This window comes from Urocitellus parryii, chromosome 10 (assembly GCF_045843805.1).
Source record: "Urocitellus parryii isolate mUroPar1 chromosome 10, mUroPar1.hap1, whole genome shotgun sequence".
Taxonomy (NCBI): domain Eukaryota; kingdom Metazoa; phylum Chordata; class Mammalia; order Rodentia; family Sciuridae; genus Urocitellus; species Urocitellus parryii.
The window spans coordinates 49,930,217-50,074,395 of record NC_135540.1 but is presented as its reverse complement, the minus strand read 5'-3'; the positions used below and the strand labels follow the sequence as shown (position 1 = coordinate 50,074,395).

The following is a 144,179-nucleotide window of genomic DNA, read 5'->3' as shown; positions in this document are numbered from 1 at the left end:
ATTTCAAGTGAATTCTGTGACAAACAATTGAGCAATGGATTTCAATCAACCTTGGGGAATTGCTCTTCCCAGTGGGCCCACAGTTCTCCTCCAGTTGCTGAACCTAGGTACAAGGCTCTCTTGCTAGCACTCTTTGCATATGGGCTGAAACTGTGCTCTGAGTGTGCTTCCTGAAAATATTTTGGAAGTGCAAAACAGAAGAATTTTGGCAAGCAGCTTTCATATTAGGAAATGACTTTTTTCTCATCGTGCCCATTGAGCTTTGTGCCTGGCTGAAGTAGCCTTAAATCCAATGGCTTCTGAGAGCTGGCAGGCCCAGTTTCCATTGGAAGCAACTGTGCTCTTGGTCAATGGCAAGTTGGTTACTGTCAGGTACCTGCAGTTTCAATGAGTTTTTAGAAGAAGGAGACCAAGGGGATAAGATGAAACTTGTGCAATTCATTTCCTAATCAATGTTGGTGATGCTAGGCCAGAGTGGACTTTTGCAATGATACTTTCTCATGTTTTTTGCAGGAAATGTGTTCTGAATGTGCATCCTGAGATGCATTTGTAGGGGGCAAACAGAAAAAGTTTGTGCACCAAGTAGATTTGTTCTCAGTGAACATGTGGCGGGTTTTCCTTGGTTGAACATGCAGCAAGCAGAACCTCTTGTCAGAGCTGATGGCACCATTTCACTTGGAACCATCTATGCACTCAATAAAGCAGAGGTCATTGGAGACAGGGTCATGCAACTTCAAGAGAGTTTTCAGAATCCGTTTGAGGAATGGATTCCAAAGAATCTTTGAGGTATTGACCCACCCATCAGTCCTATCACTTCCTATCTGAGCAAGTGCTCCGAGGTACAAGGGCTCTCCTGCTAGCACACTTTGGATATTGACCCTGAACTGTTCTCTGAATGTGCTCAATGAGAAGAGTGTGAAGTGCAGAAGAGAAGCAGGGTGTACAAACAGCTTCAATTGCAGGATGTAAAAGTGTTTCTAGAGAGCATATTGGGATTTGGGCTGGGTTGAACTAGTAGGAATTGGAATCCTTCTTAGAGCCAGCAGTTACGGGCTTTACTTAGAAGTTTCTGTGTCTTGTATAAAGCAGAGTTTGTTGCTCATGGGTACCTTCGTTTCCAGTGAGTTTTCAAAAAATTTGAGAAAAATATTTCAATGAAACTCTGGGCCATTAATCTTGTCAACCGTCCAATGTTCCACGTGAATATTGGTGATGTCCCAAGGGATCTCTGGGTAGCACAATTTGCACTTTGGGTGTAAATGTCGTCTGAACGTGCTGGCTGAGAAAAGCTTGGAAGTGCAGAACAGAAGTATTTTGTGCAGGCAGCTTCCAATTGAAGGAACGGTCTTGTTCCCTGTAAGCACATTGAGGTTTGTTTCTGGTTGAAGCTGCATGAAGTGGAACCGCTTCTGGGAGCCGGCACTCTCAGTTTCTCTCTGAAGCATCTGTTCCATTGGAAATGTAGATTCCCTTCAATAGGGCCTCATCTAGGGAGCCTGCCCATGTGCCTCCCACTTGATTCAAACTTCTCCAGTGCACTTGTTGTCAAAGCAGGGACTCTGAGGAAAGAGGGGCTCTCCATTCTGCACACTGAAATCTCTCAGCAGGGAGGACTCCTCCATGCTTGGATGGCAGGGCTGTGATCACCTGGGAAGGTGGAAATAGGAGGCTGGTGGTGTTCCTAGCCAGGGTGCTGGTGACTGCAGTGCATTTAATCTATGGATCTCAAGGAGCCTTATGCTGCAGATTTGTGTACTTCTGCATCTGTATGCACACAGTTCTTCATGTGGGGAAAAAGCAGTGTTCTCAAAGTTTGCTTTATATTATACTCAACTGGTAATTTACAAACCCCAGTGTCCCATCTTAGCCCAGAGCCATTCCATCAGCCCAGGGCCAGTGGGTGGTCCAGCGGTCAGTACTATGCACAGCTCCCAGGTGGCTCCAGTGTGTAGCTGAATTTGACAGCCAGTGTACTGTAGGATTTGCCCTTGAGATTAGAATTCATTGACTTCCTCTTATGTCATTTGACTAGTCAGGATGTCTCATTAACTATCTGTGAAATCTTCAAGTTAGCAATCTCTGGTCATTTCTACCCTCTGAGGCACCTGGTTCAACAGTTGGTCATGGTCATGGGTAGTCCTGGGTCACAATGAGGGAGAAGAAGACAATAATGTGGAATGGTGGTGTAGAGAGTAAGGGTGGGGCCAGAGCCCACACTGTGGTTAGGGTAGGGAAGGGATCTGAAGAGACTACCTTGAAAGCGAGCTCTGGCTGCAGTTAACCAGGAATCAGGGCCTGGAATTGGAAGCCATGACAGGGCTTCTGACTAGAAAGGACACATCCTTCTGGGCTGAGTTGGAGGTCCATCCAGGCAGAGGCAAACAGAGAGGATGCAGGAGAGGGGGATGGTCTAGATCACAGAGCAGCTCCGTCATCATATCTTAGAGAATGGATTTTTTTCTTCCAGTTGTTGGTAAATGCTAATTCATTCACGTGTTACATTCACATCCACTTCGTCCATTGGAAAGGCCGTTCAACCACCACAGGCAGTGATATCTTGGTGGATGTGTGCATTCTAAAAAGAGGTAAGGTTGGCGCCAATACAATGTGTGGGCACTCAGGCATTGGCAAGCTTGCTTTGGAGAGTGAATCCTCTAAATGTTATTGGGATGGCTTTTGAGAGCTCCTGTGGTTTGGCTAGATGTAGAATTCTTCCACACAATTTAGCATGGTGTATATTTTAGAGAGCATGATCACTGAGGGGCAGCTTGCCAGTTTGAAGCCGTGAGCATTAACATCTTTCAAGTTTCTCACCTGGAGTTGGCTACCTACAACTGGTGACAGTGTTTGGCTACTGCTGAGCAATACTGAACAAGTCTCTGGGCCAGTAATCCATTGCTGAACTACATCACCAACAAAAAGACACTGAGTGAAGGTGAGGACCAGAAGAGCCCGGGAACCACCTGACAGCAGCCCTGAAGTCCTGAGCTCTGGCACATCATATGCCAACTCAACTGGGTATCAACCTTGTCTTCCTGGGCTCATTAGAACTGTGTGCTTCAACTTTCAGAAGCAAATGCAGAATGACAGAATCTTCTCTGAGGACACTTTTCTAAGTCTTATTTGCAGCATGTCTTCACTGGAATGAGTAGTCATTTGGCATTCTGTTGTACTTAAAGTTTCATGAGATTCTACCCCTACTTGGTAGGTTGTGTGAAAGTGACTCGGCCTGAATGCATTTTACATCCCAAAATATGGCTTGTCTTTCCTCCTAAACATATCAGGGCAGTCAGAGTAGCCAAGGAGTACTATAAATTCAGGCATAAAATGCCCAGATAGACTGGGATCACTATACATCTTTCTAGAACCTTCTTTCATGCTCTGGCTTCCCTGAGGTAAAGTGTGGGGACTCTGGGATCCAGATTTGTTAGAAAGTAGTTTTCTTGGAAGGCAATGCTAGAAAACTCCAGGTGGGAACAGGAAGTGATTAGGAACTGGAAGACACGGTGTACCAGCCAGTTGTTGTCACTGAGTGACAAAGCACAGTTCTGATAAGGAGTGCTGGGGGTCCATGTAGATCATGTTATTAATAGAAGCCTTCCTACAGGGTGAGAGAGCTGGGGGTTCTCTACCCACTCCTGCCAGCCATGGCAGGATTCTGCTGCTGGCCTTCACTGTAGGCAAATGGGCCATGGTGCTAGGGGCTGTAGGTCAGCTGGGGTGTGAAGAAATGGCATAGTGCTGGACAATGTCATCCAGCTTTAAATCCCCAGACTGGGATCTTTAGCAGGGCAAGGTCAGAGACTATACTCAATGCAGCATCTACTTCTCAGCATAGTGCCAGGCACACAGCAGACCTTCATCAATACCCGTTGAATGCGCTGGCTCACCCCAGCCCTGCTCCAGGCCTCTCTCAGCTGGGCTCTCTCTGCTGGTCCTGTATGTTCTAGTATATTCAGCTCTTGCTTTTTTGTATTTTGCTTTCCTGAATTATGTCCTCTTTCTCCACACTCCTGTGGTCACTCTATCTCCACACTCCTGTGGTCCCAAATTGCTGTCTGGCGGGGCTGTGGCAGAGAGATCTCATTACTACCAGAGATGGATTTTTTAAACCAAATAAGACACGTGCTCTGCTGCTTAGGATTGTCTTCAACATAACGTGAGGTAGAAGGTTTGAAATTAGGATTGTCCTCCCAATCTTTAGGCATATAATCCCTGTGTGCAGACCAGGAAGTGCCCTGGGAAGAAAGGCAGGTGTGGGTTTGGAATCAGAGACCAGCATGAGAAGAACACTTTCACTGCTTACTAGACAATGAGCTTGGGCATGTTCTGTAACCTCTTGGGACCTCAGTGTTTGCATATCTGAAATGGGGATAGTTGTATGACTGACTTCAGGAGGTGGGTATAGATAATCCTAGAAGTGGAGGAAGAAAACACACAAGCATCTGTGAAGCACCCCGCCCCCATCTTTAGTCTTTCCATGATTTTCTAAGCATGTGTTGATTGACTGTTGGTTAGAGCATGCCTGCAGATCTACCTGACGTCCCATCTAATCCACATGGATGGAGAAGCTCACTTTTGCCCATTTGCCACATTTGCAAGGACACCTTCTAATAGAATTGGATCTAGGAAGCTGGGGTCCCTTTGCAGAACATACAGGATCCACAGCAAAGTTCAAGCCCCTGAGACAGAGGGCTTCTGCTGGTGTCCTCTTGTCCTCATGGGCACTGCAATGCCTTTCTCCACCGATGTTCATTGAGAGCCTGGTCCAGGCCAGGCCAGGGCTCCCTGCTGAGGATGTGGCAGAGAATGAAGCACATGCCTGGCTGGCTTGTAGGGGACTCAACAATCAGGGGCAATACAGGCCAGTGATGAAGACAAGACCAGTTAGTTGACTTGTCTGAAGGTCGTGGAGCCAAGCACTCTTCTAAGCACCTTATCATAAAAGCTTCCTCATCCCTCAATAGTTGAAGGAGGAACAGTGCTTTGGTTGTCCCCATTTTCCATAGGTGACAACTGAGGCACTGAAAGATCAGGTCACTTGGCCAAGGTCATGGAGATAGCACAGGGGGAAGTGTTGGCTGCAAAACCTCCCAGGGGGCTACTGCTTTGGGCTCTTTATCCCCCACGGCCTGCAACCTCTTGGTCATGCTGTGGCCCCTGTGACTTGTCTGTCACCAAATAGTGATTCACTGCAGGGCCTTTCCCGAGTCCTCTTCCACCTCAGAGTGCCTGTGTCTCACAGAGAGTTAACCAGTTTCCTGGGCCCCACTGGAGTTCCTGGTTTTGCCAATCTGGGGTGGGGTCTGAGAATGTGTGTTTGTAACAAGGTCTCAGGTGACCCTGAAGGTGATGGGTCTCAAACAGGTGACTTTCCCCCTCCCCTTGGGTCATTTGACAATGCCTGGAGACCTTTTGTGTTATCACAAGTCATGGGTGCTGGTGCAAAACTCAGGTAGAGGCCATGGGTGCTGCTGAATGTCTACACTGCACGGGGAAGACCTCTACAGACTAAGAAGGATATGGCCTGATGGGCCAAGGGTGCCAAGGTGAGGAACCCAGTGTGGAGTACAAGCACATGAACTTGGGTGTGTGAAGGTATGGCCTCGGGGCTTGTTTCAAACGTGTCTTCTGTCAGTGCAAAACTCCAGCACCTCTGAGTGGCAGCGTTTCTGACAAGCTCTGAGCAGGGATGCTGGTGCTCCTGACCAAGCGACCCCACTTTGAGTAGCCAAAGTGAAGTGGAGTTCTTAGGACACCATGAACTTCTCAGAAACACAAAGTGGACATCTACTGCGTTAATTTAGAAGAAAAGAAACTCTGAGTTGGAATAATCCTCTTTGGACTCACCTAGTTGCAAGTTTGCCCTTAAAGCAGCGCTGAGACAGCGGGGCCAGGTGGGGAACAGAGCTCCACTCCTCTCCTAGCCGCAGGCAGAGGCCTGCTGAAAATGAGGAGGGAGAAGAGGTGGGTGAGAACCACCTTGCTTCAGTCCCCAAGCATCCAGTCAAGTCTATTGTCACATGGAGTGGTGGCTTCTTTTCCAGGGCCCAGGCTAGCATTGGGGTTTACATCTGCCTGACATTCAGTTCTGCAAATGGAAGGTGGGAACTGGCTGCTTGAGACATGGTTGCTCTCTTGGGAGAGGGTATGGGAGAAATGACAGGACGCCAAGCCCTCCAGAGCCCGCACCCCTGCCCCTGTGATAAATGGCAGCATTAACAAGGTTTGGTTGAGAGGGTCCCCCAGATTTGTGACTTCCCATGTCTGCCAGCAGGTGTCACTATGGCTGGCAGAACAGAAGGCCTTTCAAGAGTGAGCTGGGGGGAGCAGAGAGGGGAAAATATCACCAAATAGAAGGCAGAAGCCAAAAGTACCCTTGGCCTAGCGGGATATGGTCCATACTATCATTTTAGGAATGGGGGACATTCTCCAATAAACCCACTATCAGATTGTGTCATTGAGGTCCAGCTTCTGAGATTTAGGCAGAAATTCTCCAATGAAACACAAAGTTCCTGGCTTCTCTCAACTGAGAAAGTCTCCAGGTTTTGGCTCCTGGCCTATATGTATCAGGAAACATTTTCTTGAAGGAAACAAACACGTTGCACTGAATAAACATATATTTGTTGTAGCTTACCCTGAGACATCATATTGACGGGTTTTAAAAATTGATTCATTTTACAAATTCAGCAGCTTATTCTGAAGTTCCATTGCCCTCAAAAATCCCTTATGATTGGCACATTAGGCAACAAGCAGAATTCTCTGAAGCCCCAGCAAGAAACAAATAAAGTCAAATTCCTATTTGTTGACATTTGAAGAAAACAAGGGAGAAGCAAGGGGCCCCACTCATTGGTCTGGTTAAACATCTTTTATCTAATGCTTACCAAGAACGGTAGCAGAAACAGCACCGGTTCCTCAAACAGGGCAAGAGAGAGGTTGACACAGATGAAGAAGTACGTGGCCATCCGCATGGCCCAGTGATTATAAAAATAGTAAAGTCTGGAGAGGAAAAACAGTAAAGGTGGTTATAACCACTGAGCAGGAGTTATATAACACTCCAACTTCTGTGCTAAGATGAACAGGGGCCGGGGGTGGGACGGCAGCTCAGTGGTAGAGCAGTACCCAGCACGCACCAGGTCCTGGGTTCCATCCCCAGCACTGCCAAATAAATGGGTAAATAAACAAATAAATAAATAAGACTCGTGATGGGTCACATGCCCTTTAGGTTCTCAGGAGCAGGGGTGATATTACTTGAGCTCAAACTATAAAACACTAACAGAAAACATCAAGACGATGATCATATCTCAAAGCACACTTGGTGGACAGTCTCGAGCCAGCTTTAGCACCTTCTTCACGGGGTTGTTGTGACAGTAATAAGAGAACACTCTGAACCAGAGACTGACAAGGTGAACCCTCAGTTAAAGTGACCTAATGCCATGTGGGCATAGCTGAGTCCAATGTGAAAATGTGCACAGCCCGTCTCAACGCGGTATACTCAGGACAGATGTGGCTGCCACACGCCAGATCCCTGCAGGGTGGGACAGTCCCCCACTCCTGCTTGGCAGCCTGGGCACATGAGGTGTTTGTTGCTTTTGGAGACACTGACACCGAGCGCTGATGTAAGAGAGGGTTTTTCCTTACTCTAGCCAAGGGCTTGGTCTTAGTTGAAGCTTTAGGGGGAGATAGAAAAGGCTGGATTCCCATGTGTGGGTAGCATTAGGAGGTGACAGAAGAGAAAAGAGAAGCCCTCTTTTGCACTCCAGGTAACGCTGGCTAGAAAGAAAGGTGGCCATGTGTGTTCAGCTTGGGCACTCCATCTCCTGGCCTTGGTGGTGTCCATTACCCCCGATCTGCTCTTAACTGACCTGATGCTCCCTGCACGTGGGACACTGTGCTCTTAGAACTTAACCCAAACCACCAGGCTCAGGGGCTGGGCTGCAGCTCCATGGTGGAGCGCTTGCCTAGCACAGGCCCGTCTCTGGGTCTGTTCCCAGCACCGCAGAACAAAACACTCTTGGGTTTTACCCAAATTATGTGCCATACCTCTGAAAAGTTTCTGTAGAAAGAAGACCTCCAGGTTTGTCTCAACCTCTAGAACTTAAGGTGGACAAGTGGGACAGCTAGATGATTAAATTACCTGATAGCCTGAGGGGAAGTTTGGAATGGAACGTTCCTGTTATACTGGGCATCAGAAACATAGGCAGCTCCAAGAGAAGGTTCTGGAAGGGAGAAAACATCAGCACAGGAACTAAACTGCTTTTTCCTTGTGGGAATGCATCAGGCACGGAGGGGAGCCCTGCCCCTCCACCTCCAGCCCAGCTCCCTAGAGGTTGCCATCATCAGCAGAGCCATAGGTGCCTTTCCTGGTGGGTCCCCTGGGACCAAGGATCCTGCAGCAGAGCTGGCCACGTGCACACTGCATTTTCTAGAACTCAAATACAGGTTCTCATTTGAGGAAGGAAAATAAGAAAGCACTGAACAGAATATGTACATGGCTTACGTGGCATATTTACACATAAATAAAGGTTCCATCTGTCCAAATATCCATATGAGTATATGCACACAAACCCAAGTATAGAAACCCAAAATTATATTCAAGCCACTTGGTGGGTGATTGAAGGGATTTTTGAGGTGAAATCTGACAAGTGAATTATCCATGTCTTCCAAATCTACTTAAGGTAGATCTCTATACATACATGGAACTGAAAACCAGTCACAAGGCTTTCATGTAACTCATGGTGGACACTTTTCAGCCAATATATTCTGGACTTTATCCCCCTGTCAGGACACAGAGTTGTATTCTTCTTAACAAGCAACTTATCATTCTGATAGTACTCATTTTTTTTCTATTCAAACATAGTTGCATTACATATTCTTATGGGGGTGGGTACGACGGAACTTAGGGAGCTTAACCACTCAGTAACATCCCCAGTCCCCCTCACCCGCCCCCTAGCCTTGAGACAGGGGCTTGCTAAGTTGCTGAGGCTGGCTCTGAACTTGCAATCCTCCTACCCCAGCCTCCAAGTGCTGGGATTACAGGCGTGTGCCAATGTACTCAGCTCAACATTCTTTTGTATATTGTTCAGACACACACACACACACACACACACACACAAGAATATCACTCGTGCACACATAAATATCTTGGGGCTCTGTGAGTGTTTTTGTAGGATTAAAAATGTGCATTACTTCTTGATGAAAGAAGACATAGATATCCCACAGGCTTCCAAATGGTAAGGGAAAGAAGACATATGCAGGTAAGCATGCGCATGCGTGCACGCCCTAACACATACACACGTGAGTGCACGTTCTCCTGCTTGTCACTAAGGGTGATTTGATTTTAAACAGTGTCTAATACCGACCAGCCAAAGGGGCTTCTAGAGACTTTGTTTGCCTTTCCTTAGGACCAGGACTGCTGCCTCCCTGTGTGATGATTCACATTCTGATTCTGCATCGATGAGATAAGAACATACACACACTGACCAGCTATTTAGCCCTTTCCATAGACTTCAGAAAGAAAAATAGTCTGATAAGCTAATTGACTGCCTGAGCTATCCGGTGTAAACAGAAGCCATCTTCCTGCCTGTTTTGAATGGGTGTCTCTTACTGGTCAGGCAAGTTAATCTTAAAAATGCATCACGTATTCATAGGGTCAAAAGATTCCCAACTGTATGCAGATGGTCAATCATAGTTCTATAAAGCTGTTAAAAATGATCCAAACAGAAAAGAAATGCTTGAATTAAAAGTTGATGCAGAACAATATCCTTAGAGATGGATTCACTGCTGTAAGAATGGACGCTTTTGGAGTCTCACGCATTCCAGGGCAGGTGGGCACATTACCAAAACCTAAGATGCAATATATATGTTTTTGACACATTATACATTTTTCTTTAACATATCCAATAAAAAATTAATAGAAAAACTATTAATATCAATTATTTTTCCATCAAGCATCTTTAATATTGAGCAATAAAGAGTTTCCCAGTATACTCTTAGAATTCTGTTTTAGGTAAAAACATCTTGTATCAATAAGAGTTGATTTGTTTCTAGCCTTTTTCAGTGCATGCACATCAACTTTAAGAAAATTCCTTACCTTATATAAATGTTAAAATAGATTCTACTGTCTTTTATGCCTAAAAAAGAAAAAGAAAAAAATAAATATATGTTTAAAAAAAATAAAGACCTATTAAACCTCAGAAAGATCATACTGGGGCAGCAAAGAATTCTGACTGTTTAAAAAAGTATTTACAGTAATATCTTTTTAAAGTTGCTGCTGTTCCTGGTTTGAGAAGATGATGCAGGGTTTGGTGTAGAGTGTGTGCTCAGCGTGTACAAAGCCTGGATTTGATTGACACCCAGGAAAAGAAATTTAAAAAAATGAAGCTGTTAACATCCTTATGACTGGACCCTGAGACAGGAGCCCTTTGACACTCACAAGCTTGAGGTAGACCATTCACAGGCCCTCCAGAGGGAGGATGGGGAAAACCACTCCCACCATCCCTGGGAGCCAGGCCAGGGAGTTATCTCCCTGAGACATCATCCAGACCATAAACCTTACTGAGACCAGCACAGGTTTCCCTCCAGTGCCCCTGGCCATCCGGACACCCCTGGTTGTCAAGATTTGCTCAGGCTCTGTAACACCAAGCCTGCTCCAGGACAGCCCACAGAAGTGCTCTCGAGGCTTTCCCTGCCTTAAGAGGAGGCACATTTCTGACATCTGTCTCCACTTGCAATCTCCTCTTCTCTGCCTTCTGGGCCTACTTCCCTCCTTCCCATTACTGTGCAACTTCTTTCTCCTGCCCATTTCACTTGGGAAATGTTGTGCTCAGCAGATGAACTGTAGTAAGCATGCTTACTTGCACTAAAGCCATTTGTGTCTTCCCAGAAAACAAATTCTTTTCATCCAACCCAAGAATGTGACCTTTCTTAGACACCCCATTCTAACACTTTATACTTTTCAAGTTCATATGGTGTATTAGTTGGCTTTCTGCCACTGTAAGACCTGAGGTTGCTCATTTATAAAGAGGAAAAAGTTTCTTTGGCTCACAGTTTCCATATCCAGTTCACATTTGATTGACCCTGTTGCTTTAGACCTGAAAGTGAGGCAGCACAATATGGCAGGCAAAGCATGGCAGAGCTACCCACTCACCTCACAGCAGCTGGGAAGCAGAAAGAGAAAGCCAGGAAGGGACCAGGGTCCCAACATGCCCTTCAAAGGCATGCCCTTAATGACCTCAGATCCCTCACTGGACCCCACCTCTTAAACATTCCACTACCTCCCAAGAGAGTCACAGGCTGAGGATGGAGCCTTTAATATATGGGACTTTGGGGAACATTCTTGATCCAAATGATAGCCTTTGGGAACCACTGTCAGTATCTACCATGAAAATGGCAACCACCAAATACAGATGCTCCCCTGGAGGCACCTCATACAGGCTGCACCAGCCCACAGAGGGCCCTGGTGGACACAGGGGTTCTCAGTCCCCACGGTAGGGGTCAACTCCCTGGGGAGCTTTCAAAGACCCTGGTGCCAAAAACACCCCACACCAGCCATGTCAGAACCCACAGGAGGCGGGACCTGGGATCTGCTTTTTAAACTTCAAATGTGACTTGAGGGTCCAGTGACAGTGGGAAGCAGGGTCTACACTGGCCTTTCCCTGCAGCTTCCCTCCTGAGGTTGGTTCTCACTGCACAGTGAGGGATGCACCTCCCCGACTCCCTTGTCTCCTCTTCCCATAGCTGTGACTTTTCCTCTTCTCCTCGAGATTGAAAACTGGATTTTAAACAGTTGTGTTTCCTCCCTCCCCTCCTGTCCCAACTTTGTAAGCCTTAGAAGGGAGGGGAGAGCACAGAAAGGAGGCACAGATGACTCCAGAGGTTCTCAGGGGAGAGCAAGGACGTTCCTTCCAAACGCCCAGCAGACACCCTCTTCAGTCTCCCCTGCCTTAGGAGTGACCACCGCGAGCCCCAGATTCCGTCAGGCAGGCAGGCGACAGGAGCCGGGAATCTGAAGCTGCTGATGGAAGTGCTTTGAAAACACACTAACATGTCTTGATGATATAGATAAGAAAATCAGCAAAACTAGCCCTATCTCAAGGTCAAGAGAAGTCCCCACACGTCTTAACTTACATTCTTCCACTCGGGTTTTTCCTCCCAATGCCAGCACTCTGTCTGTCACTACAAACAGTCTTGCCCCCGTCTTGCCTGACTCCACTCCTGCCATAAACTCATCCTGCACGTGGATAAACACAGCAGGCCCCTGTTTCCCAGGGCCCCCTGTGTGAAAGCTGCCAGTGATTTCTCTTCCCTTAGAGCTACTCTCCTTTGCCCAGATAACCAAGTGGGAAATCCTTGGCTTGGCCTTTAGGGGCCCCACAATCCCCTCTCTCCAACTTTCTCTCCCTGGCTTTCCCTCCAGGAACAACATTCTCTGGAAAATACAGATGGGATTCCTTGTCCACTGCCCTCCACGGGCCCCCCCTCCACGCCTGATCTCATGCTCAGGCACTACCCTCGCACTGTCCTTCCTTGGACTCCATCTCACACTGCAGTCTCTCCAGGAGGACGAGTGATCCCACATTTCCACATGGAAAGACCACCCGGAGAAGCTGGGGCAGTGCCCATACAGCAGGCATCCTGTACAGACAGCAGCCACAGGTGGAGGGCATCGGCCACTCTGTCAAGAAGGGTGAGTGAGTGAGTGACTGCAAACAGGCATTAGGACAAACACCTCGTGTCCCTCAGCATAGCCACTTGCAAACCAACAACCCACAGGCCAAGTGCAGTCTAAAGGTATGTTTTGTTTGGCCTGTAGAATGTGTTTAGGATATTGGCTACTAATTCAATTTTTTTCAAAACTGGAACTTACATAAAAATTTGAAATTATGATTTCTACTTAAAAGATGGATAACATCTGGCAAGGTGGGGCTGTGTTATGGGTAGTTATTGCTGTTCACCCCAATACTTCATCACCTGAACTTCATATTTTCCCGTTCTGCGGGTCAGCTGGGCAGTCCTTTTGGAGTCAACTTAGCTGATCCTGAAGGTCATGAGCACTGGGTGTTCTAGGAGGATCTTGCTCACATCTCTTGGCCATGTGCGTCCAGAGCATTGAGAGAGCAAGCACCAACACTCATAGGCTATGCACACCTCTGCTTATGAACATCTGCTAATGTCCCATTGGCCAAAGCAAGTCCCATGGCCCACTTCAGGTTCAAGGGCTGGAGAAATGGACCCTAACTGTATGGAAAGGAATTGCAAAGTCACCTTGCAAAGAGGCCTGCATTCAAGAATCAGAAGACTTGGTGAGCATTTTTGCAATCTATGATCAACCCCATGACACAGCTGGAGGTGGGTGACTGTGCTTTTCTTAGGGCAAGGGACATGCCCTCCAGATCATCACAAGCCCTGTCCCCTCTGTCATGAATCATTCCCACCTAGCTGGCTGGTTTAATGTTGCTCTTGAGGGCACTGCAGATTAAACCCACACTGCTCTCTGGTGAGCCCAGGGAGCCCTGGCCAGCCCTCTGCAGGCTTCTGGTAACTGCCATCTTCCCCTGACACGAACTTCTCTGCAAATGGCTATAAGGTAACACCAGGGACCCAAGAGCTTGAAGACAGAGTAATCACAGACCTGCATGAAAAAGTTGAAGAGTGAGAACATTCAATTAGAAGCACACAAAATATCAAGAGGTGACCACAGAGGACAGTTGACAAGAAACAGCATGGGGCACAGGCTCTCAGCCCTGGCTGCACCTCAGAATCCCCTAGCAGCCTTAAAGTTACTGTTGGCATGAGCCACATCCTGACCAGTAAAATCAGAATCTCAGGGGCAAAGCTGAACAAAGTACCTTTCTAAAAACTTCCCAATGAGTCTGACCAACAGTGAGGTTGGGAATCCCTAGCATTGGGATATTTCTATTTCAACTCTGAAAGTGAGGGATGCTGATGCATTTTTCAGGGACTATGCAGTTTCCTGTTCTGTGACCCAAAGCTAACTTACAAAAGATTAACCCAGTCAACTGGCCACCCACCTCCCCAGATTTAGATGTTCTGCACCTCAGAAAATATGGGGCTCTGCTGAGGACTGTCTGTTGGTACCAGGTGCATTACCCTTAGTGCCTGCTGCCTGGAGGAGGTCTCGGAAAGACCTGGAGTCGCAAAATCTCTGCCTTCTGTAGACACGCATTAAACAAAACGGCTCACACTGGAGTCAGCCAGGACTCTGACTTATTTTCTGTTCTTCTTCTATTTGCTAAGTTGCTGAGGCTGGCTTTGAACTTGAGATCCTCCTGCCTCAGCCTCCCCAGCCACAGCGATTTCAGGCCAGTGCCACCATGCCCAGCTGTATTTCTTGATCTCTCAAAGTATTAGTCATTTGCATGCGTCTCTTATTTAGACAAAGAAATATGAAACACACAGAGGGAGGGCATCGAGCATCTCTGGCTAAAATGATTTTCTCTCCACTGAAGGCTCTCATGATCACAACGAAGCCTATCATTTTGTAGATGCTGGGACCAAGGGCAAGACTGGGAACCAAGAAACCATCTCCTCCTCCTGTCCTTTGCCTGATCACTCATTCATTCACCCACTCACTCACAGAGAGGACTTAGTAGAATCCACCTGTTGGAAGGGGCCTGACTTCTATGGGAGAACAGCAGGCCAGATGGGAAGCCCAATGTTCCACCCCACACATAAGGGCCCTGTGGACTCCCTCCAGCAGGCTACTAGCCCACTGGGAAGCAAGGAAGCAGGGGATGCCATTCAGCCCAGAGTTGAATGACAGGGCCAGCCCAGGAAAGATGGGAAGCAGGACTAAAACACTCTGACCTCCTACACACTTGCATAGCCTGAAGGAAATGACCAGCATCACTGTGTGCCAGACACTGGGCTGGACCCAACCTGCGTGGTCATCCCACAAGGTGACTGCAATTTACCAATCCCACCTTACAGAGGCTCAAGGAGTAGACCAGCCCATGATCTGGAAACTGCTCCATCAGAACAGGGGTTCTTGCCTCTCTCTCCTCCCTCTGTTTCTTATCCCTCCAAAGGACGCAGCCTAAGAGCAGCTGCTTGGAAGCTCCAAGTCATCCAGAGGAGCCTGTCTGTCACAGCAAACACACAGAGCCCACTGTGGAGCTGGGTCCCACAGGCCCAGGAAAAGCCAGGGCTGCAAACCCCATCCTGCGCTGGGACCCTTGGTTGTTTTCCTTCTGGTACACAGCGCAGTGTGTGGCTCTGGAGTCAGGCCAGCAAGACCTGGAATCAGGTCTCCACGCCATCCAGCTCAGTCCCCGCGGATGGGAGGCCTCTCCTGTGGCACAGGCTTGACAGCTCCAAGTGACCCCAACTCGCAGGGCTGCCCTCCAGCCCACTGTGCGCTTTCTGGCTTCGCAGCTCTCCAGAGCAGCCTGGGCTCTCAGGGCACAGAGGACAGAGAAAGCGCCCTGAGCAGAGGGGCTCCCTGTCCCAAGTCCCCACAGGGGCCCTCGTTCGCAGCAGCTGGTGCTGGCTTTTAGCGGGTTCGTTTTCTCCCGGGGGCTTTTCTCTGGGGAGGCATCTGGCACGGGGAGGGCGACCAGACGCGCTGCGATCCAGGCGCCCTCGGGCACCAGGGACAGCGTCCCTTATCTTTTGGGCGAGAGGCTCATTGCAGGGCTCCAGATGAAGGCGACTCACCTTGGCGACTGGGCCGGTCTGGGGCATCATGGCTTCGGCGCACCAGAAAGGGATGCTCCAGCATCTGGGCCGCGCCAGCGGACTCTGCCCAGAGCAGGCTGGCGGAAGGCCCCGGTTGCGCTGGGCTGTCCAGGTGACTCAGTTGATCGGCACCGGGGGCGAAGGACCTGCTCTGGCCAGCGGAGAGAGCTCCGGAGGCCCCTTCCAGGACGCGCTAGCCAGGGTGGGGAGGGGTGGACCGCGTGCGGGGCTGCGGGGACCGCGCGGGTGGCCTGGTCAGCAGCCCTTGGCCCAGCACACAGACTGTGCGCCCCAGCGCTACACTGTGTGCGCCCTGCTTTCCAATCAGCGGAATAGGAAGGGAACCTTCCTCCAGAGCTTCTTTGGAGAATTAAATGAGCTAATATATGCGCAGGGGCGGCTGCTGCTGGGCGCTGATTCAGTCCTGCCCTGATGGGAGTCCCTGAGAGATGGGGTGCGGCCTCCTATGGGGGATACCCCCAGGGAAAGATATGTGGGTCCTCCTTTCTTCTCCTGGGGCTTCCCAGTACCAGCCTGGCCTGGAACTCTGGGTTGCCAGAAATGCTAAATTTTCAAGAGAAAATGGAAATGTGAATTTATTTATTTATTTATTTTGTGTACTAGGGATTGACCTCAGGGGCACTCAGCCACTGAGCCACATCCCCAGCCCTGTTTTGTATTTTATTTCGAGACAGGGTCTCACTGAGTTGCTTTGAACTTGCGATTCTCCTACCTCAACCTTCGGAGCTGCTGGGATTATAGGCATGTGCCACCAAGACCAGCGGAAATCTGAATTTTCATGATCCTGTTCCTGAGTTTTTTTCTTTTAATGTTGGCTATGAATTTAAAATAATGATAAATCCTTCCATGCCACCAAGGGCCAGCAGGGGCAAGTGTTGCTGGACACCCGTACCAACCAAATCCCTGGTCACCTCCAACAGAAGGGGGAGGTTTGGAGAGGCTATGACTGACTCTGTCACCTGTAGGCACCTACTGTCCTTCTGGATGGTTCAGCAGGAATCTGCTAGGTCCTGATGGCTGGCAAGGTCAAGGCCAGAGAGAGAAAGATGGGCAGAATTACAGCCCCAAGGATTCTATCCCTTATCCCTGGAAGTGTATAATCTATTTCTTTTCAGACAAATGAGGAGTTTACAGATGTAATTCAGGTTCCTAATCAAGTGACTTTAAAAATAGGGAGGTCACCCTAGATGACCTGTGTTGGCCCCATGGAATCCCAAGGGCTCTTAATGTCAGCAGAGGGCAGAAGAGGAGGTGAACTGCTCCAAGACCACCAAGGACCCTGGGCAGGTTGGAAAGCTGTTACCTCCTCCTGCAGAGGCAGCCCCAGACCTCCAGGAAGGAGCAAGGCTCAGCCTGTGCATTTATGGGCGCCTGTGAGACCCCACTCAGAGGATGCGGCCTCGTCTCATTGACCTCTGGCAATACAGGCTGTGTGAGAAAGTACTTCAGTCTCCTCAGTGTGTTAAGGTGGAAACCTGGCAGAACGCTGGCCTGCGCCTCAGAGCTCACATCATCTCCAGTCACAAGGCTGGCCTGCAGAGCCAACTGTGTGGCCTCAGCTAGTCGGGGGGCGGCCAAATGCCACATCTGCAGCACCACCTTTGATTGTTCCCACCCAGGCCCCACCTCACATCCCCTCTGAGCCCTTTCTCAACTTCTCAAGGCCAGCGGATGAAGTCCTCTCTGGTCCTGACTCTTCATGAAGACAGCCACGTGGCACTTTGCAGATGTAGTCCCCCCCACCCCTCAGGCCACAGCATCTGTCAGAGGAAGAAGACAGGCAGGCTCTTGACTGAGAATCTATCTGGACTTATTCCTTTCTTGGTTGGTAGGCTTCTATTTTATTGCTTGAAATTGATCTGTTTAAATTTTCTTTGTCTTCCTGATTCAATTTGTGTAGTTCATATGTCTGTAGAAAAATGTTGATGTCTTCAAGATATTCTATTTTATTGGAGTATAAATTTTCAAAATAGGTTCTTTTTTTAAAAAATTATTTTTTAGTTGTAGTTGGACACAATACCTTTATTTACTTATTTTTATGTGGTGCTGAGGATCGAACCCAGGGCCTCATATGCTAGGTGAGTGCTCTACAGCTGAGCCACAACCCCAGTCCCAAAATAGGTTCTTATTATATGTATTTCAGTAGTGTTTTCATGATATTTTCTTTTTCTTCACGAATTTTAGTGATTTGAGCTCTCTCTCCCCTTTTCTTCATTATTGTGGCTGAGGGTTTATCAATTTTATTTATTTTTTCAAAGAACCAACATTTTGTTTTGTCAATTTTTTCATTTGTTTCTTTTGTTTTAATTTCATTAATTTCAGCTCTGATTTTAATTATTATTTCCTGTCTTTGACTACTTTTGGTGTTGATTTTGTTCTTTTTCTGGGGCTTTGAGATGTAATGTTAGGTCATTTATTTGTTGACTTTTTATTCTTTTAATGAGTGAGCTTAATGCAATGAACTCTCCCTTTAGCACTGCCTTCATAGTGTCCCAGAGATTTTGAAAAGATTGTTCATTCCTTTGGTTTGTATCTCTGTGCCTTCGTCTATTCCAATAAATCTTAAATGTGGTCTTTTATGTTATCCCACTTTTCTTGGAAGTTCTGTTCGTGGTTTCTTACCATCTTCTTTGTGCGGTTGACTTAATTTCCAGAGTCTATATTTTGTCTTCATTCTTGAAGTTCTGTCTTCTAAGTGGTCTAGTCTGTGGTTGATGATACTTTCCATTGAAATTTTAATTTTGTTCATTGTTTCCTTAATTTCAGGGATTTTGGTTGTTGTTTTTTTCCACAATCTAACTCTATTGAAATGATCTTTCACTTCCTGTATTTTCTCTTTGATTTTACTCCTTGTACTACCTTTAATTCAGATCAGCTTAACTATGTACATTTTAAATTCCTTCTACTGTGTTATCTATGGATTCTATTGTTGGAACATCTTGGTTTGTTTGAGGTGCTTTGTTCCCTTGTTTTTTCATGTTGTTGTTGTGTCTTCCCATCTAGTGGTATGGATCTGAGGCAGTAGTTTCTACCCTGTAATCTTATAGTGTCCCTGAAGGCTTCTAGTACCTTACCTTTAAGGGAGAGACTAATAGTAACAGCACCCAGTGCAAACAATATACACTTTTAAACAAATAGTTCCTATTAAGGCTTCTACAGTTTTGTCACAATAAACAGAAATAATATGTTAAATTATTGTCTACAATATAAACAGTAAGTCTACTGAAAGGGTTTACAGTTTCTAATGATGGACAGTGAAGGAACAGAAGTAGTGTGAGATGTGATATTTATGAGGGAGAAAGAGAGAAGATAAAGGTAAAAATTTATAGTAAGAACAAGGGGGGAATTAATAGAGGTTGGCTGTTCGTATGAGAGAAGTAAGAGAATCCAGGGAGACAGGTAGGTGAGAGAAAACAATATATACAGATTTTAAAGAATAATATAAATAATCAAAAAGTAAAAATATAAGAATACACAGAAAATCTGTATTATACTATTCAGCCATTCCATTTCTCAATAATTTGATGCATGAAAAATATTTAAATTCTAAGATGATAGAGATGTGAGAGAGGGGGCAAAAGAAAAAATAAAAGGAAAAGTCTCATTGGAAAATTGAATGATAGCTTCCATTGGCTTTTAAAAAATTTCTCAGCTTCCCTTCTTTGATGATAGGTGGAGTTGTCTGAAGTTTGATGGTAGGTCCGGTCCAGTTTCCTGGGACCTGTTGGGTGGTGAGCCAATAGCAAGATGCCCTCACACCCTTTTCCAGTCTTCCCCACCATTGTAGCTGGCCTCCTTTGTCCCTGTGCACTTCAGGACTCACTAAGCTGTAGACAGCCCAGTTTTCTCCAGCTGAGTTCCCCGCAGCAAACTGCCCCAAGTCTCTGGTGTTCCATGGGTTTGCTAGACCCAGACTGACCCACATAAGCCCAGCTACAATCTGATGGACTTGGGCTTCAGATTTCCCCAGGCTCTGCCTTGCTACAGACCCTCAATCTCAATTCCTCTGTTTCAACTTGCAAGGAGAACACTAGGAATGTGCTCACACAAAGGAACAACACTACAAATAGGCAGCCAGAAGGCGGCCACTAGCACACCCAGCAGAAAGACCTCAGATGCAACCAGATTTGCAGTTCCCCGACAATATATCTCCAGGCCCTGGCTGGTGTCTCCAAACTGAAGCCCCGCCGCAGTGGCAAACTTGGAGGCCCTAGATGGTGTCCCAAAATGGTGGTGGCCACTTGTAATCAAACCTGTGGGTACTTTGTCAGTGGACTTCTGGGTAGTGGGCAGTGGGTGATCCACTGGCAGTCTGTGGGCAGTCTGCAGGCAGGAGATCTGCAGGTGGACATCGGGCTGTGGGCAATGTGCAGGCAAGAGGTGGGCAGATAGGCAAATGGCTGATGATAGGTAAAAGTCATCTAATGATCTGTGCTCAAAAGGTGGGGGATTTGCTGGTAGATGGCAGGTGATCACAGAGGGCAAATGAGGGGTAGGCAGGGATCAGTGGGCAGTAAGGCTGCCTTTCAGAGGAACAGTATTTCCTCTGGTTGAACCCAGAGTCATGGAGTGACAAGGAATGTAGCCTCTCACTAAGTCCACCATCTTGGATCTCCCTGATGGTGACACTTTTGAAGTATTTTTGAACGCAGGAAAGTGTAACAGTCAGCTAGTAGTGTCTGCCTACCATCAGCATATCAACAAATAACTCCTCACTAAACTCAGGCAATAATCATATTTTTTTTAACTTTGGAGTGGCAGACCTAGTACTAAGCTAGTAGCATTAATAATCAAGTAAATTCAAATAAGCAATCTACTGGAGTTTGATATAGAAACTGTGGTTTGATTTGGCAGTGACTTGTAAATGTTAAGAGAAGAAGAACTTAAATTATTCCTAAGGACAATTATCCATTTACAATAAGTGGGTTATGTTTATTTTTTAAGTTTCTTATTCTGTAAATATATGTCTAGAATTATGCTTCTTAAGCACTCAGTACCTCTTATAATTATAGTATGTGAGCAATTTATATGGCTATCTGTTCATAAGGAGAGCTAGTCCCTGGCAGGACAATCTAGCTCCTCAAAACAACTTCATACCCAAGAAGGGAGAGGATGGATTTTTGGTGGACAGTTAGCTGTGTCTGCCACAGGTTGGGACAGGAAATAACCTAGCAATTACAGATAGCCATATGTATGAAAATACACTAATTTTATAAACAGAGTATTTTTTTGAAAAAGTTGGCCATAAGTGAACTTCCTTATTTCAGGCTTCAGTATTTCTAAAGAAGCAAACTATGTATGATAAAAGACTTCATAACTCAGACCTTCTTGAAGTTTGTTTTCTAAAGCAGAGTGTCTGATAAATTTAATTTTGTATTTTTAAGTGGGAAAAGGATCTAGAAAGATAGTTGTTCTAATTTTAACTTAATTAGAACCAATAGAAAAAATAAGCTAGTGATATCTAAATTCTAGAAAGAATCTTTAGAGATAAGGGGCAATGTCATCATGATTTTTATTAAAAGTATCAGGGAAGAGAATTCTCTATATTACTATGTGTGCCTTAGATTTCAGGAATCATGAGAAAAGCAGTAAGAATATGATGTAAGATTCTAATAATGTACCACCCAAAGGAATGAAAAGTCTAAAAATGCTCCAAACATTTTATAGGTAAAGTACAAGCACTCTGGTGGGAGAGGGAGTTCAGAGTTAGACTAGGATTATTTCTGTATTTACTCAGCACTTCTGGTAATTGAGGAAAGACATTAAGTAGTCATATCAAAGAATTTGATGGGGGTGGTAGCAGGTAGAAATTAATAGTGAAGCTGACATTCCCTCTCCCCCACCATGTTACTTCACCACCTTTCCTTTCACTACTCCATTAGCTACTCCTATTGGGGCTTGCTCTGTTGTGTTCTTGATGAATGTAAATAGGAGGAGGAACTCATAATAAAGTCAAGTAGAAGAGAGGGTCATGAACCTGTTAGTATATATTTTTAGATATATTTGTAGTTGTAGTTGGACACACTACCTTTATTTTATTTATTTATTTTTATGTGGTGCTGAGGATTTAACCCAGCGCCTCGCTCATGCTAGGCGAGCACTCTACCATTGAGCCACAACCCAGCCCCCAGTTAGTATATTCTTACAGTACAAATAGGATTTTTAGAATGACTGCTGTTTAGGAGAAGGAAAAACTAATAATAAGAGAAACATCATAGATCCACAGCGTAGGATAATAGAAATAATAGACGACAGAGAATACCTTGTACTGTAATGATTAAAATCTTTTAACATTTGTATCAAGAGGTTGCTCTTTAAATAAGAAAAGTTAGAACAAAGATAAGAAAATAATTAATAAGAGAGCATTTAGCTTTAAGTTATTTCAAGTCTCTAGGTTCGAAAGAATTATCTTAAGTTTCTGAAAGACTTTTTTTATATTCCCAGAGCCACACCAGTAGTAGAGAAATCATGGAGATAGGTAGACATTTCAGAAAAAAGTAAAATGATTAAAGGGTAAATTTTAATAAGTGCAGACACTGAAGTTGCCTTTAATTCTTGATAAAATTCTAGAACTGTTTATTAAACAGATGTTTGTGATAGTTTTTAAGCAATTAGGAGATTATAGACGTATTTTTAAGAATCTTTTTATTAGTTGTTGTTGAACCTTTATTTATTTATTCATATGTGGTGCTGAGAATTGAACCCAGGGCCTCCCACACACTTGGCAAGTGCTCTTCCATTGAGCCACAATCCCAGCCCCTATAGAATTACGTTTTTTAAATAGTTACTTGTCCAGCAATGCTTTATTGACTCACTGAACCTCTATCTCTATAGAGTTGAGTAAATGTTGCCTACAAGATCATCTGTCAGTAGTACTTTCCTGTGCCATTCAGTGGTCAAACCTGAGAGGTTCCCTTCTGACAATAAGATCTAGTGATTCCTTTTTTTATCTTTTGGGGAGGGGGTGCTGGCTCTCTTTTTATTTTTCCCACATCCATAATTATTCTAATGACATGATAAATTGCTTTATCTTTTTTGGTGATATTAGAGCCAGGAATATTAAGAGTTGTAAGGCTCATTTTATATCTTTCCAGGTGTTTTGTTTTGCTCTTTTAGGAAGATTGAATTGGAATAATATATAAGCCTGCTTATTTATTAATAATATCTGTAAAATTGTTTTACTTTTGCTAGTATGTGAATAAAGATACCTTACTTTTGTTTCGAGGTAGGGTCAGACAGGTCTCAAACTTATGGGTTTAAGCCATCCTCTCTCTGCCTTAGCCTCTCAAGGAACTAGAACTCCAGTGTGCACCACTGTACCCAGCCCCTTAAAGTTACTTTAATTTGACTTTCCAGTTGAAGCCTACTCTACATTTTTCCAAATGGTGAATTGCTTTGTCAGTAACCTTTGCCAATTTTGTTTTTTTATTGATTTTTAGAAGCTCTTAATTTATTGTGGATATTGATTCTTTCTATGTCTTTAGGTTGCACTTTCTCCATATCTGTGCTTGTCATTACTTCATCTAATTCTTATATCTTTTTTTATTTTTTGCACCAGGGATTGAACTCAGGGGCACTCAACCACTAAGCCACATCCCCAGCCCTATTTTGTATTTATTTAGAGACAGGGTCTCACTGAATTGCTTAGCGCCTCACCATTGCTGAGGCTGGCTTTGAACTCAAGATCCTCCGGTCTTAACCTTTAGAACTACTGGGATTACAGGCATAGTGACCATGCCGGGCTTTCCTTATATCTTTTTTTTAAAGTATGTTAAAATAATTTTCCTCTATGACTTATGGATTTTCTGTTTCAAGAATACTTTCTCTCAAAATTTTTATCTGTCTTTTTATCTATCAGATAAGATAAAAATATCTTCTACATAAGATTCATTTTAAAAATTCTATTATAGGTTTGTGTTTTGTTTCACAATGTTAATTATTTAGCTCTTTACTCTGGAATTTATGTATGTTATGAAGTAAGGATCCGGTTTTTTTCCCTTCAGATGATAAAGCTTTCCATTGCTAGTTATTAAAATCTTTTTCACACCCGTGGCATTTACATTTTTGTTTTTTAAATACCCTTGGGTCTGTTTCTAGACTTACCCCCACACACACACACCCTGCCCTTTTCTTTTCCAGGAACTTCAATGTTTATTCCTATGCCAGTACCACATGGCTTGATGCTGATAACTCTGACCATGATAACAGTAGCAGCAGGGAATAATATGTATTGAGTGTTGACATGTGTCAGTCCCAGTGATAAATGCTTTGATGTAGTTTAGCTGATTATTTCTTACAAAGCTCTTATGAGTTATGTGCTTTTAATATCTTTATTTCTTCAGGTAAAGAAAGCTTCAAGAGATTTAATTTACTCAAGTTACCAGATTATTCTATAACCCAGGTCTTTTGGTCTGTATGTGTGTGTGTCTCTCTCTCTCTCTCTCTCTCTCTCTCTCTCTCTCTCTCTCTCTCGTCAGTTTTTAACAAAAGCAACTTTAAGAATACACTTTTCACTAGTGTTTGCATTCATAGTTTCCTAAGTACATATTATTATTTTCTTTCTTTTTAGATATACATGACAGTATAATATTTTTTGACATACATACACGAAGTATAATTTATTCTAATTAGAGTTCCATTCTTGTGGTTGAACATGATGTGGAGTTATACTGATCATGTACTCATATATGAACATAGGAAAGTTATGACCGATTCTTTCTACCGTCTTTCCTCTTCCCATTCCTCTCCCTTCCCTTCATTTCCCTTTGTCTAATCCAATGAACTTCTGCCCCTCACCCCCTTGTGTGTTAGTGTGTTAGTATTCATATATCAGAGAGAACATTTGGCCTTTGGATTTTTGGGAGATTGGTTCATTTCACTTAACATTGATTGTTTCCAGTTCTGTCCGTTTACTGGCAAGTACCATAATTTTATTCTTCTTTATGTCTGAGTAATATTCCATTGTGTATATATACCACATTTTTGAGCTTTTTTTGTTACACTTATTTATAGATATTTGTATGTGTACTTAAAAAATGTTAGTTTAGAAATAATTTCAAAGTTGCAAAAGAGTTTCAAAGAACTGGATACCTTCACCCATATCTACCAGATGTTAACTTTTTGTCTTATGTATTCTGTGATCCCCTACTTAGATACAGGTGTATGTATATGTGTATCCCCCTACACCATTTGAGAGTTAGTTGCAATCATACTGTCTTAATACCCTTGAATATTCAAGGTGTATTTCCTAAAAATAAGGACATTTTTCTTATATAACCACAATATACAATTATCAAATTCAGTTAAGTTTTTAGTATCACTATAATATCATTACCTAATTTCTAGTTGTGGTTATTAAATTCTATTCCTCAAAATGTCCTTATTTATTCACCCACCTGTGAATGTGAATGTGACCTTGTCATATTTGGAAATTGGGTCTTTGTGGATATCATGAAGTTAAGTTGAAATCATCCTGAATTAGGGTGGGCCCTTGATTCACTATGACTGGCATTCTTACAAAAGGAATACACCATGTGAAGACAAAGACATCAAGGGAGAATGCCATATGACACCAGGCAGAGATTAATGTGATGCAGCTATAAACCAGGGAACACCAAGGATTTCCAGCCACAGTCAGAAGGTAGAAGGAAGCACAAAACGATTTTACCCAGAGTTTTAGAGGGAGCATGGCCCTGCTCACACCTTGAGTTTGGAGTTCTTACCTCCAGAACTACGAGAGAACACATTTCTGTGTTAAGCTTTTTTTTTTTTTTTAATAGCAGCCTTAGGAAATATTATAACAGACCATAGTCACAAATTTCCAATAGTCATAATTCCTTTTATAACAAAAATCTAGAATCCAATCTAGGAGCACATGTATTTAGTTATATTTCTTTAGTCTTCTTTAACCTGAACAGTTCTTCAAATCTTTCTTTATTTCTCCAAACATTGATATTTTTTAAATCAGACTACTTGTTTTGTACAGTGTGTATCAAGATTTGTCTGATGTTTTCTCATGATAGATTAAGTTTACAAATTTGGGGCAGGGATACAGCATAAGGGGTATTGTATCCTTCCTCATATAACACATTAAGAGGCACACTATGTTAACCTGTCCAATTATTGGCAATATTAACTTGATTGCTTATTTACAGTGATATTTGTCAGGTTTCTTCAGTGTAAATTTAGCATTTTTCTCTTTAATTAGTCAATTATATGTGGGTAAAGTTTTAGCCTCCTCTGATGATTCTTGCCTTAATTCACCTGAGTTAATTATTGCAATGATGGTTACAGAATAATACTTTTCTAACTCTGTATTCTTTTTCTTTGGGACGGCAGGTACCTGGGGTTGAACTCAGAGCACTCAATCACTGAGCCACATCTGTAGCCCTGTTTTGTACTTTATACAGAGACAGGGTCTTACTGAGTTCTTAGTGCCTTGAGGCTGGCTTTGAACTCTGGATCCTGAGCCACTGGGATTACAGGCATGTGCTACTGCTGCTGGCCTGTGTTCTTTTACATTTATTAGTTGGGATTCTGTAAGAGAATATTTATTTATTATCAGAAGAATTTATGGAGTTATTTTTAGTTAGCATGTTATAATTTATGTATAGTATGACTATGCATTTTGGTTCCCAAATTTATTCTAGTTTTGGATAGCAAGAGCCTCTTTAAGCTGTCTCCTGTGTACTTTTGATAGACCCCCCAATATTTTTTGAGTAGTACTTTATTTATTTTTGGTATATGATGTCCCAGGTGCATCTTGTGTTTGCCTTGCTGTAACTTTGAAATCTGCCACTTATTCAAGGAGTATTGGTTCCTTTTAGCAGGTGTGAATGGTTTTCAAATGGCTCATTTTTAAATTAATATATTATATTATGGTACACACCTATAATCCCAGTGATTTGGGAGGCTGATGGAGGAAGATCACAAGTTCAAGGCCAGCTGCAGCAATTTAGAGAGAGCCTTAGTGACTTAGTGAGACTCTATATCTCAAGTTTTTTTAAAAAAGGACTAGGGATATAGCTTAGTGGTAAAGTACCCCTGGGTTCAATCGCCAGTTCTACCAATCAGTCAGTAAAACTTTATAACTTGCTGTTTTGGTATATAAGGAGCTACTTATTTCTTCATACATTATTGTAACTTCTTTAGAAAAACATCTTGTGTCTAATGGTTTTTAAGTGAATTCTCCTAGTTGTTGAGGGGTTTAAATAATCATATTATGCAGAAATAATGATTATAATCCTAGTTTATTGCCAGTATTTACCCATCTTATTTAAAAATGTTTTCAAAATAAAAAAAATTGTTACGCATTTTAATTAGACTATTTCTAGTATTTACTGTTCCAACTATGATGCCAGAGTTTGAGCTTTAAATATAGATATATAATATACAGAAGGATTTTTCTATTTCATGAGAGTTTTTATTTTATTAAATGTAGCAGTAGATGTTGACTTAAATAATTTTTCTTGGCTTTTATTGAAAGAAATGCCTTTTCTTATTTTTTAACGTGTTGATGAGCAGACTAATGATTAGTAAACTATTCTTACATTCCGAGAATAATTTTTTTTTCTCCCAGTGGAGAAGGATAGAACAGGGATTATGAGCATTTTCCAGTGTAGTATCTACCAGCTACGAGAAACAGTTGAGCACTTGAAGTGTAGCCAGACCAAACTAAGATGTGCTATAAGTGTAAAATACACAGAGATTTTAAAGACTTAATATAGTAAAAAATAATGTAAAATAACTCGGTTTTATAATGTTGATTACATTTTGTGTATATTAGGTTAAATTAGATATTTTGTTAATCTTAACCTGTTTTAACTTTTACCCTAAATGTTTCTACTAGCTTTTTGTTTCGTTTTTTTGAGGGGGTGGGGGGAGCAGTAGTAAAGATCGAACCCTTGGCCCTTGCACATGATATTTGAGTTCTGTACCCCTGAGTTACATCCCAGCCCAGATACCAGAAAATTTAAAATTACATGTGTAACTTATGTGGCTCTCATTGTATTTCTGTTGGACAATCCTGCTCTAGAGCCATACTGCCTGTGATCATTTTTTTTTTAAGAAAGAGAGAGAGAATGATTTTTTTATTTATTTTTAGTTTTCGGCGGACACAACATCTTTGTTTGTATGTGGTGCTGAGGATTGAACAGGGCTGCAAGCATGCCAGGCGAGCGTGCTACCGCTTGAGCCACATCCCCAGCCCCCTGTGATCATTTTTTAATGGGAGAGTAAAAATAAAGTGATTGTAAGGATTAAATGGTTAATATATAGAATACTTAGAGCAGTGCTTAGCAATGAGAAAGTACCCTGTACGGTTACTATTCCTGTTAAGGTTCTGAACTGCATAAGGTCTGGGAAATTGTTTTGTTTATTATTGTAGCTTAGCCTTTTAGGCTTTTCAAATTATTCCTCCCATGCTGGGGCTAGAACCCCAGGGTCCTTCCACATGCTGGGGAATCACTTTTATCACTCTAGTACCTGCTCAGTTAGTATTTTTTGAACAAATGAACATAGAGAATTTCTGAGTAACTGAGGTAACTTTGAAAAGGAACTCTCTTGATAACCCAGTTTGAGACCAGCTTGGGCAATTTAAGGAAACCCAGTCTTATAAAGGGCTGGGAACATAGCTCAGTGCTTTCCTAGTGAGGCTGAGGCTCTGAGGTCATTCCCCAGTTCTGAGGAAACAAGTTAAAAATTTTAAAAGAGGGCTGGGTTGTGCTCAGTGGGAGAGCACTTGCCTAGCATGTGTGAGGAACTGGGTTTGATTCTCAGCACCACATGTACCAATAAATCTTTAAAAAAAAAAAAACTTCATTGACAACTAAGAAAATATTTTTTTAAAAAATTAGAAAGAGAAAGCATCACATAATTTACCTTATGAAATGTATATTTTGGGGTTTTTTGATAGCTTTTTTTCAAGGTTGAAACTATTTTCATAGTTGTTTAGATCACCTATGTTTTAATTCTATTAATTTCTATTTGCCTAGACATCCATTTCATCCAATTCTTAAAACTGTCACTTTCTATTCAAATTATCTGTGGCTCTAGTACCCTTCTCATACTTAATATTGTGTATTTTCTCCCCTTTTGTGTGTGTGTGTGTGTGTGTGTGTGTGTGTGAGAGAGAGAGAGAGAGAGAGAGAGAGAGAGAGAGAGAGAGAGTGTATGTGTGTATGTATGTGTGTGTGTATTGGGAATTGGCCCCATGGCCTCACACATATCAAGCATGCATTGTACCCTGGAGCTTTACCTCCAGCCCCCTTTTGTTTCTTGACAAAGATGAGGTATAGTGATTTATCTATTGAACTGATTTTTTTTAATATTTATTTTTTAGTTTTCGGCGGACACAACATCTTTGTTTGTATGTGGTGCTGAGGATCGAACCTGGGCCACACGCTTGCCAGGTGAGCACGCTACCGCTTGAGCCACATCCCTAGCCCTATTGAACTGATTTTTATTTGCAAATTATATTGGAATTTTTATTATAATAATAAAATCAAAAGAAAAGGTAATAAATTAGAAATATTAGTGGGAAATTCCAGTATGTTTACAAATAAAACCCCCTTTTTTTGTTGTTGTTATTTTTCTCTAAATTCTAAATATTTAATTTGTTTGCTTATATTATTTTGTGTTTAGTAAAGTTACGAATGGCTTTGAATTTTTTCTGACTACAGCTTTTGCTATAGCTCATTGATGTAAAAAGTTGTTATTTTATAATTGCAGTTTTTGTTTCTTGTTTGACATAAGAGCATTGGATCATGAAAATTTTTCATCTCACTTAGGAAAGTTTGAAAAAACAACTGTACAATTTTTTTTAGGACTTCTGGTATATATTCTGTTTTTATTACTCAAAAAAATGCTAATCAACACTATGAGGAAATTGTTTCCAGTCAGAATTAATTTCAGCATGTAGACATGAAATTTTAAACACCCATTCCTAAAACAAACAATATAAAATATGGACAATTGTATGACAAATGTTCCTACAATTCAGTTCAACAAACTTTTATATACTTGCTATGAGCAATCAAAAACTGCTAGTAGTATTATAACAGTCTGGTAAGGGTATAAAATAGTATCAGGATTTCAAATGTTGTTAACATGTTGAATTCTAATATAGTTTTTCATAGAACTTTGTGTATTTCTAAATTGGAAACTTTCACACCTTTATGTGATAATTTGGAAAATCAAAATGTTTTTCATTTTTAATAAGACTTTTAAAATGTTGACATTCATACACATACTTATTATGTACATGTTTTTAAAAATTATTTCAGGCTTGAAATAGTACAGCACAGAAGTAAAGAATATTTCAGAAATATTAAACCAAGATTGTTTCTGGCTTTCTTTGGTCATCTTTAAGAAACTAGATACTGAGTATAAATGATCAATTATATAGCGTATGGTAAAACGCTCCCTATAAAGCATCAGCTTTTATGTGATGAAAAACTTGTTTATCTCCTTTTAATGTGACAATTTCATCAGACTAGAATAAAACCATCCATGCTGTTTCCACATTCATTTCTTGACTCCTGTATTTTGCTTCAAAAAGCAAAACAGACAAATTGATATTCTTTGGAGATTCAAAATGTAAATGCATTTGAAATTCGAAATATAAATTGATTGAAGTCCTTCAGAGCATATATTATACATCTGTTTTTACCTTTGTAATATAGCCCTTGGAGCTCAGCTATATATAATTTGATAAATACCAGATCCTATTTTCTCATAATTTTTTACTTTCATTTATTCAGGTGCCTTTAAGATTTCTACCTATTTCTACATTGAAATAGCAGCAATTTCTAAATAATCCGTAATGCAAAAAATAGATTTTTATTGATTGTCATTGTCAGAATGAACTGATAAACTTGTTGTAAATTGATGCTACCATGAATTGGCATCTGTAATTTTTTTACATCCTGTTGAGGTGAGGGATATTGGATATTAGAACCAATCCCCCATAGATACCAAAGGATGGGTCCTATGAGAGACAAAATCATGGCTCCCTACGATGTCCGTGGCCTGTGAATATATCAAGTTATATGAGATGGCTTAGTCTGTTTTCTGTTGCTATAACTGAATAACAGACTGCATAATTTTTAAAGAATAAAGGTTTATTCAGCTCAATCTTGAGACTGGGATATTCAAGGCTAAGGAGATGTCTTTTATGTGGGCCTTGCTGGTGGGACCTGAGGTCCACAGGGTGAGAGGGGTCCATACAAGAGACAGTCAGACTGGCTTTGATTACAAACGCATTCTCAAGACAACCCATTAAGCCATGAATAGATTAATTCTTTCATGAGAGCAAACCCTTCATGACCTGCTCCCCTTTTAAAGGTCCCACCTGCTCCATCCCACCTCTTTATGCCTCACAATGGCAATTAAACAGCAACATGAATTTGGGGAGCAGACATTCAAACCATAGTACTTGATAAAGGGGAAATTACAGTTGCAAATGGAGTTAAGGTTACTATTAAACTGATTTTTAAAAAGGGAGCACATACTGGAGTATCCGGGTGGGCCCAATCCAGTAACAAAGATTTTTGTTTGTTTGTTTTATGGTGCTGGGGCTTGAACCCAGGGTGTCATTCATGCAAGGAAAGTTGCTCCATCACTAAGCTACATCCCCAGCTGCAGTAACAAAGGTTTTTAAGAATGGAAGAAGGTAGAAGAGTAAAAAAATAAATAAATAAAAGTGTTGCTGCCTTAGAAGATTGAGGAAGAAATCTGTGAGTTAAGGAATGCAAGCATCACCTAGAAGCTGGAAAAGTCAAGAAAACCCATTTTGTCTTGAGTATGCTTTGAGTCTCTTTGAAATACAGCCCTGCTGACACCTTTGAGTTTTAGCCCAATGAGACTGCTATCTGACTTCCAAAGTATTAAGTTTGCATTGTTTTAAGCCACCAAATTTGTGGTAATTTGTTATAGCAGAAATAGAAATGGCACTGAGTCTTCAATCAACTTTTAATTCTGTCACTACTTTAGTGACATACAGCTTCACTGTTCAGGCCTCAGTTTTTCCATCTGTAAAAGAGATAACAATAGTACATATATTGCAGGATGTGGTGGTGCTTGCCTGTAATCTTGGTAACCTGGGAAGATTGCAAGTTTGAGGCCTGCCTCAGCACCTTAGTGAGGCCTGAAGAAATTTTAGTAAGACCCTGTCTCAAAATTTAAAATAAAAAGAGTTGGGGATGTAGCTCAGTGGTAAGGTGCCCCTGGTTTCAGTCCCCTGGTGCTTCCATTGCATACACTTACATATATCTGTTGTTTAAATGGTAATATTGTGAGTGTATTCAGAAATATGAAATTAAAAGAAAAATGCTCAATACAAAAGAAATTAGACACTTAGCAAATATCTTCTGGACATTAATAATTACAAAGAATGTTTCTTAAAATGGGCATTTTTTGCCAATATGAAATTTGGAAAGATTCCATCAATATCATTCCTGTTGTTTAATGTATGAAAATGGATTTTCTTATACTTAAAAAAGAAAACTAAGTAACTCTTATTAAGTTACTAAGTTTTATTTATACAGTGTTAATTGTATGTTATAAATATTAATGCCAGGTGAAAAATTACTCAGACTGTGATACAATAGAAGCTTAGAAAAATCTGTTGTGTTGGCATGTGGGAGGCAGATATGTTATGAGTTCACTCACAGCGCACCATTTTATCCTGGTTTTTCCAATTCAACTAAGTCAAGCTTTCAGGTTCAATTTTGGTACAATATTGCACCCATTTTTTGCTAGCATGCCATAAAAGGTTATGTGATGGTTTTTCCCACATGGTTTTTCTACTTTAAGAAGTGTTTTCATGCCAGGCATGGTGTAAACATGCCTGTAATCCCAGTGGCTCAGGAGGCTAAGACAGGAGGATCGAGAGATCAAAGAGAGCCTCAGCAAAATTGAGGTGCTAACCCGTCCAAAAAAAAAAAGAAGTGTTTTTATTTCAGTTTAGAACAAGACTATGCTAGTTTAAATTTTTTTTAATATCTTTTTTTTTGGGGGGGAGGTAGATGGACACAACAAAATGCCTTTATTTTTATGTGGTGCTGAGAATTGAACCTGGGTCCCGCCCGTGCTAGGGGAGTGCTCTACTGCTGAGCCACAATCCCAGCCCTGCTAGTTTAAATTTTAAAATGTACTTTTGAGGTCTTTTCTTAACCTCCTCTTTGCATCTTTAAAATATGCTGTACATTTTTTTGTTCGTTTGCTATCTAATTTAATAAAAGTTTTAAAAGAATATCCTTAATCCTTATCCTTTTAAAAAGAAATGTTTACCTTTGCAGTCTATTTTGCAACATTTAGCTATTGAGATCAGAAATTTAGTAAAAGAATTTAAAACAGGAAAAAAACTAATCCTTTAACATGTTTTATATTGATATACATTTTCCACTCATAGGTCATAGAAATGTAACTTTAAACTTCTGACTGATAACTACTACATTTTTATTGTAGTTGGTTAACTTAAGTTTTTAGTTCTCCTGAAATGCTGCTGCCTTTTACTTAATACGTGCAATAATATTTTGATTGCCCAGACTTCTTAAGACCCTTTTCACCATCTCAAAGTTAAAATGGGACCTGCTGTGTTCCAGCAGCAATCCCACCTTTGTCTAGAGAAGACTCACCCAGAGGGAAGTTCAGAGTGCTTTAGGAATACAAAGTTGATTCTTAAAATCTCTGTCTTAACTGTAAATTAAGACTATAATATGTTTTACCCTGTGAAGCAAAGGGCTGAAAAGGCCATTCTGCCACAGGAGAGCAGAATGAAGCAGATATATAGAGGGGCAGAGTGCAAGATGGATAGAGACTGAGACAAACTTGTAAGAGGGGAGCTGAGATGAGGAAGGAATGGGTATGATAGAGGGACCAGGAGAAAGAGAAGGTAACAAACTAAATTTCCAGGACTTAGATTCCTTTTTCTAGTTTTCTTTTATAATTTCAAGTTCCTTGTAACCTTTCAGTAACCTTTATAAAAATCTCCTTTTTGCTTAAGCCAGAAGTCTTAATCAAAGCAAACACCTGCTTTTCTTAGGGTATGTACTGGTTGCTTTACATATGATATCAGTTAATTCTTAGAACCTTGAAAGATAGGTATTTTTCTTCTGAATAAAAATTAGGAAACTCAGGCTTGGGAGAGATTAAGTAATTTAACCAGGGATCACAATAATATGTAATGAAACCATAATTGAAATGTAGGTCTAACTCCAAAGTCACTCTAAAAATATTTATTGGGTATTAGCTATAGAACAAACACTGGAAAGATTTTTTTAAAAAATTATTTAAAAATTGTTGCCCCAAAGCTTACAGTTCAGAGGAACATAGTGACAAACAGGCAGTAGCAATTCAGTAAAGTGACTTGCCTTATTTAGGAATAAAATATTAGCATATTTAGGAATAAAATGTGCTTTGAGAAATCAGGGAAGATTCCTTGAACATTTAAGGTAAGACTTGAGAAGGCTGAGTAGTCATAAGCCAAGCGTAAAGAAAGAGGTAGGTGGTTGTATCAAACATTTATGAAAGCAGTATTTCTAAAATAAATTCAGTATGCCAAGAAGCACTGGATGTAGGAAGAGGGATGGGAAGAGCCAGGAGAGGTAAATAAAGCAAATTATACAGGGCCTTCTGTTGCATGTTAAGGAGTGCAGACTTTATACTGGGAGAAAGGAAGTGGGAGTCAGACTAAGCAAGGCTCATAATCAGATTTATTTATTTATTCATTAATTCATTTATTTATAGATAGATACATACATACATACATACATACATACATACCAGGGATTGAACCCAGAGATGTTTAACCACTGAGCCACATTTCCAACCAGCGTACTATTTTTATTGATTGATTGATTGATTGATTGGAGATAGGGTCTCACTAAGTTACTCAGAGCCTCACTGAATTGCTAAGCTTGCTTTCAACTTGTGATCCTCCTGCCTTGGTCTCCTGAGCCACTGGGATTACAGGTGTGCACCATCACTGCATATGGCTTTTTGTTTGTTTTGTTTTGTTTTGTTTTTTGAGAACATGCAAACATACTGTATAATCAGAGAGATAAGAGAACTAACACAGAGACAGGCTAGTCAAGGAAGCTTTTGCAATAATCTAGGCAATAAATAATAGGTAATTAAGGGAAGTAGTAATTAGCTGAAGAAGTGAAAAAATTTTTATAGATTATGGGCTATTATGATCAGGTATTGGTTACTAACCATATGGAACATGGGAGAAGTAGAAGTTAAACATGACTCTCAGGCTTCTAGTGAAGTGTGGATGGGAGCACTGTGCTTACCGTTCACAGAGACATGAGTGACAAGAGGAAGGAGTAATAGACTGTGATGGGAAAGATGACAGGTCCCATTTTGGATAAGGTAAATTTGAGATTCCTGGAAGATATTCTAACAGGTGCCTATAATACACAGCTATATCCACTAAATGAGCTTTCTGTGGAGAGTATTTTGACAAAATGAGACCTAATCTTTTATTTTATTCTATAAGTTTCAGGAAAAGAATGACTTTAGGTATCTAATACATTTTGCTATTTTAGATGATCTGAGAGATGTTTTCTATTCATTTAAAAAGTAAGGTCATGTTCTTTCCCCACACCACCCCCCAAAATTGCTAGGAAAATCATTGCTTGTCTTTACTATTCTTCTGTGTAATTGTCATTATTTCTTAGACATATTTTTGGAAAAATTCCTGTTTAAAAAGCAAAACAGAGGCCACTGCAGTGGCGCACTCCTGTAATACCAGTGGCCTGAGAGATTGAGGCAGGAAGATTGAAAGTTCAAAGTTAGCCTCAGCAATTTAGCAAGCCCTAAGCAACTTAGTCTCAAAATAAAATATCTAAAGGGCCAGGGATGTGGCTTAGTGCTTAAGTACCCCTAGGTTCTACCCATGATACCAAAAAAAAAAGGCAAAATTGATATTTTATAGATCTTTTTACCTAGTGGGTATCCATGGAATTATATTAGCTTGATTTTGAATGAGACAAAAGCTAAGAAAACTGAGTAATAAGCACTTATTAAACACCTATTATATGCACAAACCGTAGTTTTTTGTTTAATATATTAATTGCAAGACAGAACTTTCTTAATGGAATTTAAAAATTAAAAATCTTTTAATGTGTTTGGAGATTTAAAAATTTGAAGCAAATGTCAAAATTTTACTGATTTCTAACAAAACCAAAATAAATTGTTTACTTCATGAAGTAATATATCATGGTTGAGAAGGAAAGGTTTATTAATCACCTCTCAAGGTGATTTTATTTATTTATTTTTTTGTGGTACTGAGGATTAAAGCCAGGGGTATGCTACCCCTGAGCTACATCTTCAGCCCTTTTTATTTTATTTTGATATAGAGTCTCACAAAATTGCTCATGCTATGATCCTCCAACCTTGGCCTCCCAAGTAGAAAGTCACAGGCATGCATCATCATGCCTAATTTAAGATAAACCAATTACAAATATGTAAAATTATTTCAGAGTTTTTTGTTTTTAACATGGAAAAAATGCAATGGTTTTAAATGTAGTTTATATGTACAAGTTAAAATGAAATTCTGGTATACCAGTCTCAACTTATTTTTAACAACTTATTTTTTAATTACTTCCATTACCAGATATATTACCTTGAGTTTGATAGGCACTGTTATGGCTTCTGCTAATTTCTAAGAGAAGATTAGTGGTTTAACAAAAATACAATATCTGTACCAAAAGCTCCATGGTCTTAGAACTTATTGATTGTGATTTCTTGCTTTGCCTCTTCAACTCATCTCCACCCATGCTTGTCATCATGTGATTTATTTTGTTTTCTTAAATCACTTGGCTATTCCTTGCTTTTGTTGCTTCATTGCTGAAAACTCCCTTTCCTTGGGTCTGCTGTATTATTGTCATACTTATAGTTGTGTACATTTGACTTATATATCAAACTTTTGGTTTTAAATCTGTTGATTAAAACATACATTGAAATTCAAGATAGTAATCAGTAAATATCTCAAGAATTTGGGGAAAAGTAAAGTGTTCCAGTCAATAACTAAATCCAATTTCTTTAGTTTAGTCTTACTTAAAGAAAAAAAAAAAAAACAGAAGGGAGATACAATGTTGTTACACAAAATAATTGTTTAAAGAAGAGCCCATGTAGCGTCTGAGGAGCATTTAACTGACCAACAAAGGTTAAAGTAGTATCTGATACAGCAATTTGCTCCTCAAATTTCTTAACAAAAGTCAGACATGGTGGCACACACCTGTAATCCCAGCTACTTGGGACATTAAAACAGGAGGATCACAAATTGAAGGCCAGCTGCAGCAGATTAGGGAGACCCTGCCTGAAAAAAAACAAAAGGGCTTGGACTATCCTGGGGCGGGGTGGTGGTGGTGGTGTTGGTGGAGGATATTGACAAAAGATGTGAAAATCTGAGAGGATAAAAATTCTTAAGGGATAAAATCAGCTTATTTTTTCAAGAGTTGGCAGAATTTGAGAAGGGAATGATGCCTAATAGTTCTTTACAGGTGCTTTTCTACCAACAAATTGTTTTTAACAATTGTTGAAAGTAGCTAAAAGTAATTCATTCTTACACTTGGATCTGTTCTATGTTGAATTTAATTCACTTTTTAAATCTGTGGTTTAACATTGATTTGTAAGTTATTTTTATTACTATAATCCATAGCAAAAAAAAGAAAAAAGAAAAGAAAGAATGAAGGATTCTTTTTTTGACTTCAGACCCTTGTCAGACTTAAACCATGAGGCTCCAGGGATTTGGAATGAGTTGCTTATTTTTTAAGGTCAATTGTTAAAAGTGTAAAAAAAAAGAAAGAAAGAAAAAAGATTGCAGTGGTAGAAAATTGCCACCATTAGTGAGCTCTACAAGCCTCAGTTTTTCATTGCTTACATTTTCTATTTCTTTCACTCTTGGAAAATTAAGTTATTTGTTTGCTTTTACAAGACAGGAGTTCATGCCCTTTAAGTAATCTGCTGCTTCCTTCTCTTTGCTTATGTTTTCTGGTTTTTTGTTTTGTTTTGTTTTTTGTTTTTTTTTTTATGGTCCTGCTGTCCTTTGTGCTTTATATTAAAGGGGAAGATTTAAAAATGAAAGATAAAAGTCACTGGGGCTGGGGATGTGGCTCAAGTGGTAGCGCGCTCGCCTGGCATGCGTGAGACCCGGGTTCGATCCTCAGCACCACATACAAACAAAGATGTTGTGTCCGCCGAGAACTAAAAAATAAATATTAAAAATTCTCTCTTTCTCTCTCATTCTCTCTCTCCTCTCTCACTCTCTTTTTTTAAAAAAAAAAAAAAAGATAAAAGTCACTGACTTATGTTTATGACCTGTAAGGCTTCTTGATTTCACGGTCAAATGAGATTGTTCCATTTCATACCTTATGAAATTAAATTTATAAGTTAATTTATCTAGGATTTCTTAAAACTCTGTTGTAAATTGGAACCATCTGGGCAAAATGCCAAACTAGGACTCTGACCCTTCCCCCAAACTGGATATAGCATATAATGAATGCCACAGTTGGTTAGATTGCTAAAGTTAGTACATTTAAGTCTTTCTTAAAGTTCAAAAATGTGTTAAATTAGCCAGGTAGGTGATGTGTGCCTGTAATCCTAGCTACTTTAGGAGGTGGACATAAGAGTATTCTAAATTCAAGGCCAGCCCAGGCCACATAGTGAGATCCTGTCTCGAAAAAAATGTAAAGGTAAAATGTATTATATTACTTGAGAATTTTTAGTCACTGTTACTACCAGTAATGCAACATGGTTAGAGTGAAGGATGGAAGACTGTTTTCAAAGTTAATAGATTGGTGTTAGTTGTGCAGTGAAGCTGGCTGCCAATAATGTTGTTATGTTTGTAATGTTTTCTAAAGAGTTAGTATTTAGTGACTTATCAATGAACAGAAAATGTCATACACAATTTTCTTAGAGGTTATGTTGAGTAGTGGAAAGAATGCAACTTGGAAGTTAGAAAATATAGTTCCCTGGTTGTGTTTCCTTTTAGCCTCAACTCCTGAACAAGACAGCTTCCCTGGGCTTAAGGTTCTATAATATGTAGAAATTATGCCTACTTCTCCTGGTAGTACATTAGGATTATTATGGGGTCAAATTAAATAATAAATATTTCAGAGACAGAAAACATTGTCAAAGTGGAAAATATTATTTAAAAGATACTTAACACTATACAGTGTAATAATGTTATCTGCTAATGATTAAGTCAATTGCATTAAAAACATTTCAAATTTGTCCCCAATTCACTGAATACAGTGTTATAGATTCTTATATAGTGTAGGTAATTCTGACATATAACCACCTAAGATAAAGCTGAAAAACTTTAATCTGCCTTAGGGAATTGATGTGTTAGGAACTTGCTGGAAAACTTAAGTATTTCTAGACCTTTTGGTATGCTTGGCTCTTTGCAGGGGATATAAATATTAGGTAGTTGTATAGAATTCATCAGCATCAAATTTTAATTCAGTAATTTATTTCAGTGAAAATTAAATGAATGCCAGTGTATAAAATGCAGCTTGTGTTAAGTAGAAAGAACAAAATCTCTCTGAGATAGACTGTTTCCTATTACTCTCTCTTCCATTCTCATCTTTCCCCTTTATATTTGTATGTTGTACTTCAGCATTGAACTACTTAACATTCTTAAAACTCACTTCATTCTTGGGTTTGTAGTAGGCTTTTTTTTTTTTTAGTTTAATAGGGATCTTTATTTTTGTTTATTTTATTTATTCTAAATTTATTACATATGATAGCAGAATGTAATTTAATTCATATTATACAAATAGAGCACAATTTTTCATGTCTCTGATTTGCACAGCATGCTGGCTCTGCTTAAAAGGCTGTCTTTGCCTCCTGGTAGACTGTCTCTGCCTCCTGGTTTTCTTAATTAATATTGATTGTCCTTTTTTTGTCTTCCCTAACCCTGAGGCTGAGTTTTAGATTAGTAGGTGATAGGGAAAGCAGAATGGGAAAAGGAATTAGGGAAATTAGCCTGAAGTACTGGGGCTAAGGGAGTTCAGATTTTATTTTGTTGGTAGTAGAAAACCTGTGTCAAATGTGGCTGATGGCTAATGGTCAAGTAAGATGAGAGGACTGAAAGTTGGTCATTGGATTTAGCAGTGTGGAGTTATTTGGGGACTTGTTGGGAAGTTTTAATATAGTGAAAGCAGCAAACACAGTCAGAAAGAAAATTCAGATTATATTTTAAGCAAGTGTGAGAAACAGGAATGTTGGAATGAAGTTTGCTGAAAGAATGGGATATGTGGAAAGAAAAGTGGAAAACTATAGTGGGCAGGATTAAAAGATCAGAGATTTGAAAAAAAGAATACCTGACCATCTTAAATACCTAGTAACAGTTTTTGGTGCTGTCACTATCTTATCTTTTATTTCCTACCGGATTTTGAAACAAAAGACAAAGGTGATAGGGCAGATATTTTAGTTCAGTGATTTATTTTCTTTTGAAGGGTGACAAGATGGCTATATAAGAAATGGGAAAGGAACTGTTTTACTTCTCTGCTCCTGAGAATTTGCCCTATCAGCAAAGCCCTTTTAGTTTTACTCTTCCTTTTCTTACTCATTATCAAAGATGAAAAAGTAGTTCAGGTGTGATGAGGGAACAAGGTAAATCCTGATCTTCTGTCCAGTAAAAAAAAAAAAAGTGACTTTGTGGTGGAACTGGATCAGCATTCAACATTAATCTTCCAGATCTCTGAAGTCATCTCCATTAAAGAAAAATAATGTAATGTGGTGATTTGCTTCAGTCTGAAAAGGTTTTACTTTTTAGTGCATTTTGCTAAAACATGTGTCAACACTTGCTATTAAAGCAAGAACAATCCAGGAGACTTTGTTAAAGAGTTTACACTGAATACTGATCAGTCATCCAGGTTCCTTCCAGGCTCACGAAGAAACCATGGGATGAACCAACAGCCAATTCATAACTGGTTACAAGGTTAAGGCAATTGGATAGTACTTCATATTCTTTTAATTTTGCTCATTCAAATGCAAAGTCCCAAAATAGGCAAATCACATGATTGTGGAATATTGAGAGACCCTTAAGTCAGTCACAAATGAATAAAGTATGTAGAAATTGTGAGATAGATAGGGAATGGCTGTGTCAGTAGAAAGTGAAGTAGTTGGTTTTAAAACATCAGAAGAACAAGGACCAGAGGTGTAGTCTGGTGGCAGAGTACTTGTGTAGATTGTAAGAGGTGCTAGCTTCGATCTCCAGCACTGCAAAAAAGAAAAGTACAAAAATAGAGATGCTATGTCCACATAATGGAAGGGAAGCAATAAACTCCTGACAATAAAACAGTGATTATAGTAGTAAGACTGCAATCATTATAATCAGATTATTCTATAGCTTCTGATTTTTATATATTCTTTCTTTTATTATGCTTATCTTTATAAGAACTCCTCTTCCCATCTAAAAGAGCCTATCTGAAGCTGAGTATAAAGTTTAAACTAATCAGATACATAAATGAGTACTTTAAAATGTTTCCTTTCTTCAACTTGTACAAAAGAAAAATGCCACAGAGTACTTTTAACAGATTACAATGAAACACCTAAAATTTATTTGAAGGTGATTTATTATTAAGGAATAAATTCTGTTATACGAACTGAAGTACAGATTTATTAATATTTTTAGTTACACATGGACACAATCTATTTATTTTTATGTGGTGCTGAGGATCAAACCCAGTGCCTCACATGTACAAGGCAAACGCTCTGCCACTGAGCCAAAACCCCAGCCCTGAAGTACAAATTTATTTAGAAAGTAATACCCTCTGCACTTTGATGATATTAAAATCAAGGAATGAAATATTTTTCTGGATTTAAACTTTTAAGAACAAATTAAATGGTCATGATGAATTTAATCCATCCCCAGCCTCCTTCCCTAAAAGCGTGAAACCTGGACAAAATAAATTGAAACAGTGATTTTTTTTTTTTTAGACAGTGGATAACAGCACTACACACAGTGGTCCCTGAAAGACTAGAAATCAGGTGCAGTTTTCAGTTACCTAACCCCCTCAGCAAAGGTAGAGAATGATGGCCTTAACAAGTTGAAGAGACAGACTTCAGAATTTATGGAAACGGAGGTAGCTAGAGTTTGCAGAGGAAAAGAAAAGTTCCAGCAGACACAATGTAGATAAATAATGTTAAAAGTGTGCATGTGCATAGAAGTCTTTTTACTTTTTCTTAATGTAGGCATAGAGTGAGACTATAAAACCGCACAAAGAGTGGCCAAATTAATGTGACCTGACGTACATCGGGGGTCATAGATGAGTGGTAGGTATTTGAGCTTTTACTAACCAGAGGGGAAAAGTCCTTGTTGATCACTCAGGGCATCTAGTGAAAACTCCCAAAGAGCCTTGGGCCTTGCTGGGGGAGGGTGGGGCTAAACTAGAGTAATAATGGAATGTTGTAAATGACTTTATGCTGATATTAATTTAACAACTGGGATGAGTTTAAGAAATCCTTGGAAGTTAATGCAAGAAACAAAATCAAGAATATAAATAGTGCTGTATATTAAAGATACTTAATTTATAATTGAAAACTCCAGGCCCTAATAGCTTCTCTGGTGAATTCTTTTCACCATTTAAGGAACAAGTAATACCTGTCTTAAATTCTTTAAAAATACACACACATACAAATACACATACGTATGGGGAATTCTTCCCAACTCATTCCATGAGGCCAACATGATTAGTCTAATATCAGAAGCAACACAAAATTCACAAGAAAATTAAAAAATAATGTCTCTTGACCACAGACCCAAAAATAGTTTACAAAATATTAACTTTCAGGAATATACTAAAAGGGTGATATACTGTGACCAAATGTTCTTCATCCCAAGAATTCAAAGGTTCCAAGTTTGATTTAACATTGAAAAATCAATGTAATTCACCTCATAAGTTGAATAAAAAAGACCTATATGATTGTATAAGTACAAATAGAGAAACTGGAAGAAATTCAACATCCCCATTAATGATTTAAAACTCTCAGGCAAACAAAGAATTTCAAGGGAAATTTCCTCAGCCTGAGGACAGTCAACTACCAAAAAATCCTTCAGACAACTTAAAGGTATGGATTGAATGTTTTTCACTTAATATCAAGAGCCATCACAAAGATGTTTTCTCTCTTCACTTCTATCAACATTGTACTGTAAAGGAGCAAGCCAGTGCAGTAAGCCAGGCAGGCAAAGGCATACATTGGTTTGTGATCTTTCTGGATGTAGATAATTCTATGGAACCTATTTTAAAAAAACTAGTAGAACTGATAACAGAGAGGTTAGCAGGAACATAACAAGTTAATACACACATCAGTATAGAAGTATCTTTTTAAAAATTATTTTATTATCATTATTATTAGATTGGGAATTAGACACAGAGGTTTTTTTTTTTTTTTTTTTTTTTTTTTTTTTTTTTTTTTTTTTTTTTTTTACCACTGAGTGACATACCTAATCCTTTATTTTAAAATTTGAGACAAAGTCTTGCTGAGGATCCCAAACTTGAGGTCCTTTTCCCTCCCTCTCCTGAGTCATTCGGATTCCAGGTGTGTGCCCAGGAAGTATCTGTCTCATGAACAATTGAAAATAGAAATAAAGCAATATCATTTATAATAGTATTTAGAAAACCAAGAAATGCTTAGAGGTTTACTTAACAAAAAATGGACAAGACCTATAACATTAAAAACTACAAAATATTTTTGAGAAAAAACTTGAAGATCCTAAATAAATACAGTACTACACTTAGGTGTCTTTCAGTAGATGAATGGATAAAAATAATGTGGTGTATATATTCAATGGAATATTACTCAGTTTTAAAGAAGAATGAAATTATGGCATTTGTGGGTAAATGGATGGAGTTGGAGAATATCACATTAAATAAAATAAGTCAATCCCAAAAAACCAAAGGGCGAATGTTTTCTCTAATATGCGGATCCTAATTCACAGGGGTGTGTGTGGGGGGGTGGCGAAACATAGACAAGAGGATAGAGATACCTCAGATTAGGTAGAGGGAAGGGGAGAGGATGTGGGGATAAGACAAATAGTAGAATGAAACAGACTGCATGACCAATGTGATTCTATAACATACACTCAGAAAACCGAGAAATTATATCCCATCGTGTATGATATATCAAAGTGTATTCTACTGTGATGTATAACTAATTAAAACAAATTTAAAAAGTCAACCTCCCCCCCCCTTGGCATTGGGGATTGAACCCAGAGATGCTTTACCACTGAGCTACATCCTCAGTCCTCATTATTTTATTTATTTATTTTTAAATTTTGAGACAGGGTCTCACTAAGTTGCTGAGGGTCTCACTGAATTGCTAAGGCTGGTCTCAAACTTGTGATCCTTCTGCTTTAACCTCCCAAATCACCGGAATTCTATTTGTGCACCACCATGATCGGCAAGATATCAAATTGATCTGTAGAGTTAGTCCCAGCAGCCTTTTTTTTTTTTTTTTTTTAAGAAATTGACACTCCGATTGTAAAATTTGTATAGTAATACATAGACTCTACTGCATGGTTTGGCAGACTACTACTTGCAAGCCAAACTGGCTCATTGTCTGTTTTTGGAAACTGTGTCATTGCAACACTGCCACACTTAATGTATTTGTGTATTGTGCATAGATGCTTTTGCAATAACGTGGCAGAGTCAAGTAGTTGTTACAGAGACCAACATGGTCTACAAAACTTAAAACACTGTCTGGCCTTTTACAGCGAAAATTTGCAGACCCCTGCCCTAGAGTATCCAAAGCAAATTTGAAAAAGAAAAATGGAGGGCTTATTTAATTTTAAGACTTACTCTAAAGCTACAGTAATGAAAAGAGTGAAATAATTGATCATAGGCATAGAACAGGGAAACAGACCATAGAAATAGGCTTAAACAAATGTGGTAAATTGATTTTGACAAAGGTACCAACGTAATTCAGTGGGATATAGTTAATTTTTTTCACAAATAGTAGTTAGGAACACTGGATGTCAAATTTGGAGAAATTGAAACTCATACTTGACTTTACAGCATAATCAAAAGTTAGCTTAAAATAACTTGATAGTCTTGATGTAAGAGGCTAGAATTCTAGTGAAAACATAAGAGAAAATCTTCTACTAAAGAATTCTCAGGACATATAAACCACAAACCATAAAATTAAAAATTCTTAATTGGATTTTATCAAAATTTAAAAAACACATACAAGGGCCTGTGGCTATAGCTCAGTGGTAGAACGCTTGCCTAGCATGTGTGAGGCACTGGGTTTGATCCTCAGCACCACATAAAAGTAATTAAAATAAAGACATTCTGTCCATCTACAACTACCAAAAAAAAAAATTAAAAAAAAAACCACGTACAAGGATACCATTAGAATAATGCAAAGGCAACATATATTCTGAGAGGAAATAGAATAATATATGTATATCTGACAAAGAACATGATTCCAGAATATATAAAGACTATAGAGTGTTATAATAGCAAATATTTTTGTTTCCAGTACACAACCCAATTAAAGGACCAGTTTAAATATATATGTTACCAAAGTAGATATGGTTAGCAAAGTAGAAAAAAGCATGAAAACATGCTCAATATCATGTGCTTAGTCATTAGGGGAAAGTGAATTAAAACCATAAAGAGATCAAGAGATCTCGATTCACACTTATTAGAATAATTTAAAATTTTTGACATAAACAAGTGTTAAGAATGTGGAACAGGGGCTGGGGATGTGGCTCAAGCGGTAGCGTGCTCGCCTGGCATGCGTGCGGCCCGGGTTCAATCCTCAGCACCACATACAAACAAAGTTGTTGTGTCTGCCGAAAAACTAAAAAATAAATATTAAAATATTCTCTCCTCTCTCTCTCTCTCTCTCTCAAAAAAAAAATGTGGAACAACTGGAATTCTCATTTTGTTGGTGAGAATGCAAAATGTTAAGGCCACTTTGGAAACATTTTGTCATTTCTCCTAAGATTGTACTTCCATACAGGCCAGCAGTTTCACACCTTGGTAATTACTCAGATGAAATGAAAGCTTATTATGTTCACAGAAAACCCTGCAGGTATATGCTGATAGTGGCTCTATGTGTGATTTTCAAAAATTGGATACAACTCAAATGTCTCTCTATTGGGGAATGAATAAACAGTAGTATGTGCATACAGTAGTAAGTGCATACAGTAGTATGTGCATACAATGGCATAGTACTCATTCGTAAAGGAATGAACTGTTGACATTCGCAGAAACATGCCTGGATCTCAGATACATTAAGCTAGGTGAAGGAAACCAGAATCAAAAAGCTGAATATCATATGATTCTATTTGTATGGTATCTGGAAAAGATACAACTATAAGAACAGGAAATAGATCAGTGGTTCTCTGGGCTTGTAAGGAGAGTACAGAGGGGAATAGGAGAATCCTGGGAGGTGATGCAATTGCTCTTTATTGACATTGATGTAGCCAATGTACAAGTGTATGCATCTGTCAAAACTTGCAGACCTGAGCCAGACATGGTGGCACACATCTGTAATCCCAACTACTTGAGAGGTTGAGGCACGAGGATTGCAAGTTCGAGGCCAACCTGGGCAATTTAATGAGACCCTAACTCAATTTTTTTTAAATGGCTGGGGGTTGTAACAGTGGGAAAACACTTGTCAAGCATGTGCGAGGCCCTGAGTTTAGTCTCCAGGACCACCACCAAAAAAAAAAAAAAAAAAAAAAGTGCATACCTGAATAACCTGTATGTTAATAAGGGTGACTTTAAATTATGTAAGTTAAATCCTGGTTTTTAAATAGGATTTTTAGAAAGTGAGAAACTGATCCTTGAAGCATTGCAAATGTAAGAGATTCTTCATCATATCTTAGTAATTAATGTGCATGCTTACTTAGTTTACCATTGAAACTAACCTAAGTGAAGAAATAATATATTTTAGAAGATAGGATGTTGTTTAACTGCTTTTTGTTGACTTTGGCAAATAAAGAGAGATTAAAGATGATGTGCCATTATTCAGTACCTGACTGTAATTTGTATCAGTCAATTGGTTAGCGTTAATATGTAGTTCATAAGATTTTTATAATATCAGTTCAGCCAGATGCATTTTATGATGTCATGCACCTTTTGATATCAATAGATTTCCATTGCCAAAGCTTGGAAATGTAAAACATAGCTATACAGAATATTTGGATTCTATCTAAATCCATGTAGGTATATGACAAGTTTTTGACAGAAAAAAGAAGTATTGTTGAGGACGTAAAGCAACTGAAATTCACATTGATTACTGGTGGGATGCAAAATGGTATAGACAATATGGAAAATAGTTTAATAGCTTTTTGTGGTAAAAGTAGGCATAATTTTATATTACATGATCAAATAGTTCTATTCCTAGATATTGCTGGTGGTGGTGGTGAAGAGAATGACTCATGTTCACCCCACCCCTGAAGACTTACTGGAATGTTTATAGTAGCTTCATTTGTAATAGCCTCAGACTGGAACATCTCGAAAAACCTATCAACAAGTGAATGTGGTTATAGGCAAGTGATGGGATTCTACATAGCAATAAAAATTAACAAACTACTGATACATTGCAATGATATGGAAGTATCTCAGACAGGATTTAATGAAAAAGCTAAATACAAAATACATATGATTTTATTTAGGTAAGACCCTAGAAAAGATAAATCTATAGTTAGAAAAAACAGATCATGATTGCCTAGGGCTGAGGTTATGGATTGAAGTTAGGATGTGCCTGGAGAAGGGTACAACTGAACCTTTTGGGATGATCAGAATATTCTGTATTGTGAATATAGTATATAATTTTACACATTTGCCAAAACTCATTGAACCTTATGCTTAAAATGCTTGCCTATTATTGTATGTAAATTATATCTTCAAAGTTGATTTTTTTTTATTTTTTAAAGAATTTTAGATAAAAACTTTATGACAGTGTCAGGAAAGATTTCCATGATTTTTAAATAAGTTCATGTTTAAAAAAATCTTCAGAATAGCAGTAATAAATAAGATTGAGAGTTAAAACATTATTTTCCAGAAAATATTCATACACATATCAGAATAAAATAGTTTGCCTATGATTTTAAGGTTTAAATTTTACAACTTAATATTTTATGGAGAGCTGGAGTTGTGGCGCAGTGGTAGAGCAATTGCCTTGTATGTGTGAGGCACTGAGTTTGATTCCCAGCACCACATATAAATAAGCAAATACAGTAAAAGTCCATCAACAACTAAAAAACTTAAAAAGAAAAGAATATTTTATGATTATATAAACACTTTGAGGGAAGTTTGAAATCTTTGTTGTTATGCTATTGAATCCTGATATCTGGAGCCTGGGAATGTAGCTGAAAGATAGTGTGCTTGCCTAGTATGCACAGGATTGTTCTGGATTTGACCTCAAGCACAAGGAAGGCAAGAGAAGAGCTGATATGTCCTTATGATATGTTGAAAAGAGACTTTAGGTTTATACAATATTTGAGTAACACTATCTAGGACCCAAGTTCCTTATGTCTTCCTGCCCTTCCATTCTCAATATATTGGTATGTTACCTCTGCTAGGTACTTGAGGTCTCTGGATGGCAGCCCCAGATATGGGCATTCATATCTGTGAATGTAACATCTGTGCAAGAAAAATGGAAAGTAAGGAAAACTTTCTAGAAACCTGTGTTCATGGCTCAACAAGCAAACTGTCAAGGGAACGAGACTCCCTGAGTGGCTTAAGTCAATCATTAGGGCTAGAAAGGTGTCCAGCCTCCTCTGAATGACTTGACAAATGAAAGGAGGGTAAATAAAGTCAGGGTTCTTCTATCAGAAAACTGGGAGAATGATTGTTCAGTAACCAAATGTCTGTTGTATCAGATTACATTAAGACTGTGAAGGAGAGGCTCAGTAAATTATACAAAGAAATTATAGAAGCCATCTTGATAGTAAATGTATGTTCTCAGCTGATGAAGCTGTAGTCCAAAAATTATCCGTATTTTTATGATCTAGTCATTATTGTATTCTCCAGTATACTGTAATCTATCCTATGTCTTCATGACATTAAGAAATGTTCCAGCTGGGTACAGTGCCACAGGCCTGGTAATCTCAGCCAAGGCAAGAGGATGGTAAAGCAAGAGTATCATAAGTTCAAGACCAACCTAGGTAACTTAGTGAGACTGTCTCAAAATAAGAAAGTACTGGAGATATAAGTCAGTGGTCAACTTTCTGGCACCAGGTTCTATCTCCGTTGGTGGGGAGGGATTGGGGGATATTCCTGAGACTGGGAGTATGGTTCAGTGGTAGAATACTTACCTGGCCAGCTAAACTGGAGGGTCCTGAATTTGATTCTCAGCTCTTTGAAAAGAAACACTAAAGACCCTAGCAGGCTTCTAATTTCTAATCAGCTAACCTTTAAAAATCAGTTTAAATGTCACTTCATTTTGGTCTTTAAACACTGTTAGTCATTTTTATCTGGAGAGTCTGTGTCTTTATTCCCTCTATACTATTCTACTTATTAGCACTTGTTAAAAAAATTACAAAGTACTTCACCTGAAAATAGTTACATAATTACCTACATTTAATACATTAACATTTTTCACTATTTGTTTATGTTTATTTTAGGATAAAAATGTTATACTTGAAGCTCTTTCCCACCCAACTCATGTCATTGTCTTAAGCTTATGATTATCTTTTTCAATATGGAAATATTAACAGCTGTAATTGCTGCTTATCTCTTATATGTAGGTATCCTCCAGCATTGTGTTAATTTTTCATTTTCCTTTAAATCTGTACCTTGGGTGAATTTTATTATCTCCAAAAGAGTTAAACTGTGAAAATATTTTGTTTATTTTTTTCTCTAGTTCCCCACCTTTTTCTGAGCTTTAAACTTATTATCCTTCACTAAGCTTCACAGGCACCTACAATATACATCTGGAATTAAACTCATTGGTCAAAAAAAAAACCCAACTTATCCCTTTCTACTTGTTTCCTTTCAGCTATGGTTTTTCTTTCCACTTGATTGAAACTACAAACTTTGAAGTCATTCATTACACATGTATAAAAACTAAGTGTTCAATAAATACTATAAATACTAAGATGAATAAATGACCACTTTTTCTTTGTGTTTTCTCTCCCCATATTCAGCTTATCATCTACACTTATTTATTCTGCATATCAACTAACTCATTTTTCCTTTCATAATTTACTGCTCCATGTTTCTTATTTTGCTTTTTTCTCATATGGGTCATTAAATGATGATTTTTCCTAATACTTTTATTTTAGTAGCAGTTGCCTTTTTTTTTGGGGGAGGGGGTACTCGGGGGCACTCAACCACTGAGCCACATCCCCAGCCCTGTATTTTTATTTTTATTTTTTTATTGGTTGTTCAAAACATTACAAAGATTGCAGAATCACATCGGTTACACATCCACATTTTTACATAATGCCATATTAGTAACTGTTGTATTTAGAATTTAGAGACAGGGTCTCACTGAGTTACTTAGTGCCTATTGCTGAGGCTGGCTTTTAACTCATGATCTTCTTACCTCACCCTTGTAAGCCACTGGGATTACAGATGTGCACCACTTGCCCGGCAGCAATTGCCTTTTTTTTTTTTAAGTTGCAGGTGGACACAATATCTTTATTTCATTTTTATGTGGTGCTGAGGATTGGAAGAAGTGCCTCACATGTGATAGGTGCACACTCTACGACTGAGCTACAACGACGGCCCCAGCAATTGCCTTTTATTGTTTAGTTTATAATTCCTTCATAGTTTTCAGTATATATTTAAATTCAGTATATACTTAAATTTCCAGACCCATCTTGTTTTGATGTGTGTATTCATTTGTCACATTCTTTAGAATGTGTCCACTTAGTGATCTGAAAACCCTTCAACTGTGAGTTTCTGAGACTGCTTCTATTTTAATATTTACAGCTATATTTTGAATTAATATTACATAACTGAAGTTATGAATGTTCACTCTTTCAGAATTTATCAGGCAGTCATCATTCACCTGCTTTCTTCTGAATGTTATAGGATGGGAAAAACTACAACTAAAAATTACTATTTTTAAAAAAAGAATTACCTTTAAAGTTACTATTTGTAGTTTATTTGCTGCTCAATTTAAGTTTTTATAGTTGTCATATATAGGATAATGGGACATAATTTAATACTGCTTTTTTTCTGGGTAGCAAGGCTGGGAGGATGCTTTATTTAAAGTCATAGTTTCCATTGTATTTTTTAAAAGTATGATGTATATTAACTATTTCTCAAAATATTTGCCTATTTCCTCTGTAGATTTGATAATGGACTGCATTAAAAGTAAAGAAAACAAAAAGTCCAGCAATTAAATATAGAACTGAAAACACTCCAGAGCCTGTCAGTACAAGTGTCAGCCATTATGGAGCAGAGCACACTGCAGTGGCACCATCATCTTCAGCAAAAGGAACTTCGGCTAATTTTAGCAATCTTTCCATAACACCATTTGGAGGATCCTCAGGGGTGACTCCTTTTGGAGGAGCATCTTCCTCATTCTCAGTGGTGCCAAGTTCATATCCTACTGGTTTAACAGGTGAGATTTAAATGGATAATTATGTTGCCTGTTTGAGAACATAACCTTGGGCAGTACATACTTATGGTCTATTTGCTAAGAAAAATATCTTACTGGAGGACTTTTAAAAATTGTATGTGAAAATTCAATATCTAGCATAAAAATTAAAGTCAATATATATATATAGATAGATAGATAGATAGATAGATAGATAGATAGATAGATATGGTTCTGGGAAATTTGGTGACAGTTTGATAGTGTTTAATGTGTATTTGGGTTATACTTTTAATTATTTCATTAACTTACCAGTAATTATTAAGCAATTAATATGTGGCAGGCACTGGGAAAATGAAGATTAAAAACATACATTCCTCTTCCAAGAATCTGATAACTTCTCAGGATTAGAAAGTGCTAACTAGTATTAAAGTAATCCAGTAGTTACTTAATAAGTGTTAATTATTTGGCATTACAGTCACGATAATGCAGTATTTCTATCAGATACTATGATTTATAAAAGAAAAATCCTGAGGCTCAGAAAAATTTTTCCCCCAGAGATTATAAGCATAAGAGCTTGGATTCAGTGTCATACTGCAGGACTCCCATTTTTACATTATCATATCTTTTCAGAGAACAGCAAGAAGAGATAGTTGACAATCTTCCATGGATACAGAATGCCCTAAAAAAGTAGATTTTAAAAACTTGAAAAAGAGAAAATGAGCTCTTACGTTACCTGAGGGCTCCGGCATCAGGATGCTTTTCCCTTGAAATAACAAAGCACAGGTAGCTAAAGCAAAGAAGATGAACTTCAAGATTCATTTGTGTGGCAGTTCCATGATATCAACAGGATTTGGGTTTATTTCATCTGTTTCCTGTTTATCCTTAGGCATAAATAGCTGCCAGCATCAAATGGAGTAACATATGTCCTTATTTAAAAAAAAATTTATTTATTTATGTATCTTTTAGTTTTAGGTGGACACATTATTTTGTTTTTATGTGGTGCTGAGGATCAAACCTGTGCCTTATGCATGCTAGGTGAGCACTCTGCCACTGAGCCACAACCCTAGCCCTAACATATGTCCTTATTAACAGCCTGTGGGGGCAAAGGAGAAATCTCTGTCACAAGCATGGATTATAAATTTGTCTCAGTTTGTTCACCTCTGAACCAATAATAGTGAGGACTGCCATACACTGATTCTGTTAGACAACATTTGGAGAATATTGGACATCACCACAATCACAGTCCTAATTCCAGCGTTCTGACTGCAAATATTTCAATAATCTATGGCCATGATGATATTTCTGTCATTAGTAAAAAGTTTAACTTATTTTCAGGATTATATGTTTTTGAAAGTTACTAATTCAAAATGATTAAAATAAACTTTGATACTTAAAAGACATACTTTAGTTACTTTAAATTTTTATTGATGTGCATAGTGGACATGGTGGTGCACACCTGTAATCCAAACAACTGTGTAGGCTGAGGCAGGAAGATCACAAGTTTGAGGCCAACTATGGCAATTTACAGAGACCGTTTTTCAACATAAAAAGGGCTATGGCTGGGGATGTAGCTTAGTGGTAGAACTACAATCTGGGTGCAATCTCCAGTACTGAAGAAAAAGAAAAAGTATTTATTCATATGAAATACCCCATTCAAAGATGTTCACTTATTAACTCTTGTAAAAAACAGAGTGTCTTTGCATATAGGTATAAGAGATGGGCAAGACAAACAAGGCTTCTCTCCTGATAAGAGTTTACCTAATAATGTTGATTGAACAATAATTAGTGAACAAACAACTCAACAAGTTGAGATCAGTATTTCTTAATTCTATGAAGGAACTAGCAAGAATAATTGGTAATGATCCTGTAGTTGATCAAGGAAAGCCTCCTTGAGAAGAAATCATTTTAACTGATATTTGATTGATGAGAATGAACTATCTGCAGACCTCAGGAAAGAGCAGGATTTCTAGGAAGAGGGAATAACAAACACAAAGTTCAAGAGAAACAAATGGACTGGAAAGTTTTTAAGAACTGGTGGGAAGAACAATGTAGGCAGAGAGGAGAGTTGTATGATGTGATATTGATGTTAGGATACCACTATTACTTAGTACTACATAGACTCTAGTAAGGAGTTTGGATTTTTTCTGAAGCTAGGAAGAAGCTCCTCAAGATTATATGTAAAGGATTTTGCATGATGGAATTCCCTTTTTAAAAAACTCATTCTTGCTGCTCTGTGGAGAAGTAGATTAAGTAGCCAGTACTCATAGCCCCAGCAGTCCCATTAAGAAATGACATGGATTGGGATTTAGGGGGCAGCAGTGGAAATGGAAAATAGATAAATAAAATATTATAGATGTAGAACTGGTAGTATTAGTAGTAGAATTGGCTCAAGTTATTACCTGACTTGATTCTAGTGCTATTTGCTTAGATAGAGAGGATTTGGGTAAATACAGGTTAGAGAAGAAAAATCAAGAGCTTCATTTTGTACATGTTTTAAATGGTTATTACACATTCAGTAGTGATGTCAAAAAGCAGTTGGTACATGACTAAAACTTGGGATAGAAGCCAGATGAATGAATTTTGGTTTGCTATTATTTTATATTTAGAGACGGTAGATTTTATACTGCTTTTTACATTTTGTATTTAGAGACAGTAGGTTTTGTACTGCTTTCTACATTTCATATTTTTGCTTAGTCTGTAATTTTACTAACTGCCTTTCTTCCTACCATTAAAAAAAAATCTATTGATGGATGGATGTAAACTAACCATTGATATTTGCCAAGTCAGCGGAATTACATTGAGTAAAATATATACATATTGAAATTAAGAATATGTTGGAACAGAGCTCAGTAATAGAGCATTTGCCTTGCTTGTGCGATGCCCTGGGTTTGATCTCTAGCACTGAAAAAAAAATTTAAAAAGAATAAGTTCAAGTCTATAGTACAATCTAGTGACCATAGCTAATAACAATGTATTATAGTCTTCAAATTTGCTGAGAAATTTTAAGTTTTCTCACCACAAAAAAAAGAAATATGTGAAGCAATGCATATGTGAATTAACTTGATTTAACCATTTCACAGTGTATACATGTTTCAAAACATTGTGTCATATGTGATAAATATATACAATAAAAACGAATTATATATTATGGGAAGTTTAGCCAGAATACCTGTCTGAAATAATTTTAAGCACTGACAAGTCATGCATATTGTATACATTTGTTCTATTGTTATTTGTTTTGCTTACATATAATAGTTTGGCTGTTCAGTGCGCTCTTCTCTTAAGCATCTGCACATGTTGCTAAATATGAGTTATTTTTGGAATTTATTCTTTATAATTCATATCGGCCATGCCATTAAACTTCCACGACAAACCCAACAGTTTTATTTTTAAGGTAAGTATATAGTAAGTTAATCTTACTAAAACCCTAATGTTTAGTATTAATGATTATAGATGTAAATGTTCACCTGTTGTTTATAAGAAGTTGAGAAGATTAATGTCAGTAGTCTATAGTGCTCCAGTAGTGTTCTTCCTTCCAAATAATTGGTTCAAAATTTGACTGTCTTTTCAAGCCAGAGGCATTGGTTCAGAATCAAAATTAAATTTGTTTCCGAGTCTATAGAGTTTTAGAATATGTAAACTACAGTGATTTTGTGGAAGGTCTTAAGAGAACATCTCATTATTTAAACTCCAGCTACTCAGAGCCCCAAGTTTTAGAAGCCCCAATTGTCTAAAAATAGATTCTGAAAACTAGAGAGAAAAAATAAGATTTTTGCTGGCAATATTTTTTTATTTCTCTTTTGTTTCATTTTATCTATATGATTTACCTTGGTCTTTTTTTCCTTTGCTAGGTGGTGTTACTATATTTGTGGCCTTATATGATTATGAAGCTAGAACTACAGAAGATCTTTCATTTAAGAAGGGTGAAAGATTTCAAATAATTAACAATATGTAAGTGTTGAGTATTCTGAGAGGGAGAAACACAGACAGACACTTGTTCTTTACATTGAAACTTATAAGCTAGTTTATGATCTGGAGATAAGCATGACAGGGTATGGATCTCTGACCTCTGTGCTGGATAGATTTAGTTCCTTGAGACACATGACATAATACTGCCTATAGAAGTTACTACTTCTACAAATTGTGCAGCTGTGGTTCAGCCATAAAGAGTAGAGATTTAAGAATGAAGAGTTGTAGCTAATAAAAAAAAAATTTTAAATGAAGAGTTACTGAGGGGGCATATGCAAGTATATTACTTTAAAAAATGTTTTATAAAGAAACTTCTTTGTTCCTATTTAAGTATCCAGATGATTTAAAGATCTTTTCTTTTTTCTAAAAAACAAAGTCAAAAAGTTGAATAAGGAACTTTTGTACTCCCAAATGGACCAAATTAAGTTGCTTTTTCCTTATGTAACTCTCAAGACTTTCTGTCATTTAGTGATCCACATAGAAAATTGGATCCTTGTTTTGGAAAACCAGTCCCATAATTTCATTAGCAAGCGTAACAATCACTTATAACTTCTTGAAATATATACTTATAGTCCCTTTGATTCCAGTCATGTTTCCCTCTATCCTTGTTTCCATCTGTTACCAGTTATTGTTCCAGAATGTAAAATATGATCATGACTGTCTTGCTTTAAAATCCTTAAGTAGCTACCTGTAGTCATCAAAAAAAAAAAAAAACCCAAAAAACATAAGTAGCCATCGTTCCCTGAGGATTTATTATGTGTTTCTTCAAATCCTTTTTAACTCTACCAATCAGCCATACTGTAGAGGGGGAATTTTCTAAGTACACTAGAGTTTCTTGCCCTTTCCATGCCTTCACACATACTACTTTTTTCTGGAGTGACTGTTTCTCCATTCTCCTCCTTCTCTCCCTTTTTCTGTCCCTTCCTTTGTGCTGGGGATTGAACCCAGGGCCTCCTGTATATTAGACAAGTGTTCTAACATTTATGCTCTACAACCCATGTCCTGCTATATTGTTTCTATTAGGTATTCACATAGCACCCTATGCAGACTTCAGTCCCAGCTCCCAGGGAACTTTTAATTTGTCACTTAGCTTGCCATTCTTTTAGGTCAGTAGTTCTCAACCTGGGGCAAAATTACCTGGGAGATATTTGGCAATGGCTGGAAATATTTTTGGTTGTCATCAGGGTGTTGCTACTGTCATCTACGAAGTAGAGGCCAGTGATATTGGTAAACATCCTACTATGCATGCAGCAAAGATTTATCAAATCCAAAATGTCAGTATTATTGAGGCTGCAAAACCCCACTCTAGACTGAGTTATTTAAATTTAAGGACTGTCTTTTTACCTTTTTTCCACACATCCTGAGTGACATCTATCACTCAGTAGGTATTCAGTTCATATGAATCATGATTTCTTATCAGGATCAAATACAATTCTGTTTGTATGTTTCAAAATAATTAACGTACTAGAAAACCAAAAACCAAATGTACGAGTTTGTAAATGTTTGAATTACCAAAGGGCTTTCCATTTTAGTTTTTGAGAGCAAAATCAATGAATATTTTTAAAATTTTGGTCTAAAAAATACATTTAATTTTTTTTTTTTTTTTTTTTTTTGGTCAATGGTGCCTCACACATGCTAGGCAAGCACTCTGCCACTGAGCCACGACCCTATCCCTACATTTAATTTTAAGTAGTGAATGCCATGTACATCATCCTTATTAGAGACTAATATTTGTTCTTTTCATATTACTTTTGTAACAGTCAAGGTTTTTATACCACAAACCATATAATTCTCATATTCTGAATTATGATTTAATTTGAGTATATTGAATTATTTTTAGATAACATTTTTCTAGAAATTGAGCTTTTTATTATTGTTTATTATTAATTGCTTTTCTATAAGGAGTGCTCATGCCTCATAATTTTTTTTCTAAAATGACTAAAACAAGAACATTACAATTTTGTGTACTGTTAAAAAGAAAAGCATTCAACAACAACAAACTATTGATATGTGCTAAAACATAGATTTAACCTTGAAAAAAATATATGCTGAGTGAAAAGCCAGTCACAAAAGACCACATAAATCATTCCATTTATATGAAATGCTCACAATATTCATATCCATAGAGATGGACAGCAGTTAAGTGGTTGCCAATAGTGGAAGGGGTTGGAGGTGATTACTCATAAGTATTGGGGTTCTTTTTGTGGTGGTGAAAAATATTCTAAAATTTATTATGTAATGGCTATACAGCTCTATGAATATATTAAAAACCACTAAGTTTGTACCTTAAATTGGGGAGTATTATGGTAAGCAAATTATCTCAAGCTCTTAAGAAATTCAGCCAAAGATGAATAATTTGAAAGTTTATTCAAAACTACTTAGTTCAGTATAGTTTATTGTCTTAGGTTGAAAGAATTATGAAGAGGAGAAAAATATACTATAATTGAATTTTTAGTGTATGGTGTTTGGGGCTTTTGTTGATTTATTGTAGTAGTATGTAATTATACTTTTGCTTAGTCTTAATTTCTTTAATTCATTTAACTTATTTTTAAAATGTTGTTCTTTTACAATGTTGAGTTTAATTCTTGATCAAGTGAATGCATAAGTAGAAAAATGGAAGTTATATCTCTCATTTACTTGAAATAAGAAAGTGCAATATATTATACATTGTGGTAATTGTTGTTTTATGTGTTTCAGGGAAGGAGACTGGTGGGAAGCAAGATCAATTGCTACAGGAAAGAATGGTTACATCCCTAGCAATTATGTAGCGCCTGCAGATTCCATTCAGGCAGAAGAATATGGCAGTACTTCATATTTTATTGATTATTTTGATTTTTAAAATTTTTTAATGTACATTCTACTTAGCCACAATTTTACACACATACAATTACATACCAGTCTTAATACAGCTAATGTATCATTAATAGATGTTACTTGAGAATTCATAATTAATGCTGTAGTATCTGCTTAGATTGGTATCATGAGTAAATCTTAATTAATCATATTTTTATGCCTTGTCTTTTTCCTTTAGTTTTCCACTTAGTTTTTAAAATTATCTAGCCCTTTTCATATTCTGCAGACTTTCTTCAAAATTTACCTCAGAGAGGAGATTGTTTCAGTGTTTAACTTCTTGATTTAGGTATTTGCATTGTGGTTATGTAGGACAGTATCCTTGTCTTCTACAAAGCATACACTGAAGTATTTAGGGTAATGATTCAGCATTTTGGCAACATTCAGTCAGTTCAAAGGGGAAAAAAGATGTAAACACATGCACCCAACATATAAAGGAAGGTGGGAAATAAAGAATATAACAAAGTAAAATATTAACAGCTGGGGAACTTGGGAGTTCTGTGTACTATTCTTACAACTTCTAAAATGTTAGAAGTCAGTTTCAATGACATATTACTTTTTTGGTCCAACTAGTTTTTCTGGGATCCATAAATAATAACCTCTTTTTCATATTACAACAGTTAACACAGTGTCTTGCATATAGCTAGGGGTTATCAATACTTGTTTGTTTTATTAACATTTGCCTCAATAACTGTTTTTACTATAACATTTGTTACTTTTGTTCTTTTGCCTTCTTCACTGTTCTGTGAGTCTTTTCATAGCAAAGATTGTCATTTTTATTCATTAAACTTTATTAAATCAAACTCATATGAAATTTGAGTTCCTCATAATTTGAGTATTATATACTTAGATCTTATCAATACAGGTGATCACATGTTATCAGAGAACAACTTCTGTTCTTCCTACCTGTATGTGTCACTGACAGAAAAGATCTGTTATTTGCTGTCTTTCTCCATTTGCTGTTTCCATGACTGCCAGGTAGAGTTCCAGTGACATGTTGAGTAGTCAGTACATGGAAATACTATCAGATATTTTAACAGTGATATTTGTAAATTCTTCTTTAATAAATAAAAATTTATGTTTTACTATATCCTAAGCATGTTCTGTAGCTATTCTTTGTCATCTCTCCTATCCCATTTCACTCTTATTTATTTGTGAATATAATTTTTCTGACCTTCAAACCTTCCCAACTCAAAACATCATTACTTTTTTCCTAGATGGTATTTTGGCAAAATGGGGAGAAAAGATGCTGAAAGATTACTTTTGAATCCTGGCAATCAACGAGGTATATTCTTAGTAAGAGAAAGTGAAACCACTAAAGGTATGATTACTATTATATTAATATAAAATTTTGTTTGTCCAGTATTTTAAGAAAGAGATAATAAGCATTTATTTTCTTTCTCCCAGGTGCTTATTCCCTCTCTATTCGTGATTGGGATGAAGTAAGGGGTGACAATGTGAAACACTACAAAATTAGGAAACTTGACAATGGTGGCTACTATATAACAACCAGAGCACAATTTGACACTCTGCAGAAATTGGTGAAACACTACACAGGTAAAAATTATTTCCTCATGCTCTGTTGTATGAGAACAAAATTCATGTCCTCATCTCTCTTAAGGGTTAGCATACTACTACTTTATACACAGTATGTGCCCAGTGTATGTTAGTATTCTAGTTTTAAAATGAGAACAGGTAGTTCTTAGTATCTGAATTGGGTTATTGGATAGTGTGCTAAAATCAGACTGTCGTTGAAATTTTTATATCTTACAAGCATAGTTTTTACAGTGGAGTTCCATTTCATAATGTAAAAATACATTTTGAGGCTGGGTGCAGTGGCACATGCCTTAAATCCCAGCAGTTCCAAAGACTGAGACCAGGAGGATAGTGGGTTCAAAGCCAGCCTCAGCCAAGAGGGAGGCATTAAACAACTCAGTGAGACCCTGTCTCTAAATAAAATATAAAATAGGGTGTGTCTCAGTGGTTGAGTGTCCCTGAGTTCAATGCCCAGTACCCCCTCCCCCAAAATATATTATGAAAATAAATGAAAAACATAAAAGCAAATATTTTATTTATAAACACAGGTAAGTAGCTAAAGCTAAACACTTTGACACAAAAAGCTGTATCACATATCCTCTTGGATTACCTTCCCCTTCAGCGGCTGATCTCCTAAGATTTCCTAGAATATAAACCCAATAAAATATGGTCTGAAGCTATATTTTTCTTAGAAGATTAACCTGTGGCAACTACAGATATTCTTGTCTTTCAAAGATTTTGGAAATATTCAATTGTGGAGTCTTATGTCTCAGAATTTTTCATTATCAATTCATTATGTAAATGCATCTAAGTCTTTAAATGATTAGTACTGGAGGAGGGAAAGTTTCCATGGTAATATCTTCTTCAATGACAGGTAACTATAAACTGAGTCTACCAAGTCAATCAGCAGTCTTGACATCAATCAAATATGTTACCAAGCAGTGCCAACACATAATTGCCCTTGCTAGAATAGAAAATTTGTGTGGTTGGTAACCATTCTTGATGAGAATGGGAGGAAACATGTCTCATTTACAATAAGAAAGACTGTATGAGAAAGATGCACAGATTAAGCCATTATAAATCTGAAGTTCCTTACATTTGTGGCTGTCTTATTCAAAATTCAGTTAACTAAGTGAATTTTTTCCTGCTGGGAACAGTGGTGTGCATAGCTGTAATCCCCATGGCTTGGGAGGCTGAGGCAGGAGGATTGCTGGTTTAAAGCCACCCTCAGCAATTTATTATGGCCTTAAGCAATTTAGCAAGATCTTGTTTCAGAATATAAAAGGGCTAGGGATGTGACTCAGTGGTAAAGTGCTGGGTTCAATCTCCAGGAAAACAACAACAACAACAAAAAAGAAATAACAATTAATAAAAGCATTCTCTTAGGGATCAAATAAATCCCATTTATTAAATCAGAAATTTGGAGGTAGACAGACCTGGCTTTGAATCCCATCACTTATTAACTGTGGGACCTTGAGAAAGTTTCCTAAATTTTCCAAGCCTCATTTTTATGAGCAATTTATAAAGAGCCAAATTAACATAATAGCTAGAGCATAAGTATTCAGTAAACAATAACATTAAAATATATTTAACAAAATGTTTCACTTCTTATATGTGGGTTTTTTGTTTTGTTTTGTTTTTTGCTTCTTGTAGACAACTTCCTTTTTGTTTTTAGAGAAAAACTGATGACAGTTTTTCTATAATTTATGAGCCCTTTTTAAGCATTTATATACTCTATAGCTTAATTTTTATACATAATTCATTTTACATTGTAGTTTTATTCGTTTATCTAGAACATGCTGATGGTTTATGCCACAAGTTAACAACCGTGTGTCCAACTGTGAAACCCCAGACTCAAGGTCTAGCAAAGGATGCTTGGGAAATCCCTCAAGAATCTTTGCGACTAGAGGTTAAACTAGGACAAGGATGTTTTGGTGAAGTTTGGATGGGTAAGAAGCCTGAATTTTTGGTTTTTGTCAATTTTTAGCCACAGATTAAAGTGCCACAATTTTATTACAAAAATATATATATAATATTAAATATGTAATATAATTGCTATTCATTGAAATTTGTTCTAAAATCCCTTAAAATATTGATTAAAATAGTAAGAGGTATTGTTTCTCTAGGAACATGGAATGGAACCACAAAAGTAGCAATCAAAACACTAAAACCAGGTACAATGATGCCAGAAGCTTTTCTTCAAGAAGCTCAGATAATGAAAAAATTAAGGCACAATAAACTTGTTCTACTCTATGCTGTTGTTTCTGAAGAACAAATTTACATTGTCACTGAATTTATGTCAAAAGGTAAGTGTATATTAGTATCTCTTGGAATATTCATGTTGGTAACTTCTTTACAAAAGAATCATTCATTTCAGTTTTTATAAAAATGGAGTCTTATTGCATAGTACTTTCTAATTTATGATTATTTTTGGAAGCATTTGAAAAGAGAAATGGGACATTTTGGTTTTGTTGTTGTTGTTTGTTAGTCTGGGGATTGAACTCGGGAATGCTCTACCACTAGAGTTATATTACCAGCATACCCCCACACCCTTTTTTCTTTTATTTTCTTTCTTTCTCAGTCTCTCTCTCTCTTTTTTTTTTTTTTAATTGAGACAGGGTTTCACTAAGTTGTCCAGGCTGGCCTTGAACTTGCCATCCTCCTGTCTGAGCCTCCCAAATTGCTAGGATTACAGGCATGTGCCACCATGCCCAAAAAAATGTGACACTTTGTTAATGAAATAGTGGTTAGTTCCAGTTATTCCGGAGGATTTACAAAGTTTTAAAGGATGACTAGGCAGTTTGAATTTATTTTGAAAGTAGGTGTGTTTTTTTTAAATATGTTTTTTAGTTGTAGATGGACACTCAGCACCACATAAAAATAAATGAAAGTAGATTTGACTGAAGGAAAAAACAAAATATACAACAAAATATGCAAACTGAGTTAAAATGATAAAATCAGAATGATATTCAGGTAGTACTGAAGCAAAGAAAAAAGGTAAAATTAAAGGAAATTTGTTTTAATGTAAACACAGTCTGTATACTCAGGACTCCTAGAAACTTCTTTTCTCCACTACTGTCAACTGCAGTTTCTCCATCTTTCAAACACAGACCACAAGGTGAGATCTTCTGTAACAGAGCTGGTTATGGCCAAGAAAAAGATAAAAGAAAGTTGATGTTCTTTCCTCTTCATCCCTAGGCTACTGATGCTTTAGAAGAAGGACCAGTAAATCTGCAAGTATGCTTGCTGGCTCAATTTTTACCCATTTGAATTTGATCTTTTTTTTTTTCTTTTAAGTTGTAGATGGACACAATATTTTTATTTTATTTATGTATTTTCGTGTGGTGCTGAGGATCGAACCCAGTGCCTCACATGTGCTAGCAAGCACTCTACCACTAAGCCATAACCCCAGCCCTTGATCTATTTTTTAAGTTATTTTATTTTTTTACTCTCTTGAATCAAACTAAATAACTGCATGGGTTATGTTACCCTCTCCATAGTCTACCATGACCAATGATATAGTTCCCTCTAGTGGTAACAAGGGCAACAACAAGATACATATTTGCTATAGGAATTTTTTTTTTTTTTCTCAAAGGGACTGAAACAAACTGACCTAGCCTGTTAATTGATAGTCAAAACATACCTAAACCCAATAATTCATGGCTCTCTTTGGAAAGAGTTTCTACTGTAAACAGCTTCCAAGTATACCTTTTCAAAGAGTACTCTGGTTGAACTAGAAGACAAAGGAGAAAGGGATAAGGAAGAAATTTAAATCAAGACATTGCTAACAAAAGAAATATAATGGAAGTAAAGCTAATGGTTCATTTATCTCTGTATTACTTTACAAATTATTTAATTTTGAGAACATGTTAGAATTGTGTGTTGTCAGATCACTAGTTTAGGATTATTTCTAGGTAAGAGGTTAAGAATACAAGATAACAAAAGTCCTTTCTAGTTTTAAAACTCAGAAATTCCCCATTTTGGTTTTTAGCTTAGCAGTTGGCCCCTATAATACATCCAGACTCATTGCCTTATGTGCTCCAGTGTAAACCCACTGTTTTGGACAGATAGATTTTTTTCATTCCTTGCTTCCATTACTTGGAATTTCTTTTTCCTATCTCCTGGCCATTTGTTACATTCAGTGGTAATTTCTCTTTGTCTCCTTGAGCTTGGCGCCATTCCTCTGACTTTCTGTTTCACAGCATTGTTGTTTAAGAAAACAATCCAATTTTATGTTTTATAAAATGAATCTTAGTTTGGATTTGTCTGATGGTTTCTCTTTACTAAATTGAAGCATGTGTATGTTTTTAACTAGAGATAGAGAGAGGCAACAAATAGACATTTCTTCCTGGCTTTTCACTTTGCTGTATTCATAGTATTTTGCTGTTCCATTATAATTTCTGCTAAAATTAAGAGACATTGGTCAAGCCAGCACTTCCACAGCAGCTCATTTAGCTGCCTTTATTTAGTTATAACCATATCTGAATTCTTGAATCATATTGATTTAAAATGTTATATTTTTTGAGGGCTGTGGCTATGGCTCAGTGACAGAGTGTTTGCCTGGTACATGTGAGGCTTTGGGTTCCATCCTCAGAACCACATAAAAATAAATAAAATAAAGTCCATCAACAACTGAAAAAGTATTTTTTAAAAAATATATTTTGGGATATAAAACTTAGAATCTTGATCAAAGCAGGAAAGAATGACACCAATTTGATGACATTTTCTGTAGGGAAAGGGAAAATGGTACATTTTTCCTTTTTTTCATGTGTTATAAAGAGAATAAATTTCAGTTTAGGGGTCTTTTCTAGAATCTTTGAGGTAATTATTCAGAAATTTCAAAACTACAAAAGAAACTTTTTTTAAAATAAAAAGTTGAGAAATTTTGTTAGAGTTTGGTTATTTGGGGGTAGAGGAATATTTATGTCAATCTTAATGTAAAATCTACTTATTTTCCATGGATATTTCACTGCCTCTTACAGGAAGTTTATTAGATTTCCTTAAGGAAGGAGATGGAAAATATTTGAAGCTTCCACAGCTGGTCGATATGGCTGCTCAGGTATTTGCATATAGATATATCAACTTGAATTGAAAGTTAACATTTAAAATGTAGAATGATCTTACCTAAATAATACGGTTTATGTAGAAAAGTAAAGGAATTTTAGAACAGAAAGGAACCTTGGAGATAATCCAGCGTGAGCTCCTAGTAATACAAATAATAGAGTATCTAAAGACCAGAGGGATTTAAAATTTACAAAACTTGTTCATAGCAGAACATATTAAAACTAACTATGGAACTCCCAGTTCAGTGCTATCCCATATATTATGACCCTTTAGAAAGCATTTTCACAGATACAAAATCTATTTATATTTCAACAGATAAATCTGAGAAAATTAAAATGGCTGGGCATGGTAGCTCATGTCTGTAATCCCAGTAACTCCCAAGGCTGAGGCAGGAAGATTACAAGATCCAGGCCAGCCTTAGCAATTAAGTGAACCTCTCAGCAACTTAGTGAGACCCTGTCTCGAAATGAAAAAATTAAAAGGATTCAGGGAATGTAGCTCAGTGGTAAATTGCCCTGGGTTAAATCTCCATTACAAAAAAAAAAAAAAAGCAAGAAAATTAAAATGGATGAGTACTCTTCCAAAGAAAATATTAGAAATCTAAAGTGTATGCTGAATTTTTTATTTACTATGGTCCTAAACAAGAATTAAAATGGCAATATGCTGTTAAGAATGAGTCTTTTGAGCTGGGGTTATGTCTCAGCGGTAGAGTGCTCGCCTAGCACGTGCAAGGCCCTGGGTTCAATCCTCAGCACCACATAAAAAATAAATAAATAAAGGTACTGTGTCCATCTACAACTTAAAAAAAAAAAAAGTAAAAAACATCTAAATATCATGCTCCTTACCAAAAAAATATATATATTTAAAAAAAAAAAGAATGAGTCTCTTTAGGCTAGACAGAGTAGTACACACATAATCCCATTGAATCAGGAGACTGAGGCAGGAAGATCACAAGTTTAAAGCCAACCTCAAAAGCTTAGGGAGACCCAATCTCAAAATAAAAGGGTCTAGGGATTGTAGCTCAATGGTTAATATGCACTCCTGGATTCAGTCCCTGGAACCCCCCCCCCCAAAAAAAAAATCTTTTTTAACTCTTCTGAATTTTTTGTTTTATTAAAGTGTAATGTTTCTATTCAGATATGTTATAGGTGTTCGAAGGGCCTTTTATTGAACTCAGGTTGACATAACTGGTAATGCAGCTTTTACTTTTCAGTGAGCTTCCACATGGCCACAGAATCTGGCAGTTTAGAGGAACTTTATACAGAGGAACTATACATATAACACTGGCATATGCCAGGCCTTGAGGTCAAAATTCTAGATACTCTGTGTTAGGGTATCTGAACCTTAAGTCAGGTACATGTTTTAGGTTTTAGGAGCCATATACAATCTCTGTCAGACCCCATCCTCCTCCTCCTTACAACTCTTTAAAAATAGAAAAACCATTTTTAGTTCTCGGGCAATATAAAAACAGTTTGCAGGCCACGTTAGGCTGCAAGCTCATTTACTGTTTTCCACCTGTGCTTACAGGACATCTTAGGCTGTGCCTGATGCAAACTTTGATAGACTTTTATCCAGAAGTTCTAAATAACCCTGTGACTTATCTTTTCTCCCAACCACTGACACAGGAAGACATTAGGACATTGAGCTGCTAATGGTTACTAGATACACTGAGTGGTGCCCTCAAAAAAGGTGTTAGATTTTTGGTGGGTTTTTTGGTGGTTGTGCTGGGGATGTGTCCAATTTTTAAAAGCTGGATTTAGCCTGCTTTTTTATTATACTGTTTTCTATTTTACCTACTAGCTCCTAAGTAATATGCCTGTTACTATCATCTCCTTTTGAGATATATGATTTTCCAGTGATCTATTAAACATTAACCAAAATTATCTTCTCCCTGGTTCCTTCTGCATCATGTTTTGTATGTATCTGTTTTTTCCTTTCCAAGATTGCTGATGGTATGGCATATATTGAAAGAATGAACTATATTCACCGAGATCTTCGAGCTGCTAGTATTCTTGTAGGAGAAAATCTTGTGTGCAAAATAGCAGATTTTGGTTTAGCAAGATTAATTGAAGACAATGAATACACGGCAAGACAAGGTAAGAGTACTTTTATTTAAATGCTTGTAATCTATTGTCCTTTGTTTTTTTCTCACTTAAAACTCTTTTCAATATGCAGTTTTATAGAGTAAGAATAATTACAGGTCCTCTCAGAAGAGTCACAAAAACATTGATTTTATTCATAAAATTATATATAATGAATAGTGCTGTGATTTTTTTTTAAGAGAGAGAATTTTTTTAATATTTATTTTTCAGTTTTCAGCAGACACAACATCCTTGTTGGTATGTGGTGCTGAGGATCGAACTCGGGCAGCACGCATGCCAGGCGAGCACGCTACCGCTTGAGCCACATCCCCAGCCCTACGGCTGTGATTTTTTGATAGTTATTTCCTGCAAGGATTTGGCTAGGTTTTCTTTGCATTTGAAGTATAATTAATAATAGCTTCTTTACATTTATTTTAGCATATCAACAAATAAATTTTTTTTAAAAATTTCTTTCTTTTCTTTAACAAACTTCATGAATTTTGAAACTCTTACCTTAGCTTAATGGTTCTCAATCAAGAGACAGTCACTCTCCAGCCCCAAGAGACATCCAACAATGTCTGTAGACATTTTTGGCTGTTACAATGTGGAGGCTGCTATTGGCATCTAGTGAGTAGAGGCCAGGCCTCTAAACATCTTGTACTGTACAGGACCCCCAATAGCATCTTTTAATAATACCTTTGTGATTGTACTAGTGAAAACTGATCTTCTGTTTGCCAAACAATCTAAAGAACTTATTTTATACTGCTATGCATACATGTATAAGTAACTTCAAGATACCCATAAACTTATTAACATTATAAGTGTATAAATTCATGTTTTTATGTACCCATAATGATTAGTATAATGCCTGTGCATAAAAGTATGCACTAAATATTGGAGTAAATTAATGTGAGCTTTTAAAAGTGATGGCACAATAAAATTTTCCAGAAATATGTTATAAAATTGAAAAGAAACTATGGTTGAAAATCGTAGCCATTAGAATCTAATAAAATATTCCTTTATCAGCACATAATTAGAAGAACTGCTGGGTGCCAGACTGAACTTAAAAGTTACAGATTTTATGATCCATATTTTTTACTTACTAGAGCCTCTACCTGTATTTTCTTGAATGATGTTCTGTTCCTTCCACTAACTTCCTTTTTTAAATCAGTACTATAAGGAAGAAATGTGATTCATTTTAATATAAATTTCAAAAATTAAAGAGTTTTCCTCATGTCTCTTCTGTTGTTAGAATTTGACACTGATGATGTATATAGTAAGGATATTGACAAAGGATTAGCACTGCTTTTACTATAGTTATAAAAGTAGATTTTTAAAAAATTATTTGTTTGTTTTTGTGCTAGGGATTGAACTCATGGCTTTGTGCATGCAAGGCAAGCACTCTGCTAACTGAGCTGTATCCCCAGCCCACAAAGATAGACTTTTAATAAACAGTTAAACAAGATTGCCAATATGTTTTTAGGTGCAAAATTTCCAATCAAATGGACGGCTCCTGAAGCTGCACTGTATGGTCGATTTACAATAAAGTCTGACGTGTGGTCATTCGGAATTCTACAGACAGAATTGGTAACAAAGGGGAGAGTGCCATATCCAGGTAAGTTTGCAGCTCATTTGCTCTTGGTTATCCCATCAGTGACTTCTTTTTTAAACTAGAGATTGAACCTGGAAGTGCTTAACCACTGAACCACATCCCCAGCCCTTTTTATTTTTTGAGATAGGATCTTGCTAAGTTGCTTAGTGCCTCAGCCTCCCAAGCCTCTTGGATTATAGGCATGCACCACCACAACCAGCCCATCACGACTTTAATAGGAGTATGTTAGGAGCTAAAACATAAAAGGAGGATCTTTATTTCTCCTTTTCCAAGTCCCCATCTGCTTATTTTGGCATTGGATGGACAGCAACCATAAGAGTCACAATCCTGAGATAGGGCAGGGGAGGTGTGCCTGAGGTCCATCTTAGCTTTCTCCTTAGAATGTTTTCCACAAGTGCCTTTTATCCATACCATTATCTCAGATCAGAAGCATATCACAAATATCCTGCTGTACCCCAGGTAATTGTTCTTTTCTATTAGTGTGATTGATCTATTTTTGTGTATATTTGCCCTATTTTCTTCAATAGACTTTTTTGACAATAAATGTATCTGTCATTACTAAAGGAGAAAAAATTAAAATGGCTGTCTCTTAAAAATAAGCTTTTGAGGTAAGAGGAAATTTTAGCTTATTTGAAATTCAGTGACAATTGAATATTTGTTTATTCTGTTGCCTCTTAAACTTTTCTACTGAAATACTCTAATAGTTGAGAGTGAAAGTATATAAAATCCAATCTTCAGGAAAAATAGCTATGCTACTCCTATGGGTTTTACGTATATATCCTTCCTTTCTAATATCTTCAACTTTAGAGCTAATGCCATCAAATTTTATCTCCCACTTTTCCCCTTTTGCTATTATTTGCTGATACCATTCAAGTTCTCCTCACTTAATACTGACTCCCCATCACTCTTTCTATTAAAACTCCATTCATACTTTAATTCATGGCCATCTTAATACATATGTCAGTTGCCCTAGTCTCTTGCAGCTTAAACTCTCCTCCTCCTCCTCCTCCTCCTCCTCCTCCTCCTCCTCCTCCTCCTCCTCCTCCTCCTCTGTAATCTTCTCACTATTCATACCTTAAAGGTTTAACATAACCAGTAACTGCTCACCTCTCAATTGCAGTTTAATATGTCTACTGTCAACTTACATCTTGCCAGCTGTCTCTACCTCAACCATAGAAATTTCTTCATACTACCAGGATATTCAATCCATTGAGTCTACCACCGGTAGCTATCCCTTATACCCCTTAAATTTCATGGTCAAGCATTATAATCTCTGCCTTACATTTACAATTTTTTTCCTTTGCCTTTTCTCAGTATTGTTGGTAAAATCATAACACTAGATAAAATCTAGCTCCGCTTTCTCTACATGCAATATGGTTGGAGGAAAAAATACAGCATGTTAAGTAGTTTCATTTGGAATTCTTATAGATTCAAATGGAAATTTCAGTACTGTATCTATGAAATTAAAAACACATTAGATGGACATAGAAGACAAGATTAGTAGATTTGAAGGTACATTAATATAAAATATCCAAAGTAATGCATAGATAAACTGCTTGGAAAAAATAGAACAAAGTGAATGAAATAAAGTGGGGCATAGTGAAATTTCAGGTCTAATTTATATGTAATTGGAGTCCCAGAAGGAGATGAGAGAAAAAGTGGAAGAACAATTTTTGAAAAATTAATAGCCAAAAACTTTATAAATCTGATAGTGCAGGGGGGTGACACAACCCACAAATTTAATAAACTTAGTCATTCTTAAGCAGGATAAATTAAAATAAACTCAGTAAACTTCAAATAATTATATCATGATCAAATTTTAAAATCAAAGCCAAACAGTCATAGAGATGTGTGGTATGTTATCTACACAGCAGCTAACTCTGTCAGGATATGGAAACCAGGAAAGAATGAAATGATGGCTTCAAAGTATTTGAAAACTGCTGATCTAAAACACCAACAATAAAAGTACCTTTCTGATTTTATAATGCATGAAAAAATACATTCTATGACCACACAGAAGACAGGGGGCAGGGCAGAGGTAAAGGAATAACAGGTGACTCTTCTAAGTTTCTTTCATTGTTTGGAAAGCATCAGAGTATTTATTTAGAATGAAGAATAATAAACCAAAGAAATGTTATCTTGACAGTGACCACTAATATAATAAGAAAAGGTAAAGGAAAAAGCTAGGAAAAGGACTAGGGTGTAATGGAGTACTATTTAGCATGCACCAGGCCTTGGGTTCAATTCCTAGCTCCAAACAAAAGCTAGAAGAAGAGGGAAAAAGGAAATATGAAAACTGCTTGCTTGCTCAAAATATAAAGCAAGAGAGGAAAAAATAGATGGGAAAAAAGTAAATAAATAACAGAATGGTAAAATTAAAACTACCTATGTCCATAATTACATAACGTGTAAGTACACTAAACATTTTAATTAAATGACAGATAAGCCTGGATTTTAAAGGACAGAAAAAGATATACTGTGCAAATAAATGCTAAGCAAAAGATAGCCTGTATAGCAGTAGACTTTAAGGCAAGAAATATTAGTAGAGATAGAAAGGGGCATTCATGATGAGAAAAGGGTCAACAGGGAAGAATAAAAATCCAAAATGAGTTTGCAGCTGACTACATAGCTACAAAATACATAATAAAAAATTAATATGGTTGGGATATCCTGGTTAATTAAATGTTCAGACAAAAATCCAAATACAATTTGTAGATTGTCTTTTTTTTTTTTTTTGATGGTGCTTCGGATCAGCATAGGGTCTTGTGCATGCTGAGGACTTTCTCTACCACTGAGCTTCACCCCAATTCTCAGCCTGCCAGCCTTTAAAAAGAAGCAAAAGACACTAAATAAGCATCATTGTCTTGGATGATTTGAAGAGGATTCACGTGTAACACAGACTGATCCACTGCAGGCTCTTCTCAAAGCAGACTGTTCATTGTAAAGTGACAGCTTGTTTGCTAGTCTTGTTGTAGGATTGTAATAAACCGTGGCAAAGGCAAACAAGTATGAAATATTTAAATTTATTGACAGAGTGCTAAATATTTCCTTTTAAATATTAACAATCTTAGAATCTTCCTATCTCCTTTTTTTACTGAAATATGGGGGAGAAAGAACTCTGTGCTATGTTCAGGGAGTTGTATTTCATTATGAAATTCAGAAATTCCTTTACAGGAAATAATTCTCTTCCTGAAGATAGTATTTCTTTTTTTATATTTATTTTTTAGTTATAGGTGGACACAATGTCTTTATTTTATATTTATGTGGTGCTGAGGATCGAACCCAGTGCCCCATTCATGATAGGTGAGCACTCTACCTCTGAGCCACAATCCCAGGCCCCTGAGGATGATAGTATTTCTACTAGAGGCCATTTCTGCCATATTGTACTTATGTAACTGTTGTCATAAAATAATTCATTAGTTGTGATTGTCAGAAAATTCTGAAGGGTAAAGTTTTGAATGAAAGAGTTTATTGGTAATTAGGGCTGGGGATATAACTTAATGGTAAGAGTACATGCTTAGCAGGAGCAGGGTCCAGGGTTTATTCTTTAGCACCTGACAAAAAAAGAATTATTGGTAATGGAAGGTTACTTTTGTATAGGTTCAGGCTTATTTAGATTGATTAATCTTAACAATCTGTTAAGCATAAAAATTTTAAAAAGGCATAGAAGTGGGGGAAAAGTTCACCAATTATAAGTAAGCCCTCATTGAATGTTAAGTACCTGCTCCTTTTCTCCTCCTCCCAAAGAACTTCCGCTTATATTTCTGTGTTGGGTAAAATATAGTGGATTTCAGTTATTAAAATCTGCTTACCTGGATGAAAATCACAGAAAACTTCTTTTTCAAGTGTTGGACCCCAAAGTAATAGTTATGCAGTTTCTTTTAATATTTTTTTAAAGTTTTTTTAAAGAATCACTTGTTCCTCATATTATAACTAAAAATAGAAATAGAGATAATAATTTAATCTCATTACATTGTTTTAAGGGAATCATAGTCTATGAAAAATCTCATTGCTAACAGTCAGTTTAATATTGCAGAAGATATGAGGAATAGCTTGCCTTGTGGACAGGCAGGAAAGAGGGGGTGATATGGGAGATAGGAGGAATGATGGGTTTGCTGACATGGTGAGACAGCCAAGCCTCTGCTAATATGGGGTGAGTTGCCAGTGGTGGAAGAGGGAAGTTTACAAAGGAGTAGAAGAAAGGAACTGTGTGTAATAACAAGAAGAAAGTCAAACAGATATATGAGATAAGGGAAACTGTTTCAGGGAGATGACTCAATATAATTATGTAGTTAGTATATTTAGCAAAACCAGGACTGAAATTCTTGGAATTCCTATTTGAAAGTTCTTTCAGATACCATCTGGCCTCCATTCTTCAAGTGTGCCCAAGTTAGGCAGTGTTAAACATTAATATCAGAAATTATCTTACTTCAAAATGGTACCCTGAATTCTCATTAACCAAATGGGATTGGCTTTTGAAGAAATTAGTGTTGAAAATAAAATTTTAGGCAGAATTAAAAATTGAACATGTTTAAATATAGATTAGCATTTTCTAAGTTTCTCTGGATATACTCTGATGTCTAAATTGTATTTTTTATTAAAAGAATCTTTTACTAAATAAACTTAACATACCTTGATATGCAGCTAGTGGTTAGGGGATTTATTCTGTTTTGCTAGTGATGGTTAGGATCATTTTTTTTAGGATTTTTTTTTTCTTTAACGTTTGAATGTTGTGTGTTAGGTATGGTAAACCGTGAAGTGCTGGAACAGGTGGAACGAGGGTACAGGATGCCCTGCCCTCAAGGCTGTCCAGAATCTCTGCATGAATTGATGAATCTTTGCTGGAAGAAGGACCCTGATGAAAGACCAACATTTGAATATATCCAGTCCTTCCTGGAAGACTACTTCACTGCTACAGAGCCACAGTACCAGCCAGGAGAAAATTTATAATCTGGATTGTAATCTGGGGATTATAATCCTAGTAGCCTATTTTATATGCATAAATCTGCCAAAATGTAAAGACTTGTGTAGAATTCCTCACTTTGTGTACAGGAATCAAAAGAAGAAAATCTTCACTCTGCATGTTTTAATGGTAAACTGGAATTCCAGATATGGTTGCACAAAACCACTTTTTTTTCCCGAGTGTTAAACTCTAAAGTACCAATGATGAATTTTCCAACTTATTTCAGGGTCCAAAGAAAATCTAGGGATAATATAATGAATAGTATGGGTAATAGTATGGTAAGGAAGCACAACAAGGCTACTCTTTTCTTTGCCAAACTCAGATTGTTAAAAGAGAAAATTATTTATTGTTATAGACAAAAATTGAGAGGTAAAATCTTATACCATAGTAAAATCTAAAATTAAGGAACATCATGGGACCAAATGATTCCATTCCAGTTTTGAAGACTTTCTTGTGTTTATTATTCTCAAAGGTTTTTTTTTTTTTTCCTATGTGAAACAGTCGATATAAGTCTTAACATATGCCTCCTTTTGCTTGGAAATAGACCATAATTTTCAAAAGCAAAAAGGTTAACACCTAAAACTTGATTAAATGTTAGACCTCAGCAGTGGAATTTGAAAGTATTAATGCACTATGTTCATACTCAGATTCATGGAACTGGAAAGTAGAAAAAGAAATTTCTCACTTCATTTTTGAAATAATTCACATTTAGGAAAATGAAAGTAACTGTAAACTCATCTTTTGTAAAGTCACATTTTTTTTCCCAAAGGCAATATGTAATTGAAATTTTATTATCCAATCGAAGGGGAAATCTTTTAATCTTTAGCATGAAAAGTGAGACCCAGAATTTAAGCAGTCCATTTTTAAAAATAGACTTGGTACTGTAAGATTTGCTAATATGTTCTTATGGTGATGGGTGCCACAAATAGAAAATATCACTAGATCAGGGACTTGAACGCACTTTTGCTTGTATTGAATATAGACTAAGAGAGGAAAATGTATTTAAAAGAAATATGAGAAAAGAAAATGTGAAAGTTTTACAGGAAGAGGGGTGGAATGTGATATTTAATGCTGTTGTATGGAGTAGCAAAATGTCTTTGCTGGCACTCAAAGCTCCTCACTTAGCTGTTTCTGAGACTTCAAGAGTTATAAAGTGTGACTGTAAAACTAATTTTCTTAACATACACATTAAGTGAGTGTTAGTTACATCCTCAAAATAGTGAAGTTAAGGCTTCACACTAATTCTAGTGACATAATTTTTATGCAGAACAATTTTAGAGTTTTCAAATCCATGTTTAAATCTCCACTTTTTAATTATACTTAATGATTATCAATTTTTCCTTTTAGAATATAGTTGATTTGGGGAGGAAAATTTATTCTGCACAACAACAATCATTAAAAGGGGATAGGTTTTGCCCATTTAAAGTGCAGAAGTGAAAATACAAAATAAAGCTGATTTTTTTTAACTTGTAAAAAAATTCCCAAGAATGAATTTCAATAGCAGCATTACTGGCTAAAGAGTCTAACAAAGGAAAAACTGAATCTGATAAGTAGAAGTCTAGTATCTGTATTTTGAAATACTGTACTATAGTTACACTTTAAAACACTGTATCAGGTTCCCATATTTTCAGTTTTAACTATCATCTCTTAACCTGATTTAATCATTAAATTTAAAATTCTGTGCCATGGTTTATATGTTCAAATTCAAATCATTTTAAAATGTGACAAATGAATTTCATGCAAGTTGGCAATAGTTCTGGTACTAAAAATTATGGTTGTGTTTTCTGTTTACATAACCTATTTAGTATTAATCCCTGTGTCTAGAGGGCATTCCTGCGAAGAGTGCCCTCATTATTATCCTTAACATCTACAACCTGTGACTTGTTTTTTAAAGGGCTTTATGTGAACTATGATGTAATTTTTCTAAGTATTTTTAAAAAGGGTAACAAAAATCATGTACTAATTCTGATCAGAAAAATAAGCCAGGAAGTTGATGGTATTCATTAGATTTTAACTAAATGAAATAGTTCCTAATGATAACAGTTATATAGTAAGGATAAAACACTAACTTAATGTGTATTCAGTTTAAATTGTTATGTATTTTTAAATTGCCAAGAAAAACAGTTTTGTACATTTGAAAAAATTTTTTTCCAACAGCTTTCATCTTCAATGTCTTAATATAACCCTTACCAAAAAAAAAAAAAAAAGGAGTTGGCAAAAACAGCCTTCTAGCACAAACACTTTTTTTTAATGAATAGTAGCCTAAAACTTAATATTTTTATAAAGTATTGTAATATTGTTTTGTGGATAAATGAAATAAAAATTCTTGTTGAATGCACCTACATATCTTTTCCATTGCTGTTCATATTTCTCATTAATTTTTTAAAAATTGATATGTTCTGAATTTATTCTTCCATTGGGGAAAAAATGTTCAATTACTTGTAATTCCTGAACAGAGTTAAATCAGTTCTTTGTTAAGTTTAGAATACTACTGAACCTATTCTGTGTGGTTAGTTTTCCATGTCAGGTGAGGGACATTTTTACAAATATTTTCTTGTTTTAAAATTGTACCAGCATGGGGAACACCTGTAAATCCCACCAACCCTAGGGGGCTGAGGCAGGAGGATTGCATGTTCAAGACCAGCCTCAGCAACTTAGAGCAAAATCCCTTCTCAAAATAAAAAATAAAAAGGGCTGGGGAATGTAACTCAGTGGTAAAGCACCTCTGGATTCAATTCCCAGTTAGTGTATTACATAGAAAAATGTTAAGTAATTTGAGTGAAGCTATTCACAACCTATGTGAAGGGTACAGAATGACCACTTTTGACCAGTAAAGGTCTTAATTTTCTAAAAATGTAAAATCTGTATATTCATGTGTATTTTGCAATTATTTTATTACAGGTTTAACAAAAATAAAATTATATAATTGTAAATGGCCAATCAAATGCATTTGTGTTTTTTCAGTATTGTAATTGTGTTAATTACCATTACTATCATGTCATCTAAAATTGTTATTGGCATTTTTCCTGATTTTCAAAAAATAACATTAAATCAGCACACATGCTTCCTTCAGTAAACATTCATTATTTTTGTAATATGTAATAGTTCCTCAGCTTAAGGATGTTTTCTAGTTTGCTGTTTGCCTTTTAATTTTACATGTACTTTCTGACATTTAAGTTGTACATTTGTATGTTGTCAAAGCTATTTATTATGCTAGAAAACACTTAATCCACCCCAAATTAAATGTTCATGTCATTTATATTATAATTTATGATTTTGTTTTTTAAATTTCAATTCTTGTGGAAGTTATTTAAGTTTAAAAATGTGTCTTTATGATTTAACAACTTTTTCCCATATAATTAATTTTTCCAGCACCAATCTATTGGTTCATCTATTCACACCTCATTTGAGTTCCTTCCTTGAATATATACATATTTACAACATCTGTTTTATCAAATTAACTTAATATTTCTGCCATTCACATAACCTCTAATTACTTTCACTGGGTAGTATATTTGAATAATCAGTAAGGCAGCTTCCCTTTTGTATTCATTTTTCTTTTTTTTTTTCTAATCTTGGTATCCTGATAAATTCTTGATAAAGCATAGACTTCATTTATTCACATTCCAAAAAAATTCAGGTGAGATATTGGTTGGGATTGCATTGTTTATAAACTAGTTTAATAAGAATTGGCCTCTTCCAGCTCAGTCTTTCCAACCCATTTATGTGAATCTTCACTTATAGTTAAGTCCTACAAGTTTTCTTTCAGGAAATAGAAGAAGAATCTCATCCAGTGTCTGACCACATTGCTCTAAAGCCAGATCCCTATCTTGTTACAAAAGAAACCAACATGCAGAGAAGGTGCATAAGGCCCAATAGTATTTATTTCCTTAAAATCAGCTCCTCTCTGCCCTTCCTCCAGAGTATATACTCTCCTCTTTTTTTGTGTTTTGTTTTGTTTTGTTTACATCAAGTTGAGTTTTTGTCACTGGCAACCATAGTCCTAATTCAAATTATTAGTAGAGAAAGGTATACTCATGATTAAAATAAGCAACCAGAGGCTCAGGTAGAAGGATGACAAGTTCAAAGCCAACCTCAGCAGTTTAGTGAGACTTTCAACAACTTTATCTCAAAATAAGAAAAGATGGGTTGTAGCTCAGTGGTAAAAAGTGCCCCAGGGTTCAATCCCCTGTACCAAAAGCAAGGGAAAAAAATTTGCAATGTGTGTCAAATTCATCCCTTTTCCCTCACCATTTGGACTGCCCTACTTCTGGAAGGCTGATCAGTACTTATTAGGCTATTTCCTTGCTCTCTGGATTCCTGTTGTGCCAAGTCACCAAGATGAAGGTAAGAGGAAGCTAGAAAGAAAGGTCAAGGTATTTATTCCTCTGATTCCCTTCCTGTAAATTTGGGCTGATGCCGAAGATTTCTCTCAATACATCCACCCCCATACAGTCTCCTTTTGGAATGCTGAAGATTCCTCTCAATACATCCTCCCCCATACAGTCTCCTTTTGGAGACTGGTAGCTACAGTTCTGTATCTGACAGTGTTTTTGCTACTAACTACACTTACTGCATGACTCCTTGTTCCCCTATTCTGCCCACCTCTTTATAAATATCTTTGATTTACCTTAGTTTGAGTGTGCCATCTATTCCAGTCAATCCGTGACTGGTATTTGTCACAGGTATCAGTAGAAAATAGAAAACTCAATTTTTATAAAAGTGGCAATTTAAACAAAACAGCAAATTTTTCAGTACAATAGCAAAAAAGTATTTTTCAATTACATTTATGTATTTTTTAATCTGGTAAAACTCCATTAGAGTATTTGATTAGCTGTACCACTCCAATTAAAGAATGAATGAATTATTCAATTCATGGATGAAAACAATAGGAATAGGAAGTAGAGGTGATAAGAAAAGGAAATGGTATAAAAAGAAAAAAATATATCTTGGTGTGTAAAAATTATTTGCAAGAATGGGCCCCTTAAAATTGGTCAAAAAAAGGGGCCCCAGATCTCTAAGAAAGAGATGCTGAATATTCAATTTTAAGGTGCATGCTGGGTCTTCCTTACTCCTTCCTTCAAATTGGGTACACAAGTTATGGGTCAGGAACGGAATTACTAAGTACAAGAAAGGGTAGATTTCATGCCGTAGTTTAAAAGCAGTGAAGAAATAAACAATTCAGCAAAGAGAAAAGCTGATTGAGTATGAGAAAAAGAAATTCATTAAGTACTTTTCAGAGATCCTTGATGGGACACTGGATAACACTCATACATGGAAGAGCTTCACTTAAACCTTAAAGGTCAAGTTAATTTGAGGAAGCTGGAGGACTTAGAAAATGAAAAGGAAAAAAGTGCCTCTAGACAATTTTTGATAATAGGGATGACAGAAATAAGAGGTAAAAGTTGGCAGCCAAAATGATTGACAGTGATCCTAATAAAAATTAATATTTAAAGTGATGTGTTCCTTAAAGATTATCAAATTCCATTTACTAATAATTGTACTATTTTCAAGGAAGCTTTAGTCTCCTAAAACTAGGGAATATACTATGGAACTAGATGGCAAATGAATGTATGCCTTGCTGTGACAAAATACCTAAGAAAAACAATTTTCAGGAAAGATGTATTTTTGCACATGGTTTCAGAGATTCAGTCCACAGTTGTTGGCCCCGTCTCTGTGGGCTTACAGTGAAGCAGAACATCATGGTAAAGAGAGTATGCTGGAGCAAAGCTGCTCACCTCAATGACAGGAAGCAGAGGGAGGAAGGGACTGGGGCAAAGATGTAGAACACAAGGGCACACTCCCAAGGATCCATTCTGTTCAACTATGTCCCACTCCTACAGGTTCCACCACCTCCCAGTAGTCCATTCAGCTATGGATTAATCTATTGATGAGATTAGAGCTCTTGTGATCCAATCACTTCTGAAAAGTTCCACCACTGTAGTAGAGTGGGAACCAAACTTTCAACACATGAGCCTTTGGAGGACATTTCATATCTGAACTGTAATAATTGGTTATTTCTGTAGTCCTTAACTTGCTAGAAATTAGAAAAGGGTAGAACCAGCCTGGTAGAAATTTTAAGAAACTCTTAGAGCCTAAAGAAACCTAGTCCAGAGAAAATACAAGCCAGGTGCAATGATGCTTGCATGGAATGGCTTGCCAGGAGGCTGAGGCAGAAAGATCAAAAAGCCAGCCTCAGCAACTTAGTTACACACTGTCTCAAAAAGGGCTGAGGATGTGCCTCAGTGGTAAAGTAACCCTGGGTTCAATCCCCAGAACCTAAAAAAAAAAAAAAAAAAAAAAAGGTATTAAGAAAATACAAGAGGAAATTCTTCAAGTACAATTCCAGAGATTTCAAACTTAGAATCAGCAAATTCAAAGAGGTTGAGGGATCCTTAAGAGAACTTTAAATTTTTTTTTATAATTTATATATGATAAAATTTACCATTTTTATAACTTTTATTTATTTGTTTTTATATGGTGCTGAGGATTGAACCCAGGACCTTGCATGTGGGAGGCAAGCTCTCTATTGCTGAGCCATAACCCCAGCCCCAAACTTATCATTTTAAGTGCACATTTAGATAAGTTGACAAATATTTCAGTCACAAAACCACTACCATTTAATTGTGATATAAAACATTTCTGTCATACCAGAAAATTCCATCATGTCACTTTAGAGTCTTCTCCATTCACCTCTGAACCCTGGCAACCACTGAGTACTTTGTCACTATGGATACAAATGGAATAATATGTAATCATTATGTCTGATGTCTTTCACTTAGCATAATACTTTTGAGGTTCATCCATATGCTCGGTGAATGTTTCACCAGGTTAAGGCTATCATGAATAAAGCTGCTATGGATATTCAAGTGTAAGTTTTTACTGTAAATGTAGGCTTTAAATTCTCTTGAATACTTTGGAGTAAGATTACCAAGTTGTATGGTGCAATTAACTTTAACTTTTCTAAGAAACTGCCAACCTGTGTTCTGAAGAGTCTGCCATTTTGTACTCCTATCAGCAATGTATGAGAGCCCATGCTTGTCAATACCTGCTTTTGCTAGCCATTTTAATTGTTACCATTCTGGTAGATATAGTATTTTTATGGTGGTTTTAGTGTGAATTTCCCTAATGATTAACATATTAAGAGTCTTAAGCATATTTTGAATTCATGTATCTTTTTTAAAAATATTTCTATTAGTTGTTGGATGGACCTTTATTTTTTCATTTACATGCAGTGCTGAGGACTGAACCCAGTGCCTCACAGGTGCTAGGCAAGTGCTCTACCACTGAGCCACAACCCCAGCCCAAATTCATGTATCTTTTTTGATGGGGTGTCTCTAAAACATTTTACCCATTTTTTGGTAGTGAGTTGTCATTTCAGCATTCTGGGTACAAGTCCTTCGTCACATTATGTTTTACAAATCTTTTTATCCCAATCTGCAGCTTGATTTTACCCTGACTTTTACACAAGAAAACAATTTTGATGAAGTCTAATTTATCATATTTTTCCTGTTATGCTTTTTGTATCATAAGAAAATATGGCTTGGGGCTGGGGTTATGGCTCAGCGGTAGAGTGCTCACCTTGCACTACAAAAAAATATTAAAAAGAAAAAAAAGAAAGAAAAGAAAATGTGGCTTAATGGGGCGCTGTGGTGCATCCTGGAATCCCAGCCACTCAGGAGGCTGATGCAGGAGGATCAAGAGTTCAAAGCCAGTCTCAGCAAAAGTGAGGTGCTAAGCAACTCAGTGAGACCCTGTCTCTAAATAAAATACAAAATAGGGCTGGGGATGTGACTCAGTGGTTGAGTGCACCTGGGATCAATCCCCGGTACCAAAAAAAAAAAAAACGTGGATTACAAAAATTCAGATTTTCTCTTATGCTTTCTCTACAAGTCTTATCATTTTAACTCTTAGATTTAGTTTGTATTCCATTTTTAGAAATTTTTTCATGTAAGTCTTGAAATCAAATAGCTTAAGTTCTTCAGCTTTGTTCCTCTTGAAAACTGGCTATTTAAATTTCCACACATATTTTTGTCCATATACATTTTAGAATTAACTAAAATGTCAACCTTTGTTTAAAACCCCTCCTGGGTAGGGGATGAGGATATAGATCAGTGGTAGAGGGCCTGCCCAGCATGCCTGAGCCCCAGAGTTCAATCCCCAGTACCACCAAAACAAACAAAAATCCTTCTGGAGATTCAATTACATTGCATCATATCATCAAATCTATACTGAATTTTCCAATAATATGAAATTTCTCCACATGTTTAGGTCTTCTTTTTGCTCAGCAAAAAAAGTTTTCAGTATACAGATCTTTTTTTTTTTTAAAGGAAGAAAGTAGAGAAGAGAGAAAGGAAGGAACACATTTTTTTTGAGAGAGAGAGAGAGAGAGAGAGAATTTTAATATTTATTTTTCATTTTTTGGCGGACACAACATCGTTGTTTGTATGTGGTGCTGAGGATCGAACCCGGGCCGCATGCATGCTACCGCTTGAGCCACATCCCCAGCCCAGTATACAGATCTTGCATATTTTTTTGTTAAATTTGTCCCAAGTATTTCATACTTTTTATGCACTTGTAAGAGGTATTGGTTTTTGTCTGTTTTGATTTTGTTTTTAAGACAGGGTCTCAATACGTTGCCCAGGCTAGCCTTGAACTCCTTGAACTCAAGTGATCCTTCTATCTCCGACCCTCAAGTAGCTAGAACAGCAGACACACCCCACCACACCTGACTTGATGTATTAAGTTCTTATTTCATTTTCCAATTTTTGATAACTAGTGTATCAAATATAAATTGGAAAAGCCCTAAGTTCATTCCCTAACCCTAAATAAATAGACCCTGTATCTTGTGAACTTGTTAAACGTAATATTAGTTCTAGTAGCTTTTTTTGTAACCTTTGTTTTAGTATCAGGGTAATATCCTAACTTCTTTTTACTTTGTTTTTTTCTTTTTACCAAAATCATAACAGAAACCACTCAGATGGTGTCCTCTTCCTGTTATTCCCCCAAAGGGAGAACAATGGTCAGCAGTGGCAAATAGCAGCTGGAATAAAGCAAGGGCCAGCTTCACACTCAGGAAAGGACACTTCATTTCTTTCTTGTCATTTCCCATACTCTACACATTCAAATTTCTCTAGAAACAAACTGTAGAAATGATCCCTGAAAGTATTGTCTTCTAACCTCTTTTTTAAAATGAGATGTCCCTCCTCTTGTATTTTCCACAGTTTATGTTAGGATTCAGTTTTAGTGTTGTACTTCCTATGGATTTGTAACCATATATGACATTAAAATGTAAAATCTCTGTTCTGCAAAAAACACTGCCAAGAGAACAAAAAGACAAGCCACTGACTTGGAGAAAATATTTGCAAAAGACACATCTAATAAAAGGCTTGTTATTCAAAATATACAAAGAACTCTTAAAATTCAACAATAAGAAAACAACCAACCATATTAAGAAATGGCAAAAGACCTTAATAGATAGCTCACTAAAGAAGATATACAGATTATAGGTAAGCATAGCAAAAAATGCTTCACTACATATCTGATCAGAGAAATATAAAACAAGTTACCACTACATATCTATTGGAATGGCCAAAACCCCAAACACTGATACAACCAAATGATGGTGAAGATGTAAAACAACAGGAATTTTCATTCATTGCTTATGGGATATAAAATGGTAGAATCAAGTTGACAGTTTGGTGGTTTCTTGCAAATGAAACATACTTTTTCCATGTACTCTAAAAATCCTGCTTCTTGGTGAATACTGAGAAGCCCAAATGAGTTGAAAATGTATATTCATCCACACAAACACAGACACATGAATGTTTACAGCAGTTGTACTAGTCCATTTGTGGGGCTATAACAAAATACCACAGACTGGGAAATTTATAAAGAACAAAAATGTACTTCCTCACAGTTTTAAAAGCTGAGAGTCCAAGACCAAAGCATTGATGAGGGCTGCTCTATGCTTCCCTGATGGTGCTTTGTTGCTGCTTGCTCCAGAGGGGAGGAGGGCTGTGTCCCCACATGGTGAAAGGCAGAAAGGTATGACAGCCAAATGCTGCATGAAACCTCTTTGTTAAGAGCCTTAATTGCATTCATGAGAGAGGAGCCCTCATTACCTTCATCACCTCTTAGAGGCTCCACCTCTTGGGGGTCATCACATTGGCCATTAAGTTTCAACATCTGAATTTTGGAAGGTACATGTTCAGATTAAAGTAGTATCATTATTCATAATTACCAAATCTTGGAAGCAACCACAATGTCCTTCAGTAGGTGAATGGATAAACCATTGTACATCCAGATAATTATTAATCGGTGTTAAAAAAAATGCGTGGACCAGGAATATAGCTCAGTGGCAGAATGCACATTTAGCCTGCATAAGGGCCTTTGTTGAATCCCAACCACCAAAAAAATTAAAAATCAAAGAAGAGAAATATTAAGCCAGGAACAAATACAGAGTGAATGCAGATGTATATTACTAAGGAAAGAAGCCAATCTGAAAGAGACTAGGTACTGGATGTTCAACCATATGACCTGGAAAAGACATAACAAAAGATAAAGTTCAGTGGTTGCCAGGGGTTAGCAGAGAGGGAAGGATAAATAGGCAGAATACAGAGGATTTTAAGGGAAATTAAAACATTCCATATTTCAATTTTCAGGTGCTAATGTAAATTGTGTTGTATTTAATTTCACATTCCATTTGTTCATTGGGACAAGTGTATAAGAAAGTGACTTTTATATGTGAACTTTATATGAAAAAACTGTTATAATCATTTATTAGTTCCAGTAGTTTTTTGACTCAAATTTTTCTATAGATAATCATCATCAGTGGAACAAAGACAGTTCTATTTCTTCCTTCCCAACACATATACCTGCTATTTCCTTTTTATGTCTTATTAGATTATCTAGGTCTTCCAGTACTATGCTGGAAAGCAGCAATGAGAGGGGACATTTTTGCCTTGCTCCTTCCTGATCTTGGTGGTAAAACTTCTCAACACTAAATATGATTTTAGCTATAGGAGCTTTTGTAGATATTCCATATCAACTTATGGAAGTTCACCTCTAATCCTAGTTTACTGAGTTTTTGTTATGAATGAGTGTCAAATTAGATTTGTCAAATGCTTATTCTACATTTATTATCACATGATTTTTTTTCTTTAGCCTGTTAAATGATGGATTGATTTCCAGTATTGAACTAGCCTTGCACACCTGGAATAAAGCCTACTTGGTTGGGGTCTGTAATTCTTTTTATTCATTGTTGGAGTAGAGAGAGTTTTAATATTTATTTTTTAGTTATTGGCGGATACAACGTCTTTGTTTTATATGTGGTGCTGAGGATGGATCCCAGGCCCCATGCTTGCCAGGTGAGCGTGCTACCGCTTGATCCACATCCCCAGCCCCAAGAGAGCTTCTTGAACACTGCCTCACAAGGAAGAAGCAGTGAATGCTATTCCTTCCCATCCTTTTACAAGGTTACTTATTCTACTCATGAAGGCAGAGCCCTCATGATTTTAACAACCTCCTAATCCCATGTCTTAATACTATCATATCAGTAAATTTCAACATGGTGGGGGGACACAGACTATTTATTTGTAATCTATATTTGTTTTAACATAGCCATTTCTGTCTTTTAATTGGTGCATGTAAACCACTTATATTCAGTTTTTATTAATATCTACTACATGTGTCACTATTTTTATTCGTTTCTTTGTTCTTATTTTTGCTTTCCATTCTTTTCCCGCCCTTTATGAACTGAGGATTTTACATGATTGTATTCTCTCTCTTAACATACCAGTTATACTTTTTTTTCCCACTTTTTTAAGTAGCTGCCCTGGAGTTGGCAATATATATTTACAACCAATACCAGGTGCCTTTCTTTCACTAGCTGTAAATGGAGTAGGTAATCCCTACTAACTTCTAATTTGTCCGGTGGCAAAAAGACTGAGGGCGTTTAACGAGATCTAGGGGGACTGGGGTTATATGGCTCAGCGGTAGAGCACCCATTCAAGGCCCTGGGTTCGATCCTCAGCACCACATATAAATAAATAGTATTTTCTAGTCCACTACCCTCCTGGGGACGTGCCGTCTGGAGCGGGGCCGAGCCACTGGCCCACACCTGATTCCAGGTCGAACTTGGTTTCTCCCTCTCGGGCGCGGCTCCTGGCAAGTCCCTTCCCTTCCAGTCCAGGCGGGGCAGGTTTGCGCCGGGCTGCCCGTGGGACACGCACCTCCTTCTCCCCCAGGGGCCATCTAGATTGGGAGGGAACCCTCGCGTAGGCCGAGCGGGCCAGCCTGAACCGCAAACTCCGAGAAAAGCGGGCGAATCGGGGGAGCTGAACTTGCAGCGCCCGCGAGGCCAAGTCCACGTGCGCGGCCGCGCCCCCCCCCACGGGCGACCAATCAGCGCTCGCCTCTCCTCCAGGCTGCCCCGCCCCGCCGCTCTTCTGCGGCTCTCGGCGTCCGGACCGCAGCTGAAGGCTCCCTGGCGCCGGCAACATGGCGCGCGGCAGGATGTCCCGCCTCTCGGTCCGGGACGTGCGCTTCCTCACGTCGCTCGGGGCCACGGCTCAGACGCATGGTAAGCGTGACCGACCGCCCTCAGGCGCCGCCGGGACAACACCCAGGCCCGCGAGTAGCGGGCTTTAACTGGCTTCAGTACAGTGGGAACTGGAAGCGCGGGGAAGGTGGACGCTTTTTATATCTCTGAGGAAGCAGCCAGAAACTCTCCACCTTTCCGGTTTATTTTTTTTCCCCCTTATTTATCGTATTTTATTTGCCTGCGTTTGAAATGTCTTGGTTTTACTTTTTTGATTCACGTTTTCCTGGAAAGGGGAGAGTGCTTATTGTGCAATAAGTGCAGAAGAGTTTTGTAGGGTCCCCACCAAGGAAACCCGAGAAAAAAAGTGCTGACAGCTTCCCCGCGGAGAACTTGATAGGATTTGAAGTGACAGAGACCAGGAAGTCTGGTGCTGGGAGTCTGGAGTGGTGATCCTGCCCCTGCCACAACTTTGCTGTGTGCCTTGGAGAAGACCCAAACTTCTCTGTGCCTTTTGGGACTATGAAACGAAGGGGTCACCGTTGGAATGAGAAACTAAGCACCGGAAAAAACTCGAGTCACATAGGAGAACACTCCTGAAATTACTGTACTTAGAAACTTGGTTAGGAAGGTTTTGTCACTGTAAGGAGTTATGCAAAATATTGAAGGGCTTTTTCCCCTTAATGAGAATGTCAGAGGGACCCCTCTCCCTATCCCAGCGCCCCCACCTCCCAGCTGTCTCTAGTGGTGTTCCTAAATATAAAAGTTCTGAGCAGGATTTTGTTTGGATTTTCCCTCCTTCTGCAGTGCTGGGGAATCCATCTCTGGGACTTGTGGCATACTAGGCAAGCACTCTACCTCTGAGTACATCCTCAGCCTCTGAGAAGGGTCTTCACTGGGACTGTGCCCCACTTTGCTCCTCTGGTGAGATGGCCATACTAGAAAAAGTTGACTCCATATGTAGGGAATGTAAAGAAACTTGCCCCAAAGTGAGAAATAACCAAAATTAGGAAAATGTTTCCTTGTAGGGATGAAGAGGAAATGGGGTGAGGAAAGGTACCCAAGTACTCTTTACTCACACTGTGATGTTTTACTTTCCAAGATGGGTAGATGGCAGATTGGTGTTCTTTACATTTTTCTCTGCTCTTTACGAACCTGAAATTCTTTGTAAAAGAATTTTCTAATAGTCCTCTCAAAACATGCTAAATAATGTTATTTTAAAAAGTATCCCTTATTCTGGCATTAACATCTTACTGCTTTTCAAAATTCCTACAAGTCCTTTCACAAATGATATTATGATAAATGACTTTATGTAAATCCAGTTGATGATCATCTGTGGACCTCCAAATAAATATTTGAAATTTTACTGATTTGTAAAAGTGAAAACACTTAATTGAGTGCTACTACATTTGCCCCTCTGAAGCTTGACAGCTGTGGGTAAACCACACATTCTAAGCCTAGGCTTTCTCATCTATAAAATGAGTACAATGGTGTCTACTTCATGCATGTAAAATGAGATACCTGAAAAGAGCTGACAGAGAGAAGGTCCTCAATAAGAATTGGCTATAATTACTATTTACATAAGAGGAAACTGAAAGCAGAAAGAACTCTGACCTAGCCCTGAGCTTTGAATTTGTGAAGTGTTATGATAAACTATTTTATTATAGGAGGGTTTAAGAAATAGCATTTGTTTCTGGGACTGAGTGGTGTATGACCCCTAGGTGAGGAAAAATTATCTGATACCTGTATTGCAATTTCATAAACACATAAGCATTTCTCCTCAGGAGATAGAGTATATGTTATGTGCTGACTCTCAAGTGTTTAGCAGAACACGCTGCTTTGCAGTTCTCCACCGTGATTGCTTCATTTGCCCTCTGGCCATGCTGAACTCAGCACTTCAGCTTCTTTTCAGCATTTAGCAGAGCAAAACTTCCTGATGAGAAGTCTGATATTTTTATAAAGAAGTCCTGAAACACTCTTCAAAATCTTTTAAAGCAGAAGTTCCTGATCATATCTTTCTGCCCTTATTGGAAACATGGAGCACTCAGCCTGCATGTATTTACTAATTTCTTGCTTCCCAACACTCATCAAGCACCCAGAAAGCCCCACAGCTGTGAGCTCGCATCTCAGCTCAGCTGCCCACTGGCCACCTCCTTGCAGTATTTTCTCTCTTATTTGCTCCTTATCTGTGAGCTCCCTTAATCCCTAGTCCTGTCCTCCCAGCAGTTAGAAGATGTTGCCTACTGCATCACTGAGAAGACTGAAGACAGTCATACACTTGGCCCCATCTCTGCACACCTGTCTCCAAACCAACCTCTTCTCCTCTTTCCCTTTATTCTTTATCATGTCCTGCTCCAAAGCTAATCCATTCTCCTTCCCTTATTTATTCTCAAGGCTCCCACTTATATCCCTTTGTCCTTCAGTACTTCCTTATTTCCTTTGGTTCTCTTCCATCCCACATGGACAGAGCTTTCCCTTTAGAAGAGTCTGAATTTGATCCTCACACCTTTCTAGCTCCCTTTGGTTTCTTCCTCTCATCCCCAAACTTCCTGCTCTAGGTCTGTTGCCTTATCCTTTACATCTCCTTCCTTCTTAATCTGAAATTGACTACTCTTTCCTTCCTTCTCTTGGAATTGCCTTCAGTTTTTTTCTCCTTCCAGTGACCTTTATGCTCCATGCATTTCATACCATCTGCTGTCTCTTCCTTGTGAATCTGTCTAGCTCCCAGCCTCAGCCTTTCTGACTACTCCTTCTTCCTGCACTGGCCCCCTTCTTCCCTCTCCAAGGCTTTCCCATCTCACTGCACACTCCCATTAAGACTCTTCTCTAGCCAGGCTTGATGGCACCCACTTGTAATCCCAGTGACTTGGGAGGCCGAGGCAGGAGGATCAATTGCAAATTCAAGACCAGCTTTGGTGACTTAGTGAGACTTTGTCTCAAAATAAAAGAATAAAAGGGCTGGGTATGTAGTTCAGAGATAAAACACCCCTGGTTCAATCCCCAGTACCATAAAAAAATAAAAACAATAGAAAACAACAACAACAAAATGGGTTAATTTGTCTTGAAGCTTTACTTCTTTTTCTGCCAGTGGTCTCTGAACTTGCACTGTTATATTTATCATCCCTGCTATAAACTATTGCAGTGAAGATCAGTCCAATTTTATGTAAGAGCTTTCTGAAACCTTGGCTTGTTCAATTTTAAGCTACTTGCCAACATAACTCTGTTCAGTGAGCTGTGATTGGAAATTCTTGGGTTTAAAATTGAACTGAGACCTGGAGACATTGCACAGTGGTAGAGCACTTTGGTAGCATGTATGAAGCCCTGGGTTTGATCACCAGCACCACAAATGACAATAACGGTAATGGGTAATGCCAATGATAATAATATGAAATTGAGCAGATGACCTTTTTTTTTTTTTTTCTTGTACCCGGCGTTGAACCCAAGGGCACACAACCACTGAGCCATGTCTCCAGCCCTTTATTTAACCTTTTTTTAAAATTTTGAGACAGAGTCTCATTAAGTTACTCAGAGCCTTGCCAAGTTGCTGAGGCTGACCTACGATCTTTCTACCTCAGCCTCTCGAGCCACTGGGATTACAGGCATGCATCACCACACCCAGCTGAACACCAATTTTTTTATATTGCAAATTGGCATTAAAAAATGTGTACATCTGGGGCTAGAGGTGTAACTCAGTGGTACAGGGTATGCTTTAGTATGCTCCAGGACCTGTATTCTATCCCCAGCACCAAAGGAAAAAAATATACATTGTATTTGTTGAACGGATGCGAACCATTCAGGACTTTCCTTTGGTCCATTCAGATCTCCTGCATTTTCTTTGGGGTTCGTCAACTCTTCCATCAGATTGGATCTCTTCTTGACATGTCCCTTATTGCATTTTCTGTTTCAGGTGTCATTGTCATGGTTATTTCTGGGTTTCTTACATTTGCATTTGGGAGGTATGGGTCACCTTTCCTGCAGCATACAGACCCTGACTACTCTGCTGCCTATGTTGTCCTGGAGACTGATGCGGGAGATGGACTCAAGGGATATGGAATTACCTTCACTCTGGGAAAAGGCACTGAAGTTGGTGAGTTGATGATTCTCTTGAGATTCTAGAATGCTTTGTTTTTCACTTAGACTCCAGTTCTGACCTATTTTTTTTCTGTATTTACACTTCTCAAAGGGATTAAAAACAATACTTATTTTGCTGGGAGAAATTAAAAGGTGCAGCATTTGGCCTCTCCTCTTACAGCCATCTATAGACTGTGGGAAAACCCTTGACTCTGGATCTGTTTCTCTGTGTTGAATGGTGACTACCAGAATGCTATTCATCTGCTCTTAATTCTTGGCTTCTGTAGATCTTTTCGGACCTATACTAGGAAAGTGACCAAGGGTGGTGGAGGGAGCAGATGTAAGTTCACACAGCTAAGTTTATTGTGGTGTGCACTGTGAGTCTACCTAGTTTTCAAAATATTTTACACAAAGTTGCTTTGAGAGGCCAGTTCTTTGTGGGGCATATTGAGCCGTGTTTAAGTGATTCTTCTCCCCTCCCCCATTTTCCTAAACTGAAGGCACTGAACATAATGTAACTTTTCTCAGCTGGCCAAGATCTTAGAGACAATGTTGAGCCCCCTCATTTTTTTAGAGATGAGGAAACCGAGGCCCAGAGAGCTACTCAGCTGCTTCCTAAAGCACTTGTTCTCTAGAACATTTAAATGCAACTTTTTTGTATGCATACATGCACATGCTATAAAATTCAAGAAGTACAAAAAGGTGACCTTTGCCAGATCATTTTCAGTGGATCATTAGAGGCTGAAGCCAAATCATGATAGGGTGAAGAGTAACTATCAGGGAAAGGGGTAAAACAGGTTATCTAACTTTTGTGGCAATATGACACTTCCCTCATGATTATTTACACCATCAGCATTCTAGGTAGCTGTAGGATAAAAGTCTTGCCCTACGGAAAGATTTTAATATTGTCAAGCAGATGAAGGAAGTGTGTGTGCGTGTGTGTGAATGACAAGAAGTGTACAGATTTATTGAGGAAACAGTCACAAAAGACAAAATCCAGCTGGGTGCAGTGGTACAGACCTGTGATCCCATCTACTCAGGAGACTGAGACAAAAGATCATAAATTCAAGGGCAGCTCAGGCAACTTAGTGAGACCCTGTCTCAAAATAAAAAGAGCTGGGGATGTAGCTTACTGGTAAAAGTGCTCCGGTTTTATTCCCCAGTACTACAAAAAAAAAAAAAAAAATAGGATCATAGTACAGAGTGAGGATTGTTGCAAAGTGAAGGGGTTACTTTGCTCTGCTCAGGTGGCTTTGGGCAAGCTTCAGAGCAGAGGTGATGCTTTGAGGAAAGGCTCTGAGAATAAATAGGCACTTACTAGGCAGATGGAAGAGACCAGGCAATGATCTGCCTCCCTCCACACGCACCATTAACAATTTAGTGTAAAAGTTTTCCCCAAGACAGTGACCACTGACCAGGGTGGTTTTTTGATTGGTTGGTTGGTTTTTCGTAACAGGGATTGAACCCAAGAGTGCTTAACTGAGCCACATCCCCAGCCCTTTTTATATTTTATTTTGAGACAGGTCTCACTAAGTTGCTTAGGGCCTCACTAAGTTGCTGAGGCTGGCTTTGAACTTACAATCCTCCTGCCTCAGCCTCCTGAGTTGTTAGAATTACAGGTGTGTGCCACCAAACCCAGTTCCAGGGTAGATTTATAAGCTGTATTTTAACTCCTCTGAAACTTTAATCATCGCTATCTGTACATTGAGCGCTTTATGAAGCTACTGTCATTCTTCATACTACAGACTACACAGCATGGCCCCTGAAGGTTTTGTAAAATGCACAGTAAACTTACAAAATAGGGACAGGCCCCTGGAACCATTCTCTGTTAACAGCTAAGACTTTGAGTTTTCCTACTGTGGGTAGGTGCACAATGGAAGGACCGTGAGCACAGGGATAAGAAGAAGCTCTTTTCGGGTGTTGCTGAGCTCAATGTTTGTTCCCTGACATCCCCCCATACTCTCAGCCCCACCCGCTGTCCTGAGGGACATCTTGGGCAGCGGCGAGTCAACTCTCCTGTCTTTATGGCATGGCTCTTATGTGCTAATGTTGTTGGCTTCCCCCTTTTTCAGACCACAGCCGGACAGAACCCATTTTAACTTTGACCTTGCTATATATTTCACATGACTGACTGCAGTCTCATTCGAAAAGCTACATGGCCCTTGCACTAAAGATGAAAAATTCCATTAGCTCATCTCCGTTCCCCACAGCCTCTGTCAGTCAGCCTAATCATTCTTTTAGAATAGAGCAAAAAGGAAAAAAAAGTATTTTTCTTGTTCCCATAAAGAGTGTTCATGTGTGTGAGCGGTAGGGAGGAAAGGTTGTATTATAATGTATAGAATAGATCAGTGTTGTTTTTCTTGGGTGGTTTTTAACTCATATTTTTATCAAATTTACTTAATTATTATTAATGTCTCCTGCTTTATATATATATATATATATTTTTTTTTTAAATGACAATTTTTTTAGAGTGGCCTTAGGTTCACAGCAAAATCAAGCTGTGTGTACCCGCCCCATACACCCACAGCCTCCCTCTTATCATTTGCGCTGCTGGAGTGATTGGTACCTTTGTTATGATTAGTGAACCCACACTGACACATCATGATCCCCAAAAGAATATAGTTTACATTGGGGTTCACACTGGGTATTGCACATTCTGTGGGTTTAGATAAGTGTGTAATGATGTGTATAATGTAATACCAAGCTATTAAAAAAATAGGAAAGGAAAGAGAGGTTAAAAAGGAGGAAATTTTATTAATATGTATTTTTTAGTTGTATGTGGACACAATACCTTTATTTTATTTTTATGTGGTGCTGAGGATTGAACTAGTGCCTCACGCATGCCCTGCGAGTGCTCTACCACCGAGCCCCAGCCCAAAGCAGGAAAGTGTAAATAAACAAAAATACAGTCATGCTACCACTTGGGCTCAGACATCCATGGTCATCCACAAGCTTTGCTGAGTGAACTTCCAGTGCTGGAGGTTGCCACAGAATCAAGGTCTAGGAGAAAACCCTTGGGTTTAGTCAGCAAGAAGCTGCCTTTCAAAGGCCAATTTTTCCAGATGAATTTCCACCCATCCCATTAGACACACAAACTTGAATTTCTCCATGAAGTCAGACCACTACAATCCAAGTTTCTTTTTTTCCTCCTCTTGCCTTTTATTAGTGTTTTTGCCTGAGTACATCAGTATCAGTCACTACTGATGCTTCATAAAACTATAGTTTTTTTTAATCCTACAAATTTTAATTTCTTTTTTGTTCATTTTCTTTTTTCTGTTATTAGATGTACACTTTTTAAAAAATTTAGTTGTTGATGGACCTCTATTTTATTTATTTATTTTTTAATATTTATTTTTTAGTTGTAGTTGAACATAACACCTTTATTTTATTTATTTATTTTTATGTAGTGCTGAGGATCAAACCCAGGGCCTCACACGTACTAGGCAAGTGCTCTACCACTGAGCTACAACCCCAGCCCACAGATTTTAATTTCTAAGCAAGTAAATATCCATCTTCATAACCCACTGACACAAAAAGCTTCCAGACTATTTTCTTATACTTCTTATGAAAGTCAAAAATGTCCTGGAGGTCAAAAAGTGAGATGCCCACTGGCAGTTATGTTCAATTGTAACTGCACCATTTCTTGTCCTGACTACCCAAGGAGCCATTTTAAGGGAATTTCAAGCATCAGTTATATAAGAGGCTGACTGTGGTGGGTTTTTGTCCACAAGTACAGAAAGTTTTTGGTGGTAATCTGTTGGACTCCCAGATAGTACCTTTGATGGTTTGTGATGGGTGGTTGTGGTCTTTTGAGAGAGAGAGAGAGAGAGAGAGAGAGAGAGATTTTTTGTTTTGTTTTGGTAGTTTTTTGTTTATTTTTTGGCTTGGTTTTGTTTTGTTTCAGCTAGTATCATTAGTTGGTGTTCCTGTTTGGGATGTGTAGTGAGAGCAGTCAGAGTAGTGTAGTACTGCCGGGGTCCAGCTCCTGCTATAAGACCACCTTCATGGACTATTATCAGGTCCTGATGGACATCGGGCAGGGTGGCTTTGCCCAAATGAAACTAGTCCACCACCTCCTCACCAGGACAGAGGTGACGGTGAAAGTTCTGCCAAAGTTAGAGCAAAACATCCCATCCAAACTATATATGCTGATGGCTATGGAACACCGAAGTGTGATCCACCTCTTTCAGATCATTGAGACCATTGAAAATATCCAGCTATGGCATAGAGCTATGGCATACACCTCATCCTGGATGTTGATGGCATGCAGGAGGAGGCCAAGAGACCATTCAGGCAGATTGTGAGTGAGATTGAGAAGGGCATTGAGCACCTAGATCTGAATGCAGAGAACATGCTGGTGGGCACCAGAGGCAACAGCAAACTCTTGAACTTCAGCCTGAGCTCCAGATTCATGACGGGGCAGAAGCTGAACAAGTTCTGGGTCACTCTCTAATACCTTGCCGCTGAAGTCATCTAGAGGAAAAAAATATGAGGGCCCCCTGGTGGATATCTGGAGCCTGGGTGTCTTTTGTACTTGATGGTGCCAGCAATATGCCCATTTATGTATGGAACTACTGCTAAGCAGCTGAAGGAGGTAATCATGCATGTAAGGTGCACCATTCCCCAGCATATTTCCACAGGAGCATGGAGCCTTGTCAACAAATACTGACAGTGGACTCCATGCAGAGGCCCACAGTAGAGCAAATAATGGGGCACCCATGACTGAGCCAGGGTGAAGAGTATTCACCCAGTTGTTCTAGTGAGCCAATCCCCTAACACCCAGACTCTGCAATTGTAATCATCAGTTTTGACATGGATTATGACCCATAAAATACCTGAGTGTCCCTGGCAAATTGAAAATACGATGAGGTGATAGCTTCCTACCTGATACTCCAGCACCAGATAACCCAGGGCGCAGGCTGCATGTTCCTGGTGAAGCCTGTGCATCAACAGGATTGGGCCTTGCCTGGGCCCCAGGGAACTTTCCTTCCAGTATCTTCCCAAAGAAGAATGCCAGTCAGCCTGCCCTTCCACCTTCACCTTACCTGTGAGCAGCAGCTGCCTACGGAGGCCAAGAAGGCAGGGCAGAAGGGCAATGGGATAGCCAGCATGCCTGCTTCCTATATGCAAAGACCTCCACTCCCAGCACAGCCTCCCTGGGCGACCCTGTGCGCCACATGCCTAACCCCTGGATGATGCTTAGTAGGTGGGTCACAGGGCAATCCTATAACAACAAGAACTGCACCTGCACTCAGCAACTGCCTTGTGGGCCAGCATTCAGAAAAAAAGTGGTTCCAATGTAAGAAGGGCAGAAATGGGCTAGATTCAGGAACAGAGTGGGCTCCAGTGAAAATGGAGAGCTGAGATAGACAAAGCCAACAGACAGCCAGAAGACCCTGTGCTCTGTGATCCTGACATCATGGCATGGGCATCTGTGTGGACTAAACAGCTGCAGGAGTGTGGTGTGCAAACTGACTCAGGCTTCTCTGCACAGGTTCTAGACAGGAGCACATCTGGATCCACTAGAAGTCTCCTCTGCCCCCACCTGGGAGAGGCATCAGAGACTTTTTTTTAGTTGTAGATGGACACAGTATCTTTATTTATTTATATGTGGTGCTGAAGATTGAACCTAGTGCCTCTCACATGTAGCTCAGTGCTCTACCACTGAGCTACAGCCCTAGCCCCATCAGAGACTTTCCCTAGGACACTTCCCCCTGCCTTGCTCTTCTCTGTCCTTTCTCCCATACTTCTAGAACAGCAAAGATGCTTCTTGATAAATTTATGTTTCTTACAAATTATATAGTAAAATTGACATTTCAGAGATTTTTTTAAGGCAGATTAAAGAGAGGAAAAAAGGAGAGAAGCTTCAGGGCAAAGGCAGGAGCCCAGCAGCTGTCCTCTGCAAGGCCTGGACCACTGTGCCTCCCCTCTCCTGTTCAGTTGAGATACTTGCCTCAAGCCAGTATAGATGGGGACTGGCTCCTCTTGACCTAGTGTAGACAGAGATTCTTCCCTTGAGCTAGTATAGACTTGATTCACTTTGAGCTGGTTGCTTTGGCCAGAAGGAATCCCTCTCCTGGTGTTTAGGCCCTTTCTTGAGGTGTGTGGAGAGGGCAGGTGGCAACTAGGCTGCTGTTGGCTCTTGCAGGCTGCTTCTAGCAGCACTCCTCTCCAAAGTTTGCCATCTCCTGCGATATTGCACTGTCAGGGAGCCAGCAGCAACATCACAACCCAAATTTCTACTGAATGCAGCAAGTTTGAGTTAACTTCTTACAGTGCCTTTATGTCAAACAAGAAAAATCCACATAGATAGCTGAATATTTCAGTGTGGCCTCATCTTTTAGAACCATAAAGGATGAGCTCATCCTTAGCTTTTGTTATATGCATCTTCTGTTTTGATGCAAACCACAGGCTCCTTTAGTCAGTGAATTATAGCAACAATAAAAAACATGAGGCCAAGGTTTGAGGTAGGTAATAATATACCTCACTATGAGTCACTGTCTTACTCTTTAGATTTTTTTAACTTCCGAGAACCTCATCCATCAAGGAATGAGGAAGATTCTGTCTTCTTACAATTCTAGGGAAGGAATATCTGAACTGGAATGATTGTGGATCCCATTAACAAAAGCCCTAGAGAACCCAGAATGGCTAGTTCAGCCCTAAATGCTACATCCATTAGCAATGTGCAGTCATCTGAGAGCTGTCTCACACAGGCCAGGTACATCCTAAGAGCATGTGGTACTACTTTCAGAATGTCTTTCTCATAAGGTCTGATTGATAGTAAACCCACATCCCTTCAACTATCCTATTAAATGACCTAATTTTTTTTTTCCATTGGAAGCAGAGCAATACCAAACTAACTGGTCAAAATGTTCTATAATAAATTAATAGCTTTGGGGCTAAGTTGATGACTTGAGTTGATTATCTTGGTGATGTACATATAAACAATGTTTTATAGAATGAGTAGAGGATAAGAAAGGCCTTTCTTATGCAATTTGTTATTTATTCATCTTTTCTTTTTTTTTGGTGGTGCTAGTAATCAAATACAGGGCCTCACACATGCTAGGCAGGCCCTATACCACTGATCTACTTTGTATGCAACCCCTCTTCAGCTTAAATAACATAACAAAGCTTTTTTCAATATTTATTTTTTATTTTAGAGAGAGAGAGAATTTTAATATTTCTTTTTTAGTTTTCAGCGGACATACATCTTTGTTTGTATGTGGTGCTGAGGATCGAACCCAAGCTGCACGCATGCCAGGCAAGCATGCTACCGCTTGAGCCACATCCCCAGCCCTCTATTTTTATTTTTATGTGGTGCTGAGGATCAAACCCAGTGCCTCACGTGCTAGGCGAACACTGCACCATTGAGCCACAACCCCAGCCCCACAACAAAGCTTTTTAAAGCACCAAGAGTAAATAATTGATGATACTATTGACCCAAATTAAATTTAACCTTCAAACTGTGTATGAAAAATATAGTATATCCTAAATAAGCCAATATAAGAAGTTCAGTGTTTATGTATGTATAAATATTATACTAGTTGAAAATTCATTTAATTTTTAAAAAATATTTTCAGTTGTAGATGGACACAATACCTTTATTTTGTTTATTTAGTTTTTTTATGTGGTGCTGGGGATCGAACCCAGTGCCTCACACATGCCAGGCAAGTACTCTACCACTGAGCCACAACCCCAGCCCTCATTTAATTTTTAGTAGTGTATTATGATTTTATAAATTGAAGATATTTTCAAGACTTGTCAATAATGAAGAGGCATTTTCTTTTTTTTTTCCTCTTTTATTTCTGTAAATTAGGGTGTTCTTATTCCTTAGGAACAATAAAGTACTAGGGTTTGGCTTTGAATCTGATTGAACACCTTACAAAGTGAATAGGAAAATAATTTTTAGAACATCATTTAATATTACAGATCTGTGGTTTTGTTTTGCCCATGTCAATCAATCAAACATATTTACTGTATTCAGGAAATTTAACTCAATATGTAGATTCAGCTATTTTGCTTTGGGGGAATATTAGTTATGACAAGCACAGAATACGACATGCACATTTTTGGAGCAATTTTACAAAACATTTACCTTTGGTACTTTAAATTTTTTTCATAAAATGTCTACATTAGTTTGTGGTATTTTCCTCTCAATTTATTGGATACATTAATATGTTTTAATAAACATCAATAAAAATGGAATTCTTTCAAAATAGTTGTCTGTGCCGTGAATGCCCTTGCCCACCATGTGCTTCACAAGGACCTCAAGGACATTGTCAGTGACTTCAGAGGCTTCTACAGGCAGCTCACCAGTGATGGGCAGCTCAGATGGGTAAGAGACCTATTTTGTAAAAAGCTTTTATAAATAAGTTACTACGGTCTAAGATGTCCTTTGATTGTAGCAAATGTGAAAATAGTAATGGCTGTACAATTTCTAAGTAAAGCATTTCATTCAAATAAATTAGGGCTTCAGTCATTTAGATAATCAGTATTTTGAGGCAATCAGTTCCTTTCTGTAAGGCTTAAAGCTTTTTAGCTCTTATCTACCTCATTTTCCATTCCCTAGATTGGAAACAGTGGTCTAGAGGATAAAGAGCTGAATGGGCAACCTTTCTTTAGAAGCGAGAATGTGAACAGTTCTGGTATTGTGGCAGAGGTTATTAAGAAGTAAAATAAGAGCAAAGTTAAAAAAAAATAGGGTGTGGTGGTGCATGCCTGTAATCTAAGCCTTAGCAATTTAGTAAGGCACTAAGCAATTTAATGAAACCCTATCTCAAAATAAAAAATAAAAATGGGCTGGGCCTCAGCCCATCTGTAAATAAAATACAAAATAGGGCCAGGGATGTGGCTCAGTGGCTGAGTGCTTCTGAGTTCAATCCCCAGTACCAAAAAAAAAAAAAAAAAAAAGGGAGAGAGAGAGAAATAAAGAAGACCATAGTACCTAGCCTCTACTCCTCTCCCTTCGATTTTTATGAGATCCCACCTCTCCCCCATACCTTTCTCTTCCTTTTCCTCTCTAACTTCCACATAGAAGAGAAAACATACAACTCTTTGCCTTCTGAGTCTGGCTTTAGAGTAAGGATTTTTAACACAGTAAGATAAAGCCAGTAATCTAGACTTTGCTCTTGTCTCCTGATGACTGGTTTGTCTTGTCCAAACTCTGCTAGTCTCCCATCCATGCACCGAGAAGGGCACAAGAGAATGCACTTTCCATATTGCCTTGGGTCTTATGTTTTACTTTCTGCAAAGCAAGTGTATCTTGCCTTGAAAGGTGTCATCTTGAAGAAGCTCCCACTGGTCAAATGTGGGACAACTGTAACATTAGAATAAATATGATAGCAATGTCATTTAAACTCACTGAGTGAAATAAGAATCTATGAATCTATTCAGATAATAAGCAAAGGAAAACTTATCATTAGAGTATAAACTAACGAATGTGAGATGAATGATAACATTAGAAAATCACCATATTTCAACCATCATAGCCACAGTTAATTGAAGCAAGAGTCACAAGTGTATGCTTAAATTTGGGGTCAATAATAATCTTCTTATTTAGAAAAGGAAACTGGTATCTTCAGAGTAGAGAAACCAAATGAACACTATCTTACTCAAGTGGTGAAAGTTAATAACCCTAATAATAAAACAAAATGACATAATTACTTATGCAGCATTTACGCCAAAAAAAAAGAGAATAAACTGAATCTAATCATGAAGTTACTACAGACTGACACATATAGCGGGGTACTTGATAATATCAAATGGCCTCTACTCTAAAATGTCAATATCATCAAAAGAAAAAAAAAATTGTTCCAGACGAAAAGACATTAAAGAGCCATGACAACTGAATACAATACGTGGTCCAGGATTGGATATGGATCAAGGTAAAATAAGGTACTATTGGGAAAATTGATGATATTTGATTATGGATTATGAATTATGATTATGGACTATCTTTTAAATACCAATATCCCATCAATATTTTATTTCCTGAATATGACCCTTATGCTGTGGTTATGAAGAAGAATGTCCTTATTTTTTTGGAACTATACACCAAAGTATTTAGGAGTAAAAGAACAAGCTATCTGAAACTTTACTCTCAAATGGTTTAGTAAAGAGAGAGATGAAAAGACAAGTTTTTATACTTTCACGAATTTTCTGTTGGTTAAAAATTGTTTTCTGGGGCTGGGGATTTGGTTCAGCAGTAGAGCACTCTCCTTGCGCATGTGAGGCCCTGGGTTCGATCCTCAGCACCACATAAAAATAAATAATAAAGGTATTATGTCCAACTACAACTAAAAAATCAATACTAAAAAAAATTGTTTTCTATAAAGCATAACCTTTAAATGAATTTCCATTGTTGTCTTTTCATTCTTGAAATGTGTCCCTGGCCAAAGGACCTAAGTGTCTTTTTCATGACTAGAAAATGCTGCTATGTTTTCCTTCCCAGATTGGTCCAGAGAAAGGGGTGGTGCACCTGGCAACAGCAGCCATTCTGAACACGGTGTGGGACCTGTGGGCGAAGCAGGAAGGAAAGGTAAGTCATCTCCAAAGCACATGTGTAGCTCTGTGGCACAGGAGGACATGTGACTTTCTCTATAAGCAGCCTCAGAAGACCAAAGTCAAGTGCAACACAGGTGTCCAAAAGGAAATACTGAGATACTTGATTATTTTCTTCCCTGAATGATATTGGCAATAGTTAGGAAATTATAGGATTAGATTATAAAGGGCCAAGAAAGATGGAAAGGGACAGCAAAGGGAACAGGTTAAGAGGCAGCAGGAGATAAGGGTAGTATTAGAGGTGAGTGGGTGGCTGGGGGAACTGAAGCTCTGATAGTGGGAGTTTGCCACAAGCACATGGGACAAAAATGGGTACTTTATGAATGTGCTTTACATATCTTTTCTTTTTTTTCTTCAAGCCTCTGTGGAAGTTACTTGTGGATATGGTAAGTAGTTTCTTTACTGTTGTAATCATTTCTAAATGAAATAGATTTTGTGGATTATTTGCCTTTTGATAATCAGTAAGTATGTTCAAAACTATAGATCTATAGTCTATAGATTACTGATGATAAAGCAAAAACCAGTAAAATATAATATTCCCTTTCTGATATGTGAAGTAGCAGTTCTGCTTATGGAGGCAGGGAGTTAAGGTATTCCCCTGCTGGGGACATATAACAAGGGATGCAAATCCTCTCCACCTCCACTGCCTGTGAGGACTATAAGAAGATCATAGAGCCTCTGCAAAGTCCCTGAGTTAAAGACCAAACGAGAAGAGCACCTCCTAAACTCCTGAAAGCCAGGTACTACTGTTAAGACATCATCTGGTCACTTTGACCCCAAAAGCAAGATCATGGCAACCTGTGCTGTGCATTTCCAGCAGGGAAGGACCTTCACACTGATTCTGAAGTTACACACTTGGTGTTTTCTTTCTCCTTGACCTATTTATAGCAGGGTGAATACCTGGCTGCTGAGAAGGAAAACTCCATGCAGGTTAAAGGGGAGTGAACCTCTGACCCAGGCAGACCTAGCTCTGAGTGTGTTTTTCACTACTAACTAGCTGAGTGACCCTGAGGGTATTAATTAGCCACTGTGAGCTGCAGCTGCCTTAGTGTGATGTCTGGTGGTCCACAAATTATTATTTAGCAGGAAAATTAATGAAAAGCAAAGAACACAATGGCCTTGAAGACATTTGGGCCAGGAGACTTTGTTCCCCTCTGGAGGCAGGTGAAGAAAGGCGGCTGTCACATCCGTCTGATATGGCCAAGGGTGGCATGGGGGCCCTCTCAAGGGTCAGCCTTTCATCCAGGGTGTATTTAGTGACCACCACAACAGAAGGATCTGAGGAGTACCAGAAAGGTGCCTGAGATCCCACCTGAGAACTTTCCATTTTTTGGAACCTGTTCTCCTTTTCAATGCTACTTGTCTGTTCAAAAGAGAATCTCAGGGTTGAAAGAGCTTTAGATTTTTAGCAGCTCTGGAGGATTATTATGATTACTGTATGACATTAGTGGGAACAGAGCTGCTAGTTCCTTTTCCCCTGACTGTTCAGTGGGGTCGGGAGAAGACCCAGTGTGAGGCCTAAGTTGACGTGCGGCCAGAACGCTGAGCGGGCAGAGGAAGAAAAGCTGATCTGGAGCACAGTTGGCCATTGTCCAGGAAGGTCAACGCATTCCCATTCCACACTCTCTTGCTGTCAGGGAAGGAAATTATCTCCACTTGGCAGGAGAGGAGATTGCCAAGGCTGCAGGAGCAGTGGGCCTCGGATGACCTTGGGTGACCCAGCTCTCAGAGCAGCTTTCTTTCCTCCATACCAACCTGCTCCAGGACCACCTTCATCCCCTCAGCAGAGTCAGCCTAGGGGTTGAACAGGTATATAGAGGGATGTTGGGTACCGTCTGTTTGCTTATGTTGTGCCAAGTGTTTGTTTTGTGCCAGGGCCTCTTGCTGGGAAGCCATGTTTTTTGGAAAGAACAAGGCAGAAGCAGGGAAGGAAGGATCAGGGCATGAGGGATTGAGGGCTTGCCAGGGCCAGCAGTGAGCCTCTGAAGGACTCCACATAAGGAGTGACAGGACCAACTTTACACAAATCCCAAAGGTCCCTTCCTGGAAAGGATGAGCCCGATAGATCAGAATAAGCAGCATCTTAGAAACATAATCTGCCTGTGAATTGATTGAGGCCTTCCTCTTCCTGTCCCGCTGCCAGGATCCCAGGGCGTTGTTATCCTGCATTGATTTTAGGTATATCACTGATGTCCTGACTGAGGAGGATGCCTATGGTGAGTCATGTGCGAGGAGTGGGCCTGGAAGCTTCCTGGTTTACTGAAATGTGTACGCAGCAGCCATAGGCCCTGTTGGATGGATGAAGGAGTGAGTGAAGATTTTTATTTTTTGCAGAAATACTGAAGAAAGGTCAAATTGGTAAAAAAGAAAGAGGTAGGTTATAAGAAAATTTCCTTCCTTGCTTGTTCTATCATTGTTCACTTTTGAGTGTCCCTGTCTTCTATGGGTACGCATTATCCTCAGATGCACTGTGCCAACCTGGGTGACTCGGGGGATTAAGGCATGAGGATCACAAATTCTAGGCCAGCCAGATGCACTGTGCCTAGCAACTAAGGCCCCAATCAGAATTGTGGGTCTAGGTGAAGAAGCCACATAGGTATGACCTCTGGCTGCAGGATTCACTTCAGCCACTGCTCACAGAAAGTTTGACTTTAGGGTTCTACTGTAGGTTACGGGGACCCTTGGGGGGTAGGGCATTCGGAGAGGGTATCTTGATCACCTGGAATTGACACCCCAATTGGCTGAACTTGTGGCAGGGTGCATGTGAAGGGCACTCAGAAGAGCTGGATTCTCTGGGCAACAGTTTAGCTGCAGACAATTTGAACCCAAAGTTCCCTGAAGGTGCAAGATGTTGACAAGTGTTGTGTTTTCCAGAAGAGCAAATGCTGATGCATGACTACCCTGCCTACACCACATCTTGCGCCTGGCTGGGGTACTCAGATGACACACTAAAGCAGGTGGGCTTTTTAACCTGGTTTTGCAGGCAAGCTGAAGGGGGAAAAGTAAACTGGCTTTCCGTCTGCACTCGCACCTTTGCAGTCATACATCACCTCTGACACCAGATGTGGACAGTTTTCTCCTATACCAAGCAATTCTCTAATCTCGTGGGCACCATGGGTGGGCTACAACTTAATTCTAACTCTGGAGTTAGCATCAGACTCCACAGGTTATTGGCTCAGGCTCACAGGACTTCCCTACTTCAGATGCCAGTCATGCAAGTCTAGGTTGTCACTTGAGCTTTTGACCAACCATCTAGAAAATGGAGGTTTCTATACAACCCAACCAACCTACCTCCTATCCCCACTGCCTTTGAATTTTTTTATTTGCTATAATGGCTCACAGAACTTAGGGAAACATTTGCGTACATTTACTGGTTTATTATAAAAGATATAATGCAGGAACAGCCAGGCAGAGGAGATATACAGAGCAGAATATGTGTCAGGGGCACCCAGACCAACCCTGAAGCTCTCTGGACCCTTTCCTTTTGGGTTCTTCTAGAGGCTTCACTTAGTAGGCATGTTGATTACATAATTGGCTATTGGCAGTAAACTCAACCTTCATCCCTTCCCCTCTCTAGAGGTCTAGGGTGGGGGTTGGAAGTTCTAACACCTTATTAGGGCCTGGTCTTTCTGGTGATCAGCTCTGATGTTCATGTCATTAGCATACAAAAGACACTACTCAAGAGATCCCTAGGGTTTGGGGGAGCTGTATGCTCGAAAAATGGGGCAGGGAAGTGGAAGAGGCAGATACCAAATCACACAGGCTTCCCTGGGAGAGATTTACAATTTTATTATTAGGTTTTCCAAATCCTCAATCCAAGGCTTCCTTCAGAAAGTACTTGTATATGAATGAAAGTGAAGCCATTCACCTTGCGGACCCTGGGACTCTGACATAATCATCCCAGCTCAAATTCTAGAAGATGAGAGACTAATATTGATAATAGAGACTAATAGAACCATGTACCATTGTGCAGGTGACTTACCCATTGCTGAGCCTCAGTTTTCTCACTGTGAAACAGGGGAATAACAGCCTGTGTCTCAGTGGGGCAGTTTTGAGGAAAGCTGTAGGTTAGCATCCGATGGCTGACGTGTGGTATACAGATAGCACATTATTCATTTATTACTCTTTTGTTTTTTAAAAGATGGACACAATATATTTTATTTATTTATTTATTACGTAGTGCTGAGGACGGAACCAGTACCTCACAAGTGCGAGTCAAACGCTCCACTGCTGAGCTACAACCCAGCCCCTACTCTTTCTTATTACATTGTACTCACCTAGAGTCGAGAGAGAGAGAAAGAGACAGAGCCTGCTTTTGTTTGTTGCTCTTTTTATCCATTAGTTCAATGGCCATCACAGAAAATCCTGGCTAAAAAGAGGGTCATTCATTCTATATTCCCCTTTCAGGATTGCTGTGACAGTTTGAGAAATAGTTCCCGTAGAGACAAGGATCACTACCACTAGAAAGAATGATGCTCTGTTGGCCAAACTGCATCTCCTTTTAATTTTAACAATACATAATTGTTTTTCTGATTTATGCTATGACTGTTATGTTTATGAAACTCAGATCAGAAATGACTGAGGTGCCTAATGTCAGGCAAGGGGAGCTCAGTACCTTATTCCATCCCAACTAACTTTCTGCCACTGGTCTTGGTTCTTTTTTTTTAATATTTATTTTTTTAGTTGTAGTTGGACACAACACCTTTATTTCACTTGTTTATTTTTGTATGTGGTGCAGGGGATCGAACCCAGGGTCTCGCACGTGCCAGGTGAGCGTTCTACTGCTGAGCCACAACCCAGCCCAGGTCCTGTTCTTCATGGCATTTCCAGGAGCCAGTACCAACAGGTACTCCTCTTTCCCCATAGCTCTGTGCAGCAGCGCTGAAGGACAGCTGGACCAGGTAAGTTATTTGTGTGGTAGTGGACTTGACCTTCTCATCAGCAGGAAGAGACTCATTGGAGAAGAGCCAGGGACTAAACAGCACCAACAAGGCCAAAAGCAATATGGCACATAGGCACACCAAAGCTCCAATGTAGACCAGGCTCATTCTCCAAAGATAAGTCCCAGTTAGAATGTTAGAACATCACATGAATAAAATAGAACTTGGAGACTGTCCACTTTAAGCAGCTATTGAGAATAGAAATCCATTCTATTAGATGAATCGCAAGACTTGATTCAGCATTTCTGGACAGCTCCCAAGGCAGTCAGCTTAACTTTACAAAGCACTTTTCCATTGCTTGAGGCCAGTAAGTATTAGAAAGGTCTTGAATATTTGCAGCCCTTCACTTCCAACTAACTTTCTGCCACTGGTCCTGGTTCTTCATGGAGTTTCCAGGAGCCAGGCTTCTCCTCTTCCACTGGAGTGACAACCCTCCCTTCCCCAGACTGCCTCCTGATCAGATGGAACACCTGCACTTCTCCCTCAGTCATATATGACTATGGACCCCTGAGACTCCTACAATCTTCCTCTGAATGAATTGTGGTTGTCAATAACTCCAAATCCTTACATAGAGTAGGAAGCAGAGACTGTCTTCCCTCTTGATCCAGCCACTATAAGCCCATGAGTGTAGATCAAGGTGGCACCTTTTACCTGGCTTGTGATTGATTTGGCTACCAACTCTGCAGATTCTCAAAGTGTGGTTCATGGAGCATCAGCACCTGGGAGCTTGGGAGCTTGTCAGAAATGCAGAGTCCCGGCCTCTCCCCAGTCCTGCTACATTGAAAATGCATTATAACAAGATCCCTAAGTGATTGATGTGCACACTAATGTGGATTCTTTTTAACTTCTCAGCTAAAGATATAAAGGAGCCAGCATAAAGCAATAGAAAGAGATTTTGGCATATGATAGAACTGGAATCAAATCTTGCCTTTCCCCCTCATTCCCTACAAACCTGTGTGATTCTGAGCAAATTGCTTACTCTTGCTCCACTGCATTTTCTCTCTGTATAAAATGGAAATAATATTAATTGATGGTTCTCAAAGTTGCCATATGTGACAAGGACCAGCATAAGGTAGATTCAGAGCAGGTGCTCAATGCAGGCTTCCTGCCCTCCTCCAGACTCAGGAGTCCAGAGCAGTGAATCTGGTGAGTCGGCCAGGCTCCAGGAAAATTTCATGGGCCTCCCAACACAAGAAGCCTGACATGCAGAGGCTGTGGCCAGCAGCCCTCTCTCAAGCACCACAGATCATGTAGTCAAGCTCCAATGTGTGTAGAAATGTCTTTAGAGAGTATAGTACTGCGCTCAGGAAGAAAAGGGCAATAAGTGCCTGGGTGCGTGTGATCTGGGGATTTTTGTAGGCACTTAGGGAAGCAGAGGAAGGAGCTTGGGCAGTCCAGGCTCTGTCTGGAGCAACATCCAGCAGCCATTGCTGGCCCTAAGTGCAGCCTTGATGCCAGGATTGCACAGGAAGCAGAGGCTGATAAGCCAGAGAGCTTGCCAGTGGCCTGGCAATGTGTCCCCTCCTCCACATGACAGTGCCCACATTCCGGTCAGTGACACTCTCCTGACAGCAAAGTCATAGGGAACAAATGTAGAGGCTTTTATTTCAAGAGCATAATTGAACCTCAAGACAGATTAGGGAGCTCCCTGCAAATGTCAGATGTGGTGGAAGGAGATCTCTGCAGGGAGCCTGAGGCCACACTCTGCTGCTCCTCAGTGCTGTGGCCTAGTCCTTTTTCCCCTCTGGGGCTTAGGCCCCTGCACCAGAGGGAACAGACTAGCCCCAAGGCCTTCCTCTCTTAAGATAAGACCCTCTGTGGGAAGGGCTAAGCAAATGCAGGTGCTTTATAAATCAGACTCTTGATTTGTGATTTCTCAGGGTGGTTGTCTTAGCAAACCATATCAGCCCCACTGGCCTCTTCAATTCGACTGTGACATTTTGTAGTTCTAGGGGAAGGGTTGAGAGTGAAAGTGAGGCTGGGTAGGTCAGGAGGTGTGGTGTTGGATCAACAAGGTAGTGGGGAGGAGGGAGGTAGTAGTGGCGGTAAAGTTAGGGAGTGGAATGAGAGAGTGGGGCTGGGGCTGGGGCCCGGCCTTTAGCACATACACACACCCAGTTTTGTTCTTTTTTGCTCTTAATTTCTTTTCATGACACAGTAAAAACTCAGTTAATTATATTAGAGATTTAACTTCTCTCTCCAGTTCCTTAACTGCAGGTAACTGAAAATCATTGCCCTGATCCTGGGTACTGAGAGATGCAGTTTGCAGTTTTATTTTCAAGCCACTTGTCTAAAGTTTGACTAGAAAATACCAAGAGGTATTGTGGTCTGTGGATTATTGACATAGAGAGTCACTTCTGTAGAAAATCCAGGAGCTTTTGCCAAGTCAGAAGACAGATCCAAACTACCCAACCAAATGTATTTATAGGTTTAAAGTAAAGGTTGGGGCTGATCTCCAGGATGACATGCTTCGATGCCGCCTCATCAGAGACATGATTGGACCAGAGAAGACTTTGGTAAATATCCTCTTACACCACTAAGAAGTGGCCACCTTGCCACTTTGTTCAGGGCCAAAACACATTTCAAGCAAGAACTCGTTTCAAGCAAGAATTAAAAACAGTGGGAATTTTAAAACTTACTGTCAGAGGAATTATGATTCTGTGGCCTTGTAGTAGGTGAACTCTTTTTAAAAAATGGAGGCTGATACTTTTTAGTTTTTGAATTCTGCAGAACAAGCTAAATAATACCAGGGTGATAGATTGGTCATCTTGCTAATATGAATAAACTCAAGCAAATGGGTCTCCCATTGGCACCCTGATGTGTCAGTCATTAATTCCCTACATAGCTCATCAGCTAGGCGGCTCTCAGGGAACTAGTGTGAAGAAGTATTGAAACTCTGGCAGAAATAAATGTGAGGATTGGTCATTCCTGACTGCTTATTGTTATGAAACAGTTATCATGTGTAAAATATTTTCATGAAAGGAGCTCACCATTGAATCTCTTTTAAAAATTTTTTTTTTTAGTTATACATGGACACAGTATCTTTATTTTGTTTATTTACTTTATATGGTGCTGAGGATCAAACCCAGTGCCTCACACATGGGAGGCAAGCGCTCTTCCGCTGAGCCACTCCCCAGCCACCTCAAATCTTTTTTTTATAAAGTTAAAAGGCTTGTTTCATACATTAAAATTGAAGTTTGGATTCCTTGAAGTGGCAGCAGAATCAGAAGTCCCATTATTTATACATGAGTTAATTTAGCTGCTTTTGTTTCATGAAGTCATCCTCGTCCAAATAATTTATGATGAAAATTGATCCTGAGTGTACTGTCTTCTGCTTCTCACCGTCTTGTGAGGGAGCTCACACACTTAGCACATTCTATAGATAGATTTCCTTTTCTGTCTTCTCCAAGCATGGGAAGGCTGGTGGTAGTCGGGGTGGAAGGGTCTTGCTCAAGTGCTGCACACCCAGCCCCTGGCTTCCAGGCAGGGTGGCAGCACACACTACAGAGATCCAGGGCTGGGAAAGTGAGGCCTGGATCTGAATTCACCCTTGACTTACCTTACTGTTCTTGAGTAAGTTCATCTCTGCATTTCAGTTCTCTATTTATAATAGGTTAATATGAACTGCCTTGTAGGGTTTTTATAAGGATTAAATGAAACAAAATCCATGAAGTGCCCAGGGAAGCAGGTATTTCATTAAGTAGTTATTTATTAATGTGCCAGACACATGGTCGGTAGTAGTCAATAAATAACTCTTGAGCAAACTCAATATTGACTGTGCATATGATTCAGAATGATAAAATGGTTCCAACAATCTAACCAACACTGCAAAACACACCTATTTGTGGGGGTGTGGGGGCATCTCAATGTAAACTGGGCCTGAGCTTCAGGGTCTAGCAAGTACTTCTTGTGACCCAGCCCAGGGCACTTTCAGACATTCCAGGGTCTTCATGAACAATTTGCATCTCCTCAAAAAAGACAGTATCTAGAGCCAGAGTTCTAATTTCAGTGGCTACTCTTTGGTTCTTTTTGTTTGGGCTGCATGTGCTTGTCCTCAAAAAAGGAAATGTCAGGTGAATCTTCCTCAGCAGTTGATGGTACTGAGTGACAATGTCTCCTTGTTGGGAGTCACCCCTGCAGCAGAGTGAAGGCCCTTTCCTTACAGATGATGGATGCCAACCAGCGCTGGGATGTGCCTGAGGCAGTGGAGTGGATGTCGAAGCTGGCTGAGTTCAAGCCATTGTGGATTGAAGAGCCAACGTCCCCTGATGACATCCTGGGGCACGCAGCCATTTCCAAGGTGGGTAAACTGATGCTTCTGCTGCATTGGCCATTTATTTTTTTGTTTAGCTTTCCAGAAGGGTCATGGAAGATGCCAAAATTTCTTTGCATTTTCCCTTTTGCATTTTCTCATGGAATATTTGAAATAATTGTAACATGTGACAAGTAAGTATGGGAGCTGCAGACTGTACTTCCATTTGTTTGAGAAAGAAAGTTGCTGAAAGTTGAAAGGCTACTAGCCATCTGAAGATTAATAGATATGGTTCTCATACTTTATAAATATAGAAATATGACTGATACTTAGATATAGATGGTCATTGATTTAAAATGGCTCAACATATGATTTCCCCACTTTATGATGGTGCAAAAGTGATAGGCATTTAGCAGAAACTAGACTTCAAGTTTTGAATTTGCATCCTTTCCCAGGGTTCCAATATGCAGTACAATACTCCTGTGATGCTGAGCAGGAGCAAGCAGAATCAAGTAGCAGCTCCCACTCATCCACACGATCACTAGGGGAAATAACCAGTGCTCTGCAGTGTGCCGAGCTGCCAAGCTAGTATGTTCCATGGGTGGTGTTTGATGAGTTTTCTACTTAGTATCCTCTCCACTTACAATGGGGTTTATCGTTATCCTTATTGTAAGTGAGGAGCATCCTCACTCATTCACCCAGAATGAAACAAAAAGTGTAGACTTCTCTGGATGTCTCAGAAGGAAAGGTGTGCTTTGTTAATGTCAATGTCAAGCCTCCCTGAGAAGGTTTCCTGTGTTTTCCAAGAGCCCCTGAGAGAAATCCACTCTAATTGGGAGCCAGCCCCACTCCCTTTCAGGTTCTGAAAGAACCTCATATATTAAAAGAAAAGAAAGAAACAACAACTCATACGTAAGGATATCTGAGAAGTTTTGTCTGTTTTGGAGGGCTTGCTCAGATTTATAGCATTGACCTTTGCGAGAATGCCAGTTGGTTAATTCATAAAGAGAACTAGAACTTCTAGGTTTTTCATCCTCAAACCAGCACAAACTCTGTCAGAAGCTGTATTAAGCCGGAGCTGCAGGATGAGTATGGAATACTGGCTAGGACTGGCTGTGGAATTTGTAGATGTGCTGGCTTCAGACCACAATGGCCCAGCATGGCTATCACCAAGCTGATATACTTGCTTCTGGCAGCAGAGACATTGAGACTCAAGCCTTGTCTCTCCCCCTGGGAACATTTGCCTCTGACTTGTGTTTTCATCGGATAACCCTTTTCCCCTGCACCCTGTGCTATTGAGTTATTACATTCATTTGGTTTCCAGCCAAGTCTTGCCCCCTTAGGAATCATTTTCTCCCTGAGGTGACTTTGCATAACTCTGCTCTCCCCTATTAGGATTTGATCATTAAAAGTTAATTCTGAGCCAGGTGCAGTGGTGCACACATGTAATCTCAGTGGTTCGGGAGGCTGAGGCAGGAGGATCACAAATTCAAAGCCATCCTCAGCAAAAGCGAGGTGCTAAGCAACTTAGTGAGACCCTCTCTCTAAATAAAATACAAAAATAGGGCTGGAGGTATGGCTCAGTAGTCGAGTGCCCCCTGTGTTCAATCCCCAGTAACCTCTGCCCCCTGCAAAAAAGTTAACTGTGATGGAGTAGTCTTAGTTCCAGGTTCTGAGAGGAACACTTCAATGCATCCTACCTAAACTCACAGGTCTTACAAGTGTATGAAGTCAGAGGCTCAGAGACCTGTTCTTCCAGTTTTCTCACTAAATCAGCATATGATCTACTTTAGGTGGGACACTCATCAGAAACCTGTTTCAGGAATTCTCTCCTTTCCTTACTTACAGCCTCATGAAAGAGAGAAACCTGAGACATGAAGTAAAGTTGGATGAGATCCTGGGCCGAGTGCAGTAGAAAGAAGTGGGAGAAGGATGATGAGTGTGGTCTTATGTGAAAGAGGAAAAAAGAAAATCAACTTACCAGCTGGGGTGGATAGCAGAAGTGATAATGTAGGGAACACCACACTACAGGGGAGGGAATGAGAGCAAGAGTCATGGAGCAACTGGGGCCTCTTTATTTAAAGAAAACCTGAACTTTCCAAGGAATAGTTCTGAAATGGGCAGCTCTGGATGAGAGGTCATGGGACAGCAAGACTTTTCACCTGAGTCCCACTTGCCTTTGCTTCTGAGAGTTCTTTAAGGGTTGCTGCACCCTAATGTATGCTGTACGCCCCAGCCCTCCTGCCCCCACCTCTGCCCACCTGGAGGGTCTCCTTAGAAGCTCTTCTGGAATTTGATCCTCCCAGGTTTTGCCTACACAGGTGTGGGGATGTCATTTCCTCAGTAGGCATCAGAGGAAGGGGGCAAATGAGCCAGCTACAAGGGAGGGGTGGTATGGAGACACCTAAGGGAATGCAGGATGCATGCTGGGGAGGTGCTGGGAAGGCAGTAGCTGGGGCCAGACAATGGGGTCCATTGCTCAGAGAATGCAGCCAGAGGGAGCCACTGGAGGATCTTGGTGATGGCACGGTGATGGCTGGAGGAAAGGGCGAGTGGACTGGTATGGCAACAGAAGTGAATTGGGGGTGGGTTTGTGGAAGGCGAAGGATGGGCAGAAGGAAATAGGATGGGAACTGGGAGGCTCTTGCTACATCCAGGGGAGATGCAGAGTAGGGCAGGTTGAAGAGAGCAGACTCAGGAATTAGTGACAAGGAGGTGTAAAAACTTGGTACATAGTCAGTGCCACACATAGACGGCCTTAGATTGGTAGAATGAGTAACTCAAATGGTTTTCTCTCCTTACCTTTCCTTTTCTCCCTCTCTTCTAAGATAAAAGAACCAAGCAATCTTAAATTAGAAACTTCAAGAAGCATAAAATATTGTGTGAAAAGGCGCTTGAGAACCCATCTGTTGAAACTGAGACCTGCTGCAATTAGGAAGCCAAGGCTTCAGGTGACTTGTGCATAACTTGGCCAAGTTCACACATCCTGCTTAAGGCAGGACAAGTGCTAGAGTAAGGGACACTGCCTTCTAAAATAAGGGCTATTTCTTCTGAGAAGTTGGCTTAATCTAGTGATTCACACATAAAGTAAAGTTGGGTGAGATCTCAGGCCAAATGCAGTAGAAAGAGCCTCCTCTGGCTCTGGAATTGGCCTAAAGTTCAAACCAGCTGTATCCTTCTAGTTTTGTGATGGGGGCACAGTTCTTACCTTGCACCTCTTTTTCTTCACCTGTAAAATGGGGCTACTGATGGCTCCTCTCCCGCTGGGTTGTGACTAGGAGTGATTGACGTCAGTATTTTACATGGTGCCTGACAGGCAGTAAGAGCTCAGAAAGTGTGGGCTCTGGGTGTCAGTGATCAAGAGATGGGACCGGACAGGAGCCAAAGATGTCTGAGGTGGGCAACTGTAGAATCTTAGTTCAGTGCAGAGGAGTAGCTTAGGGCCCGGTGGCTGGTGAGTGAGGTAGCTTTCCAGGGCCAGGCAAGAGGATAGAGTAGCAGCATCATGTCTTGGAAGATTCCAGCAACTCACCAAGTGAAGAGTTCGCAGGTGAGCAATGGTCTCAGCCTTATCTGTGAAGTAGGATCTCAGTCATCCACATACCTGGAAGGGAGAGGATTTTGGAATTGACAGCGGCACATGAGGGTTCTAGAATAACCACTGAGAAAAAAGAAGAAAGGGAGAGGTAACCTGCAGGAAGCAGAGGTTGGACCCTGTGTGTCCATGAAGAGCCACTGCTGAGTGACCAGGTCTTCTCCAAGTTCCACACCACAGCACAGGCCTTGGAGAAGGAGAGCCAGGAAGGGCACCGATAGCAACTGTGAGCAGCGCTTGCCTTTGCTCTCTGGACATGCGTTGGTCCCTCCACACACACATTCCCCTGGATATCTTCCTGCCAGTCTTTAAACTTCCCATGGTCCAACCCCAAGGATGTCTCCTTCTTCAGCTATAAATATTTTAAACACAAGGAGTTGTTTCAAATCTTATGAAAATGACACAAGACTGGCTTCTCTTGTAGGCACTGGTTCCATTAGGAATTGGTGTCGCCACTGGAGAGCAGGTGAGTGACATGTCCTTGACCACAGACTGAGGACCCCATTGTACATTAGGCTCCCATACCTGTTGCATTGTGAGCTGGGAATTTTTGTTATCTTAAAAATCAGCAGTTCCTTAGTGTCTGCAGTCAGATGTAGTCAAAAGGTTGCAGCTTTTTCTATAATTCATGGGACTCAGGTCATTGATTTTTTTCCACATCAGAATGGACAAAGCAGCAATTTAAAGTTATGATCACAAGGGCAAACAATGGCTTCAAGAAAGCCAGCTTCCAAATTGAAGAAACATGATGGTATTTGCTTTCTGTGCTTATAAACTAAGCTCAAGTGCCTGCCAACACCTGCTGCAGCCAGCCCACTAGCCAAGCAGTGTGAGGAACAGATTCTCAGTTTTCCCAGCAAAGGAGCAATACTGCTCTGCCATGGTTCCGTTTTGTCATTGTGCCACCTGCTCATCGCTATTACTGTACTTCATCCTGATGCTCCACTTCACTCCTACTTGCCAATCGACACAGCAGTTATTCCTTAATAAATGGTGGGCTGATGCAATCTGTACCTGACTCACACTGTCACATTCGCAGATTTGTAAAGAAGTGAGCCCAAAGTCCCTGCCTGCACTGTCAGGGCCACCACATGCCAAGTGAGAATAATACAGCCCAGGCTTGCTGAAGACCTCTGATGAGTCACAGCTGGCATGGAATCACCACGTTGCCAGGCTTAGGGATCCTGAGGGCTAAGGCTGACTCTTTGTGTTATTTTTAATTCTATTTCCAGTGCCACAATAGAGTGATATTTAAGCAACTCCTACAAGCGAATGCCCTGCAGTTTCTCCAGATTGATAGCTGCAGACTGGGAAGTGTCAATGAAAACCTCTCAGTATTACTGATGGCCAAGAAGTTTGGAAGTAAGGGCCCTGCAGAGGCTGCAGGCCAGACCTGTTTCTCCTGCCATCAGACCCCATGGTTCCCTTGGGGGTCTTTGCAATTCACATAAGCCTGTAGTTTGCCTTGTTGGTTTCTTTCTAACTCTTCATTTAGCCCTAATCAAGGAATCTTTGATGATTTTCATCCTGGAATTTCATTCAGTATTAATGAATGGTTTAATCACCTTTGGGTATTAATAAAAACCACAGGGTTCTCTTTCATTCCTTCCTTTCTCTGTACTACCTTTGGCATTAAATAGAAATTTCTTCTAGTTTCTGTTTGCCCCCATGCGGGTGGAGTTGGCCTCTGTGAACTGGTGCAGCACCTGATTATATTTGACTACATATCAGTCTCTGCAAGCCTTAAAAACAGGTCAGTAATGTGCCATTAACTCACTTTGCCCCTGAGTAGTGCCCCTTGGTTCAAGCCACATCTTCTATGATTCTGCTCTCAAGACCAGAAATACTCAGAACCTGGTGCAGTGTTACAAGGGCCTAAAATGGCTTTTAAGAAAGCCAGCTTCCAAAGTGAATAAACATAGTAGCATTTACTTTTTGTGTTCATAAACTGAACACAAACTATAACACAAAGGCTTTTAGTCTTGCTTGACTTTCCACATGGGGCAATAACAATGGAGACCCACCGGAGCAGAGTCATTGTTCCTTCTTGAAAGGTAAGCTCTTGGTAGCTGACTCACTTTGGTAAGTGTGTTGGGGGTGGAGTTTGAATCCAGACCTCCTCTCTCAAAACCAGCTCCTTTTTCTGAAGCCAGCTCTCAGCACATATGCACTCTCCACTTCCATCCAGTCTCCTCTTCTGACCCTGGAGTCCTGTACCACCTGGCTGCAGCTTTGTGTAGTTAGTTCATCTTCTCGGCATGCCCAGGGGAACTTTATCATCTTGCCATGCTGAGTATCAAACCCCAAGCTTTGCACATGCCAGACAAGTGCTCCACTGTAACCTCAGCCCCCAGGTGAAACTGGGATGGGATCCTTCCAGTCACTGCATCCATAAAGCTTTGCTTACTGTGCTTTTTGGTCTCCTAGAGTTAAAGGTGTCTTAAGAAAGCTCAATTAACATGATGCACAGAGAGGGCATGAAAACAGGCATTGGAAAGATAAACACCAAAATGGAGCCAGCACAGTAGTGCACGCCTGTAATCCCAGCAGCTCAGGAGGCTGAGGCAGGAGGTTCAGAGTTTCAAAGCCACCCTCAGCAATGGTGAGGCACTAAGCAACTCAGTGAGACTCCAACTCATTTAAATAAAATACAAAATAGGGCTGGGGATGTGGCTCAGCGGCACCCAATCCTCAGTAACCCTCCCAGCCAAATAAAGGGATCTATCTGGGCACATAGCAGGGGTCCTTTATAATTGTAATGGTTTCTTTCTTTAATATTTAGAGTGAGTTCCAAAGGTTTTGTCACTTATATTGTTAGGCCGAATACCCAGGTGAAAATTGGTTTTTTCTTAAGAAAAAGGAACTAGGTCAAAAAAATCAGTTACTATTCATTAGCTTTTAAGTAAGTTTCCATTGGCAGATATAACTGTGCTGTTTGTTTTAGTGGTCACAATTTGTTGACTGAGGGAGCACAAAATGCTGAGCAAAGAAAGTGGGAATTTATATACTTATATACTCATCCCAGCCCACCTGCCCAGAACCCTTCCCTAAACACTGGAGCATGTCCTCTCTACTCCAACATGGCATCACACAGAGGGCCTGTCTGTCATATAGGAATGCTCCACACATCAACCTTTATCAAGAGAGTACCAAGCTTAAAAAGGGATACTAGATATCATTCTTACCTGAATTTTCAGTGGCTCAGTGTGACTCAGGTAAGCTCTTGGTAGCTGACTTGGGACACCTCAGTATCCCTCAGTGCATTTCCCAAAGAAATAAGTAATAAAGTAATGAGTACACAGGTACTTCCTATTAATACGCCTAAACAATTTTATACTAAACCCATCTGTTCATCTGGAAGATGGAGGTTGATACCAGGTCATCCCCACTCCAATGAATAGGCTGATTCTAGCATGCAGAAAAACCACCTTCCTAGGTTATGTTGCTTTTGCTGCTCTCATTTCAGTTCCTGCCTTTGGGAACAAGGGCGGTCCAGACCAACCTTGAGAAGTCCCAGGGGTCTTGAGGGATAGAATGAGTGCCACCAGTGCCTCAGTGCAGGAAGTTCCTGGTGCAATACTGGCAGTGCTGGAGGGAATGCCCGTACACCACCACAACAACAGTGCACGCCAACCCCACATGCTTTGTCCTTCTTTGCAGGGAACAACTATTCCCTGCTTATCTTTCAAGGCCCAACTGTGCTGTCTCATGTGGCTGTCTTCCTCCACAACCTGTTCTTAACACATGACACAGCACAATCAGTGGCTTAGTGCCTGTGTCCACCAAAACCATGAGACTCATTTGCTAATTTCTTTATGCAGTCCCAGCACCAGGCTGCGCACTGCCTGCCTGCCACAGCTATTAATGATCAGGAGACTAAAGCAGCTTAGGTTACCTGTCCCCCTCCACTCCAAACATAAACACATCCCACCCTCCCACCACAAAACTAGAAAGTGGCTGACAGACTGACCCAAACCTATACTCTTCTAAACTAGTTACATAGCTGGAAAGAGACTCACTTGGTGATTTAACCTATTCATCTAACTTTGGGATATAGGCACCCAGGTGATTCCAGATACTTCATGGAATCCAAACTGATGCTTTTAGGGCATCACAGAGCTTTTAGTTACCAGGGGCTTTGTGATTCCCCTCAGCCCCCACATTTTACAGATAAAAAGTATCCAGGGCACAGAAGGGCTTTGCATAGAAGCCTTTGAAATCAGCTAAGCCATGATGGAGTCCATTTTTTAAGGGCAGTCCCCCCTCTGCCTTAAGAAAAGCATTATATGGGGCTGGGGATGTGGCTCAAGGGGTATCGCGCTCGCCTGGCATGCATGCGGCCCGGGTTCGATCCTCAGCACCACATACCAACAAAGATGTTGTGTCTGCCGAGAACTAAAAACTAAATATTAAAAAATTCTCTTCTCTCTCCTCTCTCACTCTCTCTTAAAAAAAAAAAAAGAAAAGAAAAGCATTATCTGATTTCGGGCATTATTGTCCCAATTTGATTCCCTCTTCTAGGATGTGTGAATATGTGGACCATCTGCATGAACATTTCAAGTATCCTGTGGTAATCAAGCAGGCTTCCTACATGCCTCCTAAGGTAAGCTGGGACTTGGGACACCTTAGATGCTGCTAGCCACTAATGTGCCCACGAACATAGGGCACAAAGCTCTAACTCCCCAGAGTTTATTTTCATATCTAGAAACAAATGGCTCCTTAAGAGGTCAGAATCAAATTCCTAAGACCGGAAGGTCAGCATGGAGGTTAAATAGCTTGACAAGGATTCTTTAAAAAAACAAAAATTGGTACCATCTACAAGTTAGTGACCTAAAAGTTTCTGACTACGACGGTATTACCTGGGCCATTTGTCCTGGTCAGGTTCAGATTGTGGCTTATTTTCACCAATAGGGGTTGTGCTATCAAAGGAAATTTGATTAGTTTCTGTAACTAATCCTACTGAGTACCCAATAAAGTATGCCCCCCAACCCCCAGTCTGAAAACTTTTTAAAATATTGAATTGCTTCTGACTTACTGGCACTATTAGGAACAGTAGGAATAAGTAACATACATATTTTTGTTCCTGGTGGTTATCCACACAAGTGACTCTGTCGTCTTTGCTAGGACGCTGGCTACTCAACAGAAATGAAGGAGGACTCTGTAAGGAAACACCAATATCCAGATGGCAATGTCTGGAAGAAGCTCCTCGCTGCTCAAGAAAACTAAGTGTTCATTTAGCCCTAACACCATTTTTTCTTAAGTGAAAAGACTTAAAATTTCCTGGGTAGTTTTATAAAAATAGAGAAGAAAAAAAATCTTATCCTACTAATCAAGACAAGTTCCACTCAAGAATTAGCCCAGTCATCATTTCAATTTGATTATTTTAACAAGCCAATATATATTCTATTTAATCCTTAAGTAGATTTAGATTTACCTAACCCAAAGCCCAGGAAGATATTCTTACCAAAATTTCCATCAAGCGCCAGTCTGCAGACATTAAATCATACTTTGAAAATAAGCAACACATTGCATAATTTGTTGGAACAATCCCTTATTTGTTCTAACACTTGTCATAAACTAGCAGAATAAAAATAGTTCTCCAGGACTCCAGGGGATCTGTTAGTGCATCAAAGGAAAAACTATTAGCCCTGATGTGATCTAGCCTTTTCCTGATCAGTAAACATATTAGAGATTCCATACCACACTAACATAAATGGGGGCAAAATGGTATTTCATGAATTATTTTTGTAATCCTTAAAAAAAAAAAAAACTCTGTCCTAAGTGGTGTTTATCTTTTTATTTATTTATTTTGGACAGCATGCCTTTATTTGTTATGTGATGTCAAACACTCTGCCACTGAGTTACAGCCCCAGCCCCCTAAGTGGTAATTATCTTTTAATGTAAAATGCGTCTAGGATGAGATGAATCATGAAAAAAAAAGGGCAAAATATAGTTTAGTCAGAATTTCTAATATATATTCTTACCCTCTAAGCAGCATCTAAACCAGAATCCAGCACACGCTTGCTTGGCTTAGGTGGGTTTGTTTGGGTGAATCTCTTTTAGGCGGGCACTGAGCAGATAAATGACAATACAGAATGAAAAAAAAAATGGACTAATGCAAACAGTTCTTTATTATAGAAACATAAAACAAATAAGCATTCATAGTGCACATATATTATGATGGATGGGTTACTTCAAAATTGAAGGGAATAAATAGCTTGTACAAACAATGAAATTCACAAGTCTTAATGAAGCCAAGAGACTGAAATGCTATGTATTTTTGCTAAAAGTATATAAACTCCCACTTTCTTTGCTCAGCATTTTGTACTCCCTCAGTCAACAAAATGTGACTGCTAAAACATACAGCACAGTTCTATCTGCCAATGGAAACATACTTGAAAGCTAATGAATAGTAACTGATTTTTTTGACCTAGTTTCTTTTTCTTTAGAAAAAAACAATTTTCACCTGAGCATTCAGCCTACCCCTACAAGTGACAAAACCTTTCCAACTCCTTTGAAAGCACTCTAAACAGCCATTTCCATTTTAATAGTTGGATGTGGATTGTACCCCGCAATCTGAAAGTCTTCAACTTTGAAGTCATTGATTTTCTCAACCTTTCGAAGGATTTTTGAGCTTTGGGAAAGGTCTTGGTTCTCGCTGAAGCTAAAAAAAAAATCAGATCATTATTTTGCCATATTTGTGCAACCTGCTTTTAATTCTGCTTCCCATGGAACAAGAACACAGTATTTGGGCTGGGATTGTGGCTCAGCGGTAGAGCGCTTGTCTAGCACGTGCGAGGCCCTGGGTTCGATCCTCAGCACCACATAAAATAAATAAATAAATATATTGTGTCCAACTACAACTAAAAAAATAAATAAATACTTTAAATACTGTGTTCTTTTTTTTTTTTTAATCAACAAAGTATTATTTTACAAGTGTCTAGTACTGTGGGTGCCCTAACCCTGGTTATACACTACTACTGCAACATACCCAATTGTTTCTGTTGCACAGATCAAGTGTAAAGGGTATCTTGTACCAATACAAAGCACCAGGTGCCTGGTAGCCCATCAGGTGAGAGTTATGGTAATTCATGGTAATTATTAACAATATGACACAGTCTTTTATTTTACTTTTCCATCTATACCTCATAGTAACATGCATTATAGTTTCTTGAGTTCCACTGTCCCTAACCCAAATGTCCCTGGCAGAAAGGGGAACAAAAGATGGCATCTCTTAACAAGTTACAGAAAAAGGCAAGTCTGGACTCCAGTATGAGTACTTGTGGCAGTGAGGATGTAGAGGTCATGACCTTTTGTATCTGTGTCCAACACAAGTGCAGACAGCAGAGAGAAGCAGCTGAATAAACCTGTGGTCACCCTCTATTTAGGCCAAGATCCGATAAAGGAGTAACTTACAATCTAATCAAGAATAGGATAAGAGTAAAAGTTTTTTGTTCTAAAATTATTTTTTTCTTGGGGCTCATGAAGGCACAGTCATATTTTTATTCCATTTCAAGTCATCTGTTGGTCAGTAATAGGGATTTGAACAGACTAGGCTTTTGAGAGTTCAGACCTAAACATTATATTTAGCATAAAATAAAGAGAAAACATGCACTTCAATTCCCCTTCAAGTAAAAATGAATTGGGGAGGCTGGGATTGTGGCTCCGTGTACAACACTTGCCTAGCATGTGTGAAGCACTGGGTTCAAGTCTCAGCATTGCATATAAATAAATAAAATAAAGGTCCATCGACAACTAAAAAAATGAGTTAGGAAGGCCCCAAATTCCCTGCCCAGAGTGTGGCTCTTCCTTTCTGTTACAGGTGCTTAGTGCCTCACAGCTCCTATCACATCAAGTATCACATCATCCCTGCCCACCTAAACACTGGAGCATGTCCTCTTTACTTCAGTATGACATCACACAGAGGGCCTGTCATATAGGAATGCTCCACAAATCAACCTTTGAGTACCAAGTTTTGAAAAGTATACTAGATATCATTCTTACCTGAATTTTCAGTGGCTTAATGTGATTCAGGTAAATATGTGCATCTCCCAAAGTATGTACAAAGTCACCTGGCTAAATAAATCCCACAGAACAATCAATGTTTTCGTTTCAATTCCTTTAAACACATCACTTAAAAACACATTATAGAATATGTAGCTATCCCAAGGCTTTTGATAAAAATAAAGAATTTAACCAGTACAGCTTTTGAGAAAAGTTAATTTAGGAAAGTTACATTATAGACAACCTGCGTGAACTTAAGTTTACATAGACAACAAAGGCAGGAAAGCCCGATGAAGGCTCACGAGGCAAGCCAGTTTATGTGTCTTACGTATATCAGATTTTAATACTAATCAGAGACTGAATTCTCCTGCTAGTTTTTCCAAATTAAAGAATCAAAGAGCTCAGTGCAATAGGCTGGCTATAAGAGCACTTTCCTAGGGCAGCTCACCTGCAGGCCCGTGATGTGTGCAATCATGTAGGTAAGCAGGGAATAGCTGGCGATGTTGAAGGGCACACCCAGGCCCATGTCACCTGACCTCTGGTACAGCTGGCAGGACAGCTCCCCATTCACCACGTAGAACTGGCAGAGGGCATGGCATGGAGGCAGTGCCATCAGAGGAAGATCTGAGGAACCAGCGCAGAGGAGAACAAGGAGGGGTATCTGGTTTTAAAGAGCACAGCTAAAAGCACGGTAAACCATTGGAGATCATGAAAAAAGCCATCAGGCCCCAGGGAAGTCTGCAACCCAGACCTTTTCATCATACAAAAATCAGACCATTGTCCCACCCCTTGCAGCAGTGGCCTGAAGCTGAAGATTTGTGCAGATTTATCTATGCTGAAGCAATGTTCTCCTATTCGAGCTGAAATTAAGGATCTATGCTATTTTTGTGGCACCAGACTGCAAATACAGGAGGAATGAGTTACTTCATTTGCAGGGACCACAGGATATTGGTGCCTTCAGCAGACCCTACTGTCTTCATTATAGATCCAAAATCCCATTCTGGGTAGACTTTATTTTTAACAATTGTGTTGTAAAATTATTAGTGAGAGTGGAGTAGTGATGACCGGAAATGTCATCTGCTCCAAATAAAATGTTAAGATTTTATGTGTATTTTCATAGGCAATTTAAAACTCTTTTTTGAAAAAAGTACAAGTATAAATGCACAAATTAAGATGCTCTGCTTTCAACCTGATGATCCGAGAATGAAAATGAATTGTGATTTGCTAAGGTTAATAACAAACCCCATGGCTGGGACGAGCTCCCAGGGTCCCACCTCCCCGGGTCCCACCTCCCCGTGGTGCCTCAGCAGTGTCACATGGCTTTGTTTTGTGCTGACCATACACTTAACAGAAAAGAGGATGACCAGGATGGTTTCACCTTTTGGGTTCCAGGCACACGTGATGATCCTTCTGTCATCAGGGTTGGTTTTGATGGTGTCAATCACTTTTTGCAGTTGGTCTACTCCTGGACCAGAATAATCTATAGAATTGTTAAAGACACATACACAAATTAATCAGAGCCTCTCATGGGATGGCCCTGCCATCATCTATTACACCCTTCATTCAATGTCCCTTCTTGACCCATGGTGACAGAACTCTGTGCAAATTTCTCATCTCTGGGTTGAGTTTGAGGTCTTAAGCTTCTAGTCCTCTGGAGTCATAGTAAAGTCTGTTTTCTATACATGAATTCCTTAAAGATTTGTCCTATCACAGTGTCACCTCCTCCTCCTCCTCCCTTCCCCCACTGCTAAGTGCTATGGTTTGGACATGGTTTGAGTGTGTCACTCAAAGGTTCATGTGTTGGGCTGGGGATGTGGCTCAAGCGGTGGCGAGCTCGCCAGGCATTCGAGGAGCGCTGGGTTTGATCCTCAGTACCACATAAAAAATAAAGATGTGTCCACCGAAAACTAAAATGTCACAGGGCACAGTCCCCACGATTAAATCTTGGTGGCTTATTTTATAAGAGGGAGAGAAACCAAAAGGGACACGTATGTGCTCTTCTCATCTCTTGCCATGCAATTCCCAGCTACCTCAGAACTCGGACTGTACGAAGGCCATCACCAGATGTGGGTCCTTGAGCCTCCAGGACCAGGAGCTAAATAAACCTTTATAATATTATCCATTTTCGGGTGTGTTGTTCATAGTTAAAACAAAAACAAACAAAACCCCCACAGACTTATACACTTATCTCAGTAATCTTAGATTTTTCCAATGTTTCCCATGGACTCAGCTTCTAACCCACCAACCCTTCTTGTCACACTTCAACTGACAAAACCTAGTTTATCCTTGTCCCACAGAACATATTGAGTCTGAAGTAGAATATAGCATTGCATACACATTCCAACTAAAAAGGGACTGTGGATTCCTTTCCACGACCTTGACACTAACTTACCCACATTTCTACCCCAAACTATACTCGAGACTGAGCAGCTAAACAGGTATTTCCTATAAATATAGGAAAACTCTATAATGATTACATCATCTTTCTTTTCTCCCAATCCTGTTTTCTGGAGTTTGATTCCCTGCTTTCCTTCTGAGATGGAACTGGAAGCTGAGAAGTGATTTGTTAATGGAAACAGAGAGCTTCGGACTGTCCTCTAGTTAAAATTCCAACTGATGAGAAATGTTCCAGACCAACAGTTCTCACATCTTGTGGGATAAAGGCCTCTAACTGATCAACTCTGGATTGTACTAATGTTAATTTAAGTAAGAGTATTAACAGCAGCTATCACTATGGGCGGGGACAGGGTGAAGGGTACAGAGGAATTCTCTCTACCTTTTTTTTTTCCAATTTCCTGTGAATCTAATTATTTCAAAATGAAAACTCAGAATCAAAGATGACAAACTCCTCTGCTGACATCTAGCAGCCTGTACTCATCCAACTAAGTCAATACTTTTATGACTTGGCCCTTTAAGCAACAAGAAACACCAGGCAGGATGTAAAGCCCCTAGCCAGGGGAGAAGCCTGACATCTTCAGGAAGGAGCCCTAGGTCAGCAATCACATACCAAGAAGCCACTGACCATTCACCTGCAGAAAGTCTGGCCTTGCGCATGCTAGACAAGCCCTTGTTGTAACCATTTTTAAGTATGCAATTCATCAGCATTAAGTAATTCCTATTGTTGTACAACCACACAGTATCCACTTCTAGAACATTTTCATCTTTCCAAACTAAAATTGCGTCCCCAAACACTAACTTCCCATTTTCCCCACAACCCAAGCCACCATTCTACCTTCTCCCTCTTCAAATTCACCCATTCCTAGTCCTCCAGCATTTTTTTTTTAATTCTTGAAACCGCCAACATCAAAAAAGGCCTTATGACTGCACATAAATGCAGACTTAGTCTTTCACTGAGGAATTGACACCAGGCCCAAATCCCTCCAGCCAGGAAATTGTTACTCCTGCATGTGTGCACACACACACACAAATACACCCTGAGGTGGTGTTTGCTTTGGCAACCCCTATCCTAAGAACAGGTGAGCTAGAAAGAAAGAGCCAAAGGCAGGAGTGGGAGGGGGGTTGGGCTCTGTGACTCAAGCAAATGGTGCCACTAACAGGACAGGAAATCCTGGAGTGAAATGTTTCATCCTTCCTCTATTCCAGCAGAGTGTGGGGGAGGGGGACCCCAATGCTATGCTGGATCACACCAACACCACCTACTGCACGCTAGAGGTTTAGTCTCTAGCTGAAGAAACAAGCTCCCACAGATGAACTTTCTTCCTACCCTTTTCCCCAACATGGACAACAATCCTGCAGCTATCTGCCAACAAACGACACAGGATGGCACAGATAAGGAAAATTCCAAGAATTCATAAGAACCCCGTAAATGCAAGTCACCAAGAGTGTGATCTGACCTTCATGGGGCACTGTCTCTCAAAATGTCAAAGTTCTATATCAGCTCCTGGGACAGAACCCAGGACCTCACACATGCTAGGCAAACACTCTACCACAGAGCTACACCCCGGCCCCGACGCTGACGCTGATTCATTATGCCCTAGACTTTATCCAAAACAATGGAGCAAACTCACGCTAGGAAGAACATTTGGGAAATCTGAGGAATTGCTCTGTCTCCTCACCTGAATCCATATCTTTGTATTCTGCCCCAAAATGTCTCCACTGGAAGCCATAGACTGGGCCCAGGTCCCCTTCTTGTCTGGTGGAGAATCCCAGGCCATCCAAAAAGCCTCGAGATTCATTGGCATCCCAGATTTTCACTCCCTTGGAAGATAGTTCTTTCGCATTTGTGGATCCCTAAAGAGATGAGAGTATAACAGGCACACAAGTGAATTCTGAGCCATCTGGGTTGAGGCCCCCAAAGTCACCCACTGCTCAGCCTCTAGCCCATGCTGACATGCTGGAGGGCGGGCACTTGACCCTGTCCACATGGAGCCTGAACTATCTGTAAGCAGACTGGACCCAGTCCTAACTTTTGGAGGGTGGTGATAGGGTGGTCTGACCCCTTCTTTGGATCCATCTCTCCAATCTTTTCCTATAGGGCTGGGGGTGTTGTTCAGTGGTAGAGTGCCCTTGAGTTCAATTCCCCGTACTGTTTAAAAAAAAAAAAAAAAAAGACCTGAGATTTCTGAAGATGCATTTTAGAAGTTCACTGTCATTTAAAAACCAACACAGAACCCACCCCAAGAACACAGAACTGAGAAAGACTGAACTGAAGCCAAATGTCAACACTTTCTAGGTCTGCCTGGATGGCCCAAGATCATATAAGCCACATCAAGAGCTTTATAGATGGGATCCAAATGTCTAGCTTGTCCTAGAACCAAGCCCATCTCTTCAGAGGGTTCTGGTCAGTACTAGACAGAACATCACTGGTTCTGGACCAGGACACTATACAAGGAGGAGCCTGGTGTCACTGCCACCCATCTCATGGCTCTCGAGCTCTTTTCCAAACTACCTACTACCTTTTGCTCTCTTCAGCATTCAAAACATGTTGAGTGACTAGTACATGGCAGTCTATGCTCCAAGCCCTAGGGGAACAACAGCAAAAAAGTGACTAATTCTTTGCTCTTGTGGAGCTTATTTATCTGTCTGTTATCCCCCTACCCACAATGGGGGCAGGGTGGAGAGGAAAGACTGTGGCATTACACATCAGATGTTCCCTCTCGAGAAAAATACAGGAGTCAGGGGAGAATTATAGTTTTTGACTGGGAGGCTGAGACTCACTGAGCAAAGACTTAAGGAGGTGAAGGAGTCACACTCCACGGGGGTGGAGGAGAAGGTTCTAGAGAGTGGGAAGCAAGTCCCAGAGGCCTCTGTGGGAATGTCCTAGTGTGCTCAAAGATAAGCAAGAGGGTTAGGATGGATGGTACAGAGATGTAGATTTCCCAGAGCTGGAAGGTGCTCTGATAAGGACTCTGCTTTTTACTGAGTAAAATGAGAACTACTAGGGATAATGTCTAAGGGCTGTGGGCCGAGGAGTTACATGATCGGACTCTTAAAAACCCTCTCTATGTTGAAAACAGACCGTCAACTTTCAACAGAAGCAGCTTCTTTACCTTGATAAACCACAGCAACTCCTCCAAAACACCCTTCCAGAACACACATTTGGTTGTCAGCAGAGGAAATTCATCTGAAAAACAGTTTGCCGTACAGTTTGAACATGGGAACAGAGAACACATCTTCCAACCTTTCCTGTGGAGGAAAACTGTCCTGGGACGTAAATTCCTAGAGTGACCTTAGGAACATCCAGAAAACTGCAACTCCTGGGATCAGGGAGGAGCTCCAGGCTGCAAGGCAAGTCAGTGACACAAGTCACACAGCACAGCCCCTCCTGAGCCCTGGCGACTACCGGACACAGCAGTTCCACACAAAGACATGGAGGATGCCCCTGTGGAAAAGGGAAAGAGCTATCTCCCACTACCCAGTCCTTGTGAATCCTGTCACACAGGTGTGAAGGCAACACTCAAAATGTTTCCCAGGACACAAGCAATTCCACCACTGTCAAGAATAAACTTAACTCAGTGCAGGGGAACAGATGTCACACTGGTGAAAACTTCAGAATAGTTTTTCAATATTTGTAAAGCAAATCAATATCAATTATTTTAGTGTACCAAAGCCAGCAACTGTTCACAGAATGGGTGTCAGGAGCAGCTTCCCGCAGCAATAATAACCTAGAACTCCAGTGAGACTCAGGTGGACGAGGAATAGAGAGCTGCTTGGCCTCATCTGCTTTTCTCCACCAAAGTTGACCCCATTTAAAGCTGTCCTGGAGGAGCAGGCCAGTCCTGGACAGAGGTGGCTGCCAGGCATCCCCAGAAGGGAAGCTGCCCTAAATCAAAAAGTGAGGCTGGGCCAGGTGTGCTGGTGCATGCCTGGAATCGCAGCTACTCAGGAGGCTGAGGCAGGAGGATCACAAGTTTGAGGCCAGCCTGGGCAATTTAGAAAGCCCCTCACTGAAATGTTATTAAAAATCGCATTTTAGGGCTGGGGTTGTGGCTCAGTGGTAGAGTGCTTGCCTAGCACACATGAGGCACTGGGTTCGTTCCCAGCACCAGATAAAAAATACTAAATACTAAATATTGTCTTTCTACAACTAAGAAAAAGTTTTTAAAAATAGCATTTTTAAAAAGGGGGTGTGGATGTAACTCAGTCTAACATGTGTATGGCTCTGGGTTCCACCCCCAGTATAAAAAATAATAATAATAACTGAGGTTGGGGTTTATCTAGGGCTTTGGGGTCCAACTCCTGGGTATGCACCTTGGCTGTGCATCACTGGAAGAGTGACTTAACTTCTCTATGCCTCAACTCACCACCTATAAAGTAGGGATAGAGAAAGTTCCTACATCAAGGATTGTGGGTGAGATTTAATAAGTAATGGTTAACACACTTGGGTTAGCATTAGCCACCAGAACGACGACTCTCATGCTGTCACATGCAGGGCTAGGCTCAGGGATGAAAGTGGCTCATGCGTCCCCAGGGAGCTGACAGCCCAGTGCTCTTAACAAAGTCTCTGGCTCCTCTCTGCTTCCCTCCTCCTCAGTTCCTAGAGAACCCCACACCCTTCACATGAGTTATATCCCTGGTTCCAGGTTGGGAGTGTTTGAAGCTCCCATGTAAGATGGCATTCCATCAACTTGACCTGGGGAACCACCCAAGTGCAGCCACCTCTTGCCATGGCCCCCTTACCTCTGAATGCTGACGATGACCCTTAGGAGCCAGAGGATGCTCGGTATCAAGACAATATCCAGGATCTGCTGACTGTTGTATTTTCTTGCTGGTAAGAGACACAACCCTTTAATAATGCGCTTCCTCAGTCTGTGCCCTGGGGGGACTGGGACTGTGGGTCCCTGGGCAGTGATGCAACTTCCTGTCAAGATGGGAAAGGGGGCTGGGAATGGGGCTTAGTGGTGAGCGCTTATGTAGCATGTGGGTGGCCCTGGGTTCTAGGCCCAGCACTGAAAAGAGAAGAGAGCAATGGTCTGAGCACCAACGAAGAAGTGCTGCCTTGAATCCGGAACCATCCCTACAAGTCAGAGCCAAGGTGAGTGTGGAGGCCAGGCTTCCCTGTCCCCAGCCCCCAGCCCCCAGCCCCAGAGCTGTGCGAGCAAATACGGACTGTCCTCAGGAAGTGGCTCCAGTTCTACAGAGCACATTGCAAGCAAGCCTTCCTCCCCCAGAATTCTTTTCATCAAGTTCACTTAAGAAGTCTTAAATAATCCCACGCAGGGTGGAGGTAGGTGTGGTAGGAAGAGGCGGGGGCAGGGTCGGTGCAGGCTCCTGCTGTGGGGAGGACTTGGGTGGGAGGCCAAGACAGGCAGGAGATGGAAGGGTAGAGGGCAGCCCCGAGACACGGCCCAGTGTTGGAGAGATGACCAGGTAAGAATCTGGTGTGATGGACTCCTACACGCGAAATCCCTAAAATACTGCATGGCTAGACACACACAAAGGCACCATCCCTCTCAAGAGCATTGGATATAAGTGTGTGTGTGTGTGTGTGTGTGTGTGTGTGTGTGTGTACACATAGGGACATATATTTCCTCCCAGTGTTGGGGATTGAACCCAGGGCTCCACACACCAGATTAGTGCTCTATCACTGAACCACACCTCCAACCTGAATACGGAACACTACACTTTTAATAATTTTCTGGTGTCCCCCCTCCTGGCCCCCAAATCTCCACAGTGCAGGGTGGATTTTCAACAGAGAACTGAGTGAGCACTTGATCCTCCATGAAGCGATTTTTCCTGGGGACATCCTGGATGGAACCCTAACCACCTCCCTGCCCCCTGATTCTGCCTCAGCTTTCATCTGACCCAGGTGCTGCCCCCTAGGGGAGTCTGGGGAAGCTGCACCTCTCTCCCTCCTTGGTTCCTCTTGGGAAAGGAAGGTTGCACCAGGGTCAGCAGAGGCAGATGAATTCCAGCTGTGCTAGAACCTTCCTGGGTGAGGAGTGGTGTGTGTTGGGGATGCTGAGAAATAAAGTCTGTCTGGTAGGGCCCTAAAGAGGATCGCACTCCTTTCGCTGAAATGCGGGTGACAGGGTCTCTCTCTCCCCCCAAGGCAGGATCTTTGTCTGGGTTTATGATGTCATCATTCTAATCAACCCCATGTTAATTGCCCTAGATGAGAAGAACCCCTTCATCTCCTACACCCAGTGGCTTTTCCTTTCTCTGTAGTTCTTGAGATCCTCCTGAAGTTCTACACGCATGAGTCCAGAGCCTATTTGGAAAGGAAGCAATTCTGGAACTGGTGAGTGTGTGTCCTAGGGAGGGGACAGGGGACTTCCTGTCACAGTTCAGAGACATGGCTGCAGGTCTCCAAGCTCCACCTGTGTAGAGGCATCTTATAATGAGCTCTTATAATCATCTTATAATGAACCCGTCTAAATTTAGGCTACCATTACTGTCAAATTTTATATCCTTCAATGCTTGTACAATAAATATGATTAAACAGCAAGTCTGTCTTTTCCCTCTCTGAGCGATGCTCTGTCAGGAGACAGCTGCTTCGTCTGTCTGTCTGTCTGCTGGTTGGTTTGTAGGCACATACTGTCCTTCTGGATGGTTCAGCAGGAATCTGCTAGGTCCTGATGGTTGGCAAGGTCAAGGTCAGAGAGAGAAAGATGGGCAGAATTACAGCCCCAAGGATTCTATCCCTTATCCCTGGAAGTGTATAATCTATTTCTTTTCAGACAAATGAGGAGTTTACAGATGTAATTCAGGTTCCTAATCAAGTGACTTTAAAAATAGGGAGGTCACCCTAGATGACCTGTGTTGGCCCCATGGAATCCCAAGGACTCTTAATGTCAGCAGAGGACAGAAGAGGAGGTGAACCACTCTAAGCCCACCAAGGACCCTGGGCAGGTTGGAAAGCTGTTACCTCCTCCTGCAGGGGCAGCCCCAGGCCTCCGGGAAGGAGCAAGGCTCAGCCCGTGCATTTATGGGCGCCTGTGAGACCCCATTCAGAGGATGCGGCCTTGCCTCACGGACCTCTGGCAATACAGGCTGTGTGAGAAAGTACTTCAGTCTCCTCAGTGTGTTAAGGTGGAAACCTGGCAGAACGCTGGCCTGCGCCTCAGAGCTCACATCATGCTCCAGTCACAAGGCTGGCCCGCAGTGCCGACTGTGTGGCCTCCGCTCCTTGGGCCGTGTTGACAGGAAGCCAAACCGAGACCAAAGGGACAGAATAGAATGCCCAGAAGTAAGCCCTGGTGTATGTGGTCAAATGACTCTTGATAAGGGACACAAGACCATTCAGTGAGGAAAAGAACAGTCTTTTCAGCACATCATTTTGGGGAAAACTGGACATACACATGCAAAAGAATGAAGTTGAACTCTTACCTAATACAACACCTACAAAAGAAAACATAGGGCAGTAGATTCAGGACACCAGAGTTGACAATGATTTTTTTTTTTTGATAAGATGCCAAAAGCACAGGCAACTAGAAAAAAATAGAAATATTGGACTTCATGAAAACTGAAGTTTTGTTCATAAAAATATAACATCAATACACTAAAAAAAACCAGTCCATTGGATGTGAAAAATAATGGCCAACCACATATTTTTTGCACCACCACACCAGGTGTGAAGCGTAATTCTTAGCAGTAGGCTGTGTATAAAGGATGCTGACTTTAAAAACCCCAATATTTTATAGTGGTCATTAGTATGCCTGCTGTTTTCTTAAGCAAGGCATTATCTTTTGATGTTTTCCATAATATATTATTTAAAGATCCCTCTACAACAAATACAGAATTCTTTTATGAGGGGTAGAACCATAGAGACCCAAGGAAAATTATAACAGTGTATCGGAAGTAACCTATAAAATTACTAAAATTTGAGTATGCACCCTATCTCCCCTCTTTTGCCCTGGGGAAGAGGTTTTGTTTCATTTGCCATTGATGCTCCCAACACTAATTAGTTAAATGTAATCTGTGAATGGTGACAATCTTCACACACACACACACACACACACACACACACACACACCCCTATCTTCCCCACTCAAAGCTTGCTTAATCTCAGGCTACACATAAACAAGTAGCTAAATGACAGACACTGGGAGGCCAAGGCCAGGTCTGTGCTGTATCCCGGAATGTTGAACAGTACCTGACACCTAGTAGGACCTCAACATCTCTCTGTCCAGTGTATATAGGACCAGAAATACCTGACTCCCTGTAGAGCAGTGTGTTCAGTTGGATGCACCATTTATAAGTGAGATTTCCAATCCATGAAACTACAGAAGGCCTGAGGGCTGACAGCTCAGGAATACATCCTGTGAGAAAGGGTGAGGGTACAGATGTTTGCAGCTCATAGATGTGATGGTCTGTTACTGTCCCTCAAAAGTTCCCGTGTGAGACAGTGCAAGTTATGAGAGCCTTAACCTAATTAGTGCATTGAACCCCTGGTGGGGACTAACTGGGTGGTAACTGTAGGCAGTAGGGTGTGGCTGGAGGAGGTGGGTCTCTGGGGACTGCCCCTGGGGTTGCTACTCTGTCCTGGTGAGGGGAGCACTCTCTCAGCTTCCCGGGTGTCCTGTCCTGAGCTGCTTCCCTACTCCGTGCCATTCTGCAGTGATTTTTTAAAAAAATAATAATATAATAATAATAATTATAATTGTTGTTATTTTGTGTGTGTGCAGTGATGTTCTCAAAACTGAAGAGGTGTTTGAAAATCGACTCAAATACGTCACCCCCCACAGCAAGGAGAATGGCAGGCGCCTTTTCAGGGGTTAAGTGATTTTCAAAAGGGTGTCCCCGGAGTTTTTATTGAAAACCCCGATGTTTCCTGATGCATGTTGTTGTGGGAGATAGGCTTCCATTCTCCTGTGACCAGGGATTTGTATTCAGCTTGGCAGAGAATGGGATGGTCGCCTGTAAGGACTGTGAAGTAGCATGTGTTCTGACTGCTCAATGGACAGTTAGAACCTAGGACATGTGAGTGTGCAAAAGAGTACGTGTAAGAGGTTGTGGTTGCATGTTGCCTAATGCAAGTTATTGAGTTGAAGTTGCATTTGTTAATTCTAAAATATGGAAGGAAGTATGGTGTTTGGTCCACTTGAGGATTCACTCAATAGAGTATCAGACTTTGTTTCTTTTTGGGGGCACTGTGGAAATGTGAATGAGAACAAGTTGGTGACATCTTTCAGGTGGAAGCATTGTCCGAGGACACACTCATCAAGTTGGCCAAGAAGCCATTTTGTGAAGCCCCTGTTGTCTCAAGGCTTTTGAGGATGAATTCATGTATGGAGACGGTAATTCTTCATGGACCTTTGCATTTGGTGAGTCACGGAACGTATCTGAGTAGATAATCATCTACCAACATGTCCACAATAATCTCACATATTATGCATAACAGGTCATGGCTGGGTAAATATTACCATTTCCTTTTTTGCATTTAAGAAAAGTAATAATGACATTATATTTTCTCCTTTTTTTGCCTTGAAGTATGTCAGTGTCTTAACCAAGCATGATTGTTGGGAGGTAGGCTAGCAAGAACTTGAACTCAGGGATTTTACTGTCATGGAAATCTATTGTTTTTCATTGATTTCTATTAATATATCCATGTTGGCATCCATTACCTTTTAAACATTTCACTTTCCCAATTGTGGGCACCCTGACAGCCCTCAACCTTCTGTAAGCACAGACAACTCTATAAGGAACCTGAGGATAAATTTCCCTGTGCATGTCCCCTTGTGAAACTGCTTAAGCACCACCTGGTTTACACACAGGTGGAATTTCTAGGTCAAAGATGCATGTTTACTTCTTTGACTAAGCACTGCCAGGTGGCTCTTCTGAATAGCTCTACCTGTGGCCAGGATTGTATTATCTAGCTTTCTAACTTTTGCATGTGGAGTAGATACATAGTGGGAGCACACTGTTTTTGTTGGTATTTTTCTTGGTATCTATTCTGATGCTTTTCACTGGGGGATTTTCTCCTGTGAAAATGGGCTTCCTCTGGATGCCTCTGCCCATTCCTCTACTTGACCTTATTTTCTTCTTCTTTTTAAATTTTTTTTCGAAGTGACTTTTTAATTTTAGTTTTATTAAAGACATTGTCCCTTGCTTGCATAGTCTATACCTGAAGCACTAATCCTTGCTCCAAGGCCCAGCTTGCTCTCAGCTGCCCCGGGAGGGGAACGGTCTTTGGTGATAGCCAAGAGACACCCCTACAGAGGGCACAAGTGCTCTGGCCCTCTGGTGTCTTGTCAGCAGTGCTTCCCATGCTCACAGAGGGTTTCAGACATTATAAAATTGAATGAGTTCATTCAGAAATTAGAAGTTCTATTGAAAGATATTTGCATGAGCCAAATAAAACCTATTTCTAGGCATCCTGGTGAAGACAAGGTTTTATCTTTATGTCTATGTTTTTTTCTATGTTTTGTTGTTGTTGTTAGAATGAAATTCATATGATGCCAGACCATTCAATCAGATGTGTAACTAGATGCCATTTAAATTACCCACTTTTAAATGGTAGACATTTTTTTTAATGAACACTGCATATCTGCACCTTTTTTAAAAACAGGACTGGGCTGAGAAGCCCAAATACCAATGGTTAGCTGGAACATATTTTTCATTTGGCCTGTCAGTATTCCCTGAGGTCATCTGTGCAATCAGCTTCGTTATTCCTGCTCCCTCACTGGATTTCATAGAAACCATATGCTATGTATGAATCAGGGACACCAATCCCTGATTAGATGCTACCCTACTTTCCAGAAAAGACTGGGCACACCATGAGTTGCACAATGATGGGACCAGGGTCCAAAAGCGGCTGAGAGGGAAGGACTGGTTGTGAATGCATTTTTGAAGGCTCCAAGCTGGAACTCTAGTGGCACCAAACAGGGCAGATGCTGGCGGGGGTATCTGGGTAGTTGTTGGTGAACACCAGCGCACCTGAGATGGGTAGGCATGGAGGGGAAATCAGCAGCCCATAGGGCTTTTGAAAGTGGTCTTATGTGAAAAGAGGCTCAGGTATGGGCACAGGAAATGACATCATTGCCTTGACAATGGATCAAACAGAACATGGAACCCTGGTATCCAGGCACCCACTTCACTGACCAAGCCATCCGAGCTCATTTGGATGGAGACACTGGAGTGAGAAGGATGTTCCCCTGTCCTTGCAAACAATGCCGAGCCTCAGGCTCCCAGGAATCTCAGGGGGGCCAACTAGCCCTTTTGTGGTTACACTGGGTGAGGCTTCATCTTAGACGCCAGATCCTCTGGCAATTGTCGCAGAGGAGCTCAAGAGTAACAGTGAGTAGCACAGGGCAGGTGAGCCCAGCAGGCCCTCTAGTCTGATCCCTGATGAATCGCAAAGGACTCCTATTCTTACTCTGTGTGTATGTGTGTGTGTGTGTGTGTGTGTGTGTGTGTGTGTGTGTTTGTGTGTGTGTTTGTGTGTGTGTGTGTGTGTGTGTTTGTACTGATGGGAACTGTCCCATTGTGCTTTGACTCTAGGTTATTGGCACAAGTCATTTTTCTTTTTGTCACCATTTCCATTTTGAACCCACCATTCTTGGTCCCAACCCAGGGTGAAAATGATCAGAACTCGGAGGAGCCCTTCAGGGTACAGAGCCTTGAACCTTACAGGCAGGACCAGCTCAGGAATGAGCTCCTGCCTGTCATTGGTGGGAGGAACCTACATTTCAGCAGCAACATGGGGTTAATCTCCTGGGATTCCATCCCCACCCAGCAGGTGCTGGATCTCTTGTTCCCAAGGTAAGCACCAGACCACCAAGCCCAAGTGTGTAGCCCCCTCATGCCTGGGTCTTGGGGCTGCCATGTACCTCTCAGGGACCCAAAGGTTTGTGATACCTAATGAGATAGAGGACCACACTCATAGTGGAATGTCAGCCCCAAATGGGACGAGTCCTGGACGTGCCTGCCACAGCCTTGCAAGGGGAGTGAACTTTCCCTCTCAGGCAGAGAAACCATCCTGACTCCAGCTGATCCACAGAGGTCCGTGGAGCACTCCCCACACACTGGGCACCACAGCTCAATGGTGTGCACTGAGCTAATTCCCAGGTGGACTCAGCGAAGCCAGGTGGCCTTTCTGGTTGATGTTGGCTTTGTGAAGAACGTAGATCTGTGCCAGAGGCGTCTCAAAACTCAGGCCTTGGGAAAAGCACTTTTGGGTTAATAAAGACATGTTAGTATACATAGTGGGACAGAGCGTCCTAGCTGGGACATAGCTGGACAGGGGCTTTGGACATGGCAGCTCCCTCACCCAGAGATATGTGGGAATCAGCAGTTTGGGCTCATTCTCTGATGAAGATGGAGAAAGCACCCACTGTTTGAAGACACGTTTCCAGTCACGTTTCATAATTCAGTGAAAAATGGGGTGCAAATGACTGCCATTGTGTCCTTTTCATGGGGTCAGCCTAAACCAAAGGTGCCATGAGTACATATCCTCCATGTGACTGCATCCCTGACTCCATGAGGCATAACTGCACGTTGTCCTCTTCAGTGACTATGGTGGACCCCTGGACCAACTTCAACATGGAATGGGCTTGGGGTCAAGAGGGTGGGCTCCTGTTTCCAGAATAGGGACCTGCAAGGTGATTTGACTTGGGAAGGCTGAGGAAAGGCTGCTCTCCCCAATTCAGTTTTCTGCCTGCAGTGTAAGGTGTGGGGCTTCAACAGTAGGAGGGGTAAGGTGGGGAGTTTTAGGTGGAGTCAGGGTCCTCTGGGAAGGACCTAGGACAAGGGATCCCCCCACACCACACCTCCCTGTCCTCCCCCAGGGCCACAGAGATGTGGTCTGCACTCCTGGGAAAAGACTGGTCCACCGCTACTCAGGGGGACTCAGTGAGCGCTCACAGAGAATGAGGTAGCATTGCAGCCCACGCCAGGGGAGGAGGTGTCTCTTGAGGCCTGAGAAGAGTGGGCATGAGGACAGACACTCCTGGAAGGTGCATTCCAGGTTGGAGAGCACGTAGCCAAGGGGAAGAAGAGTGTCAGGCCTGCCCAGAGGAGGAGAGAGCGGTCATACCATGGATCTAACTCTCCTTGGTTGAAGGTTCTTTGCCTGTAGCGACCTGTCCTGTCCCTGCCTGTACAGCCACTGTGTCTTGTCTGAGGTGGACTGGTGTGTTCAGAACCAGGGACGGTTCAGAAGTGTAGGGTCAGAGGTTTTCTCTGGAGGCCGTGGCGAAGGCAAGCCCAGGGTTTTGCTGACTCCACACCTGCCTCCCCACAGTGCCTCACCTTCCTTCCTGGGGACCTGGGTGAACTTCTACTCCGAGGCTTCCCATCAGCCTCCAGGCTCTCTGAGTCTGCAGCAGCTGCTGCCATATATAGGGCTCTTGCTGGTTGGCTTGTACCTGGAACATCAAGCATACCACCTCCTGGCCCCAACTGAAGATGGCATATCAAGCCAGGCAGAGCCTGAGAGCCAGGCGGACCGGGGTGAGTACCTAAGGGTATATGAGGAAAGGTCCGACTATTGTCCCACTGCAGGGAGTCTGTATGCCTGGTGTTGGGCTGGAAATTAGGATAAGCCTTTGTCCATTCAGGAAGTGACCCCAGTCTGCAAAGAGGTCCTGTGTGGGCTAAGGGCCCGAGTTCTTCCTGGCAGCAGGGGTATTGTCTGTCTGTGCGAAGCTCAGGGCAAGGCAGTCATGTTGGCATCTTTTCTCCTCTAGCTACAAGCTCAGTTCCTGTCACGGCTCCTCAGCCAACCCCAGAGCCAGAGCCTTCTCCCAGGGAAGGGGCAGAGCTGGAGTCCAGGACATCAGGGGTCTCCACTCGGTACTCCCCACGGCCCCAGTACAACAGGCGGGTGAGAGGCAGGTGCCTCATTCACGTCTACCTGGAAAATGAAAGGACGACACACTATAAGAGCGTCCTGGTGAGTCTTCGAGCAGGGGAGTCTCCTGGGAGCCCACACTGGGGAAGACCGAGTCCACAGCAAACACCTTGGACTAGGCCTGTCTTCTTGAACTGGAGCTTCTGGAAGGTCAGGAAGGAGAGCATAAAATGAGGAAGAGAGAGGAGGGAGAGCAGCAGCATGCCAGGTCTGGGTGCGAGTGGGCCTGCGTGTTTTGGGGTGTGCAGGTCAGAAGTGCAGGAGTGAGTGCTGGGTTCAGAGGAGGTCAGAGAAATATCGAGGGTACAGGCCATCCTCTACTGATTTTGGTATTGAGGAGGAGTATATTGAACCATGGAGGTTGAAGCAGAGGAGTTGGCAGTCATTTTCTTGTGTGTGGGAGGGGATATGTTGCTGGGTGAAGGGAAGGGAGCCATTGTAGAATGATTAGGGTGGGTAGGTGTGGGTCACAGACAACTGGGGGCCTTGGAGGGGCCCATTAGTGTCCTAGTTTGCATGTATGTGAATAGAGATTCAGTGGCTCTCTCTGCAGAATTTTCCTGGGTGTGGAGTATCCATGCTGAGACTCTGGTGTCCACTTCCAGGGGAGCCATGTTGAACCACTGCACCTGCTGGGTCCAAACCTCCTGACACCCCAGCAAGCACTGACACTCTCGAGCCCAGCAACTTCCATGCCTATCATTAAAGAGTCCTAGTGTGTGTTGTGCCTGGCTGTCAGGACCAAAGCACCTAGGGTTTGTGCCTGGTCCACACAAAAATGCAGCTGCATCCCAGACCAGAGCAGGGATATGGAAGTCCACTGGACCATTCCTCCCATCTTGATGGGACTAGAGTGTGTCTGTACAAAGCCTTTTGGTCCTCATTCCCTTGTCCCTGTAGGGCATAGCAGGTTGAAGCAAACTCTTGTACCAAGATTGGACTAGAGGCTCATAGGAAGACCCCACATGATCACATGAAGGCCTCAGGTAGCAGGGTAACAAGATGGTGCCCTTGTGTTGAGAACCCTCTTGTCTCTGATTGTCCTTGAGCACTGTCCTCTGGGTAGCTACTCCCAAATTCCCTCTCTGTTGAGCTTTCTTCAACCCTGCTCAGGTGACCTGCCAGGACAGCACACCAGTCATCATCCGCAGGGCCTTAGATGCTCACTTGCTCCAGCAGGAGGATCCAGAAAACTATGAGCTTCTGCAAATTGGCTCGAACCATCAGAGTAAGTGGAACCATCAGAGGGTAGGGAGCAGTGAGTCACAGTGGGCTCAGGATAACTGGGAGCCCAAACACAGTGTGCATTGACCCAATGTCCAGGAAGAGTATGGTGGGACTTGTGCACAAAACAAAGTGTAATGATGAGGCATAAATCTGCAGGTTCTTCATGTTCCCCAGGGGCTGTGGACCTGCCTATCATGTGTTCTTTCCTTGGCCTGAGGAGGCATTGCAAAGCTATTATCCACGTGGGGCCAAGAAGAGAGGCTTCTTTGTCTTGTGTCAAAGAAGACAGACAACCACAGGGTGCCTACTTTGGCGGCCTTTCCTGACCTAGATGAGTACATGATAAAAGCAGTTCAATGAAGAATCATTTCTGGCTTCCAATCTTTCTATTCATTGCAAACTGAGTCCACTTAGGACCAGAGGCCATTTCTAGAGAGAAGAGTGTGGTAGAATAGAACCCTTCACAGCTTGTAAACTCTTCTTGGAGAGAGAGAGAGAGAGAGAGAGAGAGAGAGAGAGAAAAGAAGAAGAAGAAGAAGGAGGAGGAGAGAGAGAGAGGAAGAGAGAAAGAGAAAAGAAGAGGAAGAAGGAGGAGGAGGAGGAGGAGGAGAGGAGGAGGAGGAGGAGGACGAGGAGGATGATTAGGAGGAGGAGGACAAGGAGGAGGAGAAGGAAGAGGAGAAAAATGAAAATAAGTTGAAGGAGGAGACCATGAATAAGAAGGTCAAGATGACTATAAGAAGAAGCATGAGGAGAAGATGAAGAAGAACAAGAACAAGAAGGAGAAACACAAGCCGAACAAGAAGTATAACAATAAATTGATTAAAAATGTGAGTGAGAATTATACTCATGAGGAGGAAATGCAGAAGTGGGGAACTTAAGAGAAATATATTGCTCTGGATGGCACATCCCTGCTGTGGGCATCCTCCACCCACGCTCAACACACCTCCAAACCATACCGCTCCAATTAGTGTAGCCCTGTATAAGTGGATGAATCCACTGGCAAGGTGGAGGCACCCACCATCAAGTGCTTTTCCCCAAATCCACCTGTGATCATTGCTGCAGTGGGGAGAAAACCTTGAACACATGAGTCTTTGGGGACCAATCCAGATACAAAGTCTAGCTGTTTCTCTTTGGTGGGTCCAACGTGAACTAAGAGGTTCTGGGGTACAAGGGGCTATTTCCTTGAAAGGTGTTCCTGTAGTGGACCTCCTGTGCATAGAGGGTCCTCATGGAGGAATCAGTGGGGAGTCTTTGGTGGAACAGTAGCTGGATTCGGGGGCTCTCAGGTCTGTGTGTGAGACCTGAGCTGGCAGAGGCTCTCAGTTGTGGGGGATGTTGGGTAGTGTATTCTTTGAGTGTCACCTACCACGCCTCTGCCCCTGCCTCTCCAGAGCTGAGGATCCCTGCAGATGGAAAAGTATATTACGCCCTGGATGGAGGAGTGGATTTTAACTTTCTTCTTCGGGAAACAGCTGCCAGCAAGTCATTGAAGGTCAAGCCAAATGAGGTAAACAGCCACCTTCTTCACTCTTTATTCCTGGTGCCACTCCACATCCTCCAAGGGGACAAGAACCTCAGGTTCTGGATGGATGTTGTAGAATGCCCACAGAACCAACTGCCAGGCTGGGTGGGGTGCAGTTGCTGGGCTTTGCTGATGTTGTCATCCCCCACAGTTCTTGGAGCCTTCTGTGGCAGTGGCATCCAGGACCCCAGCAGCTGTGAGCAGCAGCTCTGCAGTGGCTACAGGATCATTGCTCCAGGCCACCCAAAGCAATGAGTGCTGCATGAGAAAAGTCACCAGTAGCAGCTCCTCACTGCTTCACTCCAGCGAGCAGGTGGAAGACAGCCGCTTTGTTCACGTCCTCCTAGAGGGACAGAGCCTGAGGGAGACAAAGTGCATCCTGGTAAGCCCGACAGCAGGGCTGCCTCCTGGGTGTCCACACAGTGGAAGGCAGGAGACACAGCCAACCCCGGGGCTGTGGTGGGAAATAAAGAAGAGAGAGGTCCGTCTTAAGGGCTTGACCTGAGGAGGGAGAGCATCAGCATGCCCAGCTCCAGTGGTGAGTGGGCCTGTGTATTGTGGGTTTGGCAGGCCAGAAGTGCAGAAGGAAGTGCTGTGGACAGATGAAGGCAGAGATATGTCCAGGGTGCAGACTGCAGTGCCTAGAACTTGGTATTCTCAATGAGTGAAGTTGGAGCAGAGGAGGTGGCAGTGACTTGTCACATGTGTAGGAGGGGATGTGTTCCTGGTGGCAGGGAAGAGAACCTCCTTAGCATGACTAGGTGTAGGAATTTGGGGTCGGGATCACCTGGGGGGTCATGCCAAAGCTTCGGAATGTTAGCCTTTGCATGTATGTAAATACGGAGCTAAAGGGGTTCTTGGCAGAATTTCTATGGATGTGCAGTAGACACGCTAATGCTGCAGGTGTCCAGCTGCAGAGGAGACATGTTCAGTGACTGCCAGTGCTGAGTCAAGTACATCATTACAACCAGACCCGCACCGAGCTTCCAGAGGCCAGGGCCTCTCAAAGCTATCATGAAGCACTCAAGTGCACACTCTTGTATCTGAGTCTGTTTTGTGTAGTGGCAGTCAGGACCAAAATTTTCAGTGCATCTGCCTCTTCCACCCCCAAAGGCAGCCTGCATCCCAGAGCACACTTGGTTCGCAGATCCCGGGACCATTGCTCTCATCTCAGTAAGATGAGAGTGTGTCTTTGCATAGGCAGTTTGGTCCTTTGACATGAGTGGAATGTGGCTCCCCAGGGGGAGGGGAGATGGCAGGTACAGGCAGATATTTGTACCAGGATTGTTCTAGTAGCACATTGCAAGAACCCAGGGGGTATATGGAGGACACACTCGGGTATCAGGATAACAAGATTGTGCCCTTGTATATGTAGCTGAGATTTCTCCTAAATGTTTGACCACAGGCTTCTGGGTAGCTCCTCTAAAAGCCATTCTCTGATGACATTTGTCCCACCCTGATCCAGGTGACCTTTCAGGAGACGGTGACAAGCCTCATCCGCAGGGCCTTGGACCAAAATTTGTTGCAGCATGAGGATGTGGACAACTTTGAGCTGCTGAGTATGATGTCTGAGGATGAGAGTAAGTAGGACAATCAGACAGTGGGGAGACATGATCCACAGTGGGCTCAGGATAACTCACAGCCAAGAGAAAGTGGGCCTTGGCCCCAAAATACCAAAGTGTGATGGGCCTGGCGGAGACTCTCAGGGGTTGTGGGTGTTTTGTGGTATAATCCTTGAGTGCCACCTAACAATTCTCTCCACTTCACTCTGCAGAAATCAAGGTCTCTGACCACTCACTCGTGTGTCTGTCCATGAATCCGGGAATAAAATATTTCATTGTGAGGAAACGCCCCCAGGTCAAGGGAAAGGAGGTAAACACCTACCTTATTCAAGCTGTACTTGTGCTGCCATTCCACTCCCACCTGAGGAAATAAAAAGCCTCAGCACCTGGACATATGTGCTAGAAGCCCATAGAGCCAACTGACAGGCTGGGGTGGCTTTCTGTTTCTGGGTTTGCTGATGTTCCATCCCCCACAGTTCTCAGAATCAACCTGCAAGTCCTCCAGGCCGCTTTCCCACAAGCAGGTGGGAGACACCTGCTTAATTCGTGTCCACTTAGAAACACAAAGTCCAAAGATGGCCAAGAGTGTTCTGGTAAGCCTGGGAGCAGGGGTGTCCCCTGGTGCTCACACCTGGGTGGGGAGCAGACACTGGTCCAATACCATGGACTACTCATGCCCTCTTGAATTTGGAGCTTCTGGATGATCAGGAGGATAGAGGGGAATCAAGAAGGGAGAGGGCAGTGTGAAGGGCTGGAGCTGAGATGAGGGAGAGCAGCAGCTTGTCCACTGCCATGTCTGAGGGAGTCTGTGTGTCAGGTGGCAGCATGTGGTCCAGAAGGGCAGGGGCAGGTATGGGTGACAGATGAGAATAGGATAGGACCTAGGTTGCAGGTTCCCCTGTATGGGATGCTGACGTCTATGGAGGAGGACAGCAGTGTGAGGTTCTCCATGTTCCTTGAACAAGGAGCTGAGAGAGTCTCTCTGCAGAGTCGATATGGATGTGGAGCAAGCACACTAAATGTCCAGGTAACCCAATGACCACCCTTGCCGGATGAGGTGCCCTCCTACATCGCAGCCAGCACTGAGCCTCTGGAGGCCAGGAGCTCTCGTGGCTATCTTTCAGCACTCCTGTGTGTGGTCATGTTCCTGGGTCTGTTTTTGGCCCTGGCAATCCAGACCAAAGCCTCTAGGTTTTGTGCCTAGGCCATTTCCAATGCCGCCTGCATCCTTGGGCAGACCTGGGATCTTGGAGGCTATTGTCCCATTCCTCCCAACTTGTGGGATGAGATTGCATCTGTATGCAGGTAGTGGGGTCCTTTCACTCCGAGAGGAGTGCAGCTCCACAAAGAGCAATGGCAAGCCCAGGAAGTCCTATGTACAAGGATTGGGCTAGTAGCCTATGGGAAGAGCCCACACGATGAGCAGGAGGTCAGCCTCAGGTAGTAGGGTCATGGATGTTGCCCTTGTATTTAGAGTGGAGGTGCCTCCAGAATGCCCCTGCCCACTGTCCTTGAGTAGTCACTTCAAGGCCCATTTCCTGAAGGCCTGTCTCCCATGCTGCTCCAGGTGACCTGCCACGATAGGGCTCCTGTCGTCATCCGCAGGGCCCTCGACCTACACTTCCTTACTGAGGAGAATCCAGAGGATTATGAGCTGGGCCAAATCATCTCTCGCCGTCAGAGTAAGTGAGACAATCAGATGGCAGAGAGCAAGGGTCAGGATGTGGACTCAGGTCAACTCTTAGCAACAAAGAGTAGTCTCTGACCCCCAAGAACACTCCAACAGGTGTGTTGGGTTCGTGCACAAAGCCAACTGCACTTCTGCTGGTGGAAGGTCTTGAGGTCCAATAGTATACCCCAGTGGATATTGCGGCTCCCCACCAGGTGCCCTCCCCTGGACATGAACAGGCATCCAAAGCTGACATCATTGAGGAGTGAGGAGGAAAGCCTCTTTCCAGGAGCAGTATGCTTTCATGGTCTGGGATAGGAGTAGTTTCAAAGGAACATGGGAATGCATGGGCTAAAGATGGAACTGGCAATTTGTGGACTGAAGCAGTACTATTGAAAGCCTTCTGTGTGACCAGAAATCCACTGCCTGGGCAGAGCATTGCCAGGATTCTAGCAAGCAGTAACAGGATGAAATTGGGAAGAAAAAACAGCCTGGGAGACAGCCTGAATCATTTGTTTTTGCATAAATTCCATGGTCTTCCGACCTGAGTCCACTAGCCAAGGAGTGATCACAATAGCCAGGTTGTGATCCCTAACTAAAGTCAGATGAGGGCTTCCTGAGCACTTAGCCACAAAGCTCATCTGATAATAATGCCAGTGCTTT

The 144,179-nt window shown here is 40.5% G+C and overlaps 2 protein-coding genes and 2 pseudogenes across 2 annotated transcripts; 2 read left to right on the top strand and 2 right to left on the bottom strand.

The window, feature by feature from the left end:
• The first annotated feature begins 51,001 nt into the window (after positions 1-51,001).
• Positions 51,002-73,388, top strand: LOC144257231 (tyrosine-protein kinase Yes-like). The gene is given in 12 exon segments (XM_077803329.1): positions 51,002-51,028; positions 51,030-51,267; positions 55,095-55,194; positions 57,910-58,008; positions 59,280-59,383; positions 59,470-59,619; positions 61,392-61,547; positions 61,725-61,904; positions 64,581-64,657; positions 66,605-66,758; positions 68,227-68,358; positions 73,097-73,388. Coding segments are annotated over 12 exon segments (1,626 nt in total). The 3' UTR covers positions 73,306-73,388.
• An 8,901-nt stretch (positions 73,389-82,289) lies between these two features.
• LOC144257352 (small nucleolar RNA U3) lies at positions 82,290-82,493 on the bottom strand (annotated as a pseudogene).
• A 3,326-nt stretch (positions 82,494-85,819) lies between these two features.
• On the top strand, positions 85,820-119,400 carry LOC144257260 (mitochondrial enolase superfamily member 1-like). The gene is made up of 16 exons (XM_077803411.1): positions 85,820-85,883; positions 89,815-89,946; positions 98,150-98,265; positions 100,381-100,467; positions 100,850-100,876; positions 102,634-102,706; positions 102,825-102,863; positions 103,365-103,447; positions 105,357-105,391; positions 107,859-107,946; positions 109,596-109,730; positions 113,702-113,743; positions 114,510-114,639; positions 114,931-115,030; positions 117,799-117,880; positions 118,402-119,400. Exons 1-16 carry the CDS (start codon positions 85,820-85,822, stop codon positions 118,501-118,503), a joined length of 1,335 nt encoding a protein of 444 aa, XP_077659537.1. The 3' UTR covers positions 118,504-119,400.
• A 380-nt stretch (positions 119,401-119,780) lies between these two features.
• LOC144257135 (thymidylate synthase-like) lies at positions 119,781-129,487 on the bottom strand (annotated as a pseudogene).
• Between the last annotated feature and the right edge of the window lie 14,692 nt (positions 129,488-144,179).

What these genes read in the sequence shown, in the direction of transcription:
- LOC144257260 (XM_077803411.1), top strand. Translation starts at nt 85,820, where the DNA reads ATGGCGCGCGGCAGGATGTCCCGCCTCTCGGTCCGGGACGTGCGCTTC. An exon ending in GTGATGGGCAGCTCAGATGG is followed by an intron (nt 98,266 to 100,380) that starts GTAAGAGACCTA and finishes TTTCCTTCCCAG; the next exon opens with ATTGGTCCAGAGAAAGGGGT. An exon ending in GGAAGTTACTTGTGGATATG is followed by an intron (nt 100,877 to 102,633) that starts GTAAGTAGTTTC and finishes TCCCGCTGCCAG; the next exon opens with GATCCCAGGGCGTTGTTATC.